General features: G+C 40.5%; 7 protein-coding genes across 8 annotated transcripts; 5 read left to right on the top strand and 2 right to left on the bottom strand.

Annotated features, from left to right (window-relative positions):
- The first annotated feature begins 2,364 nt into the window (after window positions 1-2,364).
- On the top strand, window positions 2,365-8,230 carry LOC139632331 (multidrug and toxin extrusion protein 1-like). Its single transcript, XM_071497214.1, has 17 exons — window positions 2,365-2,589; window positions 2,977-3,078; window positions 3,347-3,415; window positions 3,518-3,666; window positions 5,009-5,051; window positions 5,173-5,217; window positions 5,381-5,478; window positions 5,568-5,665; window positions 5,753-5,866; window positions 6,008-6,075; window positions 6,274-6,382; window positions 6,500-6,575; window positions 6,665-6,734; window positions 6,836-6,968; window positions 7,098-7,192; window positions 7,301-7,408; window positions 7,606-8,230. Exons 1-17 carry the CDS (start codon window positions 2,422-2,424, stop codon window positions 7,882-7,884), a joined length of 1,824 nt encoding a protein of 607 aa, XP_071353315.1. The 5' UTR covers window positions 2,365-2,421; the 3' UTR covers window positions 7,885-8,230.
- Window positions 8,231-9,472: 1,242 nt separating this feature from the next.
- On the top strand, window positions 9,473-14,382 carry LOC139632054 (multidrug and toxin extrusion protein 1-like). The gene is made up of 17 exons (XM_071496790.1): window positions 9,473-9,661; window positions 10,051-10,152; window positions 10,331-10,399; window positions 10,506-10,654; window positions 11,436-11,478; window positions 11,611-11,655; window positions 11,812-11,909; window positions 12,002-12,099; window positions 12,230-12,343; window positions 12,444-12,511; window positions 12,717-12,825; window positions 12,935-13,010; window positions 13,126-13,195; window positions 13,365-13,497; window positions 13,599-13,693; window positions 13,794-13,890; window positions 14,058-14,382. Exons 1-17 carry the CDS (start codon window positions 9,494-9,496, stop codon window positions 14,351-14,353), a joined length of 1,830 nt encoding a protein of 609 aa, XP_071352891.1. The 5' UTR covers window positions 9,473-9,493; the 3' UTR covers window positions 14,354-14,382.
- Window positions 14,363-20,624, bottom strand: slc47a3 (solute carrier family 47 member 3). Its single transcript, XM_071496791.1, has 17 exons — window positions 20,367-20,624; window positions 20,131-20,232; window positions 19,968-20,036; window positions 19,681-19,829; window positions 19,555-19,597; window positions 18,985-19,029; window positions 18,330-18,427; window positions 18,135-18,232; window positions 17,516-17,629; window positions 17,362-17,429; window positions 17,138-17,246; window positions 16,731-16,806; window positions 16,291-16,360; window positions 16,037-16,169; window positions 15,779-15,873; window positions 15,642-15,684; window positions 14,363-14,846 (listed from the first exon to the last, which is right to left on the bottom strand). The coding sequence occupies exons 1-17, from the start codon at window positions 20,496-20,498 to the stop codon at window positions 14,665-14,667; spliced, it is 1,626 nt and encodes a 541-aa protein (XP_071352892.1). The 5' UTR covers window positions 20,499-20,624; the 3' UTR covers window positions 14,363-14,664.
- A 3,869-nt stretch (window positions 20,625-24,493) lies between these two features.
- Window positions 24,494-32,155, bottom strand: slc13a5b (solute carrier family 13 member 5b). Its single transcript, XM_071497055.1, has 12 exons — window positions 31,989-32,155; window positions 30,841-30,969; window positions 30,613-30,749; window positions 30,132-30,352; window positions 29,812-29,992; window positions 29,594-29,716; window positions 29,246-29,458; window positions 29,048-29,154; window positions 28,811-28,932; window positions 27,681-27,842; window positions 26,434-26,571; window positions 24,494-25,973 (listed from the first exon to the last, which is right to left on the bottom strand). Exons 1-12 carry the CDS (start codon window positions 32,085-32,087, stop codon window positions 25,848-25,850), a joined length of 1,758 nt encoding a protein of 585 aa, XP_071353156.1. The 5' UTR covers window positions 32,088-32,155; the 3' UTR covers window positions 24,494-25,847.
- Window positions 32,156-39,179: 7,024 nt separating this feature from the next.
- Window positions 39,180-52,281, top strand: wdr81 (WD repeat domain 81). Its single transcript, XM_071497390.1, has 11 exons — window positions 39,180-39,677; window positions 40,627-44,204; window positions 44,292-44,399; window positions 44,569-44,768; window positions 44,963-45,144; window positions 45,408-45,573; window positions 45,898-46,063; window positions 46,183-47,016; window positions 47,121-47,266; window positions 47,424-47,606; window positions 50,423-52,281. The coding sequence occupies exons 1-11, from the start codon at window positions 39,316-39,318 to the stop codon at window positions 50,747-50,749; spliced, it is 6,252 nt and encodes a 2,083-aa protein (XP_071353491.1). The 5' UTR covers window positions 39,180-39,315; the 3' UTR covers window positions 50,750-52,281.
- Window positions 52,282-52,866: 585 nt separating this feature from the next.
- serpinf2b (serpin peptidase inhibitor, clade F (alpha-2 antiplasmin, pigment epithelium derived factor), member 2b) lies at window positions 52,867-56,625 on the top strand. 2 transcript variants are annotated; one of them, XM_071497392.1, is made up of 10 exons: window positions 52,867-52,998; window positions 53,388-53,507; window positions 53,714-53,782; window positions 53,894-53,968; window positions 54,100-54,385; window positions 54,553-54,696; window positions 54,870-55,058; window positions 55,184-55,326; window positions 55,464-55,668; window positions 55,823-56,625. In XM_071497392.1, the coding sequence occupies exons 3-10, from the start codon at window positions 53,729-53,731 to the stop codon at window positions 56,173-56,175; spliced, it is 1,449 nt and encodes a 482-aa protein (XP_071353493.1). In that variant the 5' UTR covers window positions 52,867-52,998; window positions 53,388-53,507; window positions 53,714-53,728; the 3' UTR covers window positions 56,176-56,625. The 2 variants fall into 2 exon arrangements, with proteins under 2 accessions (XP_071353493.1, XP_071353494.1); XM_071497393.1 differs by lacking the exon at window positions 53,388-53,507 and having other exon boundaries at window positions 52,886-52,998.
- Window positions 56,626-57,413: 788 nt separating this feature from the next.
- Window positions 57,414-88,760, top strand: rpa1 (replication protein A1). Its single transcript, XM_071497391.1, has 17 exons — window positions 57,414-57,572; window positions 57,845-57,892; window positions 58,428-58,506; window positions 59,514-59,622; window positions 59,802-59,890; window positions 60,066-60,140; window positions 61,369-61,483; window positions 62,524-62,626; window positions 62,751-62,819; window positions 63,155-63,347; window positions 65,380-65,516; window positions 67,458-67,606; window positions 78,050-78,179; window positions 81,112-81,288; window positions 82,185-82,292; window positions 82,567-82,653; window positions 87,929-88,760. The coding sequence occupies exons 1-17, from the start codon at window positions 57,543-57,545 to the stop codon at window positions 88,031-88,033; spliced, it is 1,803 nt and encodes a 600-aa protein (XP_071353492.1). The 5' UTR covers window positions 57,414-57,542; the 3' UTR covers window positions 88,034-88,760.
- The last annotated feature ends 32,651 nt before the right edge of the window (window positions 88,761-121,411 follow it).

The following is a 121,411-nucleotide window of genomic DNA, read 5'->3' on the forward strand; positions in this document are numbered from 1 at the left end:
ACCCTGTTGAGGGCTCTGGTGTCCCAGGGGAGCACACATTCATGTCTCCCTCAGGATGTGTTGCAATAATGTTGGCGATCCCTTAATTTTTCTTATAGCACCATCATCGGGTCAAAATTAATTTGTCAACTGTCATGGTTTGCAAAATTTAGATTTTCACTGAGTAGGTTCAGTAAAATTTACATATGGTCTGACACACAGCTTCTAGGGAGCAAGAGTGAACGTCATATCACGATGAAATGACCATTCAACGGAGAGAAAAAAAAAGTCTGGATGGGAGAGAGAAAGAGGAATAGAGAAAAGAACGAAAAAAGAAACGACCAGAGGCAGAGATAAGAAGGCAGAGATACGAGGTGCCATCTGATGGACTCAGCAAACACAAAGGCAAGAGCAGTGTTAGGGAAAATAACAAGTGACAGATACAAATCACTGACGCTGCAGCACATGGTATCTGTGGCACTCATTCCAACAGACTGATTGATTTAGCCAACATGAAGCCTGGAGGGCTTTAGGTTGTCACTCTAAGGGGAGCTCAAAGTGAGACTGAAAGCCTATAAAAGGACATGCAGTTTGAGGAGAAATGCAACGTTTTCCTCATCCATACCTCTGAGCAGAGATGCATTTACAGCTAGAATTCACACATTGTTTAATCTCTCAAACTCTATTAGAATCCAAATAAGGTTTATCAAGCTGTTTATCCTCTCCCTCCTCTGGTCCCTGTCTCACAAAAAATGATTAGAATAGATTATAAGTATACGATTGTACAAGAAGAATAGTACATGAGCTCCCCCTCATCTTATTTTGTATGCAAACTATTACCTTATATTGCGCTGTCTCACACAGTATTTCTACAGTCTTATTATGCATTATGCATATATATATATATCTTTTTCATTTAAACTATCTGCTTCATTGTCTTCAGGGTGTCAGGGTTGGGTGAGTCTATCCTAAGCCTGTTCTGTTCTGGGTAGAAACCTTGTACATTTGCACTCTATTACGAGGCTTAAACTCACATTCATATTACATTCATGTTATTCACGGTGTCTACTTCATCTAATTTTCATGTCTGTACTTTCACAGATAACACCTGCAATATCTGAGAGAATTTGAAACTTGCACACAGAAACCAAACACTAGTCTCTATTGAGCTTGGCGTTCAACATTCATCTATGTTTGCTTTTTTCCTGTGAAATCTATTGCAAAAATCATTTTTCCAAAAGTGCATGCTGGTTGGGAAGAATTGTGGCACTAGAAGTCTCATACTCACATCACAAATGTTGCTTTTACAGAGTTGAGTAGAAGGGTTCAGAGATAAAAGAGGAGTGGTACAACTTTCCAAAGTGGGCAATGATGTAAGCAAATTGTGTAAGTGTGTGTTTGTACTCTTTAAGTGTAACATTGTACACTGAGTGGAAGGCCTCATCCTTTCATCAGATTTTCAATGAAACAAACAATCAGAGTGATGCACTTGAGTTTATGGAAACACATAATGCACCAAAACAAAACAAAATTTTCCCAAGCACATATTTGCTCATGGCTGAGGGAGAACTAGTCTAGAAAACCTGTCACATAAAATCTTTTTTATACATCAACTGACACTGAGTTGGCAATAATATATCTACACAAATTCATACGTAGGTATTTGAGGCTCCACATCTCACCACAAAATATGTTTTCTATCCATGAAACAGGAGGTTTACCACAGATGTATGCTATCACTCTGCCACAGATGGCCAGTTGAAGGGCTTTTCTGCCTGATAGCAGCAGAGGGCTGCATCTCATTCGGGATGTCGCCTGAGTAGTGACTGGTTAACCTTTACTGATCTCCAGTAGGACACTGAGCCATATGACATGTTAATGTTTAATATTCCCAAACACTTTAATGAACATGTCTTCCTGAACTGATGGAGATTGATTCCACTTCTTCAAAGGAAACCTGTGCAATCATTAAAAACCAAAAAAAGATGTTCATGAATAATCATGTCTTCACACCTTCTGTCTGCTCACAAATCATATCTGACAACACAGAGGTAGAACAACGACAGGTTAGAGTTATTTAGTATGCTGTCAGTAGCCACTATTGGCCATATAATCATTCACTCAGTGAATACAATGAAATGCTAAATTAAAATTTAACTGTAATTGAATGTTAAATTAAAATGTCATGTATTTGCAACTCTGGTACCACCTAGAAAAGAATTAACTAGTCACTCATAAGATGAACTCTGTACCAAGTTACTAGTACTCCATAATATTTTTGTTTTACAGAACCACATTTTCTTTGTTGTAGTTTTGCCCACAGTGTCAAACCTGAAATGGAATTTGTGAAACCTTGAGTGAATTAGTAACTTTTTTAAGATGTTGAAATACTTAACACAACAGTGGTGAATTCTATCCCTGCGGAGCATCAAAGATGACTACATGACAGAAAGGACAGAGCCTCCTGTGGGAAAACCTGCATTAGTATCTGATCCTGTAGACATGGAGGGGTCCAGTGACAAGCTTTTCTGCTGCAGGTGGGTGCGCAACAAGGTTCCCCTGGCCCACAGAGAGGAGCTGTACCACATCCTGAGGATGACTGGGCCTCTGGTAAGGATCGGCACTGTTTATATTCCCTGTTCTGTCAGTATGTGGTTGTGTGCGTCAAGGGTGCTCTTCATAATACGTTGATTGATACACGGGAAAATGGATGATGTGTGTTTTGTTTTGAAAATAAACTTTGTCTCTAAGTTTTAGAGGCAGCAATCTGCAATCAGGCAATCTAAAGCAATGATGACAGTGCGGTAACACATCTGCAAAGAGAGCCATGCTTATTAATTGTAACTTGTAATGACTGTAAGTCATCGGGTCTAAAACTTTTTCCCATCAAGAACCCCTAAAATGACACTAATTAGAACACAGACCCTCATTGGGTAAGATTTTGTCCCTGGGTCCCACACCTGTAACTGGACCGTTGTTGTGTGTTTGTCGTTCCAGCTGCTCTCTCGAATCCTCCAGTACCTGCTTCCATTTGTAGTTACAATGTTCTGTGGGCGTCTGGGAAATGAGGTGATGGCTGGCTATGGATTAGCTTCTGCTGTAAGTGGTCATCTGTGTGCTCCACTGAGTTATGTGGAGGCTAACATGAGAAAATGACAGGTGAAGATAACATTTCTAGGGAGTTGGAGGAATGAAAACGAAATATTACAACTATAAACTCACCCTCCCAAGATAGCTTTTACAGTTCTCTCACAAACCCAATGATTAAATCAATATATAGTACATTTACTCTTATGAGTCATAGAAATATTGTTAAGTCCTCAAGTGTACATCAAATTTATTTAAGTATGTTTCCTGTTCATTTCAGACCATTAATGTCACCACTGCAGCAACTGGATGTGGTCTGGCACTAGCATGTGACACTTTGGTGTCTCAGGTTTGGAAAGCCCTTTGCCCTCAATTTCACTGACGCCAGATCCCAACTGTGCATTACTCTCTTCCATGCAATGATTAACATTGTCTGTGCACTGTTGTGCAGACATTTGGTGGTAGGAACCTGCTGCGGGTGGGAGTGATCCTTCAGCGGGGCACCATCATCCTGCTGCTGTTCTGTCTGCCCTGCTGGGGTCTGCTCATTAATGCCCAGGCCATCCTGCTATGTCTGGGCCAGGACCCCAAGGTGACCAGGTGACTAACAGGGTTGTTAAGTCCATATATAATAGCATTTCTATCATAACATTTCTTGCAATGAATACATTTCTGTGTGAGGGTGGAAATAACTGAGCTTGAACTGATGACACTGAACAGTGTATACACTCACCACCCACTTTATCAGGTACACCTTGCCAGTACTGGGTTGGACCCTCTTTTGCCCTCAGAACTGCCTTAATTCTTTGTTTCATAGATTTAACAAGGTGCTGAAAAACATTCCTCAGAGATTTTGGTCCATATTAATATGATTTGTCAACTACACATCCATGATGTGAATCTCCCGTTCCACCACATCCCAAAGGCGCTCAATTGGATTGAGATCTGGTGACTGTGGAGGCCATTTGAGTACAGTGAACTCATTATCATGTTCAAGAAACCAGTTTGAGATGATTTGAGCTTTGTGACGTGGCGTGTTATCCTGCTGGGAGCAGCCATCAGAAGATGGGTACACCGTGGTCATAAAGGTATGGACATGGTCAGCAACAATACTCAGGTAGGCTGTGGCGTTTAAACAATGCTCAGTTTGTACTAAGGAGCCCAAAGTGCTCCAAGAAAATATCCCCCCACCATTACACCACCACCACCAGCCTGAACCGTTGATACAAGGCAGGATGGATCCATGCTTTCATGTTGTTGATACCAAATTCTGACCCTGCCATCCGAATGTCGCAGGAATCGAGACTCATCATACCAGCAACGTTCCATTATCCTATCTTCTATCGTCAAATATTGGTCAGCCTGTGTGAATTGTAGCCTCAGTTTCCTGTTCTTAGCTGACAGGAGTGGCACCCGGTGTGGTCTTCTGCTGCTTACATGTTGTGCATTTAGAGATGCTCTTCTGTACACCTTGGTTATAACAAGTGGTTATTTGAGCTACTTTGCCTATCAGCTTGAAGCAGTCTCGCCATTCTTCTCTGACCTCTGGCATCAACAAGGCATTTTTGCCCAGAGAACTGCCGCTCACTGGATATTTTCTCTTTTTCAGACCATTCTCTGTCAACCCTAGAGATGGTTGTGTGGGAACATCCCAGAAAATCAGCAGTTTCTGAAATACTCAGACCAGCCCGTCTGGCAAAATCACCTAAATCACCTTTCTTCCCCATTTGGATGCTCAGTTTGAACTTCAGCAGGTTGTCTTGACCATGTCTACATGCCTAAATGCATTGAGTTACTGCCATGTGATTGGCTGATTAGATATTTGCATTAATGAGCAGTTGAACCGGTGTACCTAATAAAGTGGCCAGTGAGTGTATAATGGTAAACGCTCATCTCCTTACTGTACCTTTAATTGGATCTGAATACAGCTTCTTGATTTCAGGATAGCCCAGCTGTATATTACAGCCTTTCTTCCCGCAGTGCCAGTGAGTTGTGACTTTTCTCTCATGTTTATGTGCAAATACAATACATTATTAGTGATGTATAGATGCACTACTTTCCCTCACACCTTAATATCAGCACTTTTCATCTATCTTTGTCTTTTAGGCAATGTTTCTACATAACCTTCAGGTGTCTTATCTGCAGAACCAGGTGTGTTAATGTCTTGTACACATCATCTGTCCTCTTATTACACAGAATCTAAATATGCTGTCTTAATTAATGTTATTACATTTCTAAGGGGAAAGGTATAGCTAAGTGGTACCTGTTGCATCATCTGCTTTCTCGTCATCTCATCATGTGTTTATGTACTCAGGGTATAATACTGCCTCAAATGTACACTGCTGCCATGGCAAACATAGCAAATGCAGTGACGAACTACATCCTTCTTCACTGGCTGGATCTGGGGGTTAGGTAGGTTTAGGTGTTCACTACAACATTTTAAATCTGAATAAATCTGTTGCACACACTGATCTCCCGGCATCCGTGTGCATGTCTTACAGTGGATCTGCAGCAGCCAATACTCTGTCTCAGATCTACATCTGTGCCTTTCTGTTTGCTTACATTTGGTGGAAGAAACTCCATGTGAAAACATGGGCAGGTGAGGGATTTAATACTCATGGATACCCCACCATTCAGCCGCCACCTTCTTTAGACTATAAAAATGAGTTTCTCTCTCCCCCTGCAGGCTGGTCTGCAGAATCACTGCAGGAGTGGGGCTCCTACATGAAACTGGCCATCCCCAGTACACTGATGACCTGTTTTGAGTGGTGGGTTTATGAGTTTGGGGGATTTTTTGCAGGTAATCCAAATATTTTTTATGATTATTCAGAGTCCATTCTTACAGAAATGTAATAATGTTATTTAATAATGTCATTAAGCCATTAAACCAATGTGCAATACAAATTTTAAGTCATGTGATTTCTTTGTCTCCAATGATCAGGAATGCTGAGTGAAGATGAGCTGGCAGCTCAACATGCTGTGATAATGGTGGCATTCATAACCTACATGGTAATTTGTAGTGACTGCCAATCAAAACATTTCTTTCTCTTTTTAAAAGTGAATATTTTTCAGATTTAGATTAAAAAAAACAAATTATAGTTGTTGTTCTCTCTTCTTAACACTCCCAGGAGCAAGATTTTTTGCTTGACAATGTTCTTTTTTTTAATATATGTTTATTTTATTTTTTCCAAAATGATGAATCCATAGTTTCCTCTTGGTGTTCAAGCTGCAGCGTGTGCCCGTGTGGGTAATGCTCTCGGTGCAGGAGACACTGCCAGGGCAATCCTCACCAGCAAGATGTCGCTCAGTCTTGCAGGTCAGTAATAAACATGTTCTGTTGCTGTAGCCTTGATTTAAAAAAAAAAAGCATTTGATGTTGGGTTTCATCAACATTTTTTAGTGTTTGACAGATTTCACAGCTCCTCTTTTACAGGCAGCATCGCCATTGTTGAAGGTCTGGTGCTTGGCTCTTCTAAAACAGTGATTGGCTTCATCTTCACCTCTGATGAGTGAGTCTCCACAGCTGCACTCACATTTCACTAACCGTAGGACAAAGGTAATTGAGCACAACTAGACACAATCTTAATTATCATTTCAGGAAAATCATAGGTCTGGTCTCCCATTTGATGAACACTTACTGTTTCCTTCAGTTCTTTGATGGTCTTGTGGTGAGTCTACCACTTTGTCTTGTGGTCAGAACAAATATATTTCCTGTATGATGCCAAAAGCAAGTCATATATATCAAATGTGACATTTTCCCCCATCCTAGTGTGTGTGCACCGGCATCTTCTTGGGCACGGGCAAACAGAAGATACCAGCTGTGGCTAATTTCATTGGATACTACTGCATCGGACTTTCACTGAGTGTTACTTTAATGTTTGTCGCCAAGCTGAGAGTGTTAGGTAATTAAATGAATGTTTTGTTGTTTTCATGGACATTCAAGACAAGTAAATGGCTGCGTAGTAAGAGTAGTTTATCATAAATGAAGCCTGCTGTGCCCTTGACAGACTAATTTGTCTTTTTCTCTGCAGGTTTTTGGCTGGGACTACTCATTTGTGTTGTCTTACAATCCACATTCTACATCATTGTCATCTTCAAACTGAACTGGAAGAAGATGACAGAGGAGGTAGGATTTGTTATATGTCTATAGCACCAGCAAATTTCAACATATTTTTATTAAATGTGTGCTTGAGCTGAAATTGGCAGTTAAGTTTTTATCTGTGCTTGTTTGTAGGCTGTTAAACGAGCTCAGAAAAAGATACACATGACATTATTAAGCGCAGCTGCTCTAACGGACGCTCTGGGTAACAGCACCGCCGGCCAGGCGGTGAGTAATGGCAACGTAAGTGGCCTGATACAACCTAAATGGCTCTTCATATCTTGTTTCACACGATTAACAATGAACTTTTTTGTTTGTTTTTTGACGTAATGTTTTCTGAAATACACTTAAGTCAAAGATGCCAAATATCTGGCATCTTTCCTTTGAAGTGCTGTTGTGCTTGCTGTCCATATGACACGAGATATTTTTTTTCTCTCCAGTCAGTGGATGGCTACATGTCTGTGAGAACTGAGTGCCATGATGGGAACACCGAGACACAAGGTGCACACGTGGAGGTGAAGGGAAGTCGTCTTTCCACCACCCAGCTGATCCTCAGGCGAGGCCTCACTACGTTTGCAGCAGTTGCACTTCTGGCTGTGGGAGCCAGTGTGCACTTTCTTGTGCCCTTGCCTGAGACCCTTTCTTCAGAGGACTGGATCAATACTACATACACTCCTGATATAATTCTCTCCACCGTGCCAATAGAAGAGACAGCGTAACCTTGAGAGCCTTGTTCATAAAATCATTGTTTGTGGACTCAGTACCTTTGAGAAGCTCGGGGCTAAACTGTGGCACATTGGTTGAAAAATGAGAGCTTAATTTATTGTTTGATCACAGACAATTTCACTCTCTAGGTTTTCTCTTGTTCTTCTCATCCACATTTAGGTCATATGTACTTGTAATGAAGGATGTTTTTACTGGCTCTGTGGAGCTTTAAGTGTAAGAATGTTGATAAATACAGATCCTGACTATCTCAAAACTCATACGGTCTTGTGACAGAATAAATAATGGTGTTTGGAGAAATGTGAGTTCTATTTTATTGAATAAAAAAGTAGTGAATTTTGATGGGTTAAATTATGTGCTGTTGTATTCAGTGTTTTTTTGTTTTTTTTTACCCTTGCAAGTAAAAGAAGTATGCTGCTTTTCATTCAGGGGTGGACAGGAACAAAATGCATTTACTTGAGAACTGCACTTAAGTATAATTTTGAAGTATCTTTACCTGACTTGAATATTGGTTTTTTTTGGAAACTTTTGAGTTTTTCTCCACTACACTTTGATAAATACTGCATTAGACTCCACTGCATTTCTATGAAGTACTTGCTACTTTGAAGCAGAGCTTTTTCTCAGCAGAATGAATTTTCTTTCATTTTTGTATGCTGTAGTTGTCAAAGGAAGAAAAAAACCAATCACAGCCAACTCCTGCACAGTCAGTCATGCGTCATGTTGCTGTTGCACAGTTATAAAGATAGAGGTGTGTAACTAGGTTTTTTATTTTTTTTACTTTTACTTTTCATCTACAGCAATTCCACTATCTGTTTGTTGCACAAACACACACACACACACACACACACACCATACACACTGCCAGAGCTATATCACTATATCAGAACACTTATTTATGGTTTTATGGGTGTCGTTGCGTCTTAAATAAAAAAGGAGAAATAGGAAAACTTTGTTGATTTTTTTGTTGATTGTGTTTTTTATGGCCATTTCAATAGGGTATCGCAGTATATTCTTCAAGCTTTTTAGTAAGTAGGTCAGTGCAGTAGGTTGTTTCAGAATCACTGGTTTCTGTAAATGTTCTGCAGAAGAATACTAAAGCGCATTGAAAAAAAAAATTACTTCTGAATACTTAAGTATTTTTAAAAGCAAATACACCAGTACTTTAACTCGACTTTAACTTAAAAATATTTGTATTTGTGAGTATTTATGAGTAATAGAGTTGTGTATTTTGTCCACCTCTGTTTTGTTGACGAACATAAATGTTCACTGTTCTCACTCAAAGATAAAACATTTACACAACAGTAGACCAGAAAATAGACAATTTAACCCAACGGAGCCTTTTCATATTTGGTAGAAACAGATATAATATTCTTGCCAGATAATTAGAGGAACTAGAGGCAGTGAATTGTGTTTTACACATTTAACTACTCAAATAAAAACATCCCTGCTTCCAAGTCCTACATCTTAGTCTTTGTTGTGATTGCAGGCCTTTTTCCTGTCTTCGTCTCACAGTCTGCGTTGTTTCAGCTGGGCTTGGCTTAGCTCCAGGGAAGCTGTGACCGCAGCAAGATTTCCATTCTTTCCAATGCCCTGGAGAGCAACTACATGAGAGAGAAGACGGACACTTCAACAGAAGGACCTACACTCGCATCTTGTGCTGTAGACATGGAGGCGTCCAGTGACAAGCTTTTCTGCTGCAGGTGGGTGCGCAACAAGGTTCCCCTGGCCCACAGAGAGGAGCTGTACCACATCCTGAGGATGACCGGGCCTCTGGTAAGGATCGGCACTGTTTATATACCCTCCTCTGTCTATAAGGGACTTTGTGGACTAAGACTGCCCTTGCTTAAAAGCTGATTTAGACAACAGAAGATTGATGACAGTCTTTCTTTGCCAAAGAAAGGTTAAGGTCAGGAAAACAGACTTGTATTTCTGAGACTTAGACGCAGAATCCATTAGACCTAAAACAGTGTTTGGCAGGTTTCAGACAGTGGCTGAACAGTGGATGCAACCTGCCAAAGTGACGTCAGTGTGGTAGCTTATTTGCCAAGTCATAGTCTGAGTTTCATCATAAGTAAATGCAACTTGTGTTTACTGCATAATTTGTGAGCTAGTAGCTGTATCGACTTCACCGTTTTGTTGGTGATGTGTGTTTGTCGTTCCAGCTGCTCTCTCGAATCCTCAATTACCTGCTTCCATTTGTGGTTACAATGTTCTGTGGGCGTCTGGGAAATGAAGTGATGGCTGGCTATGGATTAGCTTCTGCTGTAAGAAGTCATCTGTATGTTCCACAGAGTTATGAATGCTAACATGAGAAAAGGAGAGTTTGTGTAGGGAAAATGAAATGTTACAACTATAAACTCACCTTCTCAAGATAGCATTTACAATTTTCTCACAAATGATGACAACCAGTGTAGGTCAAAGTATGTTTCATGTTCATTTCAGACTATAAATGTCACCACTGCAGCAACTGGATATGGTCTGGGGTTGGCATGTGATACTTTGGTGTCTCAGGTCTGGAAAACCCTTTTGATAAGATGATATAAAACACTGGATTTTTTTACTGACAGCCTCTGTTTATTACTGCCCTCCTTTCTAAACTGTTAACTATGTTATGCAGACATTTGGTGGTAGGAACCTGCTGCGGGTGGGAGTGATCCTTCAGCGGGGCACCATCATCCTGCTGCTGTTCTGTCTGCCCTGCTGGGGTCTGCTCATTAATGCCCAGGCCATCCTGCTATGTCTGGGCCAGGACCCCGAGGTAGCCAGGTGACTAATATCACCAAATCTGCACACAATACTATTGCAGTCACCTCCAGTGATGTGAACAAGTTTGAGGGGAAGTCAGAGCTTAAGACTCTCATGTTCAACAAACACGATTTCTGCATTAAAATCAGATCTGTTCCCTACAGATTCAGTGTTCCAGCATAAACATAGCATCTGTATTCCAGATATTCGCCATGACCTTTACCAATTCTACAAGGACATCTCAGTTTTATTGCACTAATCCTGCTCCAGTGTTTGAACCATCTGACACACTGGGCCTTACTTGTATTGTAATACATATATTTACATATGTAACATGAGGGTTCGATATGTGGGGGTTTGGATCACTCTTGGTAAAAGAAACAGCAGGATGGAGACACATTAACATTTTAAGGAGCAGTTTCACTTTTCTCCACGCTTCGCCAACCTCACAACCACAACACTTTCTGTCTCTAAGTCACATGTCACTAAACTAACCAATCAGAGGCTAGAAGGACTTAGACTAGGGTAGATAATAGGAAAACTGGAGAGATGGATTCAGGAGGTCACTGTAAGTGTTTCTACAGTGTTTAAAGATGCACATGTAAATATTGAAATTAAAAACCTGTAAATATGTAAATAATAATTATGTAAACATGAATATGTAAATAATTACCAGTAAACCTTACAGCTCTTATCGCCTAATAAAATTGGTGGGGCTAACTTGTTAGTAGTGTGTATCACCTTAAATTGATAATTGCTTGTTCGTGTTTAATTTGCAATGAATACAGTGTATTGATTTCAGAATAGCCCAGCTGTATATTACAGCCTTCCTCCCTGCTGTACCAGTGAGTCCTGACTTTTCTCTCACCTTTATGAAACAATTCAACACATTTTCAATCATTATTTCATTGCTTTTCTGCACAATAAGCTGTTCCATACATTTAAACTCCTCCATTTAAAACCTTCTTTCTGTGCAGGCAATGTTTCTACATCATCTTCAGGTGTCTTACCTGCAGAACCAGGTAAACATTATCCTAAATTCATTCTGTGTTGATCCCATCTTGTATCATCTAATTTTAGTGTATAGAAATGTTGTAAATTGTATTTAATCTAATTCAATTTCTGATGGGAAAGGTATGAGTGGAGGTCATAACACTGCCTTTTGTTTGTGTACTCAGGGTATAATACTGCCTCAAATGTACACCGCCGCCATGGCAAACATAGCAAATGTGTTCACAAACTACATCCTTCTTCACTGGCTGGATCTGGGGGTTAGGTAGGTGTATTGACACATCAGTATAAAATGTTAAATCTGAGTAAATCTGTTGCACACACTGATCTCCCGGCATCCGTGTGCATGTCTTACAGTGGATCTGCAGCAGCCAATACTCTGTCTCAGATCTACATCTGTGCCTTTCTGTTTGCTTACATTTGGTGGAAGAAACTCCATGTGAAAACATGGGGAGGTGAGGGACAGTTATATTTAGTCGATGTTTGTTGTGATCTAACGATCTCACGGATGACTTTGTTCATCTTCCAAGAAGCCAACCAAAGATTTTTCTCTGTACATAAACAAGTTTCTCTCTCCCACTGCAGGCTGGTCTGCAGAATCACTGCAGGAGTGGGGCTCCTACATGAAACTGGCCATCCCCAGTACACTGATGAAATGCTTTGAGTGGTGGGTTTATGAGTTTGGAGGATTCTTTGCAGGTAATCTAAATAATAGATCTTGGTAAGTCAATTGATTTCACTGAAGCAGATACAAACTCTGAGTCATGACTGTGATTTCTTCTTTGTCTCCAATGATCAGGAATGCTGGGTGAAGATGAGCTGGCAGCCCAACATGCTGTGATTATGGTGGCGTTCATAACCTACATGGTACTGACTACTACTATTACTACTACTACTACTATTATAGTCAGAGTGCTTCATTCTTATTTTAAAACTTTTCTCCAAACATGTTTGAACTTGAAGTTGAAGGTTTGTTTACCTTCAGTCAGGCTCAGTTAACTTCTGGACACTCTCAGGAGCAAACCTTTTTTCATACCTGTTACTTACTTGTTCCAAAATGATGAATCCATAGTTTCCTCTTGGTGTTCAAGCTGCAGCGTGTGCCCGTGTGGGTAATGCTCTCGGTGCAGGAGACACTGCCAGGGCAATCCTCACCAGCAAGGTATCCCTCAGTCTCGCAGGTCAGTTAGAAATGTTTTTTTTTTGTTTGTTTGTTTTTTGTTTTTTTTATTTTATTTATTGCTGCTGTTCCTCCACTGTTTGACAGATTTCACAGCCCCTCTTTTACAGGCAGCATCGCCATTGTTGAAGGTCTGGTGCTTGGCTCTTCTAAAACAGTGATTGGCTTCATCTTCACCTCTGACGAGTGAGTCTCCACAGCTGCACTCACATTTCACCAACTGTGATTGTACAAGCACTAGTTATACACATAAAAACCGCACAGGATTAATATAGATAATAATTGTTAAATCTTATTTCAGGAAGATCGTAGGTCTGGTTTCGCACTTGATGAATGCGTACTGTTTCCTCCAGTTCTTCGATGGTCTTGTGGTGCGTCTCACCGTTTTTCTTTTTAACAAAACAAATATATTTGCATTATGCTATCAAAAGCATGTAAATTAAGTCAAATATAAAATGTTTATCTATCCAGACATTGCCACACAGAGGCCAGTGGAGTGAGAGTGCATAATAATTAGAGATTGGTCTCTTTACATCCTAGTGTGTGTGCACCGGCATCTTCTTGGGCACGGGCAAACAGAAGATACCAGCTGTGGCTAATCTCATTGGATACTACTGCATCGGACTTTCACTGAGTGTTACTTTAATGTTTGTTGCAAAGCTAAGAGTGTTAGGTAATTGCATGAAGTGACCTTCTTTTGTCATTGCCAAGATATTTTTTTTTAAATGAAGCCTGCTGTGCACATAACTGACTGATTAGTCTTTTACTCTGCAGGTTTTTGGCTGGGACTGCTTGTTTGTGTCATTTTACAATCCACCTTCTACATTATTGTCATCTTCAAGCTGAATTGGGGGAGAATGACAGAGGAGGTAGGCATTTGCAGGGTCTTTGAATATAGACCTGAATATCAGACGGTGCCTTCAAAAGCAACTGTATTTGTTACATGTAAGGGTTTCTTCTTGTTTGTAGGCACTGAAACGAGCTCAGAAAAACACTCGCATGACATTATTAAGCACAGCTGCACTGTCAGACACTGCGGATAACAATACTGCTGACCAGATGGCAAGTGACCTGTTTAACTTTCAAAACTACCAACAGATTATTTTTCATGGCTTGTCTTCTCTTGTCATCAATTGACATATATATTTTTTATAATTAAGTTTGACTGTGCTTGCTCTCTATAGAATTAAACAAACTAAAATAATAGGGAATGTGATATTTTCTCCCAGTCAGCGGATGGCTACATATCTGTGAGAACTGGGTGCCATGATGGGAACACTGAGACACAAGATGCACATTTGGTCCAGCAGGTGAAGGGAGGTCGTCTCTCCACCACCCAGCTGATCCTCAGGCGAGGCCTCACTATGTTTTTGGCCGTTGGACTTCTGGCTGTGGGAGCAAGTGTGCACTTCCTTGTGCCCTTGCCTGAGACTCTTTCTACTGAGGCCAACTTAACTATGGACTGGATCAACACTACATACACACAAATTTCATCCACCGTTCTGGTCCCAAATGAAGAGTCAGACTGACCTTGAGAGTTCAAGATAACCACAATGTTTCTGTTTAATGTTATAAATCCAGAGGTTCTCAACCTCTCTTTAGTTTGACAGAGCGTGATTGTGAACCAAACACTGTCAGATTCACTGGAATATCATGTGCATGAATGCTTTCAGAGATTAATTCATTGATCATAGAGCATTTCACTTCCTGCTTTCTGCTCATCTGCACTCCTGCCTCTTTACTGTGCTGCTTTGATGCCCTGCGATGCAGACGTCTGCATCATATTGAGCACTGGTGGCTAAGGAGTTACTCCACTGAATACAATAGACTTTGTTCATGTTCATGTAATCAAGTTAGTGATCAGTAGGTTCACAATGATTCCAGCAGCCAGGATGAACAGCATGGCAGCCAGAGCCAGCCCCCTACGCAGAACCAGAGTCCTGTGAGGCAGCTCCTCCTTCACTGTTGGTTCCTCCTCAGCGTCAACAAGGTCCATGCTGTCTGTTTGGCCATGTGAGTTACCTGGTTCATGTGACACAAATATGCAAATGTTATGTTTTCACTTCAACTAACCCTAAAATTACAAACTTATTCACATGAAATTATTCTTTGACAACTTGTTAATATTTTGTGTGGGTTTAATTTTTGGTTTTATGCATTTATGGCCCAATAATTGAAATTGTAGATAACACTGTGGTAAATGACAACAAACCTGAGAGACTTTTTAAATCTAGTTTGGGCTCAGTTTTTTTTTTTTTTTTTTTACATTAGCTAGACTGCTAGCTTGCTAATGTCAATAACACATCATATGCTAATGTTTGTTAGTAGTAATAAATTGTATTTTTTCTACTCAAAAGTGACTATGTTAGAGATTACAGTGGTTATGGCTACAATTTTAATATGAAAGCGTCTGTGGTAAATTCTGGTTTCTAGCTATCTGCGTAGTTGATGAACATCATTTACATCATTTATAAAGAACAAATGCTATAGCTATCTGGCCATTGTGGCCTCTTAAATGTGACAATTTGAAGCTTTTCGTGGTTTTATATCATTGTCAACTAAATACTTTGTGTTCTTGACTGTTGCTCTGATTAGAAATTTGAAGACATCACCTTGAACTCTGGGTATTTTTCACTGTTTTCTAACATTTTATAGTCTAAACAATTAATCAATGAATCAAAAAAGTTTAGAGATTTAGCTTGTGACCTGAGTACCTCAGTAGAGATACAATAATAATATTTCCTGTGTTAAACAGGATACATAATTTTTTTTCTCCAACAGCATAAAATGCCTCAGTTGCTGCTCAGTCTTTCTTACTTGTGTCTGTAGAGCTCCCACTCACGCCCGCTCTGATTTGAGCCTGAAGGAAAAACAAAGTGCAAATGTTATATTCATAAAGAAGGAGGCTAGCCTTAGGCCAGGCATAATGGGAAGATTTACCTATGAATACTAACCTCAACTGTAACTTTATTCCAGTTCATTCTCACCATGTAGAAAATCAGAAATGAGCATTGCAGAAACACACAGGTAAACAAGCCTGTCCACAGACCTGTAAAAGAACTGAGTTGCTTGGAAACAGTAACAAGCAAAAATTGATGCTGTAGTGAGCTCTTAATAAAAAAGGACAGTGGGGAGAAAACTTGAAAATTACCAGTCAGTGATGTGGTACAAAACAGCTAAAGGCTAAAAAAAATGTGTGCTGTGAATCTTACCCTTGATTCCTAATTTGGCAGCAAACATCAGTGGCACTCCAATAGGGAAACCAACACCATAATATCCCAAAATATTGCAGATAGCCCCAACTCTTTGTTTACCTGCCCCCTGTATAATGCCACTTGAGGCAGCCTAGTCACACAAAAAAATAAAGATGTCATTAGACCTGCCACAGATGCCTATAATTCTTCACAAATACAATACTCCATGGGTATATGATGGGATCTTGACATAATGGAAGACATATACTTACTGATATTGCATCTAGGAGGATGAATGGAGCATAGAAACTTATAACATCAGAAACCCTTTCCCTGATCTGTCTATAGAAGAAGAAAGACGCAAATTTTAATACAGGTGAAGATAATGGGAATATTCAATTTTTGTGGATCTTATTTTTGAACACGGTGTAATTTTATATGATTATCGAAACTCTCGGGTGATGCTACACATCATGAGAGCACCTGTCATAAACATTTACCCCGTGTTAATATGTAAAAACTAAATGCAGGCAAAGTTCACTGTTTTCTGTGCCCAAGATGACTCACATAATGGTGAGAGTTCATTTAACAGACCTGTTATCTCTGACAGACATGACTCAGCATGTGATAAGTAACACACCCTGAGAAAAGAGTGTTTTTACAAAGCAACAAGATTTGTAGTTACAAGAACATGTGAAAGAGATGCACTCACTCATCATATGTAAAAACATAAGAGATATGGCCCTTCAGACTCCCAATGAGAACTGCCAAACATACAGACACTGAAGCTGTGGGAAAGAGAAACAGACTCGTTTATTAAGTATTATTATTATTTAAAAGGTGCCAAACTGACTTCTTTTCTGAAACACAATGACTTTTATTCACTCAAGCAGCAGTTTTCTAATGCTGGCCAATGAATAGCTCTGTTGGAGCAGTCAGGAACTTAATGTTCAGCTCAAGGGCACCTCATAAGCAGATGACAAGGGAGGTGAGAGGATGCTCCACTCACAATTTTGGTCAACAAGACTTGTTCAATAACCTCTAAACTACTCCAATTTCAAAAACATATCATTTTAATAAAAACAGTCAGGATTAGATAGCGTTTAAGTGCACACTAACCTGCGCAGAATATTGACATTTTAGCAGACAGCTTGGCCTGTTCTGTTTCTCCAGCTCCCAAGGCATTTCCAACCTTCACACTGCCTGCTACACTAAAACCCATAGGGAACTAATGACAAACATACAATGTTATTATGCTGTTACACTCCATGTATAAACAGGTGATTCACACACTAATAATTTGATGTGAATTCAGTATTTGATAGAGGAATGAGGGAAGTCACCATGTATGCAATATTTGCCAGCTGGTACACAATTGATTGAGTTCCAAGTTCCACCTCACTTATTAGACCTGTCAATAAGAAGCTGCAGTTAGATTTCATACCAACTTTACTTCACACGGGTGCTTTAAAACCACAACAGGACCCGTGACAGTACCTGCCAGAAAACCTCCAATTTCGTACGTCCACCACTCAACACATATCATCACCATGCCTGGGATGGCCAAGTTAATGAATGAGCCCCAGTCCTGCAGGCACTCTTTAGACCAGCCTGTGTAGTCAAACAATAAATGAAGAAGTCATTTAGTTTCTAAGTCAGTTCAGAGAAAAAAGAAGCTCATATAGGTGTTCAGTGAGGACTCTTCCTCAAGTACTGCTGCTTGTACAAAAGGGTATAAAACTACACTGTAGTTTACGGTATGTTCCCAGGATATCAGATATAAGACGTTCAATGCCGTTGTAGAGGAAGAAATCAACTGCATGGACAGGCTTGGAAAATGCAAAAAATAGAAATGTACTCCAAAGTAAATTTAATTTTCTTTAAGGGCATTTAAAACTAATTAGTGTGTTTTCTGAGGACCTATATATGACCTGTAACTAAGGCTCTAAATATTTTTATTAAAATCCTGATTTCTGTGGTCTCTTCAAAATTGAGCTACAGCTTTATTCTCTCACTCTCAGTTTTATTCATTACTCATTATAACACATACTGGGGGAAACCACTGGAGCCTCTGATTATATTCAGGATCACTATCTTCCAATGCAAATGTACTCACCTCCCCAAGTGGCCTTATGCAGACCTCGGCACACGATATAAGCATAGAGAATTACAGCCATGGAGAACTGAGAAATGGTGTTGGCAACAGCAGAACCACTGCAAAGAGAATTTCATCATACAGTACTGGTTATTTGATGCCACCACTAATGATGATACTGTTGGAGCCATGTGCAGTCCCATAAACAATACTCACGCTACTCCCATATTTAATGCGTGGAGAACTACGTAATTGATGAGAGCGTTAAGAAGATTGACCACAAATCCCGTGATAACCTGTGGCCAAATGATGCCCTAAAAGAAATGTGCCACATATTAGGCTATTCTTATTAGACACTGGCAAAATGAGAACCCAGATGACTGTCGGAGCTCATTCAGGGTTTTCCACCACTGTGTCTTCCTCCTGTTCACAGGCAGAAGACGTATAATTCAACAAATCATAGATACATCTGCACCCAATGAAGAGACAATTTGGGCTTGAAAGGTTTAAAAAATTTCAAAGGGAGCGTTGCTTCATTGTTGGGAACAGTGCTATGAGACCTTGGGAAGTGGAAATTACTGTACAGTTTGGGACCCAGCACATGGAGAAGTTCAGGCAGCTCTGACCTCATTACAATCTGAACAGGGACAGTATTAATTCCTAATGTCACATCAGTATGCAGCCTAGATCTACACTGTAGCCAAATGAATAGAAAGGTCGCTAATAGAAAATTTCTGTATATTTGATTCACTCTATCCCTTTGTGGATAAGAGCCTGTGGATAAATGGCTCTTCGATTCTCTTTTATATAATCAAACTTTACTGTTTCAATTCATCCAGGTGTTACTTAATGTTGAGTCATATGGACTTACCTGGTTTTGCAGATATCTAGTTTCTAATGAATACATGAATGCAGCCTGTAAAAACAAAAGAATAAAGAAATTGACTAAATTAATGAAAAAACACATTACTCTCTGAGTTGCACATATTTATGCACAACAGTCATCTATTCATCATTTTTTAAGCAACATTTATTCCTACAGAGTCCATTTCCTCTCCCAGAATGCACCGGACAAAAGATGTGAGCCTTCAAAGGAGACTGGGCTTCATACTGCACTGTCCATGTACAGTATATAGCCTTTATTGAATGAGGTAGCCTATTACAGGTTAAGAAGAAGGAATACCACAATTCCCAAACACACAAACAGCATCAGTAATGATTAAAGATTAAAATAAGTCCAAGGTTTATTATCCTCGTGTCTGGTGCCGTGTTCAAGGTTTAAAATTCTTTGATATTCATCCCATTTTTATTTGCCAAATTCTGCAATCAGTTTTTTCAAGTTCACTATTTACCCATGGGGTATCTAAAGTTAGAGTTGTAGACTGGTGAACAGTTTAACTGTTTGTTAGACATTAGTGGCATAATAACTAGACATACTCACAGGAAGTGCCGGCATAAAGATCTTCACATACATCTGAGCCAACCTAGAGAAAGATATTCCATCAGAATCAACAAGAAATTAACATTCAGATGGGAAGGGAGTGTTTTTTTTTCAAAGACAACTGACCTGGCCACCTCTGGCTCCTGTCGGACTGCCAACAGAATGGGCTCTGTGTTGATGAGGATCGCCCAGCAGGGGAAACATGCCAGTAATAAGATGAGGATCGCCCGCTGCAGAATGACCCCAACTCTCAGGAAGTTACTGCCCCCAAAGGTCTAAACCCAGAGAGTATATTCTTATTTTTTTATTCCCATTATTCTTTTTTTCCCCTTGTTTTTCTTTTTTTTTTTTTTTAATTCTTGAGAACTCTTGTCATATCTAATAAAGAAGTGTGTGAAAGCTGAGACTCATACCTGAGAAATCAAAGTATTACATGCTGACGACAACCCATAGCCAATAGATATACCTGTAACATTAATGACCTAAGGATATAACAGAAACATTGGTGAATTATGTTTTGTTATTCTATTAGTTTAACTTGTGAGAACATTACTGTATGTACTAAATGTTACTTACTGCTATAGCCAAAGACACTGCTGCCAGCTCTGTCTTCCCCAGATGGCCACAGAAAATAGTGCTGACTAAACTCACTGCAAAAATCATCAACTGGGATATAATCTTTTGAGAAAAATAAAAATGAATGAAAGTTAGCTGGGACACCACCATTATTATTATTATTATTATTGTTATTATTGTTATAATATGACTGACTGATTGGACAGTGACTGTACATGTAAATGGAGGCTACTTACCACTGGTCCGGCCAGTTTAGACAGCTCTTTGATTTCTGTCTTGAAACCAACAGGGACCAACATGCGGATCCGCTTCAAAACAAAACATTCACTCCAGGAGGAAAGAGTTGAGCTCTGTGTGCTGCTCTCCATGATCCAGTAGGTACAAGTGTAGCTCTTTTCACCGGTGTATGCTGCTTCAGTTCAGTGGAGAGTGTTGATAAAAACTGATGTAATCCTGCTTTCATATATGTCACGTGAAATCAGGGACTTTCAGTTATTTCCTGTGTGTCCAGAGGTCACTGGGTGAGGAGACACCAGCTGAAAAGACTGAAATAGGTTGTTGTTTGATGCAGCATTGTCCCAACAGATGGAGCCATTTCCCTAATAACTGACCTTACTCCTGATGTGAGGCCTCACAATAAATTTCAATTTTCATACTGACCTGCACATCACAGATGGAATGAAATTAATCATTAACCACTGACTCTTTATATCTAAGTGATGGTCTGTAAGTCTATTGAAACAATGTATTTATCCCTGAATGTCCTTAATTGTGCCATTAAATAAACTTATATAAATAATATATATAAAATAATATAAATATAATAAAATTATTTATTACCATAGTCTAAAACTTTAAGAGCCATGTATATAATTATTCATGGATTGATTCTCAAGCCAGTAATTCAGGACTTTTAACACCTCTTTGTTAATGATTACATGGTTATTGATCAGTGTTATTAGACATATGTATGACAAGGTCCATTTAATAACCCCTGACTCTGAACTTGTCCTCAGTTTAAGATAAGATTTTTGTTTGTAAATTTATTTAAGCAATTCTTTTTTAACATAATTAGATGTAATTATTATATTTATTATATTCCTTTTTTCGTATAACTGTTAAGACCTAGATGTTCTTAAAATACCCTGAATCTGAGAAATAAGGGGTATTGAGGTTGAAGCTTTCCTGTCTCATTTATTTATATCATAATAGCCAAAAATTAAGTGTTGTGTAAAGTGGTCTAAAAAAAAGTGAATCTCTACTCCTATGCCATTATTAATCCACTTAACTCATTTCAGAAGGGAATATAAAGACAAATGTAGGATTATAAAAATTAATGATGCGGTTTGTAGAGTTCTGTGAGAGAACACGCTCAACTCTTTTTATCCTGACGTTTGCTGTTCAGTACTGAACTGTATGGGTAATTAAGCAAACAAAGTACACTGAAGGCTAGTTGTTTCACACAGGTTTGATCCCTATGACAAATACTTTAACTTCACCACAAGGTCATGTGTTGGCTAGACTCTGTCATTTATTCTGGCCACCGGGACATAAAAACAATCACACAGATCTCTTTCACAATGAGAAAAAACTGCTCATCATGTTTGTTACACAGAACAACCTCAGCATCAGGGGATTTTCTCATGGAGGTCTAAAGGGAAGACATCACCAGTTTAGGGCACTTTGGAGTGGTGGTGCACGCTCTTCTGTCATCATAATGTCTGTGTTTTGTTTTGACATGCAAGAGAAAAGCAGACAGGCAACTTCATAAATGTCAATCTGGGACTCAATTGACCTGGCAGTTTCATCAAAACAGTGAATTGAAAACTTCAAAGGGAGGGACAGAATAGTAGGGTTGCACTGCCTCAACCTCTTATTACACCGAAAAATGGCCTTTTTGAGGGTGAAGCGGTGCAGAGAACACATGATCTGTGGTCATACAGTCGGATGAGTCACTCTGTTTCTGAGCACAAGTGTGGCCCATGCAAATCAAAGGTGTCTAAAATGGGACCTGTCCCTAAGGTGCAGGGCTCTGGGTGCATTTCCTGGCAAGAGGTGGATCCATGGCACTCCTTAGAAAGCACAAGTAAACAGGAAGTGACTGTAAAAAGAGAGCATATGATCTATAAATGAAGCAGTGCAGTCCTTGCGAATGACAGTGCTACCAGGTTCTTGACTGGTCAATGAATGATGGGATAAAATAAAAATGATTTGATATTCATCCTGCAAAAAGGCCCCAGGTTAAAAATGGGACCCTATTGAGATCCAAATCCTCCCACTTTTAAACTAAGACATGTAATAAAACAGGACCCACCTGAACGTCCTCATAATGTTTAAGGATATTCCCAATTAAAGTTACAGTTCATCAGATTTCTAGAAACCAAATACCACGAAGTAAAACTGTAGCTTTGTGGGGTTCTGGCTTTTCATCCCCAAGCAGGTGACCTCTTTGCTCAGCTGCTTATCCGGCCATGTATTTCATTGCATCAGTGTTTCTGGTATTGCTTTAGTAGCTTATTATGTGAAGCTTATACGGAGCATACTTTTTTGTTGACTTTCAGGTCATAAAATTTTAATGATTTACATATAATTGCAACAAGGAAATTATTGCAAGGTGTTGGTGGTAGTGGTGGTGGTGGTTGGGGGGGAGGGGCACTATTAGTTTAGCCTGGTCAGTATGAATGTACTTGGCCTGAAGAGTGCAAAGAAAGGCCCTCTGTCCTTTTCTGGATCTTTTGCTTCTGGCATCTTGTCCACAACTCAACTGGATATTCAGATGGCTAACTGAAACCATCGCTACACTCAAGTCTTTATGTGCCAAGGAGGACTGATTGTATCAGACAGGCTGCATATTGTGCTCATGTGTAACTGATACAGAAGAGGTGGACTGCCAGTGTGGCTTTAAAAAGCCTTCCCATCCACAAAATACTCTCAAATGCAACAGGTGGACGAGACACAAACTGTGCTTTTTGACCTCCTAGAAGATTTTCTTGAATCCCTAATGACTTTATATTTGTCTGGAAGTCATTCATTAAGCTTTCTTCTTGCTTACTCTGCAACAACAAGGCCTAGTTTATAAAGTGCTTTTGGGTTCACCAGAGGTCTTGTGTACCCAGTCAGTCGCATGAAACCCCAGCAAAGAACAATTTGCAGGTTCAGTTTCCTTCTGAAGCTTTACGTGTATATATAGCCAATAATGGAGGCTATGATATATGAGCGTGTGTTTCAATTGGATAATGAGTGGGTGGCTTGGAGGCAGCAAAGGGAGAGAAGGGCACTGTAATTACATAAGTTTTTTTCCCAAGTGGGACCCAAGATCATAGTGATCTTGACTGCTCTATGCACCCAACCGCTTGTTAACCACTTTTAAACTGTCTAACATTTTAATTGTCCAACAGAGCTGAGGACAGATCTTTCATGTGATGTTTTCATTTCTTTCTCCCGTCTTCCTACCTTTGCTGCAGTGTAACATGTTTCCCCCTGACACACTATACCACCAACCTGACTTGGGCCTGTTCACTATCATATATGTAGCTCATGATTGATGACAATCTTCTGTTTTTCCTGTAAAACGGGCGGTGTGAAAGTTCTTCTTTGAGCTCATAATATAATGTTTATGGTGCAAGACAGTGCCGGACAATATAACAGCCTTGACCCTTGGCTCACGCAACGTCTCAGTCGAAGGAAATGACAAAGAGCTTTTGCCTACAAACATTAGGTGTGGCCTCTCGGTGCAGGATTACTGTGACTCACTGCACTGTGTTTACAGGATTATATCAGCTTTGTGCACGAGACAAGAGGTCACTAAGCAAGAAGCAGAGAAACACGTCTGCACTTTAAACCACAGGTAATATTCATATTAAGCTGAGAAAGAATGGACTGATGATCTAAGTGGGATCATTTTTGCTTTGGATGATAGTGAGGGATGACAATGTTGTTTGTTCAGGCATGACTGACTATTTGTCCTCCTGCTATATTAAAGCCTCTGAGTTGTTTGATAGCTTACACTAGGCCAAACTGTTAAGATCCTTCCGTGAAATCAGCTGCTTAAATTTCAAACTTAGTGTTTTTTGTAATATTTAAAAAATACTGCATGCAGAACTTGAACTATATGGACAATAAATGAATTTCTAGTACATCTTGTGTTCTTCTAGTGTTAATAAATCACTTTATGTAAAAAGAATGTTCTAAGAAAGAAACATTAAAAGTCGCTATATCAAAACTCCTGTTTTTTATTTTGATAGTTTGCCAAAGCAAGTGAAATATTGATTTCATCAGTCCCCTGATCATTTATGCAGCGAAGACTCATCTTCATTATTTCACATGTGCAAAAGTCTTGAAATTTAAGCAAAAAAATATACAGTTAGTATTAAATACCACTTTATTCAGACAGATTTTATTATAGCAGTGAGACATTTCACAGTGTCAGCACATACTGTATTGACTGAAATACTGAAAATGTGTTTACAGTACAATAAGTCAGTATGTTTGTACAAGGCAGATAAGGATTTCTTACTTTTGTAGTGATGATACATTTCAAAGTTCAGCTGATGCTGTGAAGTATCACATCCCCTCATATTCTGCACATGTACAAATGTATAAATATATATATAGGTCAACACATAGGTTAATTTGGATGCATAGGGGCAAAGGTAGGTGTTTACCTGTACTCAGGTTTCTGTTGTAATGTACATATTAGCCAATTATCTATTTCCAAAATGGCTAACCTAATTCTTTGTTACTTTGAAACTGTTTTGGGAGATGTGCATCTAAAACTTTTACTTAAGTAAAAGAAGCAAAACTAAAATGGAAAATTAGTCCATTGCAAGAGAAAGTCTTGCATTCAATATTTTACTGAAGTGAAAGTACATAAGTACTGACACAAAAATGTATCAAAAGTAAAGTACACAGGTTGGCAGCAGGACTGCCTTTGAGTTTGAGTTTTAATGCTGTATCTGCTTGAGTTGGGGATAATTATAGCAATTCTGTTTGCAGTTGGGTAGTTTAACAATGCTGTAACAATTTATCATATTTTACAAAAATATGTTTTCAATGTAAAATCTTAATATGAAATGTAACTAGTAACTATAGTTATCAGATAATTAAAAAAGGACAATGTTTCCTCTGAAATGTAGTCAAGTAAAAGCAGAAGTATAAAGTGGCATAAAATGTCCATTGTTAAGTATATGTACCTCAAAATTGCACTTAAGTGCTGTACTTGGGTAAATGTGCTAATTTATGTTCTTCTATTATACAGTATGGCTTATTGCTATTAAAATGTGACTATGCAAAACATCTTCCCTTGATTTAAAAAAAAGTTGATTTAAATGATGTTTCTAGACTTGACTGCTTAAGAGGACACCAGTCTGTGTGTTTAAGGACATAAATACTGACAACATATGAAAAACATATTTGTGTATAAGGGGTCTGTGACATCATTATGATACAACCTAAGTTAAAAAAACAAAAAGATTTCAGTTTCATTCTTCAGTCACTCTTCTTACATTCCCAATCATATTCGTCACCACTTTCTTTCACAGGCATTACTCAGGTGTCGAAGAAAACAAGCCTTGAGGGGCTTGTGTCTGAACAGCATTCGGACGCACGCAGTCCACCATGTGGTCCAGTGCTGTTGCTCTGACCGGAGATCTTTGTGTGGCACTTGTGGATAGGGAGGGCAGGGTGTGCATGGATCATCTCCTGTGGCAGATCCGGGCTCACACCCCAGTGACATTGGCCCAGACAGGGAAGGAGTCCAGGTTAAACATGGCCTTGCCCCAGCTGTTAATGGCCAGTGTAATACATAAGATGCCAATGATGTTCATGACTATTCCTGTTCTGGCCTGGTGGAGAAGAAGAGTATGCAGAGATCGTCAAGCAACAGTTCAAGATTTTGAGAAATATGCTAATTAATTTTCTTGAGTTAGAGGAAAAGATTGATACCTTTGAAGCCAATATTGATTAAGATCTCTATTTGATTGACATGTTGCTGTGTCAAATTAGGCTTTTTTCAGACTTTTAACTTCAGTTTGTTTTTGATCCAGTCCAGTAAAAGTTTTTTAATGTGTTCACTCTACACTGTTTGTATAAACTCAATTCCCCTCACATCTGTCCGGTAAGTATAAGGATAAAGCCTGGAAACATGGAGAAGGGCAAGAAAATCTGTCTGTGACGCTTTTGTTCGATGCCAGGAAATAGCACTGTATAGGTCAGAAATTTAACTGTGTAACCATGGCCATAAAGTGACAGCACCTTCAACATGTAATTTACTGAACAAACACAACAAACCATTGCCAGACTCACCATGTCAGCAACCTTGAGGTACCCATACGAGAAGACTATTGCATTTGGAGGCGTAGCAACAGGCAGCATGAAGGCGAATGAAGCACTCAGAGTACAAGGCACCATGACGTACAATGGATTCATTCCAATGGACTGAGACTGCAATTATCACACACAGAGAGTTTCAACAGTCTGAGACAAGGATGATAGTCAGCCTTGATCACAAAATCCTCCACTCCTCAAGCTGTCTATTTTTCTGCCACTGTAATTACTGACTCATAACTCAGAGTGAAATGTGCGCAGGTCAATGCAGAGTGAAAACTCTCATTAGTGGGTGTAATTAAGATGTAATTCCTGTAAGCTTGGGGCTGAGTCATGATATCTGGAACAGAAAAGCACTACATATGTAGCAATAATGGCAGACTACTAAGATGCAGAAAACATTACTCAGTGGAATTTGCTTCTGAATTACATATCCACAGCACAGTAGTTTACGCGTGAACAGTAATTTCTGGTTCTCAAAATAAACAAAGGGTGAAAAGACTTCAACTTTATGGTTAGTCTTCTTTAAACTGTAGGCTGTACATCTGGTCACCACGATGACAGTGTTTTGTGTCCTCAGATGTTCTTTCTTTAAATCAAATTATAAAGACTCAGTTGACAGGATTGCACATAAAGTGACATGCCACAAGCCATGATCAACACAACAGGTCATTTAACCACTTTCAACTGCAAGTAACTGATCAGATGCTCTTTTTCTCTTTTCTTTCTATTGCTATTTTCACAAGCGGGTTGGAACCCTTGTGCACCTACTTGGCTCTGCCCTCAATGAATATCTATGTGAATACCCCTGCTTGGGACTGTCTTTCGCAACCCAGCTTTGGTGTTCTCTTGAGTTCAACTACCAGGCACAGTAATGCCATTCTTCAGCAGCACCGGGGTGGGCAGCATCACAAGGCACTGGGCTGAATTGGTGTGTTTGGCAGGTTATTAATGGGAGGAGGGGCCCGGGGAGGGGGACCAAACATACTCAGCCTGAATGACATACTAGATGTGTGACCAAACAAGGGAAAATAGGCTGGTTCCCACTGGGAGTGGTTTCAGAGCTGGTCTCCAATTGGGGAAATTGGTTACAAAAGACATTAGGAAGCACTTCACCTCACTGAATCACTGCTGCTAAACCTGTCACCCTCCTGCAGTCTGAGATCCTGCCTCTGCTTCCACTTTTTTTTCATCAAACACATTTCACTCTTTCTCTGAGAACTTACCATTGAGGCTAAGACAGGTAGGAAGAGTGTGGCAGTGGCCACATTACTAGTGCACTCAGTGAATGTAGCAATCAGCAGGCACAAAATGATAGCAATAGCCCAGGGAGGGATATTTTGAAGGGGAGTCATTTGATCACCCATCCACTTTGACAGTCCTGATTCCTAAAGGGATACACATAACACAAACATACAGTATACAATGTTAAACTCTTTTCTGGAAATGTACACAACATTCATCTATAGACCTGAGTAAACATTTGGTCATTTACTTTGAGTGCACAAACTTCAGGTTTGTGCACAAGATATTAAAAAATATTACTAGGTGGTAATACAAATTTAATATTAATTAAAAAAAAAAAAAACAACACATTCAGAGGAAGATTTTAACTAGCAACAGTAGGAAATGTTCAAATTGCAATATGCACAATTTGCATGTGCATACAGTAAGATATCTGAATCCAGTGCAGGAATGGCGACCTCCACTAAAAATAAAAACTATAATATGGTAATTACAAAGTGGGAATACATCAAATTGCCATTGCCAAAAAAAAGATGTCAACAACAAACAGTACACAAAAAGATTTGATTTCATGAAAATCTTAGAGATGCTATATGCAGGTTTTTGCTAGTACTACATAGCCAATGTTAGCATTAACAGTTGTTTACTTACCAGTCCAAAAGAAATGTTCCAAGTTCAGCGTAAAACTTTATTTCTTTTTTTTCTTCTCAAGTTAGCATGCTAAGCAGCTAGCCCCAGCCCGTCCCGTCGTAAAGCTGTTTTGCGATAGCAAGTTTGTCTAGTGTCCACTCTGACACAGCACAGCATGAGAGGAAGGAGAAGTAGCGCTGCTGCTGCTAAGAGAGCGTATTCTAATCTCTTGTCCTATAAATGCACCGATGGCTGGAGCTCTTGGCGAGCAACCATCAGCACCTCCACCACTTGGTCTTGGCAAGAAACACATATTCAGTGGCAAAGAAAACTTACATATAGCACCTTTAAGGATTTCATTTTAAACACAGCCAACCATGACACCATCCAGATACTTCCCCCTAAAGACACATTACTATTCTTACCATATTGTGTGTAAGCCCTTTGCCAATATTCCCATTAATATGTCATTGCCACTTACTTCACTGCCCTTGGCCAGAGCAAAACCTCCCCCAAGAAGAAGCACGATGCCCCATGGTAACTTCTTTTGGGCAACTTTCCAGGTGAGCAGAGGTGGAGTTGGGCCAGCAGTTTGATGGGGTACTACGGATCCAATAAATTCAATGTCAGTGTGGAATCATTGCACAGTCCTCATCTCTAAAAACTTGGGATTAAAAATATGACACATAAGTGATATACTTCCAGAATGATGGCTCACCTGTGTCAAAACTTCGAGTCCTCCATGAACAGAAACGTGGGGGTTTAGAGGGCAGAACAAAGAGAAGGACAGCAATGAAGATTGCCACAGTGGCATCTGTCACATACCTGAGAGTTGGAGGGATGAAGGAGTGAACCCAGTTATATGAAAGCGTTATCCACTAGATCAGTGTGTGAGTGAATAGACTTGTATACATACTCTGCTTTAGAGTTGAAGAGATCTGTCGCCCAGCCATCGACAAAGCCTGGATCCCTTGTGAACCACATCACCACCAGCAGAATGAAGAGACCCAGGACACTGATCTCTCCGAAGGACATGGACCCCAGCATACGATGCTGCTCACGGATCACGTTGTAGGCAGCAATGTCCTTCTCTGTCTTCACAGACCCACAGCCCCACGTCTTCTTGAAACTGGAGGGATCACACGGGAAAAAAAATCTTTGTATCACCTCTACGCTCAGTCATACTCTTTATGCGGTAGAAGTTTCTTGATGTTGATTCAAGTCTCTGTCACTATAATTAGGCTTTAACCATCACCAAACTCACTTGAATCCCATGAAGACAAACTGCAGCCAAAGCCAGGCCAGTGTGAGCATGAGGATCATGTTAGGGAAGGCAAAGCCAAACCAGGAGGCAAAGTTAATCACATCGCCATTCTCAGGAAACAGTCTAAGGAAAACAACGAAGGGAATAAAATATTTCAATTAACAAGATGGCAGTAAATATTGTAGTACTACTTGGTGTACTGGCAAGAAAACACTCACTGGTTCATCTGGCCCTTGAGCACCAGATTAGGACCAGTTCCTGTCAGTGTGGCAGTGCCTCCGATGCTGGCAGCGTAACAAACACATAGGGTCATTCCTTTACACATTCTCCGCCTTTCCACTGCCTCTTTATGCCTGGCAGCCTCCACTGCAGCATCTAAGAAAGTCACCACCACTGAGCCTTCAAACAAAGAGCAAGGGATTAAAAGAGCTACTAGCGGCACAGTTTTATGAGTGGAAAAAGTCAATGATGCTGTGAATGTTATAAAAAGTTTCATCTTGGTCAAAGAGATAGAACATTGTAGCTGGCCGTGCCTCACCTTGTCCCTCACTCTGTTTCTCTGTCTGTGGAGGCTGTTTGCTTTCACTCTCTGATGTCTGGACCTGCTCGTCTGAGCTGAGGATCTGAGGTATTTCTGCCTCACTGGTGTTGAGCTGTTCCAGCACTGCTTGGACAATAGGTACCATCATGGCTGTGGTAGCCGTGTTACTGATCCACATGGACAGGAAGGCTGTCACACCCATGAAACCCAACATCAAACTGCAAGCAAGATATGGAAAAAAACCAGCAAAACATGTTAGGGGCCTTGGAATGAAAGTGTTTCACAACAACGAACAACGACAAGAAAGACAAAGACGAACATTTACGACAGCAATGAAAATCTTAAGCATCGTGTCCTTATCTACAGTAGGTGTCTATGATTTCCTACAGCTGATTAGATATGCTTTGAAAATGTCGGCCTTAAAGATGACAAGCCGAACAGAGAGCCTGGAGTGAAGGTGTGAAACTGAGCCACTCACAGCGCTGGGCGCACACCAACAAAGAGCAGCACCCTCAAGGCGATACGCTTGTGCAGATTCCAGTGCTCCACAGCAACCGCAACCATCAGTCCCCCCACAAACAGCAAGTTTGTGTCCTTCAGGTACTGCATGCACACCTGAAAGAGCAGGGCGACACACAGATGCATGTGAACAAACATTCATCCTTGCTGACAAGGTTGTGCACACTGCTGCAGATACTTTACTTACATCTTTGGATTGCATGATGCCAAACAAAGGGAAAAGGAGGGCCGGGAGGAGAGCTGTTATTGCCAGTGGTAGCACCTCTGTGCACCAGTACACCGCCATCAGGATTATCACATAGGCACATTCTGCCTCCTGCATAAAAACATGTGAAAACATACCAGTTAATGCACATACACAAACAAAAACAAATGTTTTTTAAAAAAAAATGATTTTAGAGTTAAGATCCCTTTTGAGAAGGTGCTGCATAAGGTTTAAAAACAGTTTCTGAGATCAATAAGTATTGCATAATTTTCAATGGGATGTTATGATGGTTCAAAGGGTAAAGATAAGCGTACTTTTTGTTACTATTGTTTCAGTCCACTTGCTTGTACATTTGCCTGGACCATAGCTCTGAGCTCTTTAAACAGCCCTGGAATTTTACTAATATTTATTATCATATATTATTCTATTATTGTTTTATTGCCCTGCAGCCTGTGTAATCAAGACTTTTAAAAACTTTTTCCAGATAATAGAGAATGCCTTGATTGCTGATGGACTGATGCTTATCAAAAATCCTCCAGTTTTTTTGCAACGGAGCAAAGAATCCCAAAGTTTTCATCCCTCCAAAGAGCACCCCTGTGCACAGTAGACTCAGGCATGCCTCTCCTCTCTGTCCTTCTGTGCTTATCACAACATGCTTACAGCCTGTGTGCATGTCTGTATGTCACATGCAGCGGTAGCAACGTGGACAGAGCCCTTTGACTCTGTGTTCCCACGCTGGACGTGACCCTTCGGGTTAACAACAAGGACTTAAAACAACAGGACTTCAGAGTGCGCCAGCCTCAAGCAACACAGGACAGTTCTGCGTGCATTTTACTCGAGTGCGCCTGTGAGCCGCATCAGCAGGTGCATGAGAGAGCCAGTGCAGACTCGTTCATTTAAAGGGCATTTTAGTCTAAGTAAAAATCAAATCAGATACAATAAAATAAAAATCAAATTCTAAGCTTGAAGTAACATTTGAAAAGCATAAGAATGCATTAGCCTATAGATCCAACGCCTCAGTTATCTTATGCCAGAATCACTGGTGGTGCCGAGTTTCTCCACTTTTATCAATGCGGCGAAGTTGAGTTAATTTAAATCAATGTACTGTTTCATCCGAATCGGCTACATACCGATGTCCCGATCACTAAAGGCAGCGGAAGGAGAAGAAATGGAGCTGAGAAGAGGATAAGCTCGTTCTTAACGGAGCGAAGATATTTGAAGAATGCCATCCTGCGGGAAAACGGAGAAAAGGAGGCTTTCGCACCATGGATTGCGCTTTTGAGGCAGCGGAGAGGAGGAGGGGGAGTCCCACGGCAGATAAAGGAGAGGCGAATCACAATGAGGAGAGAGAGAGAGAGAGAGAGAGAGAGAGAGAGAGAGAGAGAGAGAGATGTGCTGGGGCACTCACACCAAAACAAAAGAAGTGACGGGTCGATTATTCAGCGAATCAACAAAAAAGGTTCTTCCACCAGCAAACCTACCAAATAAAAAAAAAAAACAGTTGAAAACATTAAAAATCACACTATCACATTCCCATCCTGAAAAAAAAAAAAAAAAAAGATTATTATCACAACTACCAGTGAGCAAAGGTTCCTGCCGCTCTCAGGTCACATTGACAGGTGCTTATCGGTTGAAGCCATTACTTCATTCACTTTTCTAGTGCAGAGTGGAGGACTGTGTCAGCAGTGACCTCGCTGAGCCTCACTCCTTGTAATGATGTGGTAGGTCTGTGATACAACAATGTGCTAAGCAACATTTCATCTACAAAGAATAAGATATGCAGATATGCGCTTCTTTTTGTGACGCTCAGTGAGAACTTACTCCCACTTAGGTTTTTTCCATGAGCACCAAAGCAGTTGAGTTCCACCTTAAAGTCACTCCTATGACATGCTACAGAGATGCAGTCATTATTACTCCTCTACTTTTATTTTTTTTTTATTAGAAAATGACAGATAATGGTCCACCAGCGCCTTCGCCTGGATTTTAAAAATAGTGAGGTGATGTGTCCAGATCCCCACAGTGTGAACCCACCCACCAGAGAAACTTTTAACCAGCCTTCACTATTATATTATTATCCCATTTAAATCATTTTATTAATTCATTTAAATTTGATTTCCTTAATGGTCTAAATGCTGTTGCTACACATTGCAGCGTACAAATAATCTATCAAATAATAAATCTACATAGCCTGTGTTTGACTGAGAAAAAAAGAGTCAAATTCAAAGATATAAAATACTATAGATACACATACATCAGCTCTCCAACAACCTTAAAAACATGTCTCACCCAAGAAGCTGCTGTTCCAAGACTTGCGTGTAATTTCTGCAATCAAACTGCTTGCATTGTGTGCCCTAATTAAATAAATTACATGTCACATGTTGTTATTTCAGAGTAGTTTCCCCTCTTTCCTCTGTGTGTTTCTGCTGACCTGAATATTTCAGCCCATTTACCCTTCACCAAAAAACACCTCTCTTCCGCTCCAGCCTTTCAAATGTCTATTACTTCCAGAACACATAAACTATCATTGTGAGTTTGTCAGTTTCAATCACATTTAAGAACAGGCCATTAAACTGCAAAAGGGATTTTCACATTGGACTGTAATAGGTTCACAATACTGTGATAAATGGGAAATTGCCCAACTATTTTGTGCGTGGAGACAGAAGCCCCGCCACTTCCTCCAAAATATGAACATTTCAGCAAATTATACGGGCTTCATTTGTGTGTATCAATCAGTGTGTCTAAAGAATTATTTGCGTGATTGTTAAAAGCTTCTGTAAGAAACCCTCAGGCTACATGTATGCCCAGGAGAATGACCTGAACTGATAATTGTGTGCATTTGGCAAGAGTGTATTTGGTAACAATCAAGATATTCTCCCCTTGTGCCAGACGAAAGCGTGGCTTCCTCAAAATTCTGTATAAATACATTTCTTTACCAGCAGGCTTCATATTTCGACATAACAGTAATGTGGATTTTCCTTTACTGCATTTGGTAAGTGACACAACTGTCCTGGCTTTAAATATAACTCATTGGTGTGTGTTTGGTAAAATGTTTTGTTGTACTTAGTTTCCTTGATTTCAACTTATTTCATTGCACATGTTTGTTCAAATTACTGTTCTTTGTGCTGTGAAATTAGAGGTGTTGCTGTTCATTGCGGAAAATTTACTGATTTTAATAAAGTTTGTGCAAAATTTCAAGTCTCATATTGGCCATGCCTGCAAGACTTTTGTAGCTAGTTAACAATGTTTTTGGGCGTCATCTGAGTGTGCTTTTACCAAAAATGGTGAATACTCAATTAAACCTGCATAATGACCACATTATGACGCTCCAAACTAAAAACAAATCCTTCCCTCTGCCCACATCCTAACTGTACATCAGAAAATATCACCTTGCTAGCAGAGGAAAAGACTGCAGAAGAAACATCTTTTATCTCCTTGGATCAAGGCAATGTGCCCATGAGAAATAGGTTTTTACCATTTACACCATACCAAGTCACATTTTCGAAGAAAAAAAAATGTAGCTTTTGCTTTAACTCTATGAAAAAATCCTTTTTCTTATTGAAAAGGTTTCAGAGGTCAAATCAGGCCATTCAGAGAACCATATAAACCTTCTTCTAGCGAATTTATAAGACTAGAATTGCAATAGCACAAATTGTATTTATTGCAGGGTGACAGTCATGCATTGAAATATAATGCGTAGTTTGCTCCAGTGTGTCGGCTCCCTTTTCATGTACTGTAAGTTCAGGATATTTGCAGAGAATGCTTTAAACCAAAAACAACACTGTGCCTTGGGACATAAAACACATTCTGTCTGGCAGTTCTATAAAACTACTGAGAGAAGAACATGATCTGCTGAGCCAAAGAATGTCATGTTCTTTGGCTGTAGCTTCTCTGTAAAAGTGCTGACAGTAATTATGTCGCATTGGTGGTATGCTGCAATGAGAGAAGCTTTTAATTTGTCTCCCTGTAATTGTGAGTCTACAGCCCAGTGTGGGATTTCAACATTCACTCGTTTTTACCAATTTTGAGGACATGCCAAATTTGTTATAATTTCAACAGTCCATTTGTTGAGCTGAGCTGTGACAAAAGCTGTCTTCATTCGACCACTTTGCTTAATCAATTGTGTTTTGTTTGGTCCACTACTGTTGCCCTTGAATGAATGGCTTTGTCATGCACCCAGCCAAAATACCCTTTCAAATCATCCATACATAAAAACATGTGTACTTAAATGCCATTTATTTTGTACACAGCATTCAGAAGAGTACTTTCCCATTTGCTGACCACAGCAGGACTCATACTGCAATAAAAATAAAAGTAAATCATTGCACATTGAGAGGCAAATCTTTATGGTCTTCAGTGGTTCATATTTATCAAATTACATCCATATAAAGTTTGCAAGTGCCACCTGTAGTGTAGAATCCAACGTGAAGTGATACTCATTCATTACCACCTTAGAAAATTTATTTAAATAAAAATATAGAATTAAATACTGTAACAACATAACATTTTGTGTATGAATGAGAAATTGTGTGTTTTTTCCTGTTTATGACAATGTACTCTACTAGAAACAAATTCATTTTACTGAGTTTCTGTTTAATGAAGGGTCCAACTTCAAATCATTGCAAATAGCCATAGCTTGAGTTTATGAAAAAAAACTAAATGAAATTAACATAATGTGACAGAAATCCTGATTACGGTGTTGCACTAGTCAAACGGTGATCACATTTGACTACCAGCAATCAGTTATGCACATGACAGCACCATATCATGTGAAAATACAGCTGTGGTGGACAGAGGTCCTGATGCTGTTATCTTTTTTTGGGACAGTATCTTACACTGAGACAAAGTTGAAACCACTAAGACAAAATAAAAGAAAATCAAATGGGTGCAAATGCGCAGACTGTGTACTCAGTGTCTGCAGCAGACTGCTGAAGGATATGTTTGTGAAATTACAGCCATAATGCCACCTTGTGGAGATAAGTCTCCCTACAGCCCAGTAGCAGACTGAACTGGTAGAACTGTCAGTTTGAACAGCGGTCTGTGATGTGGTTGTTCCTGAAACAAGATGAAGACAATTTCACGGACAGAAAATTGCCAGCAAAATGTGAAATAGTGGCTACGTCATCATTCAGAAAATTTGCTCAGTGAGATAAGCAGGCACTAAAAATATATGTGAAAATGCATTGAAGAATAATGCCATGATTAGTTTTTTTTATTTATCAATTAACTTAATAGAAAGTGTAGTAAACAGAAACAAAACCTAAATCAATATTTTGTGTGACCACTGGTATTTGGCAGGCAAGTAGTTCCAGGCATCATTGAGAACCTGTGGATAGTCTGTGTCACTGTCTTCATGTGATCCCAGGTCCTTGTCATGCTGCAGAGGGAATTTGGGGCCGATCAGATTGGGACTGATGGTATGGATGGGAATCTAAACACCAAAATTGGCTAAAACTTTTGCACAGTATTGTAAAAGTTTGTTGGTGTCACTTTAAATCAAGTTACAAGTTGCAAATAAGTCTGCAAAATACAACAGACACTGAAATGTCCAATATAAAAGGAAAAGGTATTAAATAAAAGGTTTAAACCATGTGCCCAGGATGTATTGGCCTATCCTCACTGGTTACCAGTTAAGTACTGATTTTAATACTCTTTTGTTTTTAAAGCACTGCATGGACCAGCACCAGACTATATCTCTGAACTGCTCATCCCCTGTTCCACCTCCGGACCCCTCAGATCTGCTGACAGTTCACTGCTCTCCATTCCACACATCCAGTTAAATTAAAAATCCAAAGGTGATCGAGCAGTTTCAGTCATCTGGACACATTCTGGCTTTTATTTATTTGTTTTTTTGCAGCGCTGTTTGTGCCATGATTCTCTGCTTTTTATTGATTTTTTTGTTTGATTGGAATCATCAACCATAATTTAATCTCTCTGCAAAGCATCTTGGCGAATCTTTTTTTTTTCTTTAAAAACTCTATAAATTAACTCAATTTGACCACTGTCTGATCACTGTCGATCGGACGCATGGATGTATTATAAGACCTGAAATTAGCATAACATCCGGTAACAAGATAGGTTGAGGTGCTTTTTACATCGCGGAACGTTCGCTGAGCGTTCGCCGCGGAACGTTCCCCAAACGTTCCCGGGGGAACCGTCGCTGAACGTTCGCTGAACGTTCGCCGCGGAACGTTCCCCAAACGTTCCCGGGGGAACCGTCGCGGAACGTTTCCGGGGGAACATTACCGGGTGGGAACCTTCAGAGTATCCCAACAAGTATAATCAGTTGCAATTTGTGGATTTAAATGAATGCTCTCCATCGAGTTATGTTCACTTCTCCTGTCAGTTTCAACCAGCGCTTCAAACACTTTACTTTCTGTCATTGAGAAGCAGATTTATACGGCATGTCTTCTATAAACACTGTTCTGCTTCACAGATATTTGATTTGAAAATGAAAAATATTATTATATATAAATTATTTTTTATAAAGATTTAATTTAAATGATGAACTGTACACTGAGCACACACTGAGGACGTGGGGAGTCAGAGAGGCGACGATGAGGACGGTTCTTCCCCTCAGGGACAGAGAGGGGCAGCGGGCTGCAGCGGCTCAGGCCCCCGCTGCTGACCCAGAGGACGCTGCATCCAGGCCGGACTCAGTTATAGTTTAACCCGCTGACACAGTGAAGGTCATTCATCTATAAAATAATGAGGCGGTGGTTGTGACTGATGACAGGCTGGTGACCTGCAGTCAGGAGGAGACACTGCTGCTCACACATCACAGAAACTATCACACAGAAGCTCAGTGACTTAAATTAAAATACCTGAAGAAACTGTGACGGAGGAAGTTATGAAAAATCATATCGGCGTCTTAGTGAATCCAGTTATGCGGCTAAAATGTAAACAATTAAATTCCTGAAAAAACTTTTCTGGGCTTTTTCTGAGCTTTGAAAACTTTTACACAGATTAAAACCCCATGGCTTAAAAATATACATTAGAAAGATTGATATTCGGCTGTGTGCACAGCTGGAGGTGTCCTGTTGAAAGTTTTACAGGCCTCTCTTTTACTATTGCGGTCTATGGGAAAAATGCTTTTTGGGCCGCAGGGGGATTTTTCGCTGCAATACCACGAGTGGCCACTGGAGAAAAAAAAATTGGCTGCAAGGCGCCGTGTCCAGGTCTCATAACACATCCACGATCAGACGTCCCTGCGGGTCACTGAGAATGCGGAAGTCCTCCTGTTTTTGCAGCAGCGGTCACATGAGATGGGGCTGGTGTTGTGTCACGTGAGGCGTTGACTCTGAAACATGGCTCCGACTGGCACAGAGAGAAACGCCGCTGTTTCGACCGTCCGTCCGTCCGTCCGCTGACACACATCTGCAAGCACCCGAAAACGAAGCAAGCCCAAGCGGCTCCGCGGCATGTCTTCGGTCTGTGAAGTGAATGTGATACGAACTCACGATGCGCTGAAACCGGCGGTGCGCCGTTAGCTTAACGCTAGCTAGCTGTCAACTGCTACAAGTGGTAAGAGGGGAGCTAAACATTAAACAGTGAGCGCTGTTGTTCTGTAATTACAGCGGAGTTACATCTAACATGTATGTCTGCTCCTGTTTATTTTGTGTTAATGATTCCAGAGACTGTGTGGTGGCTTTCTGCTTGCTTCAGTTATGTTTAGCAATGTTAACGTCTTCTTTAAGCTAACTGTTAGCGTAAAGTTGACGTTACTTCCCCAATTGTCTTTGGGCTTCTTCTAAAAGCTTTTGCCGTTCCGATGCTACAGTGTTAAAAGGAATGTCATTTACTAAATAATGTTTACACGATTTTTAAAAAATCTTAAAATGTTGGGCTTTATTGCTTCTTGGATGTTATCTCTGCCATCAAGCTAGCAACCTAGCTAACGCAAAACAAGATTCATTCAAAACTTTTAACTACTTGTTCTACATGAGAGATTTTTACACTTGATAAGAAGCAATGAGCTATAGTTTTACTGCAGTAAAGTTACGGGTGAAGTCATTAAACTTCAAATGTGAAACACTGTAGGAAACATGCCACCAGGGTAGAGTACATTTGTTGATGGGGCAGAAATAGTTCAGTCATGTGAGATGAGCTCAAACTTCAGAGACAGGCAGAAGAACGAGTAGTCATGTGCATTCACCAGCATCATATCACTCTTGGATTGCAGCAGCCTCCTTTCCTCCCCTGTAGAAAACAATCTCTCATTTCAGCACTCAACCTCAGTATTATTTTTTAAAGCATGATAAAAGAAGTGGTTGCTTATCTAATTGCTCATTTATACCTTTTATTGAAACTCTCCAGTGGGACAGGCGGAAAAGGAGTTTCAGTCTGCCCTTGATGACTGTGATTTCTTCCATGGATGTCTAAAAATCATCACCGGTGGGAGACAGTGAGGTGAACACAGCTGATCAGTGTGGAACTGTGGACAACCATTGAAGACTCACCATGGATTGGCTGGTGCATGCAATTGAGAAAGACTTGGGGATTGACAGACGGCAGCAAGGCCTGGGCCCCCGCCCCCGGGAGCTCATAGCACTTGTTCCTACACGCTGGGTGATGGGCCTGAGGGAAAGGAGGATTATGCGCTGCGCCCGCTTTGACAGCGTCAGTGAGGCTGAAATTTGCACGTACCTACAGTGTTCCCAAGCAAAGCTGCCTCCTGGCTGGACACGAGTGTGTATTCAGGGTCTGAGGAAAAGCAAACTGAGCTACAGATTGGCCAGAGACCCATGTGATCAACAAATGGAATTCATGTCACAGGATTCTTATGTCAAAACCATGCAGTGTGTTTCACAGCATAATGTCAGGTACTATATATATTTTGATATTCTACTGTAAAATGTGCTAGTTGCCTTACACTTCTGCTAAAGCTCAGGCAATGTAAAAATCTCCCTTTGAAGATGATCTGTCACTTCCGTAACAAGTGACTGTTGAGTTACTATTTGTGAACATTAGTTACTCTTCTCCAAAGATCTTTGTAAAAAGCTTTTCTGTGATAATATCAGGCAGTGCTCAAACAATGAATCAATAAGTTGATTGTTAGAAAATTAATTTGCAACAATTTTTATAATCAAGAACTCGTTTAAGTCATTTGTCTGGCAATGATGTTAAACATTCTCTGCCTTCTGAAAAGTGAGGATTTTTTTTTTTTTCAATTTTATATTAGTTTAAATGTATTTATCTACACTCTGTGGCTTTTGGGCAGTTGGTTATACAAAGTAATTAGAAGACTTGACCTTGTGCTTTTGCAGCATGCAGGGGGCATTTTTTTTTTCATTTTCTTACATTTCATAGAGTAAACTAATTGAATAAATAATGGTTATTTGATTATGAAAATAACAGTTACAACCTCAATATCAGAGTACTTGGAGCCTCACTTAAAATGAACTAGAACTTGCCATGCCACTTGCATTTCTACCTGCTATGGTTGGGACAGCGCTTTCCATTCACTGTTGAGTGAGGTTCCTTAAACGTGCGCTCATAATAACATTCAGCATTTAACTGTTGCTTGTAGCTTTTGAAAGGTTTCTGTTGTCAGAAAGTCCGACTTAACTGTTTGTCTCATAAGACAGTTTAATTCTAAAGATAGATGTCAATTAAATGTCTTGTCTACAATTAATTTAAAGTGTACTTGTGTGAGATTTGTGTGCAAGTTGAAAATAGCCAACTGAAGAAAACTAATTGCAGTCTTTGAGTAGAACATGTTTGAGCTAGTAATGTATCAGCTTTTTGTCTTCCTTCCCTTTTCCCTTCCAGGAATCTGTGGCGTGAATTTCATTACAAACTTGTGCAGCCATATGCAGGAGCCAGTGAGCAGATGCATATTGCAGCTGTAGATGGAGTGCGTCATGCTCTACAGAAGCTCTTCAATTCCACATTCATCTCATCTGACAGAGTGTCACCATCCCTTTCTCCAGCGAGAGAGAAGGAGAAAGAAAGCTACTTGCCATCCAGTTCATCATGCTTTTCCAAGTCTCAGTCAGATCATCTGTGTCCTAATGTTCTGCCTGCAGAGTGTCTGCTGGAGACAGTAGAAATGCTGTATGTGATTCTACCATATACCCAGTATTCACTCCAAGATATTGTCTCCTTCAGCCCAGCCAAGCTCGCTAACAGCCATGCCAAAGTGTTGTTCATTCTCTACCAGCTACTAATAGCTCTGCAGGCATGTCATGCAGCAGGTTTGTCTTGTGGCGAGCTCTCTCTGCAGGACATAGCAGTAGATGAGCAGCTCTGCAGCCGTCTTAAGCTCAACATAGCCCATTATGAGGATCTAGGGATGGTGGAGGATGCAAACGGTGATGTTATTGGCAGACAAGTGCCAAAAAGAGTCCTGGCAGGGGACACTGTCAGTGTGAGTCAAGAGAACAAAAGACTTTGCAAAGACTGCTTTGATGAGCTCAAGACGTTGGCTCTGGACTGGGTTCATGGACGAGTCAGTAACTTCCGCTACTTGATGGAGCTGAACAGGTTAGCAGGACGACGAGAAGGAGACCCTAATTATCACCCAGTGCTGCCGTGGGTGGTGGATTTCACTGTGCCATTTGGGAAATTCCGGGACCTCAGGAGGTCAAAGTTCAGGCTCAATAAGGGGGATAAACAGCTGGATTTTACATATGAGATGACCAAAGAGGCTTTGGCAGCTGCAGCGGGTAACGGAGTTGGTGGGGGCGGTGTCGGTGGAGACCTCAGTGGCTCTGTAGGTGCTGGCGGTGCAGGACAGTCCGATCACCTCCATGTACCTCATCACATATCTGATGTGCTCTCAGACATTACCTACTATGTCTACAAAGCCCGGCAGACACCCAAGTCAGTGTTGTGCAGCCATGTTAGATCCCAGTGGGAGCCTAATGAATACCCAGCCAGTATGGAGCGCATGCAGAGCTGGACCCCTGATGAGTGCATTCCAGAGTTCTACACAGATCCCTCCATTTTCCGCTCTATCCACCCCGACATGCCAGACCTGGATGTGCCTTCCTGGTGCAAGTCTTGTGAGGAGTTTATTGAGGTCCACCGGCGCCTTCTGGAGAGCAGAGAGGTGTCCCAGCATTTGCATCACTGGATAGATCTCACATTTGGCTATAAGCTGTCTGGTAAAGAAGCTGTCAAAGCCAAAAACGTGTGCCTGCACCTAGTGGACAACCACACCAATCTGACTACCTATGGTGTAGTTCAGCTGTTTGACCAACCCCACCCGCCCCGCTTATCTCCTTCCCAGTACGCCCCAGCAGAACCTCCTCTCCTTGGCCTTGCTGCTCTTAATGTGCCTTCTCTACACATCCCACAAATTGACACCATGGCCGACACCGTGGATGGAATGGTGCCAGAGTCCACAGGGTGCGAGTCCAGTGGCTGGACCATGGTAGACAGAGATGAAGAACTTGAACAAGGTACAGAAGCTCTGGACTCATTAGCATCCACTGGCTCATCCAATTCAGTCTCCTGCTCTGTGCCACTGCCAAGCGTCAGTACGGCTGGAGGAAAAATAGGAGGAGAGCACACAGCACTTATTGTATCTCAGTCCCCAAGCTCATTCCCTGGTGATTTTACAAGCGGCTTAGGCCCTGGTTTACGCAGTGCCATGCTACAAAGAGGCGGGCCAGTGAACAAAAAACATGGGGAGGGAAGTGTAACTACCAATAGTGCAGAGGAAATCAAGATCATACTCCCTGAAGGCTTCAACCCATTGCAACCTTTGGAAGAGCTGGAGAAGTTGAACAATTTCCTGGTGAAGAGTCTGCATGCTGAAGTATGGCATCCTGCAGGTTCTGGTGACTGCACAAGAAACCCTGTGATAATCGAATCTCTACCCTCACTTACACAACTCTACCAAAGAGACATGCAGGCCCTTGGTGTTCTCATTGCTGAGATATTCCTCTCCTTTAAACTGAGAGGATTGAAACCAGGCACCCCCCTCAGACAGCGTTTCCAAGCTGTTATGAAGCTATGCTCTGCCAGTCTCCGTGATGTACCACTGTCTTTGCACCATGCCCTCGAGACACTGCTGCTAATAGAGAAACACTCTGGAAAAGCACATCGAGAAGGACCAGATTGCCCATGTCCACTCCTCTTCAAATATGACCCCATCTGCGATGGGCTCCCTCCTCCAAACCCCTGCCAGTTATTGAACTCAATCATCACTCCCTTTCCTTTCCCTTCCTATTTTGCAGCACTTCATGATTTTATCTTTTCCTACCACACTAAGATGGGAACTACATGTAGCCTTCAAGGAAGAGATGTTGTCTTTCACCTGTGGCAGCAGCTTGAGACACTGTTGCGGGGTAACATCACAGCTGAAGGTCTTGAGATACTCTTGCCCTTCATTCTAGCCCTCATGCTCGAGGAGTCCACTGCTGTCTATGCTGCTTGGTACCTTTTTGAGCCCATCTCTAGAGTACTGGGTCCCAGAAATGCAAACAAGTACTTACTGAAGCCACTGATCAACGTATATGAAAACCCTCACTGCCTGCGAGGACGTTTCTATCTCTACACAGACTGTTTCATTCTGCAGCTGATTGTTAGGCTCGGCCTACAGGCCTTTCTCTCCAGCCTACTGCCTCATGTGCTGCAGGTCATCACTGGCTTTGAAAGCTGCATCTCAGGCTCTGGTGGGGAAGCATGTAAAGGGCTGAGGGCTGGTTCATGTAATCTAGGAGAGGAAGAGGAAGAGGACTGTCAGTATGGTGAGGTGCGGCCATCATCGGGTTCTGTAAGTGGGAATATGGCTGGTAGCAGTGGAGCCACTGGAGGAGTTGGGGTGGTGGGAGACACAGGGCTGGTCGACTACTCCTCTGGCATCAGTCTCAATGACCAAGTGTTTCTGGCAGAGGCAGAGGACTTTCAGAACGGGTTCTATGTCAACAGTGGAGCAGGTGTGGCTGCTGGGAAACAGCCAAGCCAGAGCTCTGCATCCAAGGATCAAGACCAGGAGTCTCTGAGTGTGGGGAAACTCAGTGACAAAAGCAGCACAAGTGAACTCTCACTGGGTGATGGGGACTCAATGCGGGATCGAGCCAGTCTCAAATCAGCTGACAGTAGCCAGGACCTGAAACAAGCAAGTGAGGGAGAGGAGGGAGGAGAGCTGGAGGAAGAAGAGGTGACAGAGACTAATGGGGGTAAAGAGGGGACAGATGACCCTGCTGTACCCAACCTAGAGCTCACTCTCTCTGGTTGCACAGAAGCTTCAGGAGCCACAGTTGCCACTTTGGAGGGTGAGTTTGTGAACGGAATGGCACTGGAAGAGACTGAGAAAGGCATTATAGGAGAGCAGGAGGAGGGGGATGACCATGATCCATTAGAAGACTCTGAAGAGAAAGAGCAAAAGATCCTTCTAGGTGAGTAAATGGAGGATGTTTATATAACACATGTATGTATTAAGGGATAATAATGACTAATATTTAAAACATGTCTCTCACACACAGATACAGTCTGCAAAACAGTTCGATGGCTGTCAGCAAAGCTTGGACCAACAGTGACGTCTCGATACGTCGCCAGAAATTTGCTGCGACTGCTCACAAATTGTTATATTGGTACGCAAATATACAACATGAAAATTTCAATGTCCCCTTTATACATTTATATTTTGCAACACTGCCAAAATCATGCTCTGGGGTTTGGTATTTTCAAATCAATATTATGTGTTACTACATGTGCTTGTTGTTTTTCACCCCTTTTCCCTCTCATGTTCTCTGCCTGTAGGGCCAGAGAACCACCAGTTTGTGGCCCCTGCATCTGAGGAGATCAGTTTGAACAGTGTGGGAATGGGCAGTGTATATGAGAAGAAACCTGTGGTTGGCGATCAGACTGCAGGACCCGTGTTGGACTGTCTAATCTATATAGCTCAACTTTATGGAGAGCCTGTCCTCACCTACCAGTATCTGCCTTACATAGGATATCTTGTAAGAGGACAATAATATACCAAACAGAGAATACACATACATTACTGTCAGCACCACACCCCTTTTTGCCTTATTAAGCTAGTGTGCTTTTTGATGGGGAAACTATTTCTAACAAGTGATATTTTAAGTTAATTCTTTGTTCTGAAATACTACCAAACTGTACTTTTAATTTTACCGATGTGCATGGTTTCCAGGTGTCTCCACCTTCTTCACAACGTCTTAACACACGTAAAGAGGCAAGTCTGCTTGGAGCTGTTGCACTTACACAGAAGATTGTTGTCTTTCTCTCTGATACTACTCTAATGGACATGCTGATGAAGATCAATCAGGATGTGCTTCTGCCACTACTGGACCTGCTCACCACCCCCAGAATGGGGTAAATAACATCCACATACACACACATGTTGAGGCACGGCACACGGCGGTTCCTGAGGCTTCTATAATTCAAACACAGCTTGCCAACAGCAGATTGTTTGTTTGTTTTTTTTCTTTTGCATTTCTTTTGCACACTTTGAAGTGTTCGTACTTTTTGAAGTGCCATATCTTTGTCATGTTTGTGTTGAAAAATAATCAGAGGATGTGCTTCAATAGATCTGCCACTCATCCTCTGCTTGGTCATACCCACTGTGCTGTACTCAGGTTCCCCAGCGGGGTGCAGACACGCACTGGCGTCTGTCTCAAGACACTCAGCCTGATGGCTCTCATCTGTCTGCGCATTGGGAGGGAGATGGTGCAACAGCATATGGCTGACACTCTGCGTCGATTCTTTGCTGTTTTCTCTCTGCTGCATTCTCTGCAGCCCCAGGTATGTACACACAGAGACACACAATACATAAGGACTGACTGATGTCAAGTTTATTTCAAAGTACTTTCAGCAAGCAGCTTTATGTAAAACAAAAGACACAAAGGCAGATGGAATTACGGATAAAAATAAAAACAGAACAAAGAAACCTGGAATACGAACTGTATAACAGATGGAGAGAGAGCAAGTACATGCATTTGTGGGTGTGGCTGGATGGCTGTTGTTGCAGATCATTTGAATGTTTATCCATGGACTTAAATCTGTTTATTTGTAAAAATTGAATTTTAAAATAGAAAGATGTGGTGTGTTGTCTCTGTTATGATGTAGCTGGACAGTGCCCCTCGCAGAGTTGTGGGAGAAGTCACGGTGGTGGATGTTTGTACAACTGAAGGGTTGAATGTGACGTATGAGTTGGGAGTCTTGGAGGAGCTGCAGACTGTATTTAACCCTGAGATGGCCCACGCCTCTTACATCCCCTTCTACTGTCTCATAGGTAGGAAATACCTCAACTGGGGTTAAATAGAAGCACAAAAAGGCAGTAAACTGTGATGAATTCAAATATACTTTTACAATTCCGTGGTATTAAAACGTGTTTGATTCTGATTTCTGTAGGTGACATGGCAATTCGTAAGCTGGTTCCCAACCACGAGCTTGTGTGGCAGTTGGCCCAGTCCTACCATCAGAGTGTGAGCCAGGCGAGTCCGGAGACGAACCTCACAGCAGCGTCCAGGACAGAGCTCCCTCCATCCTCCATAGGTCTCTCCTCTGGTTTTGGCAGACGTGTGGGTTGTAGCCCCTTCCCTGCACCCTCAAGTAGCTCCACCCCGCTGGGAGACTCCCTACCTGAGTCAGGCACATTTGGGAGCCACCTGGTTGGAAACCGTATCCAAGTGTCAAGAGAAAATGATTACGGTGGAAGCCCCAACCTGGGCTTAGCCAGCTCTTGGGGGCGCTCTAGCCATACCACACCCATCATCACTACTGCCTCCACCTTCACCACTTCATCTGTTGGCACATTGGCTTCATTTTCCTCCTCCTGGGTGACAGGCTCCACCCTGGAGGACAGTGCCCTGAAGCAAGAGCTCCCTCGCAGTGGCCGTTCCCTGCAGGGCAACTGGCTGGCCTACTGGCAGTATGAGATTGGCCTCAACCAACAGGATCCTCATTTTCACTTCCACCAGATCCGACTGCAGAGCTTCCTAGGTCACTCAAGCACCATAAAGTGTTTGGCACCACTGGCAGGCGAGGATTACTTCCTTTCTGGAAGTAAAGACAAGACTGTGAAGCTTTGGCCTCTTTATAACCATGGTGATGGGACACAGGAGGTGGAGCCTCGGCTGACGTATAACGACCATCGAAAGTCAGTCTTCTATGTTGGACAGCTCGAGGCCTCACAAGAAGTAGTCAGCTGTGATGGTATGGTGCACCTGTGGGACCAGTATACAGGTACGAAATATCAATCATGCTGCATAACTGCTCTTGATTACAACAGTGCATCTGGAGCTACAACAATTGTGTTCAAGTAACTACATTCTATCATTTGTCCTTAGGCAAGCAGATCCGTTCATATGAAGCTGTGGACGGAAAGAATCCCATTACAGCTGTGACCACCATGCCAGCTCCACACTGCAGTGTTGTGTTTGGCAGTGCAGATTCTGTTCTCCGCTTCATTGATCCTCGCAAACCAGGACTGCAGGTAGCAGTTTCACTAAGCAAGCTCACTCTGTCAAGACCTGTGCTGTAGAACATCCAGCAATTATCAGTTGTTGCAGTGTTTTAGAAATTGCTTGCACTTTTTACACTATAGAGTTATTTCAGACTCGACAGTGACAAAACTTCCCTCATATCCCCAGCATGAATTTCGTCTGGCATACAACAATCTGAGTGCTGGGCTCATCCGTTACCTGGCAGTGAGCCCTTCAGGGCGCACAGTGGCAGCAGGTTTCTCATCTGGCTTCATTGTTCTGCTCGACGCACGTACAGGCCTTGTTCTGAAGGGCTGGCCGGCTCATGAGGGAGATATCGTCCAAATGAAGGTATACCTGGAGTGTGTCTGCATTTGTGTGAAGTGTGTTTTTTTTACTTTACATCTGTATTACTGACTAGAACTGCCTCTGAGTAACATCTTAGTCAGTGGTGTTCAACAAATAGAAATAGTTATTTTAACAGTTTGAGAACATTATGCAAATACTAGGGCTGTCAATCGATTAAAAAAATTAACTAATTAATCACACATTTTGATTAATCGCAATTAAAAGTTTATTTTTCCTCTAAAGACTAAAGCTTCTTATAGGGCATATTGAAATGTAAAATAAATCATTAAATTAATGGGTAATCACAAAGGGTGCATATTTCAAACACCACTGTTTAATAGCATCTTAACACAAAACTTCACACAGAACTATGTAGTTTCAAAGAGAAGACTCAGGCTCATAAAGTGCAGCTTTATTTCAAAATCAAGGCTCAACTTAGATAGTCACCATCTTGTATGCGCGGATGTTTTGCATTGAGGTGATATTGTAATGACGAATTGCTCCTGCGATAACTAAATTCGGCTTTGCAAATTGTGCATATTACTTTTGTTTTCAAAATAGTTCCGTCGAGCAGCTTTTTAAATTGAAATTTTCTGCCTAAAACTCCCTCACCGCTTGTCTCCATCTTCAGCTACCTCGTCTCCGGCTGCAGGGATGAGTCTCGTGGCTTCCCTGTCATAGGTCAGCGCCTATGCAGGAAGTAAACAAAATTGCGGTGTCGTTAATTGCTAGCAAATACATAAATATAAAAATACACATACATAATAAATCTTCATGCTTTCACTTAAAACAATTACAAACTGGGGTAGTTGGTATTAGTTTCAGTAGATTTGTTGAAAGCATAAATAAATTAGTGGTTTTAGAATAGTACAAAAATTGTTCTCAGGCACTGTATTAAAATCATTGCTGGATGCCCAACTGTCTTGAAAGAAAAGGGAAAAGAACACAAACAAAAAACATGAATGGAATTTTCTGGCTTTGAAAATGGTGCAGTTTGGCAGTCAACACTGAAGGAGTGTCTTTAAATGTACCAACAAAAGGCTTCAAAAACAGCTCCTTTGTTTTGCCATACTACATCATGTTAATGTATCTTGTATTTGCCATTAAAGAGTCTTTTTCTAATTAATCCTAATTACTTTTACCCCAATTAAATTTTTAATGCAATAGAATATGAAATCCTTCAAGTGGATAAATACTAAATACTTCTATATGCTTTGTCTGTCCACGCAGCATGACAGGTATACAGAAATATTTTTGATGTGGTGATTATTATTGTTATTATTGATTATTGGGTCTGAGGATGCAGGTTAGGTAAATTGGTGGTTGCTCTCTATGCTGTGGTCAGACTATGTATTCTCCCAGATAAACTTTAGCTTATTTTTTGATTTACAGCATTCATTGTGTTTTTGATAGATAGAAGCATAACAGGAGGAAAATAATGTGTTTTCGCTTGCTGAGTCTAAGTTTTGGTGCATCAACCAGCAGAATCCATGGGTATGAAATCCCAGTCACACGTTCGGGGAAGCAGTGGAAACTTTTAGACAACCACAGCTGACAACCAGAATCCAACCCACGCAGTGCACGTCAGCCAGTTAATCACTTGTCATTTGTGTTGACTCTTTTTATCTGATTGACTCATAACACATGTGTATGGCAAACATACAACCTCTTGGTGGGTTGTCTACATGCAGTATTGGATAATTTTTATGATACTTGAGCTGTGTTAATGAAGGTTGAGAGCTGCCTGCTCCTGATGAAAATGAAGATAAGTTTTATTAAATGCAATTGAGTTTGCCATCATCAGGAATGGGAAGATTTCTTGGAAGATATTTGATAGGTATTGTGTTAAATTAGTCAGGATTTAGTACCAACCAATATATGTAAAAACCTGATCTATTGCATGACACCAGTTCCATGCCAAAACATCTACAAGAAAACTGTTATACTGTATTTCTGGACTGCGTCACGTACTCAGGCTAGAGGGTGTGGCTGTACTTTTCAGTACTTCTTTGATAAGAATTCAAAAAGACAATCAGGCAAATGGCTTTTATTTTGACATTCCCCAAAGGTAGTGGTGCAGAGATGGTGAAAGTTGTACCCAGCAAATCTGTTGTCAACAAAGAGCAAGGATGAGCAAACTTTATTTAACCCCAAATTAGGTCAAGGATTGTATCTCTAGTTTTAAAAGCACAGGTTTAGGCAAATATGGACACAGGTTACTCATTATAAAGACCATGCTGGTTCTCATTGGCACATTCATATTACTCAGACGTCCCCCTCAGATCTTACATGTACTAACCAGTGGCTGTTTTCATATTAAGCTGGGAGATTAAAAAACAAACTTTTATCATCTTATTTTATTTGAAATAAATTTTGTAGTAAATACAGGTGATCAAGCACATTGAGTTTACTCCCAACTAAAAGTTTTAAGTTTGTGGCTACAGGAGCACTGATAGTCAGATGGTTTTAATACTTTTCATTAAATCCCAAGCCAAGAGCTTTAAAGTGGCAGTCCATCAGTAACTGTACACAATATAAGTGAGAAATTAATTTAAGACAAAGGGACTTTCTTGCTGTTTCCTGATTTATGATTCAGTTTTTTTTCCCCAAGTATATTTACTTTGAAACTATTGTATTATGTTCATGTTTTCCTTTCACATATTTCTAGCTTAAGGGTATTTATAAGGAAATTTTAATTACACTGCTTTGCATCTAGTCACAAATCTTGAAAAAGGATTTTGTGAAACTTACCCTGCGGGGTGTTTACTTGCATATGACATCAGCAGTCAGTGACTTCCTGTCTTGTGTTTTCTTTTCAGGCTGCCGAGGGAAACTTGGTCATCAGCTCTTCCACTGACTACACACTGACTGTGTGGAAAGATCTGGAGAACAAGCCTGTACGCCAGTACAAGTCACAGTCCGACCCCATCCACGCCTTTGACCTTTACGGTTCAGAGATTGTAACCGGAACAGTGGCTAACAAGATCGGGGTGTACTCCATGGCAGATATCTCCATGAGCCCTGTTAGCAGCACGAAGCTGAGCTCAGAGAACTTTCGTGGCACTTTGACCAGCCTGGCTGTCCTGCCGACCAAAAGGCTTCTTCTGCTGGGCTCTGAGAACGGTGCCATTCGGTTACTAGCTTAAATCAGTGGTTCCCAGCTACACCACTGACCCTCAAAGTGTCTTATTTGTGAAGACACCAGGTGTCTGAGCTCTCTGTCCCTTCTCCTGTGCTTGAGGTCAATTGTCCTGGTAGGGCAGGTTGTCAGTTCCTCTAAATGGTTCTTGGCAGCACAAGTAGAGGCATTGTATAAGCTTCATGTCTACTGAACCTTTACACTCTGGCTGTTGGCACTGAATTGATGGACAGGAAATCACTAGTGTGCCACACTATTGACATTTATCATGTACAGTAAATCCCATGATTTTTTTTAAAAAGACTATAGATGTATAGATAATATATAATGGGAAATTCTTGACAAGGTCATTTATTCTTTCGACTAGGTCAGTTATTCTGTTCAAAAGAATGAATCAGAAGACGTGCTCAGGAAGGTGGAACCAAACCCGGTTCTTATGTAGTGTTTACACTTTCCAAATAGATGCATAACAACACCAAAAAGACATTGACCTCACCTTTCATTTCCCTTGACGACAGAATACATGCGTATCCAAATGCACTGATTAAACTATGCAGTATTTGTGGAACAAATCATTTGTTTTGTTAGCATTACTCCATATTCCACGAGAGTTGTTTCTGAGTGGGCTGTTTATACATCATGAACGTACACGTGCTGTTTCGACGACCATCTTGGTACATCTTCTCTGAGTGGGGACACTTCAGTTGTTGTCACACACAGAAGTCAGTTACCGATGCACAGCCTTTATTCTACTGCACAAGTATGGCCTGAATTGTAACATTTAGATTCTCACTCAGATTTTAAAGACTGAATGTTTTTATTCACAAATAAATTACTTGAAGTTGCTTTGGGATTTTCTAAACGGTGTTTAGGGATTCTTGATTTAGCAGTTAGAACCTGTAGCAGCATTATACTGCGAGTGTGTCTCAGCAGACACCACTTTGACTGGGTATGCCAGTCAGTAGACTCACAACTTTCTAATCTCTAACTACAAAAGCTAACGTAGGAACAGTCAATGCCAAGATATACAGTTTTGTATTTTAACATTTATATGTAACTGCATATGAAAGTTATACATCAATAAAAGTGTGGTTTAACTCGCTCCTTATTGTGTAATGCAAATTAATGTAGAGTAGATAATTTTGTTCCTTAAATCAAGCCCAGTTTTCATTAAACTCTTAATGAAGCTAAACATATTTTCACAGCCCAGTATTATCCAGCAATCAAAGCTTTGCTCTTTGTATGATTTTATCACTGTCATGTTGTAAAACAGTTTACCTACTTTTCTAATTATTTGCCCAAAGCTCAAACTGCTCTGACAAGTGTACTACACTTTTTGATATTTTCTGTTTTCTGTTTTTTTTTGTAAACCTCTAGTGAAAGCTCAATCCGAAAACAACCAACTCGGTTTTAGAAAGAACATTTGTAGTTGCACGACTGATGTTGAAACAGCTGATCCAGAATCTCTGTGAACATTTTAAAAGAAGTCCATGAAAAAGCTTATTTATTAACTGGATTAATAAAAATTACTTCCATGTTTTCTGTGTTCCAGTTGTTCTGTGTGATTCACCTGGATTCATTGTGACTCCCTTGCCTTTCAGTCATCTATGAGTCATTAGTGTTCAGATTGGACAAAGTCCCCTCTTTTGTTTGCAGAAGACTGTCATGTGAGCTAGAGGATATCACCTTTGCTTAGCGGTAAAAAATGAGCAAATCAGCTGAATAAGTTTCTTTTCTTCTTTATTTATTTAAGTCCCTTCAAGATATTATTGGTCACGACATATAAACATGATTTTTAGACCAAGCAGTCAAGTGTTGCTGTCAGTTTTTTTTTAAATGGTAGTATATGGAAGCCAGGGGTTTCTTGGAAATGTGGGCTTGTGTTCTCTGACATCAAATAAAAATGGAGTCAGCAAGTTGCATTTGTTTGCCCACACACAGTTGGGTTAACCACACTTTTGCAATTAATCTGTCATATTTCCTGTCGAAGATTTAGTTGTGTCATGATTTTATCACCTGCCCATTGACATGCAAAAAAGCTAAGCGTGTCAGGCTTCAATATTTAACCCTGGAAGAGTCTCAGTAGCTACATTTACAAACAAATAGTGGTTTAAATGAGGCCCCAATCAATGTAAGTTGATATTTAACTGTTTGCTGAGCAAGTGCCAATCTTTTTCTCTCAGGAATTCTGCCATCCACAGTCAGTCGCTCCTTTTTTGGACAAGGCAGCAAGTTTTTTTTCTATTTAAATTTAAGGTAAGATCAAATATACTTCAATAAGTTTATTGACATGCTATTGTAGATTTAAATATTTGAAGACATGGTGGAGTATATGAAAGCTTACTCAGTTATTCATGGATTTTCATGTTTGCGTGAGGGCTGCAAACGGCGCTATGACGCTGTGCCAGCTGATACTTTTTGACATTTTATGTTGATTTGAATACTGAATGTCTGTAGACACTACGATGCACTGGTACTCTTTGCAATTGTCTCTTCCGAGACAAGTGGACTTTCTGTTTTTTAGTATTTTATTGAATTACAAATTAGGATGTGCATCAAGACAGTCTGGGTAACTGCTGAAATCTCACACTTTAACTGTGACATTCTTGGCACATGGTCTACGATAAGTATCTTTTATGTTTTAGGCACATTTCCAGATGATCTGGGTTCCTTTAAAAGAGGGCGACTAAGTAAAGAGAAAGCATTTAAGACCTGCAGACAATATAGTAAACAAACATTTAAAAAAACAAAACAAAACAAAAAAGGTGAGGATGTTTTTTGTTTTATGACTTGATTTTATTTTTTCCTGGCTTGTAACTAAAACTGGAGGAGTGAAAATGTGGTCTAAAGAGGGATATTGATTTGTTGCACAATACGCTAAAGATTTTTGTAAAACAGAGACATATTTATTGCTTCATAAAAGTGAGCATGTCAGACATTTTTCAGCCAACATTATTTCTCTTTTCCACAGTTACGTTGTAAGGACATGGACCTCCGTCTGACACTCCTGTTGATCTATCTCTGCAGCCAAGGAGTCACTGTAAAGCACTGAAATGACTAATAAATCTCTTTTAAGATACTAGATGATTATAATCTGTGCTGATTATGTAACGGTTGTGTAGATTGTTATTTTATACTTTCTGTTCAACAGAATGCTGAGGAGGCAGAAGATGAGTCAGTCCCCTTGGTGCCTCTTATTCCTTTGATGCCCAGCCACCCCAAAGAGGTTAGAGGCAAATTAGAAAAGTTTGAATAGAAGAGTTTTCTCTCATTGTGCTTGTTGCGTCACAGCAGAGTTCTGGTCATCTTTAATCATGTGTCCTTGTGCTGAACATTTTCTCCTATTTCTGCCTTTAGAAAGGAGAAAATGAAAGTGCAACAGAAGCAGAAATTGCAGCTGCCACACAAGCAACCGTAATTGCAACAACTGTAACTAGTAAGCCCAATGGGGGCTCGTCAGAGGAGGAGCAAGAGGAGGGTTGTCTCTCTATCGGCAGAAGCCCAGAGTCAAGGGAGGCCGTCGCTGCTGCCATTCAGAAACTGGGTATGCAGCTGCTGCAGAACCTGGAGACAACGCCAGAGCAACCAAATGTCATCATATCTCCTTTCAGCATATCATTAGCCCTCTCCCAGCTGGCTTTAGGTATGCACGTCCTGCTGCATCGTGTACATGACACGTATCTAAGCCGCTTGTGTACTGCACACATGTAATTACCAGATTTAATGAACTGTGTCAGCAACTTGCCCTTGTTTATAGCTGTCTGGAGACTGTCACAGGTCTCATCCAATTATTACCCCTCTGCTTTACAGGTGCAGTAAATGAGACAGAGGAGCTGCTGATGCATCATCTTCATGAAAACACTCTTCCCTGCTACCACGAGTCTCTGCATAATGCCTTAAAGCAGCTACGAAACAATGACTTGCAAATTGCCACACGTATCTTCCTGCGCCAAGGTTACTCCCAAATAGAACATTGCTTTTGTCAAAACTACTTTAACTATGCTATAAGTTGAGACTGCACAGCTCCCGTTTGCAGAAACTCTCTTTGTTACTTATTTGTGCTGACTGAAAGAGCAGGTTTAAGAGAAACAAGGTCTGAGGAAGTGTGTGTTTTTTGTGTGTTTTAGGGTTTGAGCCAAAGCAAGACTTTGTCAATGAGTCCCAGCGGTTATATGACTCAGAACCAGCAGTGTTGGAGAGCTTGCAGCAGATAAATGACTGGGTAGAAAAGGCAACACAAGGAAAGATGACTGACTTCCTGTCTGCTTTACCACCCAATCTGCTCCTCATGCTTATTAATGCTGTCCATTTCAAAGGTGAATGAGAAGTGAAATGTCATTGTATTCATATAATTCATATAATTTTCTTTTGTCGTGGGCTGCTGTATGTTCGAGTTATGTTGCTGACTAAAACTGAGATGCCTTTTCCATGTTTCCCGCAGGAGAATGGAAAGCTCGATTTGACCCGCGCTTTACCTCCAGAGGTGTCTTCTACCTTGATGACAACCACATGGTTGATGTTGAAGTGATGGAAGATGCCAAACATCCCTTGAGTTTATTTATTGATAATGAACTGGATGCTCAGGTGAAATACTACAGCTTAAGCACTTAGTCTTTAAAGGTTTCATCACTGTTCCCAAAATACATCTGCCTCTTACTGAACATGCGGTTCAGAAAGAAACTGAAATGCCTGACAGAAGTGCATTTCATCCCCGTGTGCAGGTAGCGAGCTTCCCATTCCAGAAGTCCACGAGCTTGCTGGTGGTCATGCCTTTGTCCGGCCAAGTGAACGTGTCCTCACTCTCTGAAAAGCTGAATATCTCGGACCTGTATGATCGCCTGCCCAAGGAGAAGGCCGTTCAAGTAAAAGTCCCCAAATTCAAACTGGAGTATACTCAAGAGTTACAGGATGTTTTTATCAAATTGGGTAAGACATATTTTTTTCACTGGAGCTTTGTCACAATTTTTTTTTTTAAACTACTGTTCAAAATGTTATTATCAGATGAAATTTTTCAGCCTGCTACAGACTAAAAATCTGTTTTATTGTTTGAGTTGACCCTCTGCTTTCCTCTCTGCTGTAGGCCTGGGAGAAATGTTTTCCAGTCCCAATTTGGCTAACATGGCAGATGGCCTCCTGATGGTGTCCAGTGTGATACACAAGTCCAGCATGGAGATAAATGAGGAAGGTGCAGAGGCTGCTGCAGCAACCACTGTGGTCATCTCACGTGCATCCAACCCTGTTTTCCACCTCACCCAACCCTTCTTCTTTGCCCTTATGGATGATATGACTCAAGTACCGATCTTCATGGGCGTCATCACCAACCCTAATCCAGGAGCTCCAGTCATGCAGAGGGGAGAGCCTGGGAGCAAAGATAAAGTGGGATTCCCAATTGACAAGAATTATGTTGGCTCATTTGGAGGCCCACCTAAGTAGGGACTAAAAACCTGCCCGACTGTCCTAAGGAAACTCAGGCCAAGACCTTTATGATTGTACAGATTAAATGTACATTATTACCTAGCTGGATCTGTGTGAAAACAATATGCTTCAATTGTTTCTCTATTTCATTACAGAATACACATACTGAGGAGCCCAGTATCCCCTTTAAAAGTCAAATATCCTATTAACAGTAATGATAGTGTTGCTGCATTAGATGAATTGTCCTAGTCAAGACACTCTTAAAATTATAATTAGATACAAGATATGGTTTATATCCATAGTAAAATATCAATCCCTTCTTTATTTGATGATACAGAAATTTTCCAAGCTCAACATGTAAAGCTAAATTAATCTGGTGCAATGCCACAGCGTTACAGCATCAGTGTGTATGTGGCTGAATTTTTAAAGATGTTGTCAAATGGCATAATAAAGTGAATTGATCTGGAACACTTGTCAAGGTTGAGTTTTACTGCAGAACATCTTACATGAAAATGCTCTCGGTTGTAGCTGCTATCTAAAGCATGTGAATTGACACATTTGCAAGACTGGGAAACAATACAGAAGTTAACTGTAGAGAGCAATTTGTATTTTAACATTTTTACAGGGGTAATTCCTGCCAAATGCCAGTAATTTGTGGTTGGAACTGATAGGTTTGCGTCTGTCCGTTTTTTGCAAGTAACTCAGTGGCATTTGTTCTTTCTACCCCACCAGATTGTCTTTGGTTTGCAGTGACTGACTCCAATTAAAGAGATGATTAAATTCCTTTTTTTTTTGGTAGCAATTATTATATCTTTTATGACTTGTTGTCAAGATATTGCTGATAAACCACCAAAGTCTTGTTTCCACACTGACATAAAATCACAGTTTTGTGATAAAGAAAAAGTCTGTGAATGGTCATTAGGTGTATATTAGTGCGATGGCTACATTGAAAAGCATCCACTACATCATAACCTTTAGATAATAATAGATTGATTAAAAGAATATGACCATCCAGGGTATTGTTTACAGCTTTCAAAACGAGTCCAAGTGGAGTGGGAGATTTTTTTCCCTGTGGCATTGAACGCACCGTAGTATTTCCCTGACGTCACGCTATGTTTGGCGCTGACTTTCGTGTAGCTGGTCTCTGGTCAGTTTTACAGGTTTGACCAGAGTATTAGACCCACGGTGCTGACAGACTGCAAACTGACGCCAGATCTGTGAACGGAAACGGAAACCGGAGCAGCACAAACGACGCTTGGCGCGTTTGTCCAAGCTGTTGGCGCCACTGACACGATTCACAGAGAGCTGTTGCTGCGAGGAGCGCGGAGTCAGCACAACATTTCAGTACATTTGTCCTTTTGTGGCTGAATCATCTGCTCACAGACATGACGAAGCTCTCAGAGGGTGCCATAGAGGTAACGTTTATCTGCTGTACAACTAATGAGCTAAAACGTGATATTTCCAAAAACGAAAAACAAAGATTAAAGATGGTTTGGTGCACTTTTGTAGTACAGTCTGTAGCTAGCAGCCATTTCTGTCATTTTCTGTAATGTAAAGACAAAACTAACCCTTAGACCCGAAGTTTAATTGAGCCTTTGGGGTGAAAGGGTGGTTTTCGAAGTGTTAACAGGAAAACCATTATGCAAAATATCAGAGTTGACAACAAACCAACGATGTGTGTTTACAGGCTCTGTCAAATGGCAGCGGTGGTAACGACGCAGTGCTTCAGTTGGTGGTAAGTCGTGAACAAAGGGAAAAGAAACAGCATCACACTTGTCTTTCTTCAGCGTTTAGCCACTTGGTTACACCACTGCTGGCCAAGCGACATAAACCTTTCCTGTAACGATGAAGACTCAAGCATGCACACATCATTGAATTGTTTGAATTAGATTTTAGAGGCATGCAGCAAAACAAAGATGGATTACTTGTTTTCTTCAGGGTGCTGCAGCTTTCTAAAGATACATTTCAGGTCGTGATATAAAGCCTTTAATTCAAAATACTACAATATGTAGCAGTGAGCAGTTGATTTAAGGGTGGATCCCACAAAGCACATATTCAACACATTATGCTGTTCACTGTGTGGGAAGCTGAACTTGTATAGATTTTTATTTATAAAAGAAAGTAGTAATGCAGTTAATACCTTTTTTTTTTTTTCAGACCATACACCAAATATAACTAAAGGAACGCGATCATATGATGCAGAATAACACGATCAGACAAACATTGTTCTTTAAACATATTTAATAGTGTCACATATATATCACCTTCAGAACATTCGCAAGATTGATGGGGGAAACGGTCCACCTCGCTTTCGCGTGATGATGAGTGATGGACGGCACACTATGTCCTGTAAGTTTATTTTTGTGTATATAGTAGAGTGTCTTATGTGTTCTCTGACCAAGTTCTCCCATCCACTCTAGATGATTCAAAATAGTACATCTTTATGTTTACACACAAATCTGTCACACAAATACAGAAGAGAAAGTTTGGATCGACAGCAGACAATAACATACAAGCATAATGTAAGTGTTTGAAAAAGATTTAATTGTATGATTTAATAGCCACTATTTACTCAATTGCCAAAATTCAGACAGTCGGTAAACATTTTTCTGTACTTTTTTATTCAACGCTGAATGTAGGATGGGCATTGTGGGGTAAAAGATGATGGCTGTTTATAGGAGTGGTTATTCTCAAGAGCCCTTTAAACTACGTCCAAAATTCTACATTTTCAATTTAAAATGAAAATGATCTCTGTCCGGGTGAACATTTTAGTTCCATATCAGAAACAATCTGCGTCCATACTATCACACCTGCAAACGCATACATACGTAACCATTCATGTGCACTGGGCATGCTTGAGCCAGTGTAAACAGGGAGCAGATTGTCTATTCTGAGTTGTACTCAGATGATTAGTTGCAAAAAACACCATAAACAAGGAAAGCAAAGACAGTTGTAGCATGAACATGCAGAATTTCACTGCACAACAGCTGCTAGCAAAGACCACAAGGTCAGTAATGCTTGTAATCTGTTATTCATGTTGCTTTCACCACTCGTTGTCGAGGCTGCTAAGACCCAGTCAGGTGTGACTACGTCATTGTTTCCAAAGGTCTCCACCTTTGCCCATCCAGACATTAACGCCAACTCAGAGTTTTCAAACTAAAATGGGGTCAGCAGCATTTCCAAAACTCTCTGTTTTCGGGGCTTGAAAGCTCTGCAGTAGTGTGGAGGGGAGGAGTAAACGTAGGACAAGAGATGTGTTTTAAAACGAAAACGTGGTAGTGTGGACGTAGCCTTAGTTGAATGAAGCTGGTTGGTCCCCTGCCTGATTCTCTCCTCATCTCTCTGTACCTCTGCAGCCTTCATGCTCTCCACTCAGCTGAACACCATGGCAGAGGACAACAGACTGGCCCCCAACTGCATCTGTATTCTGAAGAGGCATGTGACCAACGCACTGAAGGATGGACGGTATGTGTTTCGTCTGTACATTTCTGTACTTTTACAGACTAGACTGGAGAGACTTAAGTGTCAAAGATTGTGTATACAATAGACACATTTCATTTTACTGTAACCTTGAAAAGCCTTTCTCACAGCTGAACGGAAGGAGAGAAAAAAAAACTGTTGGTAATAGAAATGACTCGTTACAGACGGGTGGTAATCATTCTGGAAATTGATGTCATCAAGCCTGCTGAAGATGTTGCTGGGAAAATAGGCGACCCTACTCCTTACACTGAGGGTAAGGCTTCAAAGCAGACTTAATAATAATGTTTTCTACTTGCAGAATAATTCATGTTTATCTTGGCATAGTGCCCAGAGAATATGTTTATGAGGTGATATTGATATTTAGATCTACATCTAATTGGGTTGTAGTGTCACTGCAGGCCAATACCACTGTCAAATCTTTCTTGTAGGTCACACTAAAGGCCCACAGTCAGCTCCAGTCCCTGAAAGCCGCCCTCCACTGCAGCCACAGAATAGAATTGAGGGTGAGTGCAAGTTCTTATTTTAACTCTTGAACATGAATTAAAATGGGTGAAAATGTTCAGAAAACACATTTTTGTGGAAAAACACAATGTTGAAAAAGTTAATAAAAGAAACCACCAGATGGCAGCATTTCTCTACTGCTCTATTATTTTGGTAACCCTCAGATTTACAGGACACAAGTCATATTGACAGCCCTGTAGAAAAAAACCTGTTCATTTTTAGCTTTCTCAAGAGTTTTATTTTTTTCTCAGCATTATTGACCCTCACAGTTCTTCAGCGCATGCCCTTTTCATGTGAATGCTTGGCATCATAAATTTAAACAACTTATGAGCCTGTGTTGATTTTGAGCTGTCTCTGCCTGTGCATGTTGATCATTGTTTACCTTTTTTTTTTTTTTTTTTTTTGGATGCGCACAAACTAACAAATACACAGCAACACATGCTACCTCGACAGTATATATAACAACCAGATTAATATTTGAAACACTGGCAGTTGCTCATGTCAAAGATAAGCAGTGGATCACAGCATAGCAAATAACTTGGACCAGGAGAGATGTGCAATCCAGCTGTCAGAAGGGTTTTGCTGTCTTCTAGTGTCTGTCATAGCAGGTATTCATCCCTCTAATCTGCCATGTGGGAATTGAGGTTGTGGCAAGCACCCTCCTCATCAGCACAGTCATTGTTCATTTCTCTGTGTGTGCTGCTTGATCTGGGGGCTTAATTACCAGAAGTGCAGTGGTTGGCAAAGTGGGAGGACTTAAGTGGACACTTTGAACTCTAATCCTCCGCGTGAGACGCACACAAATCAAATGTGCAGCGCTTGTTCAAACGGAAAATCTCAAAGTCAGGCAGCACCGCTCTCCAGGGGAAGAGCAGCTCCAGTTTGTTATAGCATTTCACACTCTGCCCCGATTCTGTGAAATGTGAATCATCTTTCTCACCAAAATGCTGGATCACACATCTGCAGCAACTTGGTTTGACAGGATTTTTGTTTCCCGTTTGAGTCTTTCCTCTTGCTAGACTCGACGGTGATAAATTCACTTGAAGTCATTAGGTTTTTCTTTGACACTTCCCTCATGAAGTGAGATAATTACAGTGATCACAGTTGCAATCCAAAGAAATTGGATTTTTGTAATTCGTCTCCGATGAATAATGTATGTGCCTCTCTCTTGACTCCTCTCCATCACTGTTCTTCATGGATCATTTATTTCACTCCTCATTCCTTCAACAGTGAACAGAGGTTTCAGTAGAGACTTTGGAAAGAAGGCCCCATCTGCTATGCCCAGTACTCCGGGGGGCAGCTCTAAAGTTGTGCCCATTGCCAGCCTCAACCCTTACCAGTCCAAGTGAGTATGTTTCCTAGTCAGTGGGAAATGTAATGTAATGTCAAGATGTTGTATGTGTGGAACACTTTGAAACAATAACAACACATGATTGCTAACATGTATAATTAAAGACGTGCAGCAACAATCTACTAAGCGCCAGCAAGACCACGATAATTTTCATCATTTAATGCAATACAATAGCCACAGATACAACCTATGTAGCAAGCTTTAGTTGTTTGTGTGGTATTGGATTTTGTTCTATCGGAAGTAGCAGTGGAAATATATTTTTTTTTACACGATCTGTATAAATGACATCTTTAAATTTGCCTAAACATCAGCTGATACTCTCTCATTGCTGACGTGTTGGTGTATATGTTGCACGATAAGTAACAGAAATGTGAAAGATGTGATTGAAGTCATTGCCTACATAGTTTGTCAACTAATGAGCACTGAAACTTTGTGTTTCAACATTAAACTGTCCTGTTCAGAACAGATCAAGGTCATAACTTCAAAAACAAAAGACTCCTGAACAAATATGTTTATTTGACCATTTCAGAAAATTGTCTGATTCATCATTATCAGATGTGTGTGTCTAGAAAGAATGTGTGAAGAGTTTTTGGAAGGCGAGATTCCTTAATTCCTTAATATAAAATATCCACAATACTGATGCCATTGGGAGTGTAACATGCAGCTCAACAGTTGACATGTTGAATTGCCAAACACAGGTATCAGTGATAACATTACTAATGACTATGTTCTATTGAGGAATGCCATTGCTGCCATTGTGTTTCGTCCTTGGCTACACCTGTGCTTTTCTCATTTTTCATTTCATTTGGAATAATCCAACTGTCCCTGAAAAGCCTATTGCAGAGGAGGCAAGGTTTTCAGGTTTAATTTAGTCCTTACACATCGCCATTCATCCAAAGGGCCACTAGGGGGCAGATTGTGAAAAGGTTACATTTGTGAATAAACTAGTGAATGAATAAATGAATGCATATCTGTAGGTTTAAATTCTGGGTCCAGTCACTGATGTGAATAACTTCAGTCTTGTCTCATGGCAGGTGGACCATCCGTGTTCGTGTAACCAACAAGAGCACCATCCGCACATGGAGCAACTCTCGTGGCGATGGCAAACTCTTCTCCATGGAGATTGTGGATGAGAGCGTGAGTGTTAATGTGGTCCCATTGTTTATTTTCATGTTATGCAAATAAACTATGAGAGCCTGGAAGTCCTGTACTTTGTCTGACCTACTTTTGATATTAACCACAATGTTTTATTTGATGACAGGGAGAGATACGAGTGACTGGTTTCAACCAAGAGGTAGATAAGTTCTACGACCTAATTGAGCTTGGCAAGGTGAGATGTTCCTCCAGATAATGATTCATGGTGTCCTAATTATCTGCCAAAACGTTCTTTCACTGTGCTGTTAAAGACAGATTTGGCTGCAGCCTGTTCTATCAACAGCTGCCAGTACTTTGTGAGTTAAAACCTCAGAGACTGTGAATGAGTCATCTGGCTGCACTGTACCCATACAATAAGCGGCTTATGATCATCTGCCAGCCTTTGTTGATCCCCCCCCCCCCCCCCCGCCCAAACTGTCTGAAGTCGTATCTTGTTTGCACCATTCATTCAGGTGAAGTGCTCCCCCAGATCTCTGATTAACACGTGGTTAATTCATCTGTATGACCCAGGTATACTACATCTCCAAATGCTCCCTGAAGATCGCCAATAAGCAGTACACATCAGTGAAGAATGACTATGAGATGACACTCAACGGAGAGTCCACAGTTATCCCCTGTGAAGACAGCTGTGACGTTCCCATGGTGCAGTGTGACTTTGTTTCTATTGGTGACCTGGAGAACAGAGACAAAGATGCCATTGTTGGTAAGGAGCACAAGTAATGATCTCCACAGGTGTCTCTGAGCCCAACTCGTGTCATTAAATCACATCAGACAGCCGTATGATTTTTTTTTTTTTTCCTCACCTTACCAGAGTGTCCTTTGAAATTCAAGTACTGAACAGCCTTCAGCCTTGACTGCATATACATGACATACTGTCAAAAATAAAACCCTGAAATTTAATCAGCAAAAAATGTGCAAAGTCTCGCTCAGGCCTGATGTCTTCATTAGAAAATGAGTGTCCCAACAGTTCAAGTTTTGTTTTCTTGAGGTTGCAGATCTCTCAGCATAAGTTCTTGCCTATTGGTAATTATTCTAGATGCTTATAGATGTTTAGTGTGTGTCTTGAAAAAATAAAACTGTCAACTTTAAATTCTCCAAGTGCAATGTAACAAAGGGATTGGCTGAATAAAAGACTTAAAAACAGCCAGACATGATGAAGATGTAAAATTAAGCTAGCCTGCAGTCCTAACATGTTTAAATATACGGAGAAGGAATAAAAACATTGGATCTGTGCATTTCTATCCATCTTGCTGCCTCTTTAGCTGACTGATAGTAGTTTTTTTAATGGGCCTTAATTAAGATTTTTAGTTGGAGCCCTTTTCATTCCTCCAAACCTGCTCCACCTCCTAAACAAAGTCTTGTCTTGCAGAATGAAATATTAGGTGTGAGCAGCTGGTTAGCACTGAACTCTGATACCTGTCCTTTTTACTAGCGCACTTTAAAGACTACGTGGTGAATTGGCAGATATGTGAGCATAATTTGCAGTAAGCATTTGAGTTTTTCTGTTGAGAAACCCAGCAAGCCTTACTACAGACCTTCTCATGTTTATTACTCAGAATCAGGTCGTGTAAACCCTTTCAGGAAAGAGCTTGAGGCTCAATTTGTTCCTATGCTGCATTGTTGTACTGAGATGATCTGTTTAATATGAGCTGTTTGTTCTGTTTGAATTGTGCCAACGTTTTCCCAACCCATTTTATGAGACATTTGTTTTGATGCTGCCTTATGTATTCTGTGCCCTAAACTAATGTACAGAGAGCGGAGTTGTGTCGCACAGTGCATAGGGGAGCGTTTACATCGTTTCCCATCAGTGCATCAAACTACGAGCACAAACCAACCAACCAATATTTCAGAGCCCAACTCTTAATGAGGTGTTCCCAAGCTTGCAGTAATAAGCTATCATAAGCAGAGGATGGAGTTTGTAGCGGGAAGTGGAGCTGGATATGCTGGGAGGTTGAAGTAATTACAGTATAGGAGCAGCGAGATAAAAGTGGTATTAATAATACTGATGACAGTAATAGCCTGTAGTGCAGATTGACTGGCCCTATGGCAGAGCCGATGAGAAAATGAGAACCTGCTGTCACAGGTAAATTGAAGTAATAATAAGGAGCCTGTTGTAATTCTTTTAATGAAGACTGCCGCTTGTACTTGCTCTTTGAGTAATTTCTCTCCCACAAACCAGTCAGCAACAAACCCCAAGTTTTCTTTTCATCACGGGTGAATACATTGAAAATCCCTTTAATCAATGTGGGTGGGGGTTTTTAGATTATGAGCAATGTTGGTGGTGCCACACTTGCACCTTTAGAAATAAATGGGTCCGTCCCCACCTATTGCGCTTGATTACATTAGCCAACAAACTGTGCATGATGAAGTGCGTTTGTAGAAATAATTAAAGCCTATTTCATGGATTCTCCTCCTACATTATGGATGTAAAGGCCTGATATACAGGCCTGTGACCTGTATAAAATGAGTGAATTACTTATTTCCCAAGAGCCAATTTGTGCTGGAAACCATGGGACCTAGAATGACCTGTGGGTGTAAATTCCACAATCAATATTTATGATATGTATATGTGGGAACAATCAGTTTGCCAGGAAAATGACATCATATGTGGTTAAGTAATTTTTTTTTTTTTTTTTTTTTGAGACAATATCAAATACAGGATGTAACACAATCTAGGTACCACAACAGTACAGTGTGTCTCCTAACGTGTAACACTGTTTTGTTTTTCATTACAGATGTGATTGGAGTTTGCAAGAGTGTGGAAGAGTTGACCCGCCTCACAACAAAGTCCAACAAGGAAGTGTCGAAGAGAACGCTCAACTTGATGGACATGTCTGGGAAGGTGGTGACTGTCACACTGTGGGGAGAGGAAGTGAGTATAGGCATTAGATGGGGAGTAAAACGCATAATGGGGCTACTGTGTTGTGTCTGGAGCGTTTTAATTGCCTAATGGAAATCAATACCAGCCTTATAATGCAAGGACATGCTTATTGTATTCTTAGGACAACTTCTCAGAACGCTTTCTTTCCAAATGTTAATAATAACCACAATCACTGCCTTTGGGTTGAGACAATCTCTGGAGCTGTCAACCCCTTAAAACCTTATTTTATTTTATGTAAGAGATTCCAAGGCCGTTTTGTCTTGAATGGTTGAGGCTGAACTAAAGCTAAGGGACAGATTCAGGGGATGAGCACAACAACATGAGCACCTGCAGTACAAAAAGTCTGTAATAAATGCTACCTGTTTGAATCTTAATATCTTCAGTTTTTGGTGATACTATGTCAGAAAGGTATTTTAATCCAAAAGGTTGTTGAACACATTTGCTGATCACTTTTCAGCAGTTTCAGACCCAAAGCCGTTTAACAGTGTTTGCAGTGCTTTATGGAGGCAGAAATCATTGACTAAATTCCCTGTCATGGGGGGATGAAGTAACTGTGCTCCTGCAGTTGGTTTTTACCTGTGGCTCAGAGGGACTGTGTTGAGTTTGCCACCATTTCTTTCCTCCTGACAAGAAGCACAGTGTTCCCTGTTTGTTTGTTTGACAGATACCCCTTTTCCAGAGGGACAAGCTGAAGTACACGAGATGTATATTTTACAAAGAACAATAGCAATCCCAAACAGCAAGTGTTGGAGATATTTTCCCTGTCCCCGAGGGCTCTACTGTTGCCCCCTCCCCCTTCCTCCAGTTGGTGTCCTCAGGTTATTACAGTAAATAGCACTGAAAAACTATGAAACTGAATATCAAATAAACGAAAAATATTTGATACTAATCTTGGAACTGGACTAATAAATGTGCTCATACTTTTATTTTTGTTAGAAGTTTTTAAAAGGTGATAGAAATGTCAATCTCTCTTTTGGTCAGGCAGGCCACCAATTCGGTTTGGACTGGAACAGGACCAGTGTGCAGGATTTAGGGGGATCTATTGGCAGAAGTGGAATATAATATTTGTCGTTTTTTCATTAGTATATAATCAGCTGTAACTGCAAATCATTGTGTTTTTGTTAGCTTAGAAGTAGCCTTTCGTCTCTACACAGGGAGTAGGTCCTCTTCCATGGAGCCCGTCATGTTTCTACAGTAGCCCATAATGAACAAATCAGACACTGGCTCGAGAGAAGGCCTTTTCCATTTTAACATTATCTGAAGGACACTGTATGTACTCCTACACCTGTGGAAACAGAGGGGTGAGGGAGGGGTATTAAGTTGGGTGCAATCTGCAACCTCACCACAAGATGCCGCTAAATCCCACACACGGGGCCTTTAATATCTGACCAATGGATCATGATCAAATTTTGTACAATTTTGTTTATAGCCTAACTTTGCCTTTGGGTATGAGGTGTTTGTGATTTTGAATGAACTGTCTCTATCTAACTATTGCATGGTTGCCGTTACATTTTTTTTTTTAATGATCCCTGAACTTTTCAATCCAGTACCATCATCGGGCTCAAGATATCAAGTTGTTCAACACTTTGATTGATGACCAAATACCTTAAAAACTAATGACATGTCCATCAGCCTTAGCTGTTGCACTGTGTTCAGTACTAATTAGCAAAAGCTAACATGCCAAATATTATACCTGCCATTTATCAGGATGTTGGCATTGCCATTATGCACATGTTAGCATTTTGCGGTGCTATGCCTAAGTACAACCTCCGAGCACCACTAGCATGGCTATAAATTCTTAATGTTCTGTCACAAACTACCAACAAATAACTTTATAAACAAAGAAGAAATGCAGAAAATCCAGAAAAATACAAGTTACAACAAAGTTTTAATCATTGTCTGTTGTTTGTCCATGTCTGTTTCTTTGTGTAGGCAGAAAAGTTTGATGGCTCTGGACAGCCCATTTTAGCCATTAAGGGGGCAAAGCTTTCAGACTTTGGAGGCCGGTCCCTTTCTGCATCCTTCAGCAGCACCCTGATGATCAACCCAGACATCCCTGAGGCATACAAGCTCAGAGGCTGGTGAGTGAGCCCGAGATTCATAGATAATGCAGTGCAGAAAATTGCTTGTGTCCTAGCAATTGTATACTCATGACAAAGTGCTTTTACAGTAGGTATAAAACATGGGTATACATTAAACGCCACAGGGCTTTTTCTTATTTATTTCACCTTCTGGAAGCCAACTTCTCACATGCAAGTATTACTGCTGGAAATGGAAGAACTCGGAGGATTTAAAGCCTGTGTTTCCATTTCCCAAGTTGTGAGAGTGCATGCTCTGATTCTCATTATCAAGATTAGCTTTCCCCCATTAGCCACAATGTGGGGTGGGGGTGCTTCAATGAAGCATTACATATAAATGGAAATCATACTTAATCTGTGGAAATGCGTTTTTTTTACTCCCCTAATCGCCTTTCTAGATGAAATGAAATCCAGACTAATTTCTGTGTGATTATGTTGATTGTAGCATTTCTTTTATTTGTGTGTGTGTGTGTGTGTGTGTGTGTGCTTGTAATTGCTACATAGTAAGGACCAAAAAAAGTATTTTACTAACAGAGTGAGGACATTTTGGGAAAGTGAGAACATTTTGGCTGGGGGGGGGGGGGGGGGGGGGTTGTGCAGTGTTTACATATGTTCTTTCATGTTTGCTTTTCCCTTCAACACACAGGATCATGTGGAAATTAGCTAAGATATCTTTGTCTTTAAAATCAGAGAGATTACCTGTTTACATGTAGTCATGTGTACTGCGACTATCGCTGACTTTATTAGACAGCCACATGCAGAGTTGTATTATAGTACACTAACACAATTAAGACATGTGACTCTGTTCCTTGAGGATTTTCTGTTGGCTTTTCTTGCAAATGAATAGAGAAACATTTAAGACTCAAGCTTTCATCTTTTCTACTGGCTCCCGTGCCAGTTCCTCGATTCTTTATTTCCTAAATTATTTCTTCTCCCCAGTGTATAACATGACCAGAAATAAGTTGGCACTGTATGGATTTAATTTCTTTGTGCCAGAAGTGGGAATAAAAGACCTTTTTTTTTGTGTGTGTCTATTTAAAAAAAAAAAAAAAAAAAGCCTTCACCTGGACAGTGTGTTGTGTTGTACTTAACATCACTCCAGCGATGTGGAACACTGATTGATCTGTCCTCCTTAGAGAGCCCACTCAAGCAGGCTGTGTCTGCCCCCTTCCCTGGCATGAAGGCAAATGTCTGTATTGAGATTCTCTGTATTTGTGAGTGTAGATCTAATTGATTCCATTCAAAGGGTTTAATTTATTTACCTCCCAGTACCAGTGCCTGCTCTGCACCGATAAATACAAGACAGTAAACAGTTCGAATTTATTTTTTGACAAGTCCAGTGCAGTCTTTTCTCCTGCCTTTGAAAAATGTGGCTGTGAGTATTTATACTTGATCAGAGAACATGATCTGCATAATCAGAGCAGTGAAATGTGACTGTACTTTGCAGGCAAGAAAGAGGCAAATCATAAAATTTGCTCAAATGTGCCTCTTTAATCAGATGTCTTGGTTTATGGTAATTTCTTGATGATAGTTTTAGCACTAGCCTCTGGCTTATCTAAATATATGTCATTTCTGAGAATGCCAACAGCTGAAATGCTGTGACATTTTTTTTTTTTTTTGTAATGGGATTATTTTATATTTCTGTAGTGACAGAAAATGTTATATTATCACGACCACTCCTGGGTCTTCTGCCCTCTGTTACCTGAACACCATTAAGTCCAGAATCAGTTTCCGCATCCCTGCTGTACCATAGGCTTTTCACACTTCCTCTGCTCTCCTCTGCTTAATGACAGAGGGTTGTTCTGCACATTCTCCAGTCACTTCTCAGTTGGGCAGCTAAGGATAATGATCCTTAAATCCTTGTGTTGGTTTATCCACTGCAGAAGAATGGTTGGCCCATGTGGGTCCTCTTTGGACAATGGGTTCCTGCAGGTTTGCAGGCATCCACTAATGACCATTTTAAAGTCACAGATGGAAGGAGACCAGACCTGACTCATTACTCTCGAGCCAAGTCAATCCAAGTGAGGACCATGGTGAAGACAAGATCATTATGCAGCGTGTCTGAGAGCCTTAACAAGGCCAGCTTCATGCTGTGAAGTGAATGGGGAGAATAGCCTCCTTAGTTATTTATCCTTATTTTAAGGCAGAATTACCAAGATGATATGTAGTGAAGAGAAGTAAGTTGTCACCGTGTGTTTTCACTGGAGGATTGTTAGCTTTAGAATACGTTGTGTGTTTTTCTTGTGTTGGTGATGAGCTTCAGGATGGTAGCAGTCCATAAAATGTGTTGCTTTAATAACTGCTCTGTCAGCCAAGATGTGAATGTTGGAAAACAGAACAAGCAAATCAATTAAAGTCTGAATGTGTCTTTTGATGATTATTTTTTTAATTTTCACAGAAGAGCTCAAACCCTTTTCCTCCCTCAGCCGAACAAAGATATGTCTTTACTGTATAGCCAAGGCTGCTGAAACAACATTGTTTTACTTATGTGGAGGCGTCTTAATTTGTGTTTTGGCGCAGACCTTTGGGACTTCTTCAAATGAATAGTCTATCCTTGGTGGGCTGTTGAGTCAGATTCATGTAGTATTAGTGGTGCTGCTCAGCACTTTCCACTGTTCTTATATGAAAAGCTGAGTAGCATCCCTTTAATGTCACACTAATTAATCTCGCAGAGGTGAAAATAGCTTTAATTTTCTCAAATAAGGATGTTGCACTAATTATCTTGATCCTTGGGTTAATCTGGGGTCTTAGTGCATTGTTAGCTTGCATATGCTCTATGCCCCTACCCCCTGTTTGAGATCACTTGTCACAGGCTGCCTACTTAATGAATCTACAGTTCTTTGTGAAAATTTTCAGTGTAAAAACTGCATTGACATTTGCACTTTCCATCTAACTGTGCAGAAGCAGTTGTCCATTAGGTGGCAACAGCACATCTAGAGAAGTTTGGGAGCCTTTCACCAATCCTGTCAGGCAGGGCAGTCAATTTCCCGTTAGCTACAATTTTGCCATGTTTATTCTCACTTCTAGATACTATCGATCGCAGACATTCACTATTAATTCATTTAGTCACACAAGTCCAAGCCAACATTTTCTCTTTCTTATCATGACTCCAGCATATCCACAAACACAGGCCACACAGCACATAGTCAGGGAAGTAATTATGTCAGCCGAGAAGCAAACAAGCTTTAACACAGTCGTCTAGTGAACATGATGCCTCACTGTTTAATTGACTGTTATTTTACCCAAATGTTTTACAGAGCTGTATTGAATTGGATTACTGAGTTATTAGCAGAACTGAATTAGCAACTGACTTACTGAATGTTTTGAACCAACTCTGAAAACAGAGGTGTTTGATAAAGTGAAGAATTCTGTCATTGGTGGATAGCAGGAGGGAGTCGTTCTCCTTAAGTCACCACTGTCAAACTAATCTTCAGCCAAAGACACTCAGTCCTGAGATGCTCTACTGCGTTGATATTTAATTCAAATTCAGAGAGGTCCAGTTAAAGAAAATCTCCACAAGCAAAGGTCCAGAACATCATACTTTTGAACTGGCGTTTTGATTCAGTGCCCTATGTACTGAAGTTGCCTCGTAGTTGTATCAACATGTGTATGTAGACAACGACCGGCTGTCAAATCAAATAAACTTGAGAGATTATGAATGATAAGTTCTCTAATATTAAATAAAGGTTAATTTTTCCAAGATGTACATTTTTGAAATAAAGTGCTTAATTTAGAAAACATGAAAGACAAGGTGTAGCTTAAGTTTCTACGGTGGCCCTGAGCTCAACGCACTGCAACTTAAGGAAACGCGATTAAATAGACAAAACAAGTAAATTGAGAAATCATCTTCATCAGTTTGACAACATGTGCTGCAAAGACACAACACAATTTTCTAAAATCAAACACTTTATTTTAAACTTTATTTGTACATTTTTCAAAAGCTTTTTGAAAAACGCAGCACTTATTTTACTTCAAATAAAATGTGAACCTACCTAAGTATCAGTTCTTGTGACATAGTCTCACCCAGTTTTATAATAAACAATCTCAAAACATCTTAACAATTGAGGAGCATTAATGCCACCTTGTCTCTCGCTTTCTTTCCCTCTTGGTGAGCCTGGAATGATATTTGGTTATAAAAATGTTCATAGTGGATAAAGCTGCTTCACAGCCAAACATGCTCAAGATGTAAAGGGCCACTTTCCTCTAAGACCATTTGGAACCACACTGGCAGGATCAGTTCCTCCAAAATGCTTTTTCAGCACCACATTTGCTTGGAGATCGACCAGTTGCATCTGGACAGGTGTATAATCCCACTTGAAGTCCCATGTGAGTTCCTTTGAGAACCTACTGACCTCTGTGAGGAGGGATGGGCTCTGAATGAACAGGATGAACTTCTTTCTAAGACTGAAGCTATCAAAAATTTGCTGAAGTTCACATTCAGCTTTTCAACAAAAGAAGACACATCTCTCTCACCCTGAACCTGTGTCTGCACTGTTGGGAAGTGTACATAGTCTCCCTGCAGGTCTTCCTTGAACACCTCAACTTTCCTGTGGAAGGAGCGGACAGCTGTCATCGGTTCACAAACTGAAATGCCCTTACCCTGTACCTTTTTAAATTTGGTTCATTCAGGTGTGAAGTGGCATCAACCAAAAAAGAGTCACATTATCCACCTTCTTCTCTTTGTCTTGGCGTTGCCTTCTGGCTCTTCAGATGTGGCAAGAAAGCTGCGAAGCCCTCCGGATGGACCAAAGGCGCTGAGCACCGTGCTTTTGCTGAGCCATCTTGCACTGTTGAGCAGCAGAAGGTCATCAGCATTTGTATCAACTTGTCTGAGGAATTCCCTGAGCATGCAAAGCTGATGAGGAGAGGATGCCCCGAGAAAGTTAATGATTCTCATCTTTGTGTTCATCACCTCAGCACACTCGTCCGACAGAGTGGCGCACAGAACTGATTGATGAATTATGCAATGGTAAGAGATAAGCGCAGGATTGTACACTTTCATTCCTCCCACTGCTCCTTTCTCTCTCTGTACCATGGCAGGGGCTCCATCTGTGGTTATTGAAACCACTTGTTTCACTCTATTCCCCTCTTCCCTACTGGTCTTAAGGGGCGTGACACCTAACAGGTCTTCACAGAACTCTCTCTTGTCCTTGTTGAAGAACCTTACATAAACTGATGTCAGAAATTTTTCAGACACGTCAGTGGACTAATTTACATGGATTGCCTCATCCAGCTTTGCTGGCACCTCCTGGGTTAATTTTTTGGTTTTCTTTGTGTCTGATGTTGCTGACGTTGGTATTTGCTTGAATTGTTTTGGGTTTTTTCCCCACAAAACTCTTTATTATTTTTAATCAATTAAGGTTTCAGCTACTGCACTCATGCACTCCTTGACAAGTCCATCAGTCAATAGTTTTTTATGTTGACTCAAAATCCAAGTAACTTTAAGGGAACATTTGTTAGCACATTGTTGAGCAGTGAATAAATGTGTTAAGATTCTGGTGTATCGATCATATTGGGCTCTTAGATCATTTATTTTCTCTGCCTGCAGGTTGGATTTGAGTGGATGTGTTTCCTCAGAAGATTTGTGCTTTGTCTTGTATTGGGGCTTCACACTGCTGCTTTTAATAATTTCCATGGTCTCAACTTATGAGACATACTGGGTTTGAACTACCCATGGGGGTCAAAATTCCAGCAGTACTTGGCAATATACAGAACAACTTTATTGTTAGATAGGCTTATTTCAGCCTTCATCAGGGTTGAACTGCCTGTGTAAAGTCTGTCGGTTGTTGATTTAAAAGCTCAGTTTTTGCAGTCCACTTTTCTCTTTTTAGAACATGCCGTGTGAAATTACTCGCCTCTGACTAGCTTATTTCTCTGTTGCTTGTCTCGTCCTTCCTGTGTGTTTATCTCACTCACCAACTCAATTCACAATGCCTATTGGAGTTCCCTGTCTGCATTAGGGCTGCCCCGCCAAAGATTTTCCAGGTCGATTATTAGTTGTTAGTTCAAGTCATTAGTCAACTATTTGTTGCATATTTATGATAAAATATATATTGTTATGGGGCATCAGGAAATGGTTTCAGCCCAGGGCTGAGAAAGTAACATTGTTAACACTGTACTTCATTACAGAGATAGGCAAAACCATATGTATTACAAATATATATATTATAAATTTAACAACTGCACACATGAAGTGAGCCAACTGTTAAGGACACCAGAGACTGGAAAGGAACAGGATGTTAGAGTGGGCGGCCACGCTAAGTGACTAATATTAGGCTACGTTCATGTTTGAAATGATAAGCCATGTTTGAGGGTGACAAATGATAGGTGAATGTTTGCCTTCACAGTTTGGCTGTCACCCTTCTTGAGTTGGCCTTTATCCTCTCAAAATGATCCCACAAATTGGATTTCCTGCTCAACATGTACTTACTGTAACAGGCTGTCATGTGTTTACTATGTGTTTTGATATTTTTATGTAGTGTGTTCCCTGCTTACAGCTGCTGTAAGATAGGAACTGACTGAGGGACCGTGCTGCCACTTCCTGTGGAGGTTGATTTATTTATTTATTTTTAAACCCCTGTGATCAACCAAAACTTGGTCGACTCAGATTCTTCTCTTTGACTAACATTTGGTCAACTATTAGGGAGAAGCCCTAGAATGTGGCTATGGGTCAGGAGGTAGAGCACATCGTCCATTAATCAGAAAGTTGGTGGTTCGATCTCTGGCTCCTTCAGTCTGCGTGGTGAAGTATCCTTGAGCAAGATACAGAACCCCAAATAGCCTCTGATGGCTGTTCCATCAGTGCATAAGTGTGTGTGGGAATGGGTGAAGGTGGCTTCCATTGTTTTGAGTGATTGTTAAGACTAGAAAAACGCTACAGAAGTGCAGTCCATTTCTTTTGATTGGCAGGGTAGCATTTTGTGAGAAGATTTACAGTGCATGCAATTGGTCTGAGAGTTTCCTGGGCTGCTAAAGCAGTACCATAAACGCTAGAGAAGCTGCCCTGCTTAGAATAGAAACTCTTGACAAAATTAAATAATTCTCAATGATATAGCAGTTATAGGTTCAGGTCTGAACAAGACGGCGTCTGCATCTGGTCCCAGACCGTGGTCTGCCTGTTCGTGACCTCGGCTCTACAGGATCTGCTCAGTGGCATACAGAGTTATCATTTCATAGCACTAAACAAAATTATGTTTTGTTTTTGACAAGAGCTTAACTGTTTAGTAACTTAATTGATTCATTAATAGAAAGAGCACTTTGTCTCTTTTCTTTGACATGCATGTTAATAAACTGAATATCTTTGGGTTTGGGTTTTTGGGTTATTGGGAGGACAAACAAGCACTTTGAATGTCGCAGGTTGGCATCTGGGAAATTATAATGAACATTTTCCACAATTTTCTGCCATTTTATAGATAAAGCAATGATTGATCATGAAAATAATCGCCCGATTAACCAGTTGCAGTTAGTTAGTTTCAGCCCAGTTTTTTTTTTTTTTTTTTTATAGATAGGTGTTCTATAGATGGTTTGTTATGCTTGTTTAAGTCAGAATATTGGAATGGAAGGTACATTTCACTTTAACAAGGTTTATAAGGATGTGAGATGTCACTGTCTCACAGATGAATAATTTCCTTTTCCAACATGACATCCTTTATTAATACAGGTATGCTCAGGTCTTGTTTTGTAAAACACCGCAAAGTAAAAGGTTGCAACAGGGAGTTCAGTTTGCATTATGACTACATGATTTAAATCCCTCTTAATCAGAAAAACACTATACCATTTTAATAACTTGTTCTGTTTTTCCATGATATAATTTCTCTGTGGAGCTCAGTATACAACAAACTCATTAAAATTCAACTATTGTAACACACTGAGAGTCCACTGATGCATACAGAATGGTTTTAGGCTGTAGTGATGACATGTAAACATTTGATTGCTTTATTCTTTTTATTGTTTATTCTACAGTATTCTCTTACACGTGGTATCCCAGTTGCACTTCATGTTATGTGTCTGCTATAAAGAGAAATAAACAGTTGGCTTTATTCTACCAAAATGAGAATAAAGGGAAACAACTTTTATTCACATTTACATTTGAACACAAGCCTCCATGGCTTTGTTTAAGTTAGTGCTAGTTCCACATTTGACCACATGTCAGTCACCACAGATGAAGTGGCTAACACCATGTCACACACAGCATGAAGTAATCGTGTTTGTGGTGCGTTTGCCACTCTCAGCTGAGGCATTAGAGCCTTAGCCTGGAGCTGAGAACACTGCTTACTGAGAATGTCCCATCAACCCTTCATACCTCCTCCTATGACATGTTTCTGCTCCTGTCCTGTCCTTGTTCATTGACACACCGACACTTGACATGTCTATGGCATGCACATGCTCGTCTGCCAGCCTCCAGTCATCTATCTCTGTGCTCCTGCAGATAGTTTGTCTCATTGAAGCCACACTGCTCTAAGCTGGGATCTGTCTGCTTTCAGTTGACTGTTGCACATTTCCTGCCAGATGTAATTTGTCCTCTTTTTGTCTCCATCATCAAGATCACTGTCTTCTGTGCCATCTCTGTTTCCAGTGCCCCTCGCTGTCTGCAATGATAAAGACAGCAGCGGTTTTAAAACGGGATGCTTTTTCACTGTGGTATATTATTGTGCGTTAAGCAGTCCTTGTTGGGTATCTGTCAGGTCAGATGTCCAGAGCACCAATATAACACTGAAAACTTATTTGCCTACAGTCTAAAGTGTGATGCATTTTTAATCATCTCAGCCCTATTGCCACTTCATTTTCTCTGTAGAACATCAGTCTTCAGAGAGGTGCTGATTTGATTTATTAGAATATCTTTTTTTTTCTCAAGCTCCTAACTGAATGCAGGCACAATTAAAACAAAGCAGTGCAGGTCCATCAGTGAGGAAACTGGTGCCACCATACAGAATTGCTCACATTTGTCAGTAGGAATGGGAAACTGGCAGCTTGTGCATTGCTCAGGCCACAGTCTGAACGGTTAATGGGGATATTTTCAATTAGTCATGCCTCCAGGAGCAAGGCACGCTCTCCCTGTATTTACAACCCGACCTCCCCATTGTGAGCCACTTTGCCTTGTGGCCAACAGATTAGTAAGCTCTATTGATCTCTGTGACCATTTTAAACTGTTATTTCCTTTCCCCACAACTGCATTTTACCTCCACCCATTTTTCTTCTCCTTCTACCCTGCCTTTGCTCTTCTTCTTCCTATTGTCTTCCCTGAATCACTGGGAACATTGAGCAGAAATGGGTTTCTGATATCACAGTAACAGTCCTGACCCTGGCCAGCTCATCTGTCCCTCTGCGGTTGATTCATTTCACAAGCCTCTCAGCCTGCCTTGCTCTCAGCTGAGCCACCCCTGCTTTGACAAACACAAATGGATGCTCTGCCTGGAACACATTTTTTTCCCTTTTTAAGTTAACTGTTAATTGGATGGCCTGCAGTCTGCTGACAGCCATGTGAAGAGCAGCGTATTGTGCCTCCTGTTTTGGTACGAATGTATTAAAATTAATAATGCTGCAGTCCAAAAGTCAGCTTCTGCATACCAACGCTACAGATCTCCCAAGTGGAAATACAGCTATCTTAAATTTATGTTTATCAAGATAATGTGGTGATGTACTGTAGAACGGGCTTACTTAAAAAGGACGCTTGACCGATTTCACACACTAAAGTCTTCAAAGGTGGAAGCACAATTGCATGGGGGGGCGGGGGGTTATAGAGGGAGCTGCACAAAATCATCAAACCTCATCAGTCCTTTGGGGCTGACGACACAAGTTTGCACATGAAAAAAAGATGTGTGTAGAAGATGTGTAAAGTGACCTTATCAGACTTCCTTGAGGCCAGCAGCTTGAGGCTATATTAGCTGCTGCGATCATGACTCACTCAGTCCAGTTGCATTGTGAGTAATGTAGGTGCCACGTTTACACAAGGGAGAAGAATACGCTGAACAAAAAAGATGATGTTTAGATTTAAAAACTGTCTTTTGTAATTTTGATTGTTATGGTTATGGAATGTTAATTGCTGGATTGCTCTTTCACCTGTATAGAGCTGAAATGACTAATTGATTAATGGATTAGTCAATTAACCGAAAATTAATTGGTTGCTATTTATATTTCAGGTAAAAGGCCACATATTCAATTGTTCCTCTTCTCAAATGTAAATATTTTCTGGTGTCAAACTAAATAACTTTGCTTTGGGCTGTTAATCAGGCAAAATAAACAATATGAATATGAGAACTAGGGCGTTGGAAAATTGTAATTTGTATTTCTTTCACTATTTTCTGACAATTTATACATGAAAAAAATGAGTCGAAGTTATCAACAGATTCATCAGTACGGAATATATTTGTTAGTTGCAGTCTTTACGGTATACTACAAGACTGGGTTCAAATCAGTAGTAACTGGTAATCACCTTATCTCACATAGGTATGACAAGGAGGGTCATTCCATGGACGGCCAGTCTCTGACGGAGTTGAAAGGTGGCAGTGGCGGAGGAAACACCAACTGGAAGGCTCTATCTGATGTTAAGACCGAGCACCTGGGACATGGAGACAAGGTAGACGCACGCTCAGCTTTTTTGCCTTGATGCACTCAAACATTAAAGATATGGTAACTCGAGACATATTGTTATTCAAGACTCTTTGAAGATATTCAAGGACAAACTGAAAGGCTGGTGTTGAATCTCAAACAACAAATATGAAAGTGCATACAGTCAAGCCGCCTTTGTTATTAAAAAGCCACAGTGCACATGGCTGGTGTATATAGTCTAACTACAGTGTAACCTTGTCACTCCTTGCTGTGGTTTGCAGAGGTGCTTTTAGTTGACAGTCAACATGATGAATCTTCATAATCATTTATTCATAAAGTCACCGCACCACCAGGTATGTGTACTTAAAATCAGATCCCACAAAGGTTCTTGATCTCCCCCCTGCTCATTAATCCCCCTGCGTTGTTGATGTCCTCTCACAGTCTTGGTGTGTGTTCTTAGTGAAAGTCACATTTATCTCTGGTATTGATTACAAAGATTACATAGGCTCTATTCTTTGCCCTCTGTAATGAAATTACCGCCCTCAGATAAGTAAAGTAATATATGTTCTTTAATTTCCCCCTTGGTGACCACAGAAGTGTATGAATTGTCTAAGGCGGATAATGTGGCCTGTGCAGAGATCTTAACTTGTGTAATTTCACATAATTTAAAATGCTCTGCACATTAGTAATCATCACAGTGTGATTGAAATATCCCATCAAGACCAGGAGCATTAATAGATGCAGGCGATTATGATAGGGCACCAGAGGCAAGGGAACAACAGTTTTGCACAGGCTGTAAAAGACAAGACTGAGACACTGGGATTTATTACCAGTTTTGAAAAGGATTGAGGGCATATTCTTTAATTAGAAAACAACGGGAAATGCAAAAATACACGGGTTAAATGAGCAGCAGTTATCTGTAAGCCCCAATTAAGGTGCAAATATGTTTTGGTGAATGAGTACATTCAGGTTTTTTATTCAGTGATGTAACTGTGCATACATGTCAGCTGCTTCAGGCTTTGAGCGACCCCGTCCTAGTTCTGGTGCCCTCATAATTCTCTCTTCTATGACCAGAACTGCAGGACTCCCTGTCGCAGATAACAAATGCCTTATTGCTCCTCCTTCTGCCTCTTTGAATGTAGCTACTTCAGCTGTTCTGTCATCTGGAGGCCTTCAATGGAGCTTAAGCAGTCACATCAATTTTTTTTTCCCCTCTTAAATTCCACACCCCAAACCCTGACTGTAGCCATTAGCCCCCTGTCAGGTGAGAGGCTCCTCCAGGCACCAGCTCCCTGCTGTTCAGGAGGAGAGGTTTGACCCTGGGCTGTGGAGGTTCTTGCTCCTCCTCAGCAAGGCATGTGATGAAGCCTGGCACTGACAAAGGGGCTGAGCTGAGGCTGCCCTCAACCCCTCTGAGACATCCCTTACACTGGGATCTGGGGATCAGGCCTCTCAAGAACCCCCACCCCCCAACCACCACCACCACCCAAGCAAAGTCTGTTGCAATTAATTGTCCCTGTCGCAGAGTCTTTGTGTCACATTCTCAGGTTTCTACATTGCACCCGTGCCCTCTGTGACAGTAAGTAGTCACCCTCCTCTTGTTGGCTTGACACTGCATTTGTAAAAGTTTATGACAGAGGTGAGAAACCAGCTCCTCTGGCCTTTGCCCACTGTGGCAGAGCTGGTCAGTCACACGCTAATTGAAGAGCTATTTGCTTGATTAATTGAACGTCTTTTGGAAAAGAAGGGAAGGGTGATGTCTGGGCTGTGTTTTGTAGATCAAAATGGTGATTAAAAAAAGAGTAGCCTGTGGCTCTGTGTGTCTGAATGGGACAATTTTCTGTTGTTTTGTTTGCTGACATTTACCAACTCTTGAGGGTTTTTTTTTTATTTGTCTATTGTGACATAGAGAATCAATGTCCTGTTTTTGAAGTTAATTGGGATTTAATGCCTTTCCACACTAACTTAATGGTCAGCACTTGGAGAAGACGGAGAGAAAAGGAATTGATTATCATAGTATATGTGTGTCTCTTGACTGTGTACAAGTTTTTAAAAAGCTGTTCTTGACAGTGGAAATTAATCAGGATGGATTACTGAAAGATTTTAAAGATGCATTTTAGTTTTTCACAACAGGCAGGTTTTCTTTGTTCAGTCTTTGGAGAGACTGTGATCACAGATACTTGTTGCCTTCAGCACTTCTTCAGTTAACATAATGCCATTAAATGATGGTTGATGTACTTGGACATTAATGCTCCAAGATGGCAGGCCTGCTGCTCTGCTCCCTGACCCTGAACAGGCACCTTTAGTCTTTATCAAAGTGTGCAGGGGCCGAGTTTCCTCTCTGCTGTTACGATGCTGAGGTTAGTAAGACGTGAGGTCTGTGCCCAAAACAATCAGCTGTCAGGGTGTGACAGCTGTCTGCTGTGTGCATTAGTGGCTGCCCTGCATGAGGACACCCTTCCAGAAGAAGAGAGGTGATGTGACTCATCCGCCAACACGTTGAAACTTTTCATCTCTTTATTTTAGAACAACCAGAGTTTCTTTTTACATTCATCTATTTCTGTCTGATGTGAAATTCATGTCACCTAGGTGTTTTTCCATGCCAAGTAGGAATGTTTTCTGAAGGCTGTTATGTGCAGACAGAAGTGTTCCTCTTCCTCACCAAAACAGCAGCTACCTCACCAGTTTGCATTCGTGTCAGAGCCGTTTCTGGTTGGGAATGTAACCTGTGCATCTGCTGCACAGATGTTGCTTCATGACTGTTCGCATACTACACTACATGCTTCTGAAAATGTCCTCTTAATGTTAATTTCACGCTGTTTTATTCTTACCAGTCAAAATATTTAACATACAAAACACGAAGGTTGTGAGAGCATCCAGTAAGAAGTACATTTCAGTAACTTTATTTGGCATTGAACTTTTGTTTATGTGGATTTTTGTGTGTTTGTGTTCCTTTTCAGGCAGACTACTACACCTGCATAGCTACCATAGTGTACCTGCGCAAGGAAAACTGCCTTTACCAGGCCTGCCCGAGCCAAGACTGCAACAAGAAAGTGGTAGACCAACAGAATGGCATGTTTCGCTGTGAAAAGTGTGACAAAGAGTTCCCCAACTTCAAGTATCGCCTCATCCTGTCTGTAAGTGACTCAGCAATGGGTTCTCAAAAACTTCAGCTGTGCCACACATGCACACACAGCTTATATGCGAATGCACACATCTTAAATCCCTATTCCTCTCGCGTAGTCCTGAACAGATGCTTCTGCTGAGGCAGGCGTCATCCTTCTTGTCCTTTTCATTGCCTGGTCTTTCTCTGACTTATTGTTTTTATTCATCTGTCTGTCTCCTGGGACTCAAGCCACTCTTTCGTTGTATGGCCAAGCCCCTTGTGGGTCAGCATTGCCCCAGTCTAGTCTTTGAAGTTAAATTAGAGACATTTAAAAACCAATTCTGCTGTTTCTGTGACACAGTGTAATGAGTACTTAATTTTAGATTGTCTTTACACTTGCTTTGGAGCTGTGTCAGGTTTATTGCTGCAGCTTTCCATACTACGCTGTTACTCATTTTACAGACAGTGCAGCGATGAACACAGGCTTACAGCTCATTTGCAAACCATTAATTTATAAAGTAACAACCTTAAATAGAAAAACTCTCTATGTCAGCATCAGAGCAATTGCAGCTAGGCATCTGAAATAAGTAGCTTTTGTTGTGTACCACTCACCAGTCAACATATTGTTATTGTTCACAAGCTGTAGCATAAGCTGTGAATTTGCTTTCACTGTATGTATCACAAGTGCACTGTGACTCTGCGTGTTTTGCTGGGCTTGCCAGCATGATATAGGCTAATTAGAGGATGTAATGACTTCTTAAGAGCAGATATGTGTTTAGTTAACAACATATAGTTAACAACTGCTCTATCAAGCAAACCACAGCTCAAGACACACTTACAGAAACTTTAACATTAATTTCTACTTGCATATGCATTAAACTTTTCCTCTTATTTACTCTTGCCTTCTGTATCTGTTTGACTCATCAGGCCAACATTGCAGATTATGGAGACAACCAGTGGGTGACTTGTTTCCAGGAGAGTGCTGAGGCCATCCTGGGCCAGAATGCAGCTTACCTGGGGCAGCTCAAGGACTCGGTGAGGCTCCCCTCCCTGAATGTAATACTGGCCTCGGGAAATGGCCAGAGCAAGAGCTAAACCTCAGGCTTTGTTAGTGCCAAATATGAACACACACACACAATCTTGCATAGACAAGTTTGTGTTAAAGACCTTCCAGGCATAATTACTTGGAAAATCACAGATGTGTCTGAGTGTTCAGTTATCAGACACTTAGTTTATTTTGCACTTGAGACTGTGATGAAAGTAACATTCGATTAAGGGTGTGTACGATCATATTTTCTCTCAATTTCAGAATGAAACTGCCTTTGACGAGATCTTCCAACAAGCCAACTTCAACACGTTTGTCTTCCGCAACAGAGTGAAGCTAGAAACGTATAATGTAAGTAAACTAGGAATTAGTCTAAAATGAAATGCCCACGGGTTTGTTGTCACTGCAGCATACGCAGTAGGAAATATGCTTGTGCGAAAGACTGGGAGGAGGAAAAAAATAGATCCCCTAAACCACCACCATTCCTTTGTAAGCTGAAAATGCATAGCACATGGACATGGTATTTTTGTTTCAGATGTTTTTCCTCTGATAGTTTTCCCATTTATTAACAAAACTACCTAGCTTTCATTTCGACTGACAGAACCAAACTCTGAGTGTTTGCCCTAGAAAGCTGCTCATTTTCAGTGGCTTTGTGAAGGGTGCACACACAGATTAGTCGCGGTCACTATTTCCTGTAGGCCACACAGATAGAGGTTTGTTTTGAGGGAAGCACATAAAAGAATTGATTGGGCTGGGACTCTGAGCAGGAAGTCTGGAACTGAGCCAGAGGCTGCATCCGCCTTCAACACACAGAAGAGGCCACTGTGTCTGTCACATTCAGCTCAGCATCCTAACTGCCAATGGCACTGCTACGAGCAGGTACTGGCTGCTGCCTCCAAACCCCATATTCCTTCAACAGAGACACCTGCAACCCCTCTTTCAGTGTATTTTCTCCTTTTCAATGCAACAAGCCGGCCATTGTGGCATGCTCTCACATGTTGCCATGTGTACAATACTGTATAGGCTTGATGAGGCACAAAGCAGGTCCTTAACTGTTAATGGCACCTATCCATCCTGTTGTCTCACTGTGAAGTGTTGACAAGAACCCTTTAACCATGTTTATCAGAGCAGATGAGAGAATTATATCTCAACTGAATCAAGACCCTGCCACAGTCACATGATATAGTATGATGTAATTATCACCTGTAATGCACTGTCAGTGCATTTAAAGGTCACCCAGGCCGGGCCTGATATTATGGAAAGTAGACATCAGGTTTTAAACTATATGCATACACTTACAATGTTAAAGCTGACACAATTAATCAATTAATAGTTTGAAAGAAATCAATCAGCAACAATTTTTGATAAGTAATGAGCTGCAAAAAAAATCTGTTATAAAATCTTCCAGTTTTGGACTGTTGGTCAAACAAAACCAGCAATGTGGAGGTGTTAAAAAAAAAATCTGATTCTTAGATTAATCAATAGAGAGAATCAGTATATTGCATACAACTACAGCAAAAGAAATCGATTACTATCAATATTATACTGTATACTGTTATATAGCAGATAATGACTCTGCAATATCAAGAATGCTCAACATTCATTGGACATTGGTATTCATCAAATTAAAGTGTTGTGATGCCTTTGTTGCTCCACATCACACTGAACCGAAGCTCAAACTGACATGCACGTCTTATTAAGCAAAACTGTTGATGGAGGCTACCAGTGTCCCATTAAGGATAAAGTCAAAACATTCAAGTGTGTCCAGCCATAATTAATCTCAATCTGGCACCAGAATTCTTAAATAAATGAGCATGAAGTCTTTTTAAGGATAAATATGGGGCGGCATTGAGAGCCACACTAAATATGTCACTTAATGTCACTTAATGTGCTTTATTTGAAATTGAATCCATGATTAATTACAGTTTATTTATCAAAACAAATGTGATGTGCACTTGGTTCATGTGGGGGCGATGCATAATGTAATTTATTGTCACACAAATCAAAATCAAAGTTGCATATAGGCATTTAAAATATTGATATTTTGATTGTGTGTAGGCAATTGTGTTTGCACTCTCAAAATGTCAGCCGATGAATGACTTTATTACTTTACCTGTGTTGCTCCTGTCAAAACAAAATATTTTAAATATTACCACTCAGTACTTGACTGTTTGACTGTCTTAAATCTTTAACTTTCCTGGGATCAGGAATGGTTGCTTGTGGCTATAATATTCAAACTGCTGTGCTGCTATTAAGGTCTCACTGTCCCTGTAGGCTGTATCCAGACATTGTAAGTGATTTAAGTGCCTTGAAAGGGTGACACTGATGGAAAAAGCGGATATTAATACTGCTCTCTTTTCAAGGCTTTTCATTGCAGAGTTGCCTCAAACTCCACCACCTTTCTGTTTCCATTGCAAATGGCTGTGCGGCTAATATTTCTAGTACTGCCCTCATAAATCCTGTCTGTCTGACAAGATGTGACCATCACTAATTATATGATGTCTGTCACACTATTCATAGGTAACAATGTGTGCAAGGTGTGGATGTGAATGTTGAGAATAGTGAAGTGGTTCCAAACACCCCTGCCTGCAGCACTCCTGGCTTTCATTCCACTAAAGATCTGTTGCTCTCAACCACTTTCCAAGGCTGGCAAATAACCACTAGTGTAACACTGTGTGCAAGGATCAAATATGCAGGTAACATGTAAGACCAGGGACTTAAAGAGAAAATTTGACTGATTTGTCAGGTACTCATTAGATGCTAGCGCCTGAGTGAATTTTCAGTCAACTGAGTCAACTCATCTGTGCTGCTCTCTCTTTAAGGCTGTACAGGAGTAAGATGTCTTGATTTGCACTCTTCTTTGCTGCAAGTGTTCCTGGCAAGTTTTAAGTTGTTAGAAAAAGGTCACAGTGGAGCAAATTTATGTGTGTTGTTCCTCCTGTGCTCGTGTGTATATATACTCGCTGTGATATAGCTGTAGGGGGCCCAGCACAGGTTGTCCAAGTGTTGCTCAACACCCAACTTGGCTGTGTGATGTTGGCTGCTTAGATATTCACACACACACACTCTTTCTCTAAACTCACCCACTCATCAACTGCAGTTGACATTACTGTGTGCGTATAGGGATGGTAGAAGGATACAAGAAAATCTTTGTAATAATCGTTAACTCATAATACACAGTTTCTTGTTGAAGGTAAGGTAGAGGTGTTAAATTTTTTGTGGACTGAGAGTCCATTACTGTTGTTCCTACATTTGATGTTGAAGGACGAAAACCCCGCTTTTATTGTATTAAAGATTAAAACCAACTTAGTTTACAGAAATCTGCTCAGAAAATTATAAATTATTATTATTGTAAATTATAATTTACAATTTGGGAGATTGAAGTAACATTTGTCATATTTAATTCATTTGGTTTATGCACATATTTAACTTAAAGGCTTGCACAACATTGATCAGAAAGGAGAATAGATTTATTTTTAGGAGAGCACTGTGTACACTTGTTGGACTTATTCTTAGACTTGATTAAACTAAAAAAATATCATTGTTTTGAATGACATAATGTAACCTTACCGCAGTCCGTAAAATCTAGCTGGCCAGGCATAGGGATGTAGGTTTTAACCAAGGCATCGGCCTTAAAGTTAATAAATTATTTTTTAAATTAGTCACCAGTTTCAGAGCAAAGCATCTATTTTTCTGAGTTAAACCCCCAGCCACCTTTTAGAAACACAGACGGTCATTTAACAGCACTTAAAGGGGCCCTGTGGTATTTTCTGTTAACATTCAGCGTTACTCACAAAATTACACTGTGCACATCTTAGAGCCTTGAAAAGCATGTTGAATGCATTTTAATTTCTTTAAACATTTTGAAAGCTGATTGCTTTAAAATATCCTGAATCATATAATGTATCGATGTTTGCTAACTTGCCATCCCCTTCTTGCCTCTGCTGCATTGCTTTGTTACAAGGCCACTAACTTCTTAACTAAGGATCAGTGTAATAGCAGGGAACTCGTGAAAGGAATGTGTATTGCATCGTTCATATACATACTCAAGTGACTACGTGACGCAAACATTCCTTTATGGTACTGTTACTGGTTACCGCCACAGGCTACCTTTAACTACCTTTAAGATATTTCCATTTCCATTTCCATTTCACAAAGACATTTGTTCCAGACAATGTATCGTACAGTTTGAAAGGCAGGTTATTTATCTATATTGATGTAAGAATTGATTCTTGTTTATTCTGTCAAACTATGATGCTATAATTCTCCATTATTTCACATTTTTGTATTTAACAAGTCCATATTTCTCTTGAATCATACAAGACAAACAGGTGGCTATAGATCTGGTTATTCTTAAAGAATGTGGGCAATAGCAATATGATTTACATTTCACCCACTTCAGCAGCGAAGGATTAATGGAGACAAAATGAGTAACCTCTGTTTAAATGCAGAGAATAATGGCCCTGGTAGAAATGACCTTCCCCTGTCTAGACAGCTGTAGAGATGGTTATGGGCTTTAAAAGCTGCGTCTTTTAATTTGAATGCCAACACAATTCAGATATCCAGTCAAAACATCTCTCATGAACCCATTTTGTCATAGGAGAAGGGAAGATGTCTTTATCTGCCACCACCTGATAAGTAATATATGGCATAGGATTTTATTTGTTGATATACTGGGTTAAAAGGTCTCATGCATTTTAATTTTTTTCACATTTTGTAGCTTGCAGAATACCTTTTTAGCATAGGACTACCATGAAAGAAAATCAGAATCGGCAGGGCAGATTTGTGAAAAAAACAGAAATTGCAATTGGGGCACCTCTACATAAGAGTGAATTTTGGGAACAGCAATCAAGGGAACTTGTTTACTCCTCTCCAAGTTTGATCTCATCAAATAAAAGTAGGTCAACATTTACGTGCAAGCTTGCAGTGCACTTCTCTCTTGTCCGGTTGTCTTGCAAACCGAGTGGGGCAGTGTGTCTCTTGGCCTGTCTGCGTCCTGCTCACCAGCCACTTACAGAGCTGTGACTTTGTGCCCAAAGAGTGAGTCAAATACAACTGTTTATTATGTTTGATAAACACCAATGGGTAAACTGCAGTAGCTGCGTTGCACTTGCACATGCGTGCATATGTGCGTGCACAAATTGAAACGTGCGTTTTTGTGGTGACCAGTCTGGACAATATATGGATGTGATGGATCCTCACAGGCTCACATCATTTTAAAGCATGACAGTGACTATCCAGTCTGTTAGTCAAAGTTTAGTCACAACTCTGGACTTAAGCAAGATGGAAAGCAATGGATTGACACTGACTTATTAAATGTTGAGTTTAAAATGACGAATGAATTGATTGGCTGGGCGTACTGGGCAATACGTCTCTCAGTAAATAACCAAGTATCAAGCCAAGACATAGTACTTTGAAAATGGTTTACATGAGTCAGGTAGAATGCCCCCCCACCCACCCCAATGACATCTTTGTCACCTTTTTCAGCATTGATGAGTTTGCAACCTTGTTTTTACGTGCAGCGTATGCTTGTGGAAAGTGTGTATTGTCCTGTGACCCTCAGTTTTACTGTGAAATAAGTGAATGTATATCATACCAATGGCTTTGTTGTTGTTTTCTCGGGCAGGATGAATCCAGGATCAAGGCGACAGTGATGGATGTGAAGCCTGTCGACCATAAGGACTACAGCAAGAGGTTGATCATGAATATAAGGAAACTGGCAGCCCAGTAAGAACCTGCGATTTATGCCAAGTGTCCTGGTTTTGCTTCCTTTTTCAAGTTTTTCTTTGTTTCTGAACTGTACAGCCAACAAAAAGCTCTAAATGTACTACAGATGTTTGCTTAAGAATCATTTGTGTTTAGTTTTTTTGTCATTAATTTACCTCCCTGTGAATGAGTAATCCACTGATGTGCTAATGGAGTACTAATGGAGTGAACGTTCACCTTTCTTTTGTGATATAATGATTGGTGGCCTGATTCTGGAACCTGTCTTTTGAGGTGAACATAATGGACAAGGACTTTTTCTTTCTTTCTGTTATTTGGGAAAGCAGAGCAGAGTGGGTCAATAAGCCACAAAAGAAATTATCACTGTCTGTATTAAATCAGCCACTTGTTCCTGTATGTACTGTGGTCATGTGGGAGTGGTGGCTGCACTCAGCAGAAGACCAGCACAGTATCTAGCCCGCTTTTCACCCTCTGACGTGCACTTAAAATGGCTCAGCTGGACCTGCACATCCCTGATAAGACATTTTAGTCTCCCACTCTTTTTTTGCTCTGTCTTTCACATACTTGCAAACATAAGCACATATACGCATGCACAGTGCAAACCTAAGGGGAAATGTACTGCATTCTATTTAACTAAGTACAAGGTGTATTTTCAATGCCTGTAACTGTTTTGTGAATTCTGTAGTCCAGTTTTTTTCATGGTTAATTGTGAGAATAAAGGTGTTTGTAACCAAGTTATTGTCTGTTTAACAGTGGATACTTGGCTCTCTGTCATAAGTACATAACAGTCTGTTTAGCTTGCAGCACCCAATCCTTACCTGTGCCTATTAAAAGCAAACAAAAACATGTCAGCCTTTTTTTTTTTTTTTTTTTTTACACTATGTTTAGGGGATTTAGTCAAGGGCTGGTATGCAATAGCCTTTATCTCCTCAGGTTTTGCTCAGATGTGCAACAGATTCCCCTGCAAACTTGACTTTCATGTTGTATTAAAGCAGAACATCAATGAGGCTGCACCTCCCCATTTTACTTATGATAACATCTCTTTTCTGCTGAGCGCTGCATTAGTTGCCTTCAGTGTGCTGAGATGGATTAGACCTGTCTTTAATGTTAAATAAAGCTTTATTTATTTTTAGTTTGCCAGCCGTGCTTAGAGATACTGATTGGAGTTTGCTTGAGATTGCCCTACATCTCAGCCATACATCTGACTGTACTTCCTCTAAGACTTCCTAAATGTTGCAATACACATGCATCTTTTATAACGCCACAAGTCAGATACTGTGGTAGGTGGTGTCGAAGGCTGCAAGTAATGCCTCACCCAACTCCTACCTCAAACTCCCAGTCAATCATACAGCAACAAGAGATAATAGGACCTACTGGCTCTTTGGCCATCTCAACTGAAATGTTTTATTTATGCACATTGCACTGCTATGAGAAAAAAAAAGGTTTCTGCTTGCCAAGGTAAATCTAACAGTTTCCCCTGGGACACAGGTCTAGTGAGTTATTGTCTGCCTTTGTTTACACCTGGCATCCCACAAACTCTTACGTGAAACAGGAAAACTAACAGTTGTTCAAGTCTCAGCTGAGGTGATGTCACTTGATAATGCAATTCTCACAGCTGTTTTCAAGATTTGATTAAGCTGATTACACAGTTGAGTAAATAAGAAATAGATTGTAATGCATTAATAATTGATTTTGCATTTGTTAGAATGACACTGGTTGACTAACTGGACTGAATTGCATTTGTTACTTAGGAATAGTTTGCTGTTTTATTAGCAGTAGATGAGCATGGCTAAATGAAATTGTCACACAACATGGTCAAAATTGAAAATGTGATTATAATTTGTGAGATGGAGCTCTGCTGGGGTCATGGATCTGTCCCCATCCCATCATCATCTTGACAACGTAAAATGTAAATATGTCTAGTTAAAGCACTTCTAATAAAAGTTTACACCAAATGTAATTAATTTATGGTTGTCAGATGACCAAAGACCTGTGTTGAATGTCCAGAATTAATAGGAATCAAAGGGATAATTGCACTATAATATTTTCCTGTTATTAAATATGTGCAGTAAATATGTAAAATTGTCATGACCAATAAAATGCTAAATATTGGTCATACAGTACAGAACTCAGAGTACTGTATACTGAGTACTTAGACTAGAAAGCCCCTTTCTTTTTGGATTGCCAGTCTGAGCAATGGAGGCAGTGCTAAGATAAACTTGTTCTTTTTAATATTTCATTGTGTAACACACCAATATATATTTTTTTCTCTTGCTTTTTCTGATGGGTATGTAGTTTTATTTTTGACATCTTACTCTTTCCTTGCCGTAAATTTTACAATATGGTGACCCTGACATTGGTTGGACTCAGAATGTTGATGGCCTGCTGAGTCTTTTGGAGCATTCTTCATTGGGGTACAGGATTGCAGTCATGTATACTCTGTTTATTCAGCGTAATTTGCATAATTTACAAGGTTGTCTTGAAACTATTTTTTCTTCAGAGAATCGCTGCCTCATTGTGGTTGTTAGGGGCAACTTCCCTTTTCTGGGGTTGCCAAGGCAAACTGATCCCCTGTGAAGAGTCTGGCAAAGAGTGATTCAAGGACCTCCAAGGATCCATGGCACAGACGTGAATTTGAATATTATCAAATCCACTGCAATTTCCAACTTAAGAACGCAGACCCCAACAAGCCCTGGTTGATAGATTTTGGTTTGTATTGGTCTAACTTGGACCAACCTGAACCTGAACCTGAACCCTTACCTGAAAACCTGGGGCAAGTTAGATTTATACCAGCACAAGAGTAATGATTGGTTTCTAGGTCACTGTGTGGACTGGGAGGCTGTATATACACAATGCCCACAATGTCTCTGTCTTTCATGTCTAAAATGAACTGCTGACCAGTCGACGGCCAAGAATGGACAGGTTCACGTCGAGCCGGAAGTGGAGGTAAGCCCGTTCCTTTATCAGTCTGAGAGACAACGATGTTATCTAATGTTCACATATGGTGCTCCCCTATAAAACTAGTCGCTGTCACATAAATTCCCTGGAGGCCTATGAGGGCCATGAGGCTAGATTGTGTGTGGATTTTAGGAAGGTCAACAATGTTGCCAAAAACATCTGTCCCAGGCCCTTGCATAGAGTATTGTATTGAACTGGCTAGGCTACGTTTGTGTCCAAGGTTGATCTGCTGAAAGGCTGCTTTCAGTCTGACAGTTTCACTGACTGAACATGCAAGAGAGACATCTGCTTTTGTCACTCATGAGGTTCTGCTCCAATTTAGGGTTGTGCCTTTAGGTATGAAGAATGCACCAGCAACCTTTCAGCGGTTAATAAAACACTGTTACCAATGGATTGAAGGATACTGTTACCTACCTTGATGATGTGATGACCTATAGCGAGACCTGGGAAGATCATGTTGGGCAATGCAGGGCATTGTTCCACTGACTGGTGGAGGCTGCTCAGATGCCTGTCTAAGTGAGTTTGGCAAAGTGACTTGCCATGTTGTTGGTTGTGGGGATGCGTTACTTAGTGCTGCAAAAGTCCAGGCCCTCGTTGAATTTTGTGTTCCCCATACTCGTAGCTGATGAGGATATTGGGTATGTGTGGCTTTTATTGTTGCTTTGTACTGACATTTTCCCCATTTGCTGCCTCCTTGTAAGTGGGTTTGGACAGTTAAGGGGCATAAATACATAAATACAGGTAAAAGCCAACCTGTCAAGTTCACCATTGTTGAAAGCTTCTGATCTCAAAGGCTTGTTTCGCTGGTCTCTTATTTTTGGTTAAAAATTATCTGACATTTGAATACTTTGGTGATGTTAGACCGCCATAACCATGCAAGTTTGTGACCAATGAACATGAATCCTGCACAAACAGAATAAAGGTTATTAATTTGATCAAAAACTTTAAAGCAAATCCACTACTGGCATCTGTTTGACCAGTGCGAGCTTTATTGCTGCCTGAAGTTATTCCAAGCATACTACACTTGATGAACCAAATGCATTGCTGCTGTAGTATCAACAGATATCAGACTGTTGAGCCATTGATTGCTATGTTGGTGTGCTAGTCTGCTTTGCTGAGGTGTTAATGGGTTTGACATTTTCTGTCTTGGTGTGGGAAAACATCATTTGTAAGTTTACATGTCTGCCATTTGCCTATAAGATTAAATACCTGAGGTGCATTGTAATTCTCGACGGCTCTCGGTCCATCACCGTGTTCGGCTTCCTCTCCGGATGTGTTGATCTTCAGCTTTGGTCTGCAGCTTCCATCATTTTGAGATGAGATGCTGTGTGGTCATGGACACCACCCATTTTGGTCACCTGCTTTTCACATTGGCACGGTCTGATTCACATAATGAGATGTCTTTCCTGTTTAAAAACATTCAGCAACACTTTATTAACTATTATGACACTGTGTAACTATAATATTGGCTTCTCGCTGCTCTCAACAGGAGATGTGTAATACTTTCTTAGTTATTTGATATGCCAGTTATTTCCCATGTTGCCTAAGCTAATGTTGGTGTGTGTGTGTGTGTGTGTGTGTGTGTGCATGTACATAATAGTATTTGTTTTACAGCATTAGAAAATTCTCCTGGTCTGAATAGTTGTCCTTGTTTAAAGCACACACCAAGTTAATTTGGGAATGAAGCAGCTAATCCCATACAAACTGAATTTCAAACATCAGTGTGATGGTGTCATTGCAGACATGTACTGTGTTGTGGCAGTGTGTATTGCAGCTACCTGAATGTGGACCCAGTCTTACCAAGAGGGTTGAGTAAAAATAATTACCAGTGTAGTCTTTAATATTATGAAGTGCTTGGGTACTGACAATGCATTCACAGACTGCAGGGTCTTCTTAATGCACACCTGCAAATCATCATGAGTTATTGTGATCATAGGCAGTCGGCAGCACCTTAGCCGTGGCCTTGCCCAGTCCGCTGTTGTTCAGTTTTATTGCTGGTACTTCTCGCTTGGACCTGTGGAACATGGTGAGACTTTATGCAGTGTGGAGTGTGGAAAGCCTGTGGCCCTGACACCGTGAAGACAAATGGGCAAGGAGGAGGGCCCCTGGGGCAATGTGGTAATGAATGGGACTAAGCAATGTGTGTATTTCTCAAGATTCATGGGTCTCATTTCTTTCCAGGGCCAGGGCTATTTTGCTTATGCGTATAAGACGAGACAGGTGCAAGACTTTGTTTGTGTTTGACTACGCAGCAGCCAAGTCTAGGTGAGGGACCTGTTGAGAAAACACTGGTCATGTGGATGCAGCATAGCTGGGGAGAGAAAGAGAGAGAGAGAGATAGAGAGAGAGAGAGAGAGAGGGAGAGGGATGATAAATGTGTCTGGCAGGATCTGTGCTCCATTTTCAAATGGGGTGTGGAAAATTGCATTGACAGACAAAATGTCTGGCAGGTGGAAAGCTGATTGTTACAATAATTATTGCAATCAAATAAAGTGATAATCCATTGTAGCTTCTGAGAAGCAGTGCAGATTGAATGTGTAGATACAAATGTGTCTCAGGCCCCTATCCTGTTTCCACTTGAATTGGATTTGGGTATAGATAAAGGTCTGTTTGTCTTCTCAAGCAGTAGATTATGAGGTCATGTAGTGAGTTTATACCGTGATTTTTCTCTGCAGAGCCTGATTGTCATTGTCAGGGCTAGAAGTGCTGAAAAACACTTTTTGCTTTTGATTCAATTTCAATGAACTCTTTTCAGTCCTTTGTTGTGTTTCTCCCTCACAACTGCTATACTATCAGCAGAATAAGGAGTTGCTCTGTACAGTTCTCCTGGTAAGCATGGTAGCAATCTCTGCACCAAACAGTTAAGGTAAGAGGATACAAAATGGACAAGGTTCAATGGTTTGATATTTTACAGCCTGATTTGATCTCTGGGTTAGACGCTGTCCCTGTAAAAGTACTGTATAATAAACCAAGTGCTCTATTTTGTAATTTTTGGACCCTCAACCCTCCACTGAAATGCACGTGGGTTTCTACTTATTTATTCACTTGTTTAAATTCTGTCCTGTAATTCAGCATTCACTAACCTTTATCTTGATCATGTGCCTGAGAGAGACTTATTCACTTACCTAAGGGATATGAATGTGGCTTTCAGTGTAGTTTAGCTCAAACATCGCAATAGGGAAGACCAGGGTCAGATGTAATAATAGCTTTAGTTATAATACATTATAAAAAGGTTATGTTTAAAAAGAGTAAAGCTACTTTGGGGAGAATGTCGTACAATTTTTTCTTCTGCTTTTAATCATAGGACTAGGACTTTACTATCAAGCAGACAGTGTTTCTTTTCATTGAATCATCATTCTGTAACCTCCGTATTCTGATAATTACACTGAATTACCATTTCATTAGCATCACGTCTTTACCTTTTGAAGCAGTGAAAAAAGGACAATACGTGGGCAGCAATTCAGAGGTCCGGAGCCAGGCTATTATCTTCTCAGGATGAAAGATTTCAATATTTTACAAGCTACTGTGTCCTTTAACGGTACCTATTATGGGTTATCATGACATTGTACTCATCAGGATCCTAGTGGAGATTGTGAATGCAGCATTAAATGGAAACATCTTTTCAACAGAGTCTAATGTGGCCACAAAAATATGAGCCTTTAATTGGTCATTTAATGTTCATTAAAGGATCCTTGATGGCACAACTTACACACAGTGTAGCTCTAGAGACATAATCATCAACACTGACCAATCAGGACAGGAGAGGTGAGGAGAACAGAGTGCTCCACAGGAACCCATTAACCACCTAGGTGTGGTCATGCAACCTGCATGGAGATTTGAATATTTACAATATTTGTGTGATATATAATCATGATATTGATATGAAGTCATATCGCCGCGGCCAAGATGAAAACTCAGTGTATGAAGGATACTGTTCTTGTCTGTAGGGTTGTTAGAATCTGAATCTTTTATTCTTTTTTTTGGACTCTGTCGTCAAACTCCTTTCAGTGGTTTGCTCATGTCCAATATCTATACAACAGCTCTAAAAACAGCCTTATGTTGACAGGTAAAGATTTTATATTGACCAAATTTAAAACAACAATTTCTTAAACATAACTTTTCTTTTTCAAAATGACAATAATGCACAACATGGCCCAATACTCTCTACAAACGGTATACTGTCTATGTATAAATATATGGTTTCAATCAGGAGCATCTGCTTTGTACGTTTTTTTTTTCCTTCTTCTCAAATTATTTTCATTATTTTCAGTAATAATTGCTGAATAAAGATCCTACAGAGACTGTTTGTGTTGAGTATGCACACAGTCCAGTCTCTTGGTATAATTACAGCATATAAGCTGAGCAGTTTGGTCAACATATCACAGGGCTATTGGCACAAGTCTTTTTCTTGTTTTCTTCCAGATGTATTTGGAAAGCCAATGGTGAGAGTTTATCCTGTGGCTGTCAAGGTTTTTTTTTTAAAGGGACCAGAATCAGCACCACAGGGGTGTATTGAAAGGTGCTGGTAGAATATTTTTTTCAGATACTCATTACATTGAAGGATGAAAAAAAATAAAATAAAAGGAGAAACATCAAAGGTTCAGCACGTCACTGAAATTACTATTCCTAATATGGATTCCAATATCAAAATAACTTTGAAGTTTCATGTTGCTCTTTTGTAAATCTCACAAAGGAACTGACACCCCATGCTTTGAGACTGGCTATTCTTCATTCAGTATGTACAGGTGCGGATGACCTTGTCTGGGTTCCCTTTAATTGGATGACCCATTGCTTTGAATAAGGGCTGCTCATCAGTGAATACTGAGGAGTGGTATCATCTCTGAGTTCATTGAAGTGTCAAGATAGCAAGTGATTAGACGGTGCAAGGAGACGTGGTGTGAAACTGTCAGAGCCCATCACCATATTGAAAATATCCAGTGTATGTGTCTGTTTTTCTTCCCCTCTGGAAGCACTTCCGTCTCCCTGAATGAACTGAGGGAGCATCATGAACAGTCATTCACTGTGATGCTGATACTGTAAAGTTCAGTTTTTGTGCATCATCACTCCAGCTACCCTCTTCATCCAGTCCCTTCCCGTCCTCCCTGCCTGTCCACTTTTTCACCACTTTGCTTTGCTCTCCTTTCCAGCCTGTAGACAGAGACATTTTTAATAGTCCCTGTGGTGTGGGATTTGGACAGGCATTTTAGTTATGTAACTGGGCCCTGCTTGTGCTGCTTCTGTGCCTCTCTTTCACTCATCTTTCTTTTTTTTTTTTTTTCCGCTCACGCTCATCTTCACTTTTTCATGCATCAGGGCTTTAATTTTTTAGAAATGCTGGTGGACTTCCCTCCAGGGTGTGTGTGACCTGCACTACAGTACGTCTCTGTACTTGTGCACATGCCTCCTGGACACCGGAGCTGTAAAAAGGTAGTTTTACATCAATCCAGACTCACTGACTCCCCGCCTGTATTCCTCCCTCTTCCTCTCTGTACACTCCGCTCAGCTTCTAAATTTATATTGTTCCTCAGTGTGGAGATTCACTTTTAGCGTTTCCCTTTTTTCCCTTTACATTGTTATCCTATATAACCTCAACATCTATCTTCGGTGAGCGCCTGTATGCGCAATGGGAGTCCAAGTACAACTCATGTATTCAAACATGTTTGTTTGAATTTATGCCAAGATCTTGTTGGGAAAACAAAATTAGCTTGCTCCCCAGTCTCTTCCCAGGATACAGATTATATCTCCATGTCAAGCAGGCTAGTCTGGGGCATGCTTCACCCCCTGAGGTTAGGATGTAGCCTCAGGCCCTGCTGCAAAATGTCTCAGTAGTCCAGCCCTCTTGATGCCCTGGGTGATGCGCTGCAGTAATTCTTTTTTCTGCATCTGCACGCTACTCCATTTTCACAAACCCTTTTCGAGTTGCACCCCCTGCTACGAAAGTGAAAAGCAATTGGCTTATTTACTTACTGTCAGTGGAACCGTCTCCTGTTTCTGGAACAAGATGAAAAAAAGGGGAAGTCAGGGAGAGCGACTGCGCTGTCTCAGGAACTGACAGAGTGCATGCACGGGCAGCTTTACACTCTTCCTACAGAAGATGATATTTTGACATCTTTCTCCAGACCCCTTGAAGATGGGGGGCTGAATCTGGAGAAACCTTTGAGTTAGTCATGTGAGCACAATGGAAAAGGAAAGAGCAAAGCTGCTGAAGAATGAAGGCTGAAGTCAAATAAGAAGAATTCTCCTGGAACTTTTTTCACTGTTGAATGCGTTTCTCTGTTCATATCATTACTGTCTCATTTAAAGTATTTCCAGAAGAACGTACTGTCTTGAGCTTAGTACTGAGAGGATGTATGTGTTTGCGGTGACTGAGGTGAAACTATGGACGACACACTCCAGACCATAACAATTAGAGCTCCTCAGAGAGACACCTGAAAGCGGGAGTTCAGTCGAACATTGTATCTGAAACTGTCAGATTATACTATCACTCAAATAACCAGGTTGAAGAACACAAAGGGATGTTTCTGTGTCACACACTGTGCTGTCACTGCTTTGGTCAAAGGCTTGGTGCGTCCCGTTTGACAGATCAATACTGTCTTCACACCAACGCAACAAGCACAGCCGGTAGTGGGAGAGTCTTGGCAACACCGGTGACTCTTGGTTGTTTGTTTTACTGGTGTGGGACTTCTAAATTATAGTCTCTTCTTCCTTTTACTGAAGTTCCTGGAAAAAAAGAAGGGATGCTGTGCCGAGACAGACTATCCAGCTGTCAAGGTGTCTCAGCTTTCTACCCTGCCAACTCCATGGCTTTAATTCAGCAGATGCCCTGCAGCTGTCATTTCACATCATTACTTACAAGCCATTGTGCCTCGTGTTTGACTAATAAAATCAACAAACTGGAAGGGGGGGGGGGTAAAGGGAGAAGCCGAGGGAAGCTTTATGACAATCATTAATGAGGGAAAATTAAGGTAATGTGCAGCATTACTCTGAAGAGCTATAATTAAACGAGAACGTCCAATGCCAACTGTGTATCTTCAGAGGAGCTCCGGGCGATGCATGCATGTCTGTAGTGGGAGAGATAACGCTGCTGTGTGGGTGGGAATGTCTCCTCAAGCCAGTGGTAGCCTGAACTAGCACCCATTGTTTGTGCCTAATTGAAGTCTTGATTTGGCCAAGCAGTGACCTGTGTGTTTCCTGGCCGGTGTTTGAAGTTTTCGTGGTGAGGTAGCCGCAGGGGGGTGGGGATTTAATGGTGTGTGTGTTTTGGGAAGTATTTGGACTTATCCCATCAGCAGCTACACCATTGAACTACACAGCACACGAAACGAGTAGATGAACGGGAGCGAAATATGTCACATTTGAACCCGAGGATATGTGCTGGAAACTTTGCAGCAGAAAGCAAGGTGGTGGGACAGTGTGGTAACAGGCTTCAAAGCCAGGTGGGGAGATGTTCGGGTCAACATCTAAATCCCCTCTTTCATGCCTGTCAGTTCTGGACTGCACAGCAACCCCATAAGATTTGGGTTTATACTGTGTACACACCTGCTGTTGTCCCTTGCCATGTTCTATACACTAAGCTATCCTGATAAAGAAATAAGCCCAGGATCTGGTGTCACCAGGAGCACTCCTTCAATCACTGGGGATTCTGTAAGATTTTTTTTTCTGTTATGAATAACCGGTGAAGTACAAGAGTTTATGCTAGAGGGATTGAGCAAGAAAACACAGTTTCTGGTAGGAATGAAAATAAACAGAGGACACAATATAATTTTCAGTCTGGTAGGTGATGCAGTATTTTGTAATAGTGATACACAAGTGATCATTTAGCTATTGTATGAAGTGGGAGGAGCTGCTGGGTCAGGAAATGCATTGGCTCATTCTATATTCCCATTTCACAATTTTCTTTTAAATTATATCTTCGGTGTTTATTTACATAGAAATAAGGAGACTCTCCTGGATGATGTAATGATCATAAAAGTTTGAGTTATGGACACCAGTTTGAATTAGTTCAGCTTCGCTCTAGGAAGTCATGTTTTGTCAGTCAGTTTTCATGGCAGATAGCCCGAAATATGGTACCTGTTTTGTTTTTATGTAGACATGCTTGTACCTATGACTTTCTAACTAGTTGATGTCCATCTAGCCTGAAGTGGTCCATCAGAGAGTCTTTTTCTATGGTAAAAGTGAACAAGGTTTTTACCGATGCCTGAAATTGCTCCACCCACTTTGCAACTCTGTCCCCCCATCCTCTAAAAATCCTGTTGAACTTCTTACCTTCTTGTAGTGATCTACTGCTGCACTTGAGGACACCATGGTTACATGTGCAACATAGCACACTTTTTTTACCAGCTATGGTCAGAAGTGTGAGGTTACACAGGTTTGACAGTTTCAACCAGAGAAGGCAGCAAAACACTGCCTTTCAGCCAGATGTTAGCTTACTCTTTACAGATATCATCAGAAATGAGGGGGATGTCTCTCTTTCACAGCTGACATTTTGACATGTCACAGCAGGAAAAGTTCACGTGTAGCTAATTACATTAATTATTACTGTGCCCCATTTAGGTGTGCCAGTTCCAGGGCCTTGGTATTGTACATGCTGGCTCACTACATACAGCTAGTGTGACAGCTAATGGAACTGAGCCATTGTTAATGTTCTTACCCACACATCTGCTTTTCTTGGTAAAAGGAATCAATATATTTGTAAAAGGGAGAATGTGATATTTTTTCGAATAATATTACATAGTCTCGCTTCAAGGGAAGCTAAGAGGTGTTATGGAATACAGGCTTTTATTGTTTGTGTGTGTCATCAGACGTTGCTGTGAATAGTTTAATGGGGCCCATGCTTTCAGGAGATAATACTTTAAATGAAAACAGTTCACAGTGAGGTCTGCAGATTAACCAGAGTACCACAGACATTGTTTTTGGAAAGGCATGGCACTGCAGACGTTTTTGAATTTCAGTATCAGTTCTTTGAGCCCCACAAACAGAATTCCATTCACCTCCATTATTCTGGGGTGAGGCATGAGTCTGAGTGTTGGATGTCTTAAAAAAATAATAATGAAAGGGAAACTGTCTGCAGGGCTAGACACCACAAGGAATAAGTGAGAAAATATGTTTTATATGATTTGGTGACCCTTTATTCACCACTTAGTGCTTCTACAGAGATGAGTCTTTCGGGGAGGTCTTTGTTTTGTTCACCTTTTCATGGAAATGCCTGCGGACAAAATATGAAAGGTATTGTAATATGATGCAGTCTAACACAACGTCAGAGTACACTTTCAACAATTACAATGGAGTTGACTTAACACCCTCTTTATGGTGTCAAAAAAAGAAAATATGACAAGCTTTATAAGCAATTTATTTCAGGGCTGAATTGTTAGACACTGCACAGGTGTGACTAACACACTGGTCACTTGCTGTACGTAAAAACGTCAGTTTATTAATATATTCAGAGAACCTGTTACCTGCAGTAAAAAGAACACACAGAATATGATTTGGTAAATCAGTAGTTGCATCTTTCAGTGATAAACAGCTGCCACTGAAGACATTTGAGACTGATGCTATTTCAAAATAAATGGGAACCCAACAGGCCATTGTGAATGTCCTTTCAAATATTGACACATCTGTCAGCCTGTCTAATCCTTAATGATGGCTCTCTGCGCCTACAGGGACGTCATCTCTTCACCTTGCCACATGTCAGTATCTGCTGAGAGATACAGCTAAGGAGAGCTAGTGGGGTGTGGATTTGATAATATTTTGTAACTAATTTTATTTGTAGGTTCAGTCAAGCAGTGCTAATGATATCAATGGGAGACAAATTGTTCCAACCAACCTGATGCCTCGCATTAAACTGATTCTATGTCTTCTCACGGGGCAACTACAGAACTAGCAGTTTGGCCTGTATTGTGTTTTTATGTGTCTGTGTATGTGTGTGAACTACTGCTAAAAAAACTTTACTGGCCAATTTTTACATTATATCATTTGTTGCAATGAAATGTTTAGTAAGATATTACTCCTACTATACATTTTAGACTTTTGTTTAAACTACATGAGGGAAGCTTTTATGGTTGGAGATGAAGAAGTATTTGCATCCTCATCTCCACAAACCCACCAGAGGCTGTGTATATACTGTATCTTACAAAACGAGTATTAGATTAGTTCTTTTTCTCCTCAAAGCTTCATGCATATGCAGGCAAAAGCAATTATTTCTGAGCCACTCGCAGCCACCATTTAACTGGTACACTATACTGGCCAGAACCCATGTTATCTGTCACTGAAACACTGCAGTGGTAAATGATAAACAAACAGCCTTCCTGCAAAAATCAAAAATTGTTTAATGACACAATTTCAATTATCTTCAGCTATTTTCAGCCTGCCAGTCAGAGTATCATGAACAAATGAAACGAGAACACAAACCTCCAGCTGGAAGGCTACACGGCTCAATGAGAGTGAAAAGCAAATATATTTTGTATTTGCCATGGTAATGCAGTTGTAACAATAAATGTCAACACATGTAGGGGTGATTAAATCTAAATTTTAAATCAAATTTTTCATTGGTTTGCAAGGAATGTTTCCTTTAGAAAAGACCATCGTACGTGCAGCGGAGCTGTGAGGAGAGAGTTAATAAAAAAGCAAGCAGCATTCAGGGTGGTATGTAATTCAAATCAGCATGTTGAGAGGGAACTTTGCCTTAAAAGACTGATACAACAGCACTGTGCTGACATAAGTGTGTGTGTGTGTGTGTGTGTCTGTGTCTGTGTGTCTGTGTGCGTATGTGTGTGTACGCGTGCATACTGAGCACTGCTGTTGATAACATCAAGCAGCAGACAATAGAGCTGAGCCAGATAATGGGCAACAGAGACTGATAGAGCAAACTGTCTGAATGACAACTCAGTGAGAGTATAGTCCCCCATTTTCATCTTCTACCAGGAGTTATTGATTTAGCTAAAACTGATTATGACTTGAAATGGCTTTTCAATGGACTATGGGCTAAATAGAAATGGAGTGATTGAGTTAAGACGTATCACTGATCATTAGGTTTGAATAAAGAGATGTCCCTGCCAAGATAGCAAGTAAGTAAAGGCCATTTTGACTGTCACAAGCAATGGCTGAATGATGAGGGCAAGCCAAAAGCTGACAGATATTGCTCTGTTCAAACACAGATCAGCACAGGTCAGCAGTGACACTTTCTTTTAAACACAAAAAACCCTTCAGAACCTCTTGTCTTCCTCATAATACCACCACACACACGTTTGTTGATGTCTTCACACAGTTAGAGCTACTGTAATTTCACTTCACACCCTGAAAATGCTCTTTGATCCTCTTGTACCAGCAAGGTGGCCACTCTAATCACTCCCTTCTCTGCTTTCTCTTTCCTCACGAAAAAAAAAGCCAGCCTCTAGTTATGATGGCGCTCACACACACTGACCCTGACCAGCCCTAATGATCACTGGGCAACTGGGCGCCAGACTGTTCATTGGCAGCCACTGGGCTCCTGGATTGGGTTGGCTGGATCTGTATTGTTACTGTAAACGCTCCCTCATTAACCAAAATCATTTCTGCAAAGGATTAGAAAAGCTCTGCCAAAGCTGCCCCTTAATTATTGCGGCCATTGATTACTTTGTGCCATTCTTCAGTGGCTCTGTGTGTGCTTAACCACTAAAGTTTTTTTTTTTTTTTTTTAAACCTTTCAGCATTTTATTCTAGTTGACACTGAGTATAACTTCATACATAAATGCATGTGTCACGTCACTAAAATGTAAGATTCCTTAAATCTGCATTAACTTATTTTATATTATTTTATTTTTTTTGGACACTTGGGGACAGCAAGATAAACACTGACATATCTTTCAAGTTGATAGGGAACACATGGTGGGAAACAGTAGCTTTTTGACACATACACATGCACAAATACAGAACAACATTAGCATTCATGTGGAGTTGTTTCAGACCACCTGGGAATTCAAGTCCGATATTCATTTTCTTTTTAGTTCTGTTTTGCTTTGGACAATCTCCTGAGGGAAATATCTGCCTCTTTAGCTGCTAAATGCTCAGCTGTGTTCACTAGCTAGTTGCTAACTTTATCTGCTGTTACGTGCTGGTAGTGTGCAATGAGTTTTCAGAGCCTTGAAAGAGCCTGAAAAGCCAGAGAAAGCTGCCTGCTGCGTCTGGAAACAACCGCAAAAGAGAGAGGTGAGAGTGACTCAAAACAAAGTCAGCCGTCTGTACAATTACCTGAAAGACACTAAAATGCTTTGCAGAGGTGCAGCGTCAGTGATACAGTGCATCCGGAAAGTATTCACAGCGCTTCACTTGGCACCTTTGGCAGCAATTACAGCCTCAAGTCTTTTTGAGTATGATGCTACAAGCTTGGCACACCTATTTTTGGGCAGTTTCTGCCATTCTTCTCTGCAGAACCTCTCAAGCTCCATCAGGTTGGATGGGGAGAGTCGGTGCACAGCCATTTTCAGATCTCTCCAGAGATGTTCAATCGGTCTGGGCTCTGGCTGGGCCACTCAAGGACATTCACAGAGTTGTCCCGAAGCCACTCCTTTGGTATCTTGGCTGTGTGCTTCGGGTCGTTGTCCTGTTGGAAGATGAACCTACGCCCCAGTCCGAGGTCCAGAGCGCTCTGGAGCAGGTTATCATCTTTCCCTCGACCCTGACTAGTCTCCCAGTTCCTGCTGCCGAAAAACATCCCCACAGCACGATGCTGCCACGACCATGCTTCACTGTAGGGATGGTATTGGCCAGGTGATGAGCGGTGCCTGGTTTCCTCCAGACATGATGCTTGGCATTCAGGCAAAAGAGTTCAAGCTTTGTTTCATCAGACCAGAGAATTTTGTTTCTCATGGTCTGGGAGTCCTTCAGGTGCCTTTTGGCAAACTCCAGACAGGCTGTCATGTGCCTTTTACTGAGGAGTGGCTTCCGTCTGGCCACTCTACCATACAGGCCTGATTGGTGGAGTGCTGCAGAAATGGTTGTCCTTCTGGAAGGTTCTCCTCTCTCCACAGAGCAACGCTGGAGCACTGTCAGAGTGGCCATCAGTTCTTGGTCACCTCCCTGACTAAGGCCCTTCTGCCCCAATCGCTCAGATTGGCTGGGGGGCCAGCTCAAGGAAGAGTCCTGGTGGTTCCAAACTTCTTCCATTTACAGATCATGGAGGCCACTGTGCTCATTGGGACCTTCAATGCTGCAGGAATTTTTTCTGTACCCTTCCCCAGATCTGTGCCTCGATACAATCCAGTCTCGGAGGTCTACAGACAATTCCTTGGACTTCATGACTTTGTTTGTGCTCTGACATGCAACTGAGGGACCTGATATAGACAGGTGTGTGCCTTTCCAAATCATGTCCAGTCAACTGAATTTACCACAGATGGACTCCAATGAAGTTGTAGAAACATCTGAAGGATGATCAGTGGAAACAGGAGGCACCTGACCTCAATTTGAGTGTCATGACAAAGGCTGTGAATACTTATGTACATGTGATTTTTTTTGTTTTTTATTTTTGATAAATTTCAAGCAAACTTTTTTCAGTTTGTCATTATGGGGTATTGTGTGTATAATTTTGAGGTAAAAAATGAATTTATAATTCAATTATAAATTATTTGTGGATACAGCACCCCAAAAAACTCTTTTCACATTACTCAAAGTCATCTGATTTAATGTTAATATAAACACAGTATAGCAGTTTTAAAAGCACTAGTGTTGTCATAAGTTAACCAATGAACAAATGAATTGTATGTATTTTTCCTCCTCCTTTTTTTATGATATATGTACAGTTAGCAGTTGGTTTGACTAAAAGCCTTAATGACTTGCATATCTCCACTCTGTTAGCATCTGCAAGTTGTAGTGAATTCCAACACAGATGTTGCTTCACATACTAACGCCACGTCTTCTGTAAACAAACCAAAGTAACCATGTTGTGCGAACTGAAGCCAAAGTTTTACACTGATGGAGCGACACAAAAACTAAAGGTCTTTGCTAGTGCACCTCAAGTGTCACAGTCACATTCCAAACATACAACTTCAAATTAAGCACTCTTCAATATTAAAACATTGACAAATAAATCAGCTGAAATAGTGAGCCACAGGCTTAAAAAAAAAAAACAAACAAAAAAAATATCCCAATATCAGACACTTTGTTTTCTGTCACATGAAGCTGAGCAGATAATGTGTTTTAGTTTATTAATCATTTAAATTCCCATTTTTGTGGGGAAAACAGTCAATCCATATATTTCTGATGTCAAGAGTCCATGAAATAGGTGGAGGAGGGGTGGGCGTCTCTGAAGTCAGCACAAACTGTCATCAACTTGATGCGGCTTCTTTACTGAAAGGCCCATGAGAAGCGCTGTGGCCTTTACTTCTGTACAGTGGGAATACAAGAGAGCTCTTCATGCACTGTTGACATATCTTTGTCCCTTCTGAGAGGAATAATAAGTAAGATGCTAAGACGCTACCCCATCCCCAGCCCCATATTATTTCTGTTTTTAGCCCTGTCTTATCATTTCAAGCTGTAAATGTCTGATTAAAATTACCATCATGATTAGCGCATATTACGCCCTCTTGACCTCATACATCTTGGAGAGGGCATATTTGGAATTATGAGTGGCAGAGAGAAAACCCCTCACCTCTGGGTTGGAGGCCTCTGTCATGTTGAATGTATGTATTTGTGACACATGCTGACAAAATGCTTAGTGCTGTGTGAGGATGCAGAAAGACATTTGACCTGCTCTGTCAGTATGGGCTGATTATGACTTTAAACTAAGGTAGAAAAAAAAGGGGTAGAAATTTTGCTTGGTCATTCATGAGAGCTCATAGCTGCTTTTAAGCTATCTGTTGTTTCTTTGTTTACCATTTAAGCTGGCTGTGACATTTAATTTGCTAATTTAATAAAGACAGGGGAAGAGACATGAGAGTGTTGCTGTCCTGTGAAAGACTGATTTAAGAGAAACAGCGGATATAAAAGTTTTTTGTTTTTTTTTTAAGAAACATCAGGCTTTTATTAAACTTCTCATTGTGCACTGATCTCATCTACCTGCCCTGTCAAGATAACAGATGAATCATAACGTGCAACAATGAAGAATTTGTAAGATTTTCAGTTCACCACTATCGGTGAACAGAAATCACTCACAGTAGATTGACCTTATACGTAGTCCGGGACTGACATTTTTCAGCTCAGACGAACAGATTGATCTGTGCTTTCATTCAGTCATTCACACACTGTGGGGATTCTAACAAATCAGAATCATAATGGACAACAAAGCACATCAAGTACTAACAGAGAGAACTGAAGCTATGTCAGGGCAATGTTGATTTATTTGGCGTCGGTGTGCCCATGTTTTGACCTTAAACAACAAGGCATTGCAATTAAGTGTCTTACTCAAAGTATCTCAATTAACAGACACTTGACTCTACCTCCTGTTGAAAGGTCAGACAGCACAAGTGGTCTCACAGCTTTGTCAGCGCTGTATAAGTTGAAAATTCTCAATAAGAGAAGTTGTTTGTCGTGCCACCGAGACCTTGAAAGAGGACAAATTACACATAGTGCAGCTGCAGTGGAACAATCTTGCAATAAAGCAGACCATATTTGACATTGAAAGCATCAGTGTATTCCCATCTTTGGAGTGCAGCACTATGTGTGGCTTCTATGTGAGCACTTTGTTCTTGCACTCATGGATGGGTTTGTTTGTGTGTGTGTATATGTGTGTATGTGCCTGTGTGGGTGTTGCACAATAAATGCTGAGCCATGTCCAGGGCGTATGAAAGCAGATCAAAGGCTTTCACGGAGCATGTTGTTAATTGAGTGCACTGGACAGTGTGCATGTGCATCACAGCATCTCTGGGCAGAACTGATGCCTGTCCGCAAATGTCAGCTTTCTTCTCCTCACTGGGATTTAAAGGCATCGCCTCTCTTCCTTGTGCCCTTGTGGGGGGTTGTGTGTGTGTGTGTGTGTGTGTGTGTGTGAGAGAGAGAGAGAGGGTAAGGCAAAGTAAGCCTGTTTGATCTGACAAGCTTGAATTTAATTGACTGTGATGGGCCTACAGAGGACATGAGAAGATGGGATGGACAAGAAGCAGAGGTGGTTTCCATTTTTTACTAAGTTCTGTCACAGTGTTTACTGAGAGGAGCTTTACATACATAGAGTATGGATTATAAAAGTTTTCCAATCAAGTTTATCTGAAACCTCAGAGCTCCTAGGTGGGCCTGAAAATGTTTTGTTAAACCACAAAAGAGAGCTGGAGCTGTTTTCCTACTTCCTGTATTCGCAGGAATCTGTGTTGTTTTTTGGGGTGGGTTTACAAATCATGGCATCACAACCGTCCTGAAATATTTTGAAGTCTTTGATCAGAAACCTACCCTCATGAAAAGACCTTGAAAAGATGTATCTCCTGCACACCACCTTCCACGCTGACTGATGTGAGGCTGTACAGCGGTAATAATTTCAATGCATAACATGGCTTTTTTAGATTCTGACAGTTGCCTCCCTAGTGTCTGTGGGATAGAGAAGAGTTTCACCAAAGCTGATGGCGTAGATGGAATCTCTTAGAGTCTCCCTGTTGAGACGACTTAGCAAACGAAGTGATATGGGAGGCAGGTTGTTCGAAGAGTTTAACATCTTATTTTTAGCGGCGAGGAGAGAACGGCACGCTGACATGAGTAGCGATGCCACTAGTCCCCTGTGATGGAGTGGCACTCACAACGCTGCCGCGCCGTTTGCTGTCAGTGCTGTGGGGATGTGACGAGGGAGCCTGATTCACCAGCTCAAAACCCCCCGGGAGATGGCAAAGGACACTGCTGGGTACATTTTTACATTTTTATAGCGCGCTCTGCAAACGTTATTACAAAGATGGTAGGCCATTCCCCACCATTAAATTAAATTGAAAAAAAAATTCTTTACCTCTGTTTATTCCTTTTGCGTTCTGTTTCATCTATCTTCCTTCACCATTTTTTTGTACATGTTTTCCCTCTAGCTATTTAGTCACTGGTCTCCAGTATAAATACATGTGCCAAATCATTTTTTCTTCATGAGGTTAATGAAAATGTCAAGAGTCAGTTTTTCTTCTCTTTTTTTTATTTGTGACTTTGCATAACAAAAACAAGTTAGTGTGTGTGTGTGTGTGTGTGTGTGTGTGTGTGTTTGTATGTGTGTGTTTGTGTGTGTGTATTTTTTCATTTTGTTCTACGTTTGTATGTGACATAGTAGTATGTATCTGTGTTATGTGTCTTTTTACGTTGTGTTTTTTTACATTCCTCAAAGATCAACTTGGAGTTGTGCTGCTTGAGCACAATGTCAATTCAAAAAAAAAAAAAGTGATGCATCCCTCTATTCAGAGTGCAGAGTGTGGACAAAACGACGCGGTCACTTGATAATAGTGATGTGGAACACCACAAACTATGGTCTCCAAAATGACCAGAAGTTAATCAGCTCTCTCAAAAAGAGAGGTTTGCACAGTTTCATGCAGCGGTCTTTTATTCCAGCAGATTGGATTTAAATGTATCTGCCTACGGAAACAGGTAGTTGGAAAGTTGATGGAGGTGCAGAGGTGGGACTGGATGCCAGCTGTACTAGAAATCCACAGGGCTGTTGATATTCCTCTCCTGTACTAATATTACATACTGCATGACATAATGGACATTAAGGAGCAAAGAGAACTCCCTCACATGTTGGTTGCACATCTGCCAAGGCCAGCTGTTCTCTCCCCAAGCAAGGGGAAACATGATGGACAAGGTCAGTCGGGGCTGGACTGCGCAAGGAGATGCTACACACCTGACCATGTGGAGTTCTTAACCTCCAGTAAAGCTTCTGACCAATGTTTCCATGAGTGGGTCTGTTTTGTATGCATCTCATGTTGTGATAGCACCTGCACGAGCACACAGGCAAAACAATACAGATTCCTGCCGCTGTGTTTCACACTACACTGATCAGTTTTAACAATGTGCAAGGTTTTCTGATAGCCAGCAAACATGGCTGTGAACAATGTGGGTTTTCAAATATCTATGAAAAAAAATCAGCTTTGCAAAATCTGGAAATGAACTCATTTGTTAGGGATGATGTATACAACACAAGATCGTATACATTTAGACTCCACGTGGCACCTTTTAAGAAGAGTCACTTAATACGAGGCTGAAAAGCATTGTTTCACACACACACACACACACACACACCACTGATGATTAGCACGATCAGAAGCGTGCTTTGTTGCACCTGTAGCCAAAGGATTTTAGAATTACAGTTATTACAGTTGGATCATAGTTATTACCTTCACCATGGAGGTTAGATTTTCACCCAGGCCTGTTTGTTGGTTTGTTTTGTTTATTTTCAGCAGGTTTATGCAAAAAAGTACAGAACTCATTTTGCGCCAAATTTTGGCAGAGGGATAGGGCATGGGGCAGGGAAGAACCCATTACAATGTGTTGCGGTTCCAGTTAAAGGTGCGGATCCAGGTATTTCCTTTTTTTTTTCCTACTGTACTAGCTAGACACATGTAAAGGATTGTTTTGCCTTGGCGGGAGTAAGTGCTCTACTGAGCGCTGTTCTAATTAGAATAGTAATAACGAAATAATAATAATAATGAAATAATTGAATCGAAATGTCATAGTGTAGTGGCACATGCTGGAGTACACTTCTACATCACTGCAGCAAGGTAAGGAGTCAACGGAGGTCAGCGTAATTTCCAGTTGCTGTTAAGTTGCTGTCGATATGGTTATTTATTAATTTCTAACATCTATGTATTATATCAGGTCTGTCTTTCTAGTGGGATAAAAACTACCTGAAGATCAATGCTCCCACCTCAGCAGGCCCACTATCACCTGCAGCAGCCCAGTACTCTCTCTAACAAGGATGTTTTTCTGACTTCACACATCAGCTATTGACCAAAACGCTTGCCTCCCAAGATGATATTGGCATTACAATGTTGTCACACCAGAGACACATCAGCGATTAAAAAAAGGCTGGTTCTCTGCCACCGAGCTGGAATGATTATTCTGTACAGAGTATCACACTGGTCTGGTCCCAGCAGCAAGTCTTGAGCTGCCATGCCCTTGTGCAATTATCCTGGGGGACTGCAAATGCACATAACCAATTAAAGCAGAGTCTGATTCACTTGTCACAAAATCAATGCAGATCCTGATGCGAGAGGCAGCGGTGCCTGAGATGCTGTGAATAAAATGACGTCTTTCCTGCCTTCACCATCATTCCTACTGCTCAGCGAATGTGATATAACAGCCACGTAGTATTGAAGTACTGTCAGGGAGCAGCAAATGAATTGTTATAGCAACTGCAGCGGATCACAGACAAGTATTTGGTTTTTGGTTTTTCTTTGTTGTTTTTGTGGAGTGGGGTGGTGTATTTTGTAAAAACAAATAAATCCTTTATATTCTGGTCTTCGTGCAGCCTGCCATCTCTCCTCCTGCACAAGTCTGGCACATTTCAAGACTAATGAAAAGGAACTGACAAGCATCTCAAAGGAATATTTCTCTTTGATACCACATTTTGTTTTAACTGCACGCTTACTTAACTTTTGGCAGTGGTTGCCCTGTAAGCTTATTCAGCTTATTCTGTTTTCTCAGCAAAACCCTTTATTGATAATAAACCAAATACAGCTTTTTTTCTCCCCCAGAAACATAATGATGTCACTTCATCATAAATCAACACAAAGTAACACAGAAAAGTAATTCTGTGATACATCCCCTAATAGTCTTTTATGCTTTTCCTGGCATCCTGTTTTCTACCTGCAGTCACCTGAACCAGGTTTGCAGGGAATGATGGATCTCATCCTGCTTACAGGGGCGTCAGATCAAAAAATGCTTGTGTCATTTTGTAAGGCAGTGACTAACATATAGTACTTGGAGGCCTTGAATACCACTTGACATATGACCCTATATCAAAAGTGTTGTTGCCATATATGTTACCTATAAGGGGATATATTATTATCACATATACATTCTCTGGACATATGAAGATGCAGGTTTATAACATATTTCAGTGTTTTATATAGTATTTTATATTGCAGCTATATATGTTGGGAATATATATTTAATTCATAGATGGAAGATTATTAAAACAACATGTCAAGTGAAAATGGTCTCAGACTTTTGGAGTGTGAGGGGAAAAAACCTCCTCTACACTTATTTAACTTATTGGAGAAAGAGTTCTTAGCCCAGTAGGTGAACGTGAAAGGTGAAAGTGCTCTTTAATGTCTTTTTTACATGTACATAGAACACAGCTACACACAACTCTCAATGTGCAAAGCATTACTGACTAGCACAAACAGGGTCTTTTATTACAAAACACAAAAATGGGCAGCTACCCAATAGGCCAGACTGGATCTTTTTACTGGAACTCTCTTATTCAAACATTTCCTGGTAAGAGCATTTCATAACATGAACAATCACATCAACATCCCTCTCAATGTGACCCAGCTGAGGACAAAGTTCCTGCCAGATCTTTCCTCCTGCATGAATGTCAGATTACAACCACTTAATGAATCCCTTGACAGATGATAACAGTCTCAAAGTTAGCAAAAAGTCAGGCAATGAACTCCAACACAAAGACAAAACACATCTGTTCAAACACAAATCAAATTTCGCCCTCAAATTCCCCCCTTTGAGCGTTAAACACTTACTAATACAAAGTAAAATAAGGTTTTAACTGATTCTGTGAAATACTATGACTAGCATACACATTACATGATAAGCAGAATGTCTAAATTTAAGTACACATCAGCTATATGAGATTAGCGTTATTAACTTCCTGCAATCTCTCAACCCCCCAAACCATGGTCCTATGGTCTCCATCTCAGTTCAGCTTAACACTGGCTGAGCCCTTAGAACAAACAAACTTACAAACCAACCCAAAAACCAAACACTGTGAACTATGGCATCAAAGAGCATAAAACTGGGGGCAGGTAAAAGATCTCCTGCGGGTTTCCCTGTCAAACATTCACACATTCTAAAACAGATCACATCAGTGCAGTACCAGGCCATAGAATAAATGCAACCCAAAATTTCTTCTCCCAATCACATCAGAGGTATCAAACCCTCAGGGGTCCAGTGCACTCCTTTTCCTTTCCAGGTATCTTCCACTCCAAACTCCTTGTTACTCAGACTCCACAGACTAGTTCCATGAGGTCAGGTATGTGATCTCACAGGTCTTCTGCTCTTCTCTTGGGGTGAGCTGCAGTTACACCCTGCTCACAGAGCCAAACTGTGAGGGAAAAACCTCTCTTCACTTATTTTACTTATCTAACTTACTGAAGAAAGAGTTCTGAGCCCAATAAGCGAAGTCAGATGAAAGTGCTCTTTAATATACTTTTTACTCTTAGGTCAAAGTGCAAAACATTCTGACTTGCACTGACAGGGTGCTTTCTCAGGGTATTTTCTCTATCTGCCTCTTGGGAAAGATACAAAACACAAAAACAGACAATTACCCAACAGGCCATGTTAGATCCTTTTACTGGAACACTCTTACCCAAACATTTCCTGGAACAACAGAAGAACAGGACCCCACTGTGTATACGATCAACATGTACTGACAAGCTTTGGGATGGATTTAAGTACATAACATTCATCTACAATAAGCATACAGGCATAAACATACATATTTGTATGGGCTAGAAATTTATGAAATAGTTCCAAGTTCTAATAGGATCCATATATAATTTTTTACATGTGTTCTTTATTTTTTGTTTTATATACGTATTTCGATTTCATATGGAAACGCAATATATGTAAATATATATTAAAATTAAATTAAAATATATACTTACTACTAGCAAGTAAATGTTCATTCTGGATAAAGAAATTCTCCCTGAAGCAATGGTTTATATCAGCGCTCAAACACTCCCATCCTCAGGGGTTTTGCTGGTACTTGCGTGATCAGGGAAAACAAGTTACAGTTAGCAAGCTTTCTGTGATGGATATTACAGAATAAGTTTTGTTGACTGTGTACTACTTTTCTGTGTGTACTTTTGTGCAATGTTTTAACCTGCTCAAGTAAAGATTTTAACCATTTTCAATTTTAACACAGGAATAAAAGACACATGCACAACAGCTTGCAAGAGCATGTTTTTGCTGTTTCTTGCTTTAGGTACCATTCATTCCAAATTAAATTAAAGTGTGAAAATAAAGTGATTGTTTTACACCTGTATTTTTGTAATCTAGTCAGCATTATGTAGCCCGAAACTCCGGTACTGACCAATATGGCTAAATACTGTAATATGACATACATGACCCTATATCAATAGTGATGTTGCTATATATGTCAACTATATTATTACACATGTATACATCATCTAGATATAGTAAAATTTGTATATGTATATCTATATGATTTTTACATGGTATAACATGTTGCAACCAAATATGTTAATGATATTTATTTAATTCATATATCCAAGTTTGCTGAAACAGTGTAATATATAAAAAGTATATATCCTTATACATGTTTTTCTAATTCAGATTAATTCCTCATTAATTTCAAATGTCTATCCTCCCATTCCAGCAAAGTGTTCTCAGACTGTATTGATGTATGCCAATATACGAAATTATTACAATTTGTAATAGGTTTCATATCTTTTTTTTTTTGGACATGTCATATCTGGAAATTCAATATATGTACATTTGTGTATGGGTAATAAGAAATAACTATGATCATAGTTGACAAAAAAAGTTACAAGTCATCCAACCTGAAAGAAGCTATTTTTATGTTTTAGTATTGCTACATAACAACTGTTAGCCTTAACAGCTGTTTACTTTGTTTACTCTGTTTACCAGCTTACCATCTCTGGTTTCTGTCACTTCTTTTCTTCCACTGAAGTTAGCGTGCTAACCAGCTAGCCCCGGCCTGTCTTGTCACTTTCCAATACAATACAATACAATACAATAGCGTCCAGTCTGCCCTGAAGGAGCGGTAGCGCTGCTCAGAGGGCGTATTATAACCTCTTGTGTTGTAAATGCAGTGATGGCTGAAGCTCTTAGTAAGACTGGTAAACAGTAAACAGCTGTTAATGCTAACACTGGCTATGTAGCGATAGCAAAACTTAAAAAGAGCTCCTTGAATGACTGCATACAGTTGGTATTTTGTCTCCACCCTCTGATACGACCAATAGAAACATCTCCTGAAATGGCGTGCCTACGGTTTGGTTAGGTTTAGTGAGGGACTGTGTTTGGGTTTGGATTAAAATAAATACTTCCTTAAGGATAGAGGACTTTTCTTGTCATGGTTACAATAATCAGCAGGCAGTTATGGTTGTGGAACGGTCATGGATAAAAGAAGCAATTACGACAATGATAGGTTTCTAGCAAGAGACGAACAGCAACGGTCTGCTGTGTGAAAGTCCAGCATTGTGTTGACCTGTCCACCCCGCCAACACAGACTTGGTTGCCCTTTGTACGATGTCACCTGACTTTCTCCATTGGTCCCGTCATAATTACTACCACTGGTAGAGGTCATCTAATAGAAAAGTAGAACTATAGGTTGTAATAAACAGCTTGCACCAACAACTTATGGGCTCAGTCTCAAAAAGTCAGTCCCTCAAAAAGTCAAAATGCCATCATGCCAACTGAAACTCAATTTGTTAAGTGTAGAGATGGGCACTGTTTTGTAACAATGTAGGCAGTTTGGTGGTTCGATTGCTGGCTCCTGCAGTGTGCATGATGAACTGTCTTTGGCCAAGATACTTTGCCCCCAATGCATCATTGGTTTTGGAGTGTGTATATGTGTAGTATAAGTAGTAGTACTAAGTTGTAGTGTAACGTGCTTTGAGTGCTTGATAAGACTACAAAAGTGCTCTGTAAGTGCAGACCATTTACCATTTAGTGTGTCAGAAATGAATCCAAACTATAATGAATAAAAAAAATCCTGGGATAACATTTTTACCAATTACAAATGTTTAAATTTACTCTGTTGGTTTACACTTCTGGTACATTAAATCCATTCCCAACCTGCAACACTTACATGCTATGAAATATCATACATAGTGTGTATAAATTCAGATGTAGCTTTAGTGTATGCAGAAATCTGGCATTTGGCCACCGTCTCTGAGTTCATCAGTGGGGTTTGTTTTTCTGTAAACACAGCTGGGGTCTGGTACTTGCGTGGGTGGTACAAACCTACTTGGAAGCCATACAGACACATTGATACACCCATGAACGCTGGTGTACGTGCGTATGTGTCTCACAGAGAAAAAGGCAATGAGCATCACATGTAAAAATATGCTTTTAAGTGCATGTTTGTGTGAGTATTGTTGTAATGTGCAGTGCTGCATGTCAGTGTGGGTGTGTTTATCTGAGTGATGCCTGTGCCGCAAGGCAGGAGCAGGGAGCGAGGGAGTGAGCCAAGCTTGAACTCAACCTCAGACACCCTGCAGCTTCCCACTGAGTGGGAGAATGTGTATGTGAAGGGACAACAGTTGCACTGTCTTCTTTTGTTGGGGTCGCAAAACTTTTAGCGACAGTGTAATCAAGAAACGGCAGCGGTGATGCCTCTTTAGATGGAGAGGTTCACTCCTGCACTTGCTCTCTTGCAGTAATATTTTTAAGAGGAGGCTCAGCTGACGCACAGGAGGTGTTTATCACTGCTGTCTTTGTTAGTTTTGATGTTGTATTCAGTTATAATCCTTGAAAACAGTGTGAATTGCAATGTTTTTAAGGACAAAGAAATAAAGGAACACAAACCATCTGATTATTAAACTCTATTTTACTGTTGTGTATAATCGGTACACAGCTTCAAAGTATTGGCTTTGGGAGTGTTGCCAGTGTGGTATTGAAATGTGTGCAGAATATGACATGATAATTAGACACTGCTGGCTCAGTGATCAGGCCCATCAGCTGCAACCGACACCCTTCATTGCATTTCAAACAGTGCTGTGCAGTAGCACGGGGGAGCGTCCTGAGTGCTCTGTTATTTCTCTGTACTTAGAAAGGCAGAGAGGATTAAGTGGGTTTGGGAGGGTCTGTCACTGGCTAGCCTCAAGGTGAGTGACAAAATCACTACAACATCAGCATATTTCATTCTCTTTGTACCCAGCGGTAAGGGAGCCAGCGAGCCATTTTGTCAGTGGATCAGAACAGAGTTTTATTCAAATTAAAATCTGAGAGTTATCTGGACATGGATTCCCAGAATGTAATGTGGAAGAAAAAAACACTCTTATTTTGCATCTCTTGCTCAGTGCTCAAGGAGAGCAGCTATGTTGTTCTCCAGTAACTCCCATAATTCCTCAGGATAGATTTTAAACTACGACATGTTGCAACAAAATCTGTCTTAATGCAGAAACAGTGTGGCGTAATAAAAAAAAAAAAAAAAAGGCAAAATAAGATATCAAATAAGATATAAGAAATTACAGTATCACTTGAGTTGATCAGCAGTTGGTGATTTCCTGAGGAATTTCCTTGAAAGATCTTGTTTTAAAGGAAGAGTTGCTGTTGCAGTGTGTTGGACATTTCTTGGTTAAGACCAAGAACTTTGTGGAGCTTCCACTGATTGTTGTCTAACGTTTCCCAACCGAGAAATAATCTGACAGATGATCCCATGTGGAATGGTGATTTATCTGTTTTCCTCTTTGTGTTAATTAGTGAGATTTAGAGCTGCTGGTAGGTGGATTTTATTGCCTTTGAACAGACCCAGACTAGCTGTTTCCCCCCAGTTTTCAGTCTTTAAAGCAGTATTTAAAGCACAAACATAAAAGGATAGTATGGAAACAAATAAGCGTGTTGCCCCAAAATGTCTAACTTTCCCCTTAAACCAAAATAAATATTAATTCATTCGTAAGCTTTTTAATTTTATCTGTGTCCTGTGTCAACATAAGGTTGTTATCCCCGTATTCTGTAACATCTTTCTTCTTCGCTTGTAATTAATTTATCAAAAATAAGTTATTGATACAGTGTATTTTTTGTATACTGAGTAGTACACATCCTGTAATCTTAAGCATCACTGCAACAAGCTCTTTATTTTCCAGCTACAGTTCACTGGTGCCCATTTTGCTTTGTTCATGGCTGCTGCTGTTTGAGTGGGAGTTAATGTTTCCAACCCCTGAATTGTGAAAAATTGAGATTCAATTAAAGTAAAAAAAAAAGAAAAAAAAAGACCTGAATTGTGAGATTACAAAGGTCACAGAATCTTTATTTCTGGTTTGACCTCTTGTGAGCACAGGATTATCACAGCCCTGCAGCACATAATTATAAAGGCTGACAGATGCACACTTTAAGCTCATTAAAGGCCATGGCAGTAAGTGGTGTTTCTAAGTGTCAGATGTCGTCCCAATCAGAACTCAATCTGTTTCATATTAAAAAAAATATATATATATAGAGAGAAATACACGTTTAGTAATTGCCTCCTGTACACTGGATTACTGAAACTAACATAATCATCCTCATATGTAATATAACTGCTACTGTTTTAATTATGTTTTTGTAAATACATTTACATACTATATTCAGTTGTTTGAGACAGACACATGGTGCAGAACATCAGCAGCCCTGAAGAAGACTGAATAGAAATCTGCTGCAGGAGTATTTCTTCTAACAGATCTGCCAGAGAAGTGATTAATTGTGGGGTGGGGGTTGGGGGGTGGGGTGAGTGCTGTGTGTGTCATTAGCCTCTTGACTGGAGCGTGGACCCCTCCAGGAGTGATGGTCTCCATGGCTGCTTCACACTCAAAGGCTAACGTCTCTGTTTCTCAGGCCTCCTGGATTGATTGCGTGCGTTAATTATAGGCATTGATCAGAACAAAAACAGACCAAAGAGCCTGTTGAGAGGAACAAAAACTGAAGCAGTGGTGCTGTCCTAGAGGGGAATTCAAGTTTGATTACAATGTGGTTTTTATTTTCATAAAACCGTGCTCATCAAGTTACTTGCTGAGATCTGGGAATGTGGTGAGAAAGAAATCTGGTGGGACAAGAAATTGGCAATCATAAGCATTCGGGTTTTAAACAAACCTCCAGGTTAGTCAGACTTGTCATAGCAATTTTGGTTGCTCTTTCTGTCAGTGTGCATGGGATGCGTCTGCTGGAGAGAGTCTGTTGCCATTCTAACCAGTGTGCCAATGTCCACCACATGAGCCAGTGGAGAGTCTCCTTCGCAGCTCAACCCTTCTCTCTGCTTCACTATCTTCACACACAGCATCTGACAGACCAGCTTGCATCTCTGAAGCGTAAAAGTCACTTTGGAATTGATATATATATATATAAATGTTTATATTTATTGACTGCCTTCATTAGTTGTTGACTTTTGTCTTTTGTGAGGGTGTGGAAAATCAAATCTAAAACATGTGTAAAATGTGGCTGCTGCAGAAGAGGCTTCTTGGAGATGCTCCACCTCTGGAACTGGTCATTTGAACTGTGATGGGGATGTGGTGAAGCAACTGCATCCATCCGGTGAATGTTAAGGGTAACTTTCACTTTAGTCTTACAATAAACTGGTTCATCTGGATAAAATGTTTACTTCTTTTTATAACCAGCCCAATTATCTCACCATTTGTTTCTTGCCATGCTGGTCTTTGTTAAAGCAGTGTCTGTGTGTTCACAGATCTCAGTTAGTTTTTTGGTTAGTACAATATCATCATAACCAACAGAAGTGGTGGGAAAAAAAGGAGAAGAAAAGTCCCACGTTGTGATAAACCAGAATTTTTCCTTTTTAAAAAACAGCTCTTTCCAAATTTCCTGCTAAATCACGCAGCTCAAGCCATGGGCACTACAGCACTCTCACCACTGTAAAATCAGCAGCAGGGAAATGCGATTCAGTAACACTGCACTAACCAGCCCCTCCCTCCTCCATCTACCAACAATACAACAAAAAAATCATTTAACCTACATGTATTGTTATGGAGAGACATACCATGCTGATTTTTAGTAATTTTTTATTTTGTTTTTTTTTTTTTTGCATATTCCGTCTGACTTAAGGTCAAACATGAGAGGATTTGTGAGTCTCTAATCCATGCAGTTGGTGGTGCGGCCTTGGGCTGCTCAGCTCCTCTCAGTTTAGTATGCAGCCTGGCTGGTTTGGAGAATTGGAGCACACCAGCGCTCTGGGGGAATTTTAAGCTAAATAAATAGACAAAATAAAGGAGCTGGAATAAGAAAGGGTTTTATTGAGAAAGAGGTGATATTAGCTTTGTGATTGAGTGGGGAGCGTGGGACTCGGAGAAGGCGAGGGATTGGAGAGTCACACTATAGGTGCAAGTGTTGTGGCATTTTGTGGCGTTTCTCCTCTTAATTATCATGTCCTCCAGTGTGCCGTCTCCCTTCCCAGCTCACCCACTTTCTTCATCTCCTTTTCAATTTTCTAATTGCTTGGTTTTAATTAAAGCCACACAGCAATGGCAGTGCATCAATTAAAAGCCAAGAAATGGGCACAGATAGTCAATGGCTGCATTTTTTTTTTTTTTTTTTTGGGGTGGGGGTGGGGGGGTTTATTCCTGTCAAGAGTGTGTTGTATCCACAATATTGTCACACCTTAGGATGAAACAACAAGCTGCCTCACTCTGTATGAATAAGTGATGTGAAATCTCACATGCTGGTGCTGTATGGGGAGGCTCCTTGTTGTGTTGTATTTTATTTTTCATTGTTTCTCTGCATTTTATTTTCTTCTGTTTCGTGTCATTTCACGTGTCTGGTTGTGTTCCCTTTGTGTGTCATTTCCTCAGCCCATTCCTCTCCTTTTAACCTTTCAATTACTGACTTACCGAAGCCTCCTGCTCGCTCGCTCTCCCCTCGCTCCTCTCATTTTCTTAATGATACCACATTCCATTCTTTAGAACTCATGCCATCTCTTAATTATGCAGCAGCGTTTTGGCTCCAGCTTCTAACGATACAGTCGGCGTCCTACCTGTTTTTACACAGAGGATCTTCCAGCTGAACTGGGTCCTCACTGTACGTACGCTTATCGCTCCTAGTGAGACAATTACAATTACGTCCCTGCCTTTGATGTGCTTTCCAAATAAGTGGGTCAAGTCAGATGAGAGTATCTATGAGTCAGATTCTAATTTACCTCCAAGTTGAGGAAAATAAAACTGTTCTTTGTAAAACTTTGTAAAAGACAAGCTGAAAATGAACACCACAATACTTGAGTTCTGGGTGCCATTTATCTTCAGCTTTTTGTCTGCTTTTACTCCAGCTTCATCCGTCCAGCAAAAAGTGCAACTAGTTTGCTTTTCAAGATTGTTTCTTTGGAAACAATCTTGAAAAGCTTTGGTGAAGCGGACTATAATATAAATTAAGGTCACAGTAAAATGCTTATTTTCAATGAGTCTGTAGAATTAGCAGAATTAACTTTAAATAAATAATGAGAGACCAAGGTCAAGACTTTTCATATTTTATTAGTTTTTAGTTTTCAAAATATGAACAGATTTTCAAAGGGTTATATTTGCACATGGGAAATTGTGTCTCAAAATAGTCAAAAATGAATTTGTACTCAAGGTCCACTCATTCACTTTTTCCTTTCAACCACGTCTCATGAATAGACCTGGCCCAGTTGTTACAATGAGACATAGGGATGTTGAACGTTGGTCACATGATAACAGGTGGTTGCTGGGAGCAGATGGTAATCCCCGTCAGTCTCTGGTGATGGGTGTGAATGTCCTTGCTGATCCTTCTCTGGGCATCCAGTTGATGCCAGGACCAGAGCTGATGTTCGGAGAATCTAGCCAGGGTTTTCAAGTCTCAAGGAGTGGGCACTCACCCCAGACTTTCAACACCTTAAAAGAATAATTTGACATTTTGGCAAATACTCTTGTTTGCTTTCTTGCCAAGAGTTACAGTGGATGAGAAGTTCAATATACCACTCTTATGTCTGTATGGTAAAAACGAAGCTGCAGCCAAAGACCAGAAACAGGGGTAAACAGCTAGTGACAAAATCTACCAGCACCTCCAAGGCTCACTAATTAACAAGGTGCATCTTGTTGTTTTAAACCTTGCAAAAATGAAAATAAACAGTTTCCTGGTTTTGTGCTAAGCTATCAATCCCTTGGGTGGAGCTTCATACTTAATAAACACATACAAGAATGATGTGGATAAAGTGAATTTTCAAAAATGTCAAAAAGATCTCCATGGGTACTCCCTAAACGCAGGAGCATCCAGGAGGAAAACTGAAGCAGCTGTACGCAGTGACACTGGCTGGATTATATTTCATAGTACGCACCACTTGTAGGCTACCTTTAGGTTTTGTGTTAGGTTAACCACCCATCCCATATAATACAGGATCGTCCCATATTTGAAGAGACAATACTGCAATATGTAAAACCAAACTAGTCAAGCTTTGTGTGCTGTGATGTATGATTGTATGATTGCCTTTGCAAATAAAAGTAACAACAATATATTTTGACAGCTCACCTGGTAGAATGAAGGCTTTATATATATATATATATATATATATATATATATATATATATATATATATACATATTTAACCGCAGATCCATTTCCGAGTCTGACCTGAGGC

This window comes from Trachinotus anak, unplaced genomic scaffold (assembly GCF_046630095.1).
Source record: "Trachinotus anak isolate AG129_WGS33_773 ecotype Australia unplaced genomic scaffold, CSIRO_AGI_Tana_v1 ptg000014l, whole genome shotgun sequence".
NCBI lineage: Eukaryota > Metazoa > Chordata > Actinopteri > Carangiformes > Carangidae > Trachinotus > Trachinotus anak.

Excerpts from the sequence above, each read along its gene's own strand:
- LOC139632331 (XM_071497214.1), top strand. The coding sequence starts at position 2,422 with ATGACAGAAAGGACAGAGCCTCCTGTGGGAAAACCTGCATTAGTATCT. Across the intron at positions 5,052-5,172 it reads CCTTTCTTCCCGCAGTGCCA|GCAATGTTTCTACATAACCT; the intron begins GTGAGTTGTGAC and ends TTTGTCTTTTAG. Across the intron at positions 6,383-6,499 it reads GATGTCGCTCAGTCTTGCAG|GCAGCATCGCCATTGTTGAA; the intron begins GTCAGTAATAAA and ends CCTCTTTTACAG.
- LOC139632054 (XM_071496790.1), top strand. The coding sequence starts at position 9,494 with ATGAGAGAGAAGACGGACACTTCAACAGAAGGACCTACACTCGCATCT. Across the intron at positions 9,662-10,050 it reads TGAGGATGACCGGGCCTCTG|CTGCTCTCTCGAATCCTCAA; the intron begins GTAAGGATCGGC and ends TTGTCGTTCCAG. Across the intron at positions 12,344-12,443 it reads GTTTGGAGGATTCTTTGCAG|GAATGCTGGGTGAAGATGAG; the intron begins GTAATCTAAATA and ends TCCAATGATCAG.
- slc47a3 (XM_071496791.1), bottom strand. The coding sequence starts at position 20,498 with ATGGAGAGCAGCACACAGAGCTCAACTCTTTCCTCCTGGAGTGAATGT. Across the intron at positions 18,233-18,329 it reads GCATTAAATATGGGAGTAGC|TGGTTCTGCTGTTGCCAACA; the intron begins GTGAGTATTGTT and ends TTCTCTTTGCAG. Across the intron at positions 17,247-17,361 it reads TGGCAAATATTGCATACATG|TTCCCTATGGGTTTTAGTGT; the intron begins GTGACTTCCCTC and ends GTTTGTCATTAG.
- slc13a5b (XM_071497055.1), bottom strand. The coding sequence starts at position 32,087 with ATGGCATTCTTCAAATATCTTCGCTCCGTTAAGAACGAGCTTATCCTC. Across the intron at positions 30,750-30,840 it reads GCATCATGCAATCCAAAGAT|GTGTGCATGCAGTACCTGAA; the intron begins GTAAGTAAAGTA and ends CTGCTCTTTCAG. Across the intron at positions 25,974-26,433 it reads ACCTCAAGGTTGCTGACATG|GCCAGAACAGGAATAGTCAT; the intron begins GTGAGTCTGGCA and ends CTTCTCCACCAG.
- wdr81 (XM_071497390.1), top strand. The coding sequence starts at position 39,316 with ATGGATTGGCTGGTGCATGCAATTGAGAAAGACTTGGGGATTGACAGA. Across the intron at positions 45,145-45,407 it reads CTCACCACCCCCAGAATGGG|GTTCCCCAGCGGGGTGCAGA; the intron begins GTAAATAACATC and ends TGCTGTACTCAG. Across the intron at positions 46,064-46,182 it reads CCCCTTCTACTGTCTCATAG|GTGACATGGCAATTCGTAAG; the intron begins GTAGGAAATACC and ends TGATTTCTGTAG.
- serpinf2b (XM_071497392.1), top strand. The coding sequence starts at position 53,729 with ATGGACCTCCGTCTGACACTCCTGTTGATCTATCTCTGCAGCCAAGGA. Across the intron at positions 54,386-54,552 it reads CCTCTCCCAGCTGGCTTTAG|GTGCAGTAAATGAGACAGAG; the intron begins GTATGCACGTCC and ends TCTGCTTTACAG. Across the intron at positions 55,327-55,463 it reads ATAATGAACTGGATGCTCAG|GTAGCGAGCTTCCCATTCCA; the intron begins GTGAAATACTAC and ends CCCCGTGTGCAG.
- rpa1 (XM_071497391.1), top strand. The coding sequence starts at position 57,543 with ATGACGAAGCTCTCAGAGGGTGCCATAGAG. Across the intron at positions 78,180-81,111 it reads ACCTGGGACATGGAGACAAG|GCAGACTACTACACCTGCAT; the intron begins GTAGACGCACGC and ends GTTCCTTTTCAG. Across the intron at positions 81,289-82,184 it reads AGTATCGCCTCATCCTGTCT|GCCAACATTGCAGATTATGG; the intron begins GTAAGTGACTCA and ends TTGACTCATCAG.